Raw genomic sequence first — 144,179 nt, 5'->3', positions numbered from 1 at the left:
TCATCGACCCTTGATCGTATACCTATGGGAGTACTTGGTGGTACCATTTCTTGCACATTTGGTGCATGGACAGCTTGCTGTCTATCAACATATGCAGGTGGATTCACATCTTGGAAAGTGATTCACCTATTTTAACATCCCTCATGGGTGCCTTATGCATCTTCTTCTCATTGAAGACTACATCATGGTTGCGTATGATCTTCTTTGCTTCCGGATCCCAGAGATGATAGCCCATCTCTCCACTTTCACCATAATCCAGAAAGATGCATTTCCTAGACTTAGGATCTAGCTTCTTTCGAAGCTCTTTCGGCACATGTGCATATGCCTCACACCCAAATATACACAAATGAGAGTAAGAGGGCTTCTTGCCACTCCATGCCTCTTCAGGAATACCACCATCCAAACTCTTACTAGGTGATCTATTGATCACATGCACTACAGTCTTCATTGCCTCAGCCCAAAAGCCACCAGAAAGACTTGCATTGGAAAGCATGCATTACAATCTTTCTTGAATGGTACGGTTCATCTTTTCTGCAACTGGATTGGATTTTGCTCTGGAGTACGAGGGGATGTGAGCTTCCTCTTAATCCCACGTGTGTCACAAAAATGCTGAAAGTCATGAGAGAGATACTCTCCACCATTGTCAGTCCGTAGGCATTTAAGTGTTCTACCTGACTGATTCTCAACCAAGGCCAGCCATTTCTAAAATACCTGGAACACATCACTCTTCCGAGCTATAGCATAAGCCCACACTTTCCTAGTTGCATCATCAATGAATGTCACATAGTATTCAACCCCGCCTAATGACCGTGTGTAGGCATGGGACCACATACGTCTGAATGCACCAAATCAAGCTTCTTAAACTCTTTCTTTCCCCTTCTTTTATGGGCTGATTTAGTCTGCTTCCCATAGAGACATTGCTCACAAAATTCAAAATCAGAGAAACTCAAATGCAGTACATAACCCAAACGGCATAAGAGTTTCATTCCATTCTGGCTTATGTGCCCCAACCTGCAATGCCATAAAGAAGTGCTTGGCTGCTTGGTTATTGCAACAACATGGTCAAATACCCCTGATACATGTAAGGGATACAAAGTCCCACACTTGGCACCCCTGGCCAAAAGCATAGAGCCCTTTTGAATTTTCCAACTCTGAAAGCCAAAAGTGGTATGAAAACCACCATCATCTAGCTGACCCACTAAAATAAGACTCTTGGTCAACTTAGGCACATGTATCACATGTTTCAAAATAAATGCAAACCCATTTGCAAAAGAAAACTTTATGTCACCTACTCCCACTGTGTCACATGCATAGTCATTTCCAAGATGCACACAACTTGTCTTTCCACTGTCATAAGTGAAGAACCATTCTTTATGGGGAGTAACATGGAATGAAGCACTAGAATCCAAAATCCAACCCTGGGAATATGCATCATCTGAAGTGGTAAGCAACTTTGCAGATAAACTAGACATGAAGAGAACGTCATTGTCACTATCATGTGTGACTACATTGATCTCCGCGATCTTCACTTTTCCTTTTTCCTCCCTTGGACTCTCTTCCTTTTGATTTGCACCCCAATTTAGCTTGTAGCAATCCTTTTTCATATGGTCCTTCTTGCCATAGTGGTAACACTCAATGTTTCGTGCCCTGGATTTGCTATGAGACTTCCCTTTTTCTTGGAAATTCCCCCTGAACTGTGATCTGCCCCTTTGCACATTTAAGGCTGCATCCTACTTGTTGCCATCCATAGACTTTCGTCTAATCTCCTCAGCCAACAAGCTACCCACAACATCATCAAATTTCAGTACTCCACTAGGTGCAAAGTTACTGACAGCTGTACAGAAGGTATCCCATGAGGATGGCAATGAACATAAGAGAAATATTGCCTGTGTCTCCGCATTAAAATTCATCTTTTGAGCCTGAAGATGGCTGAAAATAATATTTAATTCATTCAAGTGAGAAGCAATGGAGACCCCTTCCTTCATCTACAGCTCAAACAACCTCTTCATGAGGTAAACTTTATTAGAGGCAATTTCCTTCTCATAAGTGGCACACAGTTTCTTCCACAAATCTTCCGTAGTCTGCTTATTTACTACTGTGAAATAAACTGACTCTGCAAGATGAAGTCTAATAGTAGACTTTGCTAATGCATCCAACTCATTCCAATCATCCTCAGACATATTTGCAAGCTTAGCTTCAATACCTACGAAGGGTTTAATCTGCTTCTTTTGAATAAGCACATCCCTTATTTGTTCTTTCCACAAAGAAAAGTTTGTCCCATAAAACTTTTTAATGTTGAAAACTCCTTTTCAGACATGGAAGAGGATGCCATGATGCAAATAAAGCAAAATCCCAAATGCTAGTGCCTGTAAGAGAGAATCCACCAAATACCAGGTGCACCCCAATGTGTATGCCACAATAGACTGAAATATCACCGAAACTCAAAGCTCAAAGCATCAAAAGATGCAGTTGATTCATGTGCATGTACTATGCATCCATATGAGCAAATCTGGCCCAAAAGAAAATGCCAACTACAATGGCAATCCAAAATGCCAATAAGTGCCAAATGGCTCAAGCATAAACATTGTCCATGGGGATATGCATCAATAATATCTCATCTAAGAGGGCATAACACTATCAGTGCATCAACTGCAATGTGTCAAAGCTGTCCTCAGCATAAAATAGCATCTATGTGCAAAGCGTCCATAAAAATAGCATCGCACAAGGCAATCTGGGCCTATCAGCACATCTAATAAGGATCGCAATGCATCCAAATGGCCTATAAATCATCCACTGCAACCCAATGCACACCACGAATGAGAGCACATGGCTCAAACTACAACCAGAGTGATCTGCATAAGGTATGCTCAAGAAGTCATGGTCCCACAAAAAAGATCGCTACTGAAAAGAGAACCTGAGATACCTCAAAACATGGGCGCCATTGCATAATCAGACTCAGCAAGAAAATCTGCAAATATCTCTCTTCTGTCGAAACTCCAAAATCCCAATCGATGAGTGAGAAATGGGAGTCAACACTTATCCACTGCCATGTGGCATAAATCTAAGGTTTCAAAACAATAGAATGAAAAATGCATAACAGAGAGACGAAATCGAATACACAGAGATCTATAACTCCGAAAATACTCCACCGAATCGCGCAAGAACTGACTTGTAGGGATTTTTGGGCGTCCGAAACGTAATGGGATAGACGGTTTTGGAAACCGTGGTCTCAATCACTAGGTCCAACACACGGACTAAAAAACGTTTTTGGAAACAGAGCTGTTTGTAAACTCCATCGGATTACGAATGATGAGCAACATAGAAGTTTTAGGACCTCCTGAGTCCACCGGAACTGATAGATCTGCAAATGGTTGCTCCAAACTTGAGTTCTAACACCCAGGCAGAGAAACGTAAGAACTGACACAATGAGTCAGAAATCTAATGAAATGATCCCAGATTCAAGAATGAAGGTATTTCCAAGCTTCTGAAGTGAAGTGGATACCAAAAGCAAGCAATAGTTGCCTCTACAAGTCAATACGAAGTCTCTGTCATCGAACGGAACAGGGAAAAGCTCAAAAAATGACTTAACAGGCTGTCAAAACCACTTTGCAAAGCCAAAGTGACTTTTCTAAAGGTTTCTCCAAGGTCTCTACATACTCGGATGCAAGTAAAGTCACCCACAAAGCTTCCGACAGAGCTTCTTCTTTCTCCCACAAAGCTGCTGAGCTTCCAAGCATTCATGCATGCTCAGCTAGATTACCCGGGCTCTAATACCAGTTGAGAGTGCTCTCAACAGAAGCAAGAATGGAAAGGGAGAGAGAGAAACAGAGAGCCACACAAGTTTTGGTGGGTGCAGAACACCCTAATCTTCTTTTTCATTCATTTATATATGTGTTTGAGTATTGTACATAACCGCGGTAAAGGCACAGTGACCTTTAACCCCCACAGCACTTCCTACATTTTGATGATATTTCTGATCCAAAAGTCAGCTGCAGACTCATCAAATGAGTCTGGGAGAGTTCCACAGCTCCTTCACTTTGTTTTGAATAGTTCCTAGCTAGAAGAGTGAGGGATCCGCCTTAAACCAGGCGGAGCCCTTTTTCCTGACCCAAAATCACACTGAAGGAGAAGTGGTTTGTGATCAGAAAATGCATAGGTGGAGAATACTGTGCATTTCAGATTAGAAGTGCCTTGGAGTAGCCCCTAGGAGAGAGAAACTTTGTCTAAGCGACCCTCTCTTCTTGAGTCCCCAATTTGATGGTTGGACCATGTGAATTCACCTGATCCACAATTGTCCACCAAGTGTAGAGAATCCTTGAGATCACTCCAAGAGCGCAGTTCAAATCCTCTTAAAGTGTTATCTTTCCCTAGCCATCTGTCATTGCTTGATTCAACCATATTAAAGTCTCCTAAGAGCATAACGTCCTCTCTATAGTTGGGAAGAGACTGCCAAGTGGTGCACCTCTCACGACAACTACTAGGAGCATAAACTAAAATTAACGAGAAGGAAATGCCCTTGAGTAGGCACGTTAGAAGAATCCATCAATTATCAGTGTCAATGATCACATCTAGAATACTTTGAGAGTAGTGCGACAAAATTCCAATTGCACACCCTCCTCTGCCATCCTCATGTGCTGTGTAAAGCCAAGTTCTCCTCTTGTCCACACTCTTGAGTCGAGCCTCAAGCGCTTGACCTGTGGTTTTAATTTCTTGTAGAGCCTGAAAAGTTGATGAGATAGAGTTATCTCTCAACCAAGTAGCCAGCATACCTGCCCTACTGGGGTCTGTGAGACCTCGAACATTCAATGTCAGAAAGGAAATGGGTTTACTTACCATTCTTCTTCTGCCCCTTTTTGGCCCTGGGGTTTGGGCTACTGGCATGAGCTGTAGGACCTTTAGCTGTAGACAATCTTCTCTTGCTATGAGCTGTAGCAATAGGTTTGCCCTTAACTACTATATCTTTATCTGGCTGAGGAGAAAGAGGGATATCTTCTTTAGAGTTATCTAAATCCTCTGTGAGCATATCATCACTCTTTATTACTTCATCTTTAAACTCCTTGTCTCAATCATCACCCTGTTCCATCTTAAGAATGAGGATTGGGTTCAAGCAACCAATGCTTCGAAAGCATTTTTCATTTGAATGTCAAGCACAGCACTGGCTTTAGGTACCAGAGAGATTGCCCATTTTGATTTAATCTGGCTGGCTGGGCGAGAAACAGTTTTCGCCTACTTGGGAATCTCAGTCTATTTGGGCATCCATTTTTCGTTTGGCCCTTTGAGCTGATCAGAGTCTTGCTTGGGCATGCTAATTTCTAACCATTGTGGGGACCTATTGAGGTCTCTCTCTTCCCTTCGATATAGAATCTCTCTCTCTTGTAAGAGTCTTTCTTGGGCTTGACTCATTTTAGCGGGTAGCTCTTTACTGTATGGTTTGATAGACCACACAGAAAAGACGAATTAGGGAGGTTTTCCATAGAGAGAGTCGACACTATTACTAATGCTAATTTCTAACCATTGTGGGGACCTATTGAGGTCTCTCTCTTCACTTGGATATAGAATCTCTCTCTCTTGTAATAGTGCCTATCAAGGTTTGCATGAAGTCATTTCTCTTATTGTGAGAGAGTTCACTTTGCATTTCCTTTTATGAGTCTTCATTTCATTTTCTTCTCCCTTGCTCCATTTACACTTGGATGCATATCAGTAGATTCACGTAATAAAGTTGTTTCCAAAGCCACTATGAAGTCTAATTCCTTCCTCCTAGGCATTCTTTGTGAGCTTTGGATCAGTAATGGAGATTGTGTTCTGAGGGAGCACCTCTCCTAAGCACAATCAAACTAGAAGAGCAACTTTTGGGGAGAATTTGAACCCCGGTAGTAAAGTGGCACTAGTTCATTTTCAAATGCATAACATTTTTCTCACTAGTCCATTTCTATGAAGTTTATATTACCACAAAGTTGTTTTTAGCACACATCCTTGGATGTCCTCAATTGCTAGCTTTAAGCTAAAAGCAAAAATTATGGGCCTCTATGTATGCTATGTTTGTAATAGTTTTGACCCCTATCAATAAAATACTTATATCCTAGTGGTCATTGCCCCATTTTCAATAAAAATTACATTGGTGTAAATGTTTAACAAATATCTACCTATGGTTTTGTATTGTTTATTTAATGTTTCTACAAGCCTCTATGTTTTGGTGGTAAAGCATTCAAGATAGTTTTGAGCCTCCTTATGAGAGACTGATAGAATAATAGTTAAAAAGTCCAAAATGTTTCCTTGAATTAGCTTACATAGCCAAATCATCCTCTCCAATCTTCTTAATATATCTATCTTAGTTTATGTCATCGTGAGCTTAAAGGTATCATGTCACCAACTCATTTTCCTTCAAGTATTGATAGGCTAAGTGATATTGTTGCCAACTCTAGTTCCTTGATTCTTCTCATATTGGATTATTATATGACTTCATATGTGAGTGAGAATATTTATCTTGGCCAATAAAAGGACATTTTCTGTTGTCCCTTTTGTGGCAAATTTGTTTTTTTTCACTCTTGTCATCAAGAGTCATGCATGAGAGGAGTCAAGATGCTAGTATATGGATGTGCAAGATGGATCCATGATTCTTCTACCTTGTCTATCAAGTTAAGGTCTCTGTGAGAGGGGTGTTGTGCCCTTGCAATGGGTCTTTAAGAAGGTGAGAAAATTTTGCATGTTGAGTGAAAAGGAGCAGAGAGATAAGAAGAGTGGGAAAAGTATTTTACCCCAACTTCTATCTGCACATCTTTTGGTGGAGATATCAAGTGTGTTTGGCCTTAGATTCCTCTCGTCTTACTAACAAACTTGAGTGTATTTGATTGCATGTGGTGTTGGAAATCCCTAAAGATTTTGCACTGTGAAGAATGATGCATAGAAGAAACTCCCTTGGAAGACATTTAACATCTCTTCAAGATTGAAAGAAGATAAAGGGGATACTCAAATAGTCCATATAGTGATGATGACTATATCCTTTATGTTTACATTATTGAATAAGATATCAGCCTAATCAATCATCAACTATCTTTAAATTCAGCATCCTTGAATAAAAGTCCAAATATAAGGCTCCAGGTCCTCTCCTTGGGTCCCTTGAAACATAGGGCTCTTCACCATTGACAAGGCAAACAACATAATATAAAAGCTCCAAAGGCTCTTACTACTTGATGTAGTGTCTTCATCATTTAAGACCAACTTAATGCATAGAATCTCATTTTCAAAGGCATAAGATGGTCTTCATCCAAGTCATTTAAGATGATTGATCAACTAGGAGAATGAATCCATTATGTGCGGCCACGTAGACCATTGGGCGATCTAGCCAGTAGTAAATCTATTCCACTTATTGCCACCAGCACCATCAGCAGGAGGATCTACAACAGGATCTATAGCTACACCAACAGTGTCCACACTAGTAGCAAATCCTGGCATTGCCCAAGCAGAGGTAGAATGAGACAAGAAAGACAAGTAGGCATATCATTTGATCAAGCAAAATGTGCAAGATGTCATGCCAGGTTAGCTCAACACAGTCAAGACATCAAAAGAAGCATGGGATAACCAGAGTTTCCACAAGAGCAGTGAAATCGATCATGCTTACATACTCAGAATTAAGGATTTCAACAATCATCTCGCAGCAGCAGGAGAGACCACAAATCCGGCAAAAATGGTTCAATTCATCTTGAATGGACTAGGAGAGGGATACAACAATCTAGTCTAGAGTATTGCCATTCAACGGCAAATTTTGACACTTGAAGAGCTCCAATTAGTTTTACTTTTGGTGAAGAACTCAAGATGCAAGCCATTCACCCACTCAAAGGTCATTTCAATGATCAAGCATTCACAGCTTCAAATAGAAGAAGAGGCAGAGGCAGAGACAGAGATAGAGGTAAATATTTTTAGCAAAGTAGTCATCATCAACAATAAAATCAACATCAAAGTTAAAATCAGCATCAGCATCATCCTTGGCAACATCAGCATCATCGACAAAGAGGAAATCATTCCAATTGAGAAAGATTCCAAGGATGAGGAAATGCATCTACCAACGTGTCAAACATTTAGTGCAACTACTGTCATATAAGTTTGGACACTATGAAAGAGGAAATCATTCCAATTGAGAAAGATTCCAAGGACGAGGAAATGCATCTACCAACGTGTCAAACATTTAGTGCAACTACTGTCATATAAGTTTGGACACTATGAAAGAGATTGCCATCGCAAAAAGCAGTAGGACCAAGGTAGTCAATCTAGCAGAAGCAATTGAGGGAATTTTTGCAGAAGAGAAAATCATCATGGTGGACATTCAAGTGACAGTCATTATGCAAATGAACTTGAGAATATGTTCCTTGTGCAAGCAAGGATATGTAGAATACTAAAACAATGTATCTTGACATTGATTGCAATTCAGAAGGGGAATGCAATTATCAAGTCAATCAACTAGATCAGGATCCTTGGTACATCAATAGTGGTGCACCATCTCATATGACAAAACATTAGGAATGGTTCACAGAGATGACACCATTAGAAGGATAGAAGAATGTCATCTACACGATAGATAATACATCGAATCCAATTCAAGGAAAAGGCATTGTCCCTATGAACAATTTCACTGGTATGAAAGGATTGGTGAAAGATGTACTCTATGTTTTGAAACTCAGCAAGAACCTCTTCTCAGTTGGTCAAATGACGGAATACAACTACCAAGTCATCTTTGGTGGAGATGAATGCACGATCAAAGACAAATCCAGAGAATATCAGCTAGTAGGAAAAGGAGTCCAAGAAGGATGCTTGTTCAAAATGTTAGCTTCGATACCAGATTTGCATGCCATGTCAGCTCAACCGCAATAGATGCCACTTTTCGCAAAATAGCACAAGAGATATAGACATGTCAATTTCAAATTAGAATATGGCAATTGGAATACCTAAGCTTCAGTTTCTTGGAAAAGTTTGCAAAGCATGCTGCTTCGGTAAACAAAAGTGAACCAATTTCGGTAGAAGCACCTCTCGAGCAAGGGGTATTCTTGATTTGATTCACATAGACATATGGGGTTATGCCCAGACCTGCAGTGTCAATGGTTCGCTTTAGTACTTGACTTTCATCAACAACTATAGCAGATATTATTAAGTCTACTTTCTGAAAGAGAAATCTAAATACTTTTACAAATTTTAAGAATTCAAGGCCATGGTAGAAAATTGGACAGGCAGAAAGATCAAAGTCATGAGATCAAATAGAGGAGGTGCATATATGTCTTTCGCATTCATGAACTTTTGTAGAAGTAATGGCATTCAAAGATAATTCACATGTGCAAATACTCCTCAGCAGAATGCAAGAGCTAAAAGGAAGAATGGTACTTTAGCAGACAGTACTAGAGCAATGCTTAGTGAGAAGCATCTTCTGAATCAGTATTAGGCAAAAGCAATAGCCATTGCAAACTACTTGTTTAATCGGCTTCCAACCAAACCAATTTCGGGTATGACAACTTATGATGCATTCACTAGCCACAATGCATTGGCCATCTCTGCATATTTGGTTGCATAGCATATGCCCACATACATGACAACCATCATAGAAAATTGGATGTGAAGTCACGTAAATGCATTATGATTGGCTACAGTGAAGAAAGCAAAGCATACAAGTTGTATGATCCCATCAATCGAAAGGTCATTATCTCCAGAGATGTAATCTATCAGAATGGAAAACATCAAATACAAAAGAGATAGACACACTGACAATTACACTGTCATCTACAGAAAAGGTTGATGAAGAAGAGCAAGAATTGCCAAAAGCACCCCAAGAAGAGCCACATCAACTCAAACGGTTTGTTAGGGAAAGCAGAGCTCCCGCTAGATTGACATATGCTCAAAAAGGCAAAGCAATTTAGGTTGAAACCACCAACTATGCTCTTATGACTACCATCATGGCTACAGAAGAGCCAGTGTACTTCAAAGATGCAGTTGACAAGCTAGAATGGCAAACTACTATGAATGAAGGAATGGAAGCTTTGTACAAGAATAATACTTGGGAATTATGTGACCTTCCATCAGGAAAGAAGGCCATAGCAAACAAATGGGTATACAAAGTGAAGTATAATCCAGATGGAAGCATTGAAAGATACAAAGCGAGACTCAGAGGAAGGACATTCCTATTAAAGGGGTGTGATAAAGGGGTGTGATGGAATGTAATGCTCAGTCCTTCTTTGATTCCCCAGAATCATCATCTTAAGGGAAGGCCTACTTCATAATGTTGATCTTGAGGGAAGGTGTTGAGAAACAATGCTCAACATCATGTGATCATATGTGCATAGCACTAACTTAATAGAGTGCTATAAAGGAAAGGGTTAGATGCTCTAACCCTAACCCTAAAAGGGTTTGTATATATTCTATAATTTCAACTTATTCTAGTGTACAGTTAGTCATTTGTGGTATTCTCTCTAGCTACACCCTCTCTCCTCATCTCCACTCTTCTCCTCTCCCCTCTTCATATTTTGTCACACTAATAACTAGACCATTATGCTTGACTTAGCCTAGTGCAACCATATAATTGTAAAAGTACTCAAAAATCTCTTCTATGTCTAAAATGATGAAAATTATAGGAAAGTTCATCCTTGCCACTTGAAAATTTTAAACGCAAACTTGCCTAATGAAATTGACTTACTATCAACTATTATCCATTTTGATAAGAAACAAGCTAGGTTGATATTTATATATTACTTCATTTTGGGTCACATCGAAGAGGTTATTGACTTTAGAACCTCCATTAAGGAGTATCAAATATATGTTATGGCACTAGGTCTAGATGGTAGATGCGAGAACTACCTCATCCCAATCTAGATTTGGTTGGACCTGATAAGCATGACTCCTTTCTAGCACTACCCAAAATTTGGTCAATCTAATTTGGGTAAATCAAATTCTTCCTATTCTTGCTCCACAAGGGATTGTGGCTTCTCCTTTTCCTCCTCTTATAGATGTCATTAACAAGTCCTCTTGGTAGCTAGATATAGCTTCTAATAGCCAACCTACAATCTTGTTTGTCTTCATGGATTTTATATATTTCGAAAAATCATATCAAGATCCAATGTTATACGTCAGATCCTTTAATGATGGAAATCCTTGGTGATCTTTTAATTTTGGAAGGAGACAATTAGGTGCTTCTTACACTAGATCAGATCATTTGCATTTCATCTTCTTGGGTGGGTGTTGAGGATTCATCTTAACATCATGTGTTATCATCTGTGCATAGCACTAACACAGAGAGTACCAAAATGCATAAGGGTTGGAAACCCTAGCCCTAACCCTAAAGTGGTTTGTATATATTCTTTATTTTCAACTAAATCTAGTGTATGGTTAGTCATTTTTTGTGTTCTCTCTAGTAATTCCCTCTCTTCTCATCTCTACTCTTGTCCTCTCCCCTCTTTATATTTGTTCATGGTATCATATCTCCCTTGCCTTCCATTGTCGCATTGAGATCCTTCAGAGTGTATGAGAGATTGAGAGATGGAGAGTTCTAGAGTGTTCTCTTGTGAGGTAATTTATGTCCATTGAGAGATTTTCCATCTATTTTTTTCATTATTCTCTTGAGAGTTGTGAGGGAAATTATCTTGAAAGATTGAGAGAAATTGTGTTCATTCCATTGTGAAAGAGAGATAGGTCTATTCCTTGGAAGATCTGAGAGATAGATATTTGTGAGATAGTTCATTGTATGTGTCATTCCATCTACTTTGTGAGATCTCTTTTATGAGAGAGAGAGAGAGAGAGAGAGAGAGAGATTAGAATCCTAGTTGCAAGCTTCCATATTCTAAGTTTGTAACAAGCTTCCACTATCTACCTTTGTAGAGGCTAAGTCAAGCACCTATAATGACCTCTACTTAGACACCCAACGACACCTATGCACATGCAATGGCTTACAATGATTCACAAGGCTGCAATGACCAAGAACAAATGCAACAATGCCTTTAACACCATAGCACTCACGCAACACAAAGGACTTGGCTGACTCACAAGCTATGCCCCTACAAGCAAACATGAACCAAAGCAATGAATATTCACATGCAAGGAAGCACTATGCCCTATGGACCTAGCATTCATGCACAACAGCACAATGACTAAGGCTCACGACCTATAACAAGTAAGCACCCCTCTACAATGTGTATCACCAAAACCCATCGATGAATGTGCAAAGCAAGAATCATCCTATCTACAATGAAACCCATCAACACTACGAGCTCCTACGCACCTAAGCAAGCTCAATCTTATAGCCAGCAGCACTCAGCAAGTCAATAGAGACTAGGTGGATTTGAAGGCTATGCAGTGCAAGGCAAGGTAAGGAAGCCTACACAAATAACGCTCACCTAGCAGCGCCTATGATCTCCTCCTATCCTTAGTGGCAGACAAAGATTCAACACAGGCTATAGAGACTCAAGTGGGTTCACCGATAGCCCAAGGCAACTACGCATGTCGATGATGGCTCTCTACTCAAGAGGATAGAATCTTACCGATTCTGTCACGATCTTTCCAATTTTGTCTATTTGGCTCGCCTGCTGACATATGGCACTTATCGTAAACCCTTGCCACATCACCTCACCTTATCCACCTTGGGGCTTGGTTAAGAAGTTGACACATGGTAGAATACCATTTCAGCTTATATGCCATGTCAGCATACCTAGCTACCCTCCCACATCATCTATTTTTCCACATCAACTTGCCAACTCATCAATTACCATGTCATCTATTGTCTACCATGTGGCATCTCTATCATGTCAGCACACACCACATTAGATACCACATCACTGTGACATGTCATCATGCTACATCAGCATGACATGTCATCACTAATATGTCACCCATATCATATCATCCCGCCATGCCATCCTACCACCTCAACACTACCACATGGCACACAGTTACTCCTTGTCAGGCACATTGTATGCACTACATGTGCACCCACTTGCGACCTCATTAGTGCTACGTAGGTACACCCCTTGCCGGGCATAGTTCCATATGAACATAGTTGCCACATCAAAGTGCCACATCATCACCGTGCATTTCACCCTTTTTTGCCCCTCCACCTAGATCAGTCGTATCTCTTGATCCTGGGATGCATGGGAAAAAACATGAAAATGTTCATTCTTGACCATGAAAATGGGATCCTATGGCCAAGGTATTTTGCACAAAACTCAATATAGTAGAGATTAAGTCCATTGCAAAGTATCATGGCCATCGGGTCCCATTTGCATGACTAGAAGACTATTGAGGAATTTTTTTGATACATGGTGAAAAAGTGATAGGGATCCTTATTTTCTTACACCAAATGCTATTTATATGGCCGAGCATTCAATTGGAGATATAAATCACGAAACAGATAAACTGAGATTTTGAAGCTCCTACTCGAGCATTTTTTAGTGTGTCATAAATGTTATGTCCAAGGACCCAAATGGTTTTCTACTTCTTTTGTGCAGAATTTGGTGGTTTTGGCATCACCATTGTGTCCTTGGAGGCAGGAGAAAACCCCCAAAATGACTGTTGAGTCACTAAATTTGGACTTTTGGAGGGGTCAGAATGACCAAAACAAGCGCTTGGTAGGAGTGTGCTTAAGAAAGCAATTTGGAAACTTGGCCTTAGGCCAAGTGCCCGAATCGCTTTCTTAACCACATTCTTGTCAAGCACCTATTTTGGTCATTTTGACCTCTCCGGGCAGACATTTATGACACTCAAAGACGCTCGAGAGAAAATGAGGGCGGAAGCTTTAAAATGTCAGTGTGTCGAGTGTCTCTAGAGAGATAAAGTCATTTTTAAAAAAAAAGAAAAGCATTTCCAATGCAACATTGTCCTCTCTCTGATTGGAGGATTTCTATTTTTTTTCTAACCTAAAATCCCCAAAATGAGCTCCATTTTTTCCTAATGAGAGTAAAAAAACACTTTTTCTCAACTCTAGTCCTAAGACTAAAAGAGAGAGTGTTTTGTAGCTGATTGTCTCAGATAGGGTTTTGCAAGCTAGATCTTGATGCCATCTTGCGTGTAACTACTACTAATTTTTATGCCTCCATACTTTCAGTAGATCTTGACATTGTGGTTAGAAATGATGCCAAATATGCTATATGGAAGTGTATTCCCATGTTGATGAAACCACATTTACAAGTCTTACTTGATGTGCCTTTCATTATACAAAATTCAGGACTGCACTTCTCGCCCTTCATAAGGGCAAATGCCCAGGTTCAAATGAGCTTACACCTTCCTCTTTTATTACTAACTTAGCCCTGTAGGGTATATGGAACTATAGAGTTATGCTTGATTCACATTTCTAGATTAGTCCGTAAGGGATGCCCTCTAGCCCCGTTTCTCTTTTTATTTGTGGCTGAGATATGAATATCTTTCTTAGATCTGAAGCTAATATATTGGGGCTGAGACTTCCATAGAGATAAGAGGAATACCTCTTAGATAGTGAGTTGGCAAATGTCATTGCAATTTTCTTGGATGCAACCCCTTCAAATTCTCACTTCTTTGAAGGCAACATTGGATTTGTTTTGTACTACACCAAATGAACACATTAATTGGAATAAATCAAATGGATTTTAGATCAGTGAGACAAGGTTGGGGAGTTGATATTGGTTTCAAAGGGGTGTCAATGTCAAATATTTGGGATGTCAATTAGTATGGGTATCCCTCCATTATAGCAGTTTGCTCCTATTTTGGAGAGTATCTCAAGCGAAAGCTCTGCTTTCAAAGTTAGCCAAACTTTGTATTGCTTCTAGGGTGATGGTTGTCAACTGGTTCTTCTAGCCACAAATGGTTTGTCTACTCTTATTGGTGCCACTCTAGGGAGCTCATCACTTAGCTTAAGAGCCCTATTAGGAATTTTCTATGGAGTGGAATAGATGGTACAACAGATTCCTTTCATCATTTTTAATGGGATTGCAGACAAGTGAGGATCATTTGGAAGGGGTTGCTAGAAATTTTAGTATTTTTGCTCCATTCCCTTTCTTTATGATCTGGGGCTGAATATCTTGGCTCTCTTTTGGGACCTCAAGTCTTTTATGAGAGGCATGAATCTTCTTGGGATCTCTTGATACGATGACATTTAGTTAAAACGTGCTCTCTGGATGATGTTCCCTTCTCACACGTAAGGCTCTAGCATGCATCCATGGATCTTCTTGGGAGATACTAGCAATGTATTTTAGCATGGCATATCTAGAGAGCTAGATGCATAGAAGCCCTGGATGGGATCCCAAGTCCACCCCTCACACACTTTGGCCATTATTTGGACATATTCTATTCATGCACTAATGGCCATTTGGATGAGCATGCAGGGGACCTCACGAGCGGCTTCTACCAGGAGGGCAACATTCCTTAGGTAATGGAGGGGCTTCCTATCTTTCTCAGAGTCCAATGCAGGGTTGAGATGACACTTTCACCCACAAGTTTGATTTATCTCTTGTTTTCTTGAGAAGCTTCTTATTGGTCCCTTCTAGGGTGTTCTCTTTCATGCTTGCATGATGTATTTCCATAGATTGAGCATGCTCTTGTGGGCTTTTTTTCATACTTGATAGGAGTCCTTTTCTTGAAAAAAAAATCAATTTGATAAATAATTGCTCTATATGTAATAGATGGCATCATACTAATGGAGTTTCATTGAACCCTTGACAAACCTCTTTAATACCTTAAAATAAGCACTGTATGCCACTCAAGCATTCACAACCACATATAGACAAAGAGCATGCAGTAGCAAGTGTCACTAATGCTACTCCCACTATAGATTTTAGAAATGATCATTAAAAAAGGATTCGTTGAAAGGTTTATTATGTTAGCATGTACTCACATTGCTCTTTTCAAACAAAACGGATAAATCAAAAGCTTTAGTCCATTAGCACATACTAACACTACTCTTCTCACAACAATCATACACACACACCATGTATTCAAATCCAAATGTTGCCACCAATACCAATGTATACATCACTTTAGAAATAGACAAACCGACCATGCAATTGGTGTGTAAGTAGGGCCATTAGTGATTGCATTCAATAACCTTGATTTTGAAAGAAAAGGGCCCTTTGTAGCATGGCTAGATTCCACATTTTCTATTGCAAGGAATAGGTATGAAGAAATGATCGCATGAAAGCTCTCAAAATGGGAGACATAGCATGAATAAACAAAGTTCATCTTGCAAAAGATACATAAATTTCCTCCCTTTGAGAGGCTTACTCTATAGACACATCATGCCTTGGTTCTTAGAAAACAATATAGTGTTATCTCCCCCATATTGGCACAATAAGCACAATACTCACAATGTATCATGGTACATACATGTTTCATGTGAAGTTGTACAAAAAAAATTGTGAAAAGGAGTTGTGGTCTCTTGAATAGTGTTGAGAGTTCACGCTCAACATCATGTGATCATGTGTGCATAGCACCATCACGTGATCATATGTGCATAGCACTAACCTTATAGAGTGCTATAAAGGAAAGGGCTAGATCCCCTAACCCTAACCCTAAAAGGGTTTGTATATATTCTATTTTTTCAACTAAATCTAGTGTACAGTTAGTCATTTGTGGTGTGCTCTCTAGCTGTGCCCTCTCTCCTCATCTCCACTCTTCTCCTCTCCCCTCTTCATATTTTGTCATGGTATCAGAGCATGGTTCTGCCTTCCACTGAGGCGCGATCCTTCTTGTGAGAGTGATTGAGAGATCGAGAGAGATTGAGTGTTCCATTCTCTTCCGTTGAGAGAAAATTTCTGTTCATTTTGAAAGAAATTCTGTCCACTTCCATTCATTGAGTGTCCATTCCTTTGAAAGATTTCAGTTCTAAGAGAGATCGAGAGTGTTTCTTCTTGAGAGAAAAATAGGGAGAGATTTCCATGGAACGGAGTTAGATACATGCTCCTTCTTGAGAGAAAAATAGGGATAATCCTAACTCTGCTCCAAAGGCTATCTACAGCTAGTACATCGATTCCCAACACGGGCTACTAGCCTCTCCAAAGCCGACCTTTCGAACCAGAACCTTAATCTGGCACCTTAGACCAACTCGGCCATCCTGACGTAAGCTCTAGACCCAAGCTCCAGACCCAAGCTCCAAACGTACAAAGCTCCAAGCAAAGACAGCCCGTAGACCTCCAGCGGCTCTTGACAGCCAATAGCATTAAGCTACTTTGCCTCCAACAGCGACCAAAACTACGGGCCTTACCTACAACTCCTACAAGACCAGCAGCATCGACTCGCTCATGGGCTACAGCCTCCGATGGTTCCAACGGCCTCTGATGGCCAGCACTCAAACAGACTGTGACCCTCCAGCAAATCCGACTGGCTCCATGACAGCCCACAGCAAGGCTTTGATCCGCAATGCCTATGGGCTAATAGCTCATGGGCACGATAGCTTACAGGGCTCACGGGACCCTACATTGACTAATTACAAGCCGCAGTCGCTCCAACGTTCAGCCATAGCTTCTTCAACTACGATAGCGCCAAGCATATGCTCCTCCAACGAGCTCAGTTCATGAAGGTGCTCACGGGCCTTCAACAGCAAGCGTCTCCTCACAGCCAGCCCACAAGCTCTACACAAACTTCCGAACGAGAGGTAGCTCCCTCATCTCATGCAACAACGTCCGATCACCAGCAAGCTCCACAGGCTGCGCCATCGACAAAGAGACACGTTACGGCAATGGAATCTACACAGATTTCGATGAATCTTCAAAAGATTTCGGCTGACCACGAAGCGACACATGGCAAGGTCTTATCCTCAAGGTCACCACACAGCAGGTTTGGTCATCAAGGTGCCACATCATCTTATCTGGTTAAGTTAACCCACATACCGTAACCCAGGTTACCAAGCAAATAGGGTTGGTCTGTGTCTTGACACGTGGCAGATAGGCCCTAACTCGGGTTAGGTCAATTGACCCTGGGTTTGTTCATTGGTTATATTTTTTTTACCACGTGGCAATCCTTATCTGCCATGGTGGCAACCACGTCATCACTGCCACATCACCCCTGCCAACTCAATTGCCACATCATCAATGCCACGTAGGTAGGCCATGTCACCACTACCACATCATCAGGCCACGTCATCTTACCACATCACCACTGCCACATCAGCAGTCCACATCACCTATGCCACGTCAATAATCCATGTCATCAGTGCCATGTCATCATCCATGTCACCTTGCTGATGTCATCATTTGTGCCACGTCAGTTGTCCAGTCAGCACTGACCTCTGCAGGCACACACAGTGCTTCACAGTCACTTCATGTGACCATTCCTACCACCTTAGCACAGAGCTTCACAGGCACACCTCTTGCTAGGCACAGTGCCACATCATCACTGCATGTGACTCACAGTGACACATCATCATTGAGCACCATTTGCACTCCTTTTACCCCTCCACCTAGATTAAGTCGTATCTCTTGATCCAAGAAGAATTTGAGGGCGCTCCATAAAGGAAAGTCGCTTGTTTTTTCATGCTCTACGTGCTCGTCACATCACACACAACATAAGTTACACTCACATTTGAGCCTCGCCGGCAAAACCACTTCCTTCACACACATTTGCCTCTACATCGACGCATCTGACCCAGCACTTAAAAAGAATAAAAGAAAAGGAATTATTTGCTATTCTTTCATCGATCGACAGTTGGTTTAGATCTAGATCAGAGTAGACTAGATCGCCATAGAGGGGATGCTTTGAATTTCCCCAAGTTGCCAATCTAACCATGCCCAAAATTCCCGACTAGTACCTACTCGGAGTCAATCCATATGCTCACATACGGTTTCACATCATTACATTACCTGAAACCTTACGTTCATCAGTTCAGTGACCAGACTTCAGAGTTTAGAGGCATTGCAAATTGATTCAGTGGGCAGATACATTTGATTTCACACACACATGCCACCATTGTTATGCCTATTCAGCTATCTCATGGCATCGTGCACATCATTTCAGCCTTGTAAAGCCTCTTGGCTATTCCCGGCATCATTGCCACAAGCCTTGTAATACAGATCAGATTTTATATACTGCAGTTCTATCTTCACCGACGGTTCAGAGATTTCACTTGGCATATTCAGTGTATTTGCAGTTGATTCATATAGAGATCTTCACAACACTTTTGCATTTCTTGCACCATGTCGACTAGCAACCTCAATCTGGAGGCATCTGCTAAGTTAGACAACTCCAATTACGGTACATGGAAATACCGAATGGAAACCATTCTTATACTTCAGGACATGGGGGTATGTCGATGGGTCTACACCTAGACCATTGGCCGATCCAGCTACCAGTAGCTCTACTCCATCTGTTGTCACAACACCAGCAACGGGATCTACATTGGGATCTACATCTACACAAACAGTTTCTACACGAGTAGTAGATCCTGCCATTGCCCGAGCTCAAGCAGAATGGGATAAGAAAGACAAGTATGCCTATCACCTGATCAAGCAGAATGTGCAAGTTCATGCTAGGACAACTCAGCACAGTTAAGACATCAAAAGAAGCATGGGATATGTTTGCAACTCTCTACGAGTCGAAGAACACATCCAGGATTCTCACCCTGAGAAACCAGATCAACCAGAGTTTCCGCAACAGCAGTGAAACCGGTCATGCTTATGTACTCCGCATACAAGACTACAACAATTAACTTGCAGCAGCAGGAGAGACTATGAACCCCGCAAAAATGGTTCAAGTCATTTTGAATGGACTAGGAGAGGGATACGAGAATCTAGTCCAGAGTATTGCCATCCAATGGCAAATTCTGACACTGGAAGAACTTCCGTCAGTCCTACTTGGTGAAGAACTCAGGACTCAGGCCATTCAAGCACATAAAGGTCATTCTAATAATCAGGCATTCACAGCTTCAGACAGAAGCAGAGGTAAAGGCAGAGGTAGATCATACCAGAAAAGTGGTCATCATCAACAAAATCAAAGTCAGAATCAGCATCATCCTCAGCAACATCAGAATCAGCAAAGAGGAAATCATTCCAACCGAGGAAGATTCCAAGGACGAGGGAATGCATCCACCAATGTGTCAAATAGTCAGTGCAACTACTGTCACAAGTTTGGACACTATGAAAGAGATTGCCGCAAGAAGCAGTACGACCAAGGCGGTCAATCTAGTAGCAATCGAGGGAATTCTCGAGGCAGAGGAAATCATCGTGGTGGACATTCGAGTCACAGTCATTTTGCAAATGAACATGGAAATATGTTTCTTACAAGCAAGAAATTGCATCAGACTGATACAGTGTACCTAGACACTGATTTCAATCCCAAAGAGGATTTCAGCTATCAAGTCGACCAAGTGGAATAGGATCCTTGGTACTTCGACAGCGGTGCATCATCTCATATGACAAATCATCAGGAATGGTTCACAGAAATGAAGCCATTAGAAGGACAAAAAAATGTCATCTACACAGTAGACAATACATCAAATCCAGTTCAAGGGACAGGTGTTATCCCTATTAACAATTTCACTGGTACAAAAGGATTAGTCAAAGATGTGCTCTATGTTCCGAAGCTCAGCAAGAACCTTTTGTCAGTACGTCAAATGACGAAACACAATTACAAAGTCATCTTCGATGGTGATGAATGCACTATCAGAGACCAATCCAAAAGATGTCAGCTAGTAGCAAAATGTGTCAAGGAAGGACGGTTATACAGAATGCTAGCTACAGTACCAGGTAAGCATGCCATGTCAGCTCAACTGCAACAGATGCCACTATCTGCAAAATGGCACAAGAGATATGGTCATGTCAACTTCAAGTACTTGTTAGATCTCAGGAATCAGAATATGGCAATTGGGATTCCGAAGCTACAGTTTCTTGGAAAGGTTTGTGAAGCATGCTGCTTCAGCAAACAAAAGCGAACCAACTTTGTCAAAAGTACCTCTCGTGCACGAGGTATTCTTGATTTGATACATACAGATGTATGGGGTTATGCCCAGACCCGCAGCATAAATGGTTCACTTTATTACTTGACCTTCATCGACGACTACGGCAGATGTTGTTGAGTCTACTTTCTGAAAGAGAAATCTGAAGTGTTTTCCAGATTTCAAGAATTCAAAGCCATGGTAGAAAACCAAACAGGCAAAAAGATCAAGGTCATGAGATCAGACAGAGGAGGTGAATACATGTCTTCAGCATTCATGAACTTTTGCAGAAATCACGGCATTCGAAGACAATTCACATGTGCAGATACTCCTCAGCAGAATGCAAGAGCTGAAAGGAAGAATGGGACTTTAGCAGACAGTGCTAGAGCAATGCTTAGTGAAAAGCATCTTTCGAATCAGTATTGGGCAGAAGCAATAGCCACTGCTAACTATTTGCTTAATCAACTTCCTACTGAATCGATACAAGGTATGACTCCTTATGAAGCATTCACTGGACACAAGCCATGCATTGGGCATCTCCGCATATTTGATTGCATAGCATATGCCCACATACATGATGATCATCGCAGGAAATTGGATCCGAAGTCACGCAAATGCATCATGGTTGGCTACAGTGAAGAAAGCAAAGCATACAAATTGTATGATCCCATCAACCGCAAAGTCATTATCTCCAGAGATGTAATCTTTGATGAGGAATCAGAATGGAAAACCTCACCTACACAGGAGATAGAAGCATCGACTTCACAGTCATCTACAGAACAGGTTGATGAAGAAGAGCAAGAATTGCCAACAACACCTCAAGCAGAGCCACAATAGCTCAGACGGTCTACTAGGGAAAGCAGACCTCCAACCAGATTGACATATGCTCAAAAAGGCAAAGCAATTCAGGTGGAAACCACCAACTATGCTCTTATGACTACCATCATGGCTACAGAAGAGCTAGTGTACTTCGAAGACGTAGTAGACAAGCTAGAATGGCAAACTGCTATGAATGAAGAAATGGATGCTTTGTATAAAAATAACACTTGGGAATTATGCGACCTTCCACCAGGAAAGAAGGCCATAGCAAACAAATGGGTATACAAAGTGAAGTACAATCCAGATGGCAGTATTCAGAGATATAAAGCCAGACTAGTTGTTGCGAAAGGATTTGCACAGCAATATGGTCAGGACTATAATGAGACTTATGCTCCAGTAGCAAAGATGGATTCCATACGGTTCTTGATATCACTAGCAACACTCAGCAAATGGAATGTGTATCAGCTCGATGTCAAGAATGCATTTCTCAATGGTTACCTAGACGAGGAAGTCTACATGCAACAACCAGCAGGTTATGTTGAGCCAGGAAAGGAGAATAAGGTTTGCCATCTCAAGAAAAGTCTCTACGGCTTAAAGCAAGCACCCAGAAGTTGGTAAAGCAGAATTGACAAGTATTTTGCTGATCTGGGATACATGAAGTCTAATGTAGATCATACTCTCTACTACAAAGTTCAAGGGGAAGACATTACTATTGCACTTTTGTACGTAGATGATCTGATTGTGATAGGAAGCAAGGATAGCTTCATCAAAAAACTAAAACAAGACTTATCTGCAGAGTTCGACATGAAAGATCTTGGACTTATGCACTATTGTCTTAGAATTGAGTTCTGGAGAGATTCAGATAGCACATTCATGAGTCAGCTCAAGTATGTTGACAGTCTCTTGAAGAAGTTTCATATGGCAGATTGCAAGGTTGCAGCCACTCCCATGGAACAAAGTTTGAAACTTACTAAAGATTCAGAAAAGCCTACAATCAATGACAGATACTACAGGCAGCTCATTGGATCTCTTATATATCTGACAATCACATGGCCAGATATTTGTTATGCAGTAAGCTCACTGGCACAGTTTATGGCAAATCCAAAACAGTCTCATTGGAATGCAGCCAAATGAGTCTTGAGATACATCAGAGGTACAAGACAGTTTGGGATATAATACAGAGGAAGACATCCACGGTTGCATGGATATTGTGACAGTGACTATGCCGGAGATCATGAGACCAGTAGATCGACACAGGGATATGCATTTTTCCTTGGTCAAGGTGCTATATCATGGTTGTTAAACAAACAACCAACTGTTTCTTTGTCTTCGACTGAAGCAGAATATAGAGTACTCACTACAGGTGCATGTGAGGCTATATGGCTCAGAAGACTATTGTCAGAAACAAATTACTTTGATGAGTCAAAGCTAACAACAGTATACTGTGATAATCAATCAGCTCAAGCATTGGCCAAAAATCCAGTATATCACTCCAGGACAAAGCACATTGATGTCAGAGAGCACTTCATCAGAGAAAGAGTGTTACTTGGTGACATCACACTACAGCATTGTGATAGCAAAGAAAATGTTGCAGACATCTTTACCAAACCACTCAGTAAAGAGCTATTTGAGAAACACCGACTAGCTCTTGGTTTGACGTAGAGGAAGGACATTCCCATTAAAGGGGTGTGATGGAATGTAATGCTCAGTCCTTCTTTGATTCCCCATAATCATCATCTTGAGGGAAGGCCTACTTCATGATGTTGATCTTGAGGGAAGGTGTTGAGAGTTCACGCTCAACATCATGTGATCATGTGTGCATAACACCATCACGTGATCATATGTGCATAGCACTAACCTTATAGAGTGCTATAAAGGAAAGGGTTAGATCCCCTAACCCTAACCCTAAAAGGGTTTGTATATATTCTATTTTTTCAACTAAATCTAGTGTACAGTTAGTCATTTGTGGTGTGCTCTCTAGCTGTGCCCTCTCTCCTCATCTCCACTCTTCTCCTCTCCCCTCTTCATATTTTGTCATATAGTTGTAAAGGACAAGGTGTTGTGATCCGTCCACTCTTCCAAGATGATATCAATTTGCTTTGATGATGATCCTATGACAATGACCACTCATTTGCAAAGAAGGTACATTCCAAACAACACAGTCAACAAAGTTAAAATGAAAGAATCATTACAAAATCTAATTCCATGTGTACAATATTTTAAGCATAAATTGCAAATGCATATTTAAAAGCTAAACCTACTGCTCATAACTTGGGCAATCATTTACATGTTTACACATTCACCCTATTCATAATCCAAATAAATCCATAGTTAAAAACATAAACATGGACAACTTTCATTAACAATGTAGTTATAATCATGTGCCCTATGCTACCTAGGAGAACCATATATATTTTTTGTGCTACACCCATAAAGACTACACACACTCAATAAAAAAGATTTTGGTGCCCCCCAAATTGGTACTCCATCTTAAATGAAAGTTAAAAGGACCTTATTTTATGTCCATTTGTTTTGTCATTTGTTTTGTGAATGTCTGGGAAAGGCCAACATTTTCATATTGCAAGGAATAGGTATGGAGAAATGATCGCATAAATCTCTCAAAATGGGAGACATAGCATGAATGTTTAAACAAAGTTCATCTTGCAACAGATAAATAATTTTCCTCCCTTTGCAAGGCTTACTCTATAAATACATCATACCTTGGTTCTTTTTATTAAAAGTTATCTTACTCACAATGTATCATAGTATATACATTTTTGGATGTAAAGTTGTACCAAAAATTTTGTGAAAAGGAGTTCTGGTCTCTTGAAATAATGTTATAAGCATAAATTGCAAATGTGTATTTAAAAGCAAAACATACTGGTCATAACTTGGCTCTCATTTACATTTAACATATTGATATGTTTACACATTCACCGTATTCATAACCCAAAGAAAATCCCTGGTTAAAAATATAAACATGGACACTTTTGCTCACAATGTAACTATAATCATATGCCCTATGCTGTCTAGGAGAACCATATACATTTTTTGTGCTACACCCACATAAAGACTCCATACACTCAGTAAAAAAGATTTTGGCGCCCCTAAAGTGGTACGCAATCTTAAATGAAAGTTAAAAGAACTTTAATTTATGTCCATTTGTTATTGTTTTGTGAATGTCTGGGAAAGGTCAACTATAAGTCCACCTTTTCACGTGAAGATTACACACATAGTAAATAATGCTTATGAAATAATGACACAATCAAACTTATTGTTTAGGCTCTTGAATGTGATGCAATGATCACTCATTTGCAAAGAAGGTATACATCCCAACAAAGTTAAAACAAAAGAATCATCACAAGTGAATGGAAGCAGTAACAAGGGATAGTTGACTACACTGCTCATTTCACAAAATCCAATTCCATGTGTATAATATTAAGTATAAATTGCAAATGTGTATTTAAAAGCAAAACCTATTGCTCATAACTTAGGCAATCATTTACATTTAACATATTGAAAATGTTAGTGCATCCACCCTATTCATAACCCCAAAAAAATCGCTAGTTAAAAACATAAAGATGGACAACTTTCATTAACAATGTAACTATAATCATGTTCCCTATGCTACCCTAGGAGAACCATATATAGTTTCTATGCTACACCCATAAAGACTCCATACACTAAATAAAAAAGATTTTGGTGCCCCCAAACTAGTACTCAATCTTAAATGAAAGTTAAAAGAGCCTTAGTTTATGTCCATTTGTTTTGTGAATGTCTGGGAAAGGTCAACTACAAGTCCACCTTTTCAAATGAAGATTACATACATAGTAAATAATGCTTATGACAAGAATGACACGATCAAACTTTTCGTTTAGACTCTTGAATGTGGCCGACACTCTTGAGCTCCTATCATTTCAACAGATGCTTAAGAATGAACATGATTGAAAACTTCTACATGACAATGCTTTTACACCATTGGGAATGTATAGAAAAAACTAGAAGCTTGGTATTTTCTATTACCATTTATGCATATGCTTACTCCTCTTGTGCTTTCCTTCCCCAAGCCTCTCTTTAACCTTTTCCAACTAGTGCCCTTTTTTTCCTTCTTGCTCCTTGCAACCCCCCCTTCCCCCTTTTCTCCTTTCCTCCTTTCCTTGGCTTCCTCACCTCCCCTATGTCATGTCATCCAACACCCATCCTCATTACCTTTGATCCTTCTCTAGTCCATCCTAGGATCCCTTGCATATGCACTCTAAGGTTTTCACAGGCAATCTTGGCAAGGCATTGGCCTTGAGAAAACTCTTGTGAGTAGTTGCTATTGTGCTTGCTTCCTTCAAGGTTTCCTTATTTTTGCCAAATTTATCAAGCAGAATAGCTAACATTGGATACCACATACAAATTCGATACATTTGATGTGATCTAAATTTGGCAAACCACATCTTGCAAATGCTCATGGATTACAAATTTCAATAGTTCACTTTGTATAGAAAAAAAAGTCCACAATTAAATATCACACAACACCAAGTTCATGATGACTAGTCTTCGCAAGACTAAAAGAATCCCATTTATTTGTAACATGAAACTTTACCATTAAAACTTGGCACACTTAAACTCCTTCCACTTCTTCACGCCTTTTAATGACTTTGTTTTTGAGTGAGATGTCGTAGTAATGTCTTGAGAGATCATTACTTTTTGGAGACATGCATTTTAATCATGTTTTTGGATAGCATACATGGATCCATCTTCTCATCTTATCCACACAAATTTTTACTCCCTTTCTCAAACGATAGCAAAAGGGTTTTTGTGAAGGTTGCTGTGAAAGCCAAACAATATTAAGGGTGAGAAAAACAGAAACCTGGGAATCTTTTCATAGAAGACCAAGAAGCTTTAATCTTCATAACCATCAGTTCCTATGGTCGGTAAGCCTAGATGCATCCATTGATAGAGACCATCTTTCAGATGATATATGTTCGTAAATCCAGCTTCTTGGAGCTCATATATTGCCTTCAAAGATCTACAAACATGATCAAGAAAGCATCACCACTACATTGTATATTTGCATTCATTTGTGAGTTCTTACATGAGAAACAGGTTTTTACTACAAATAAAATACACTCAGGAGAAAACAAGTGAACTCAAAGAGTTCCAAGATTTTAGAAACCACCAAATATTCAAGGAAGCGCAAACAATTCAACCACCATATTAAGCTTACAATCTAACGTGATATTGAAATTGAACTTTCAACCCAATATCGTCACACATTTTCAGCAACCCTTACAACTCCAAAGTTATTTGCGTCTTTCATATCAAAAAGGATAAATGACCCAATGTTGAGAGCTGAAATAGAAGCAATGGGATTGGTGCTGGAGAGTGTTGTCCTGACTCACCCTTTGCTCATGTTTTACAGGCAGACAAATTGCAGCACTTCATGCAAACAAAACCTTGTGCAGAACTGGTAGAGACAGAATATCATTCAGGATATGCAAAGAGAGCTATGTGAGAGGGATATGACGTGTCATAGAATAACCACTCTCTCCAATATATCCGCCCCCCCCACCCCCCCAAAAAAGAAAAGAAAAGAAAAGAGAGTGAACTTCTGTTAACTATGACCCAACTACATAATACCACAATAAACTCATGTGAAAACCTCATACAAAATCATGCAGAAAAGAATTGAGGCTGGTGTAACCAAGCCAGAAGTGGGAATGCCATGAAGGCCCTGTGGCAGTCCATTCGAATAATAAAATGGGTTCCCACTCTCTCATGAAAGCAGCTCTCCCCCGGCCACAGCAGCACATGAAGAGTGCTGAATCCTGTTCCAAGTGGCCATGAGGGTGTGAATAATGTCCTACTAGATAACATAACTTGTAACTCTCTCTGATATCACACCAAACAGGTACAAACTAAAATCTGCCCTAAAGTCTACAGGGAACTGCAGATAAGGGAACCACAATATATGTGCCCCCAAAGAAGACTGAAGATACAAGAAGCGTTTCAAAACCTCAGCCAAGGCTAGGCTGGAAATTGAACTGCCACTGCTGCTCACTCCTCTTCTTTGCACCTTGGATATCTTTGATGGAACATGGAGTGTTCCTCATAAGAGGATTGCGGAATTAAGCTGCATTCTTCATGTAGGTCATTCCTCCCTTCCATGTGGCCAAGAATTCCTAAGGGTGACCTGCAGTAAGGTTGGCGTGACTTGCTTAACTGTGCTCATTTTCATAGCCATTCAGACTACTGCAATTTCAACAACTACCTCTCTCCATTGCAATCTTTATTCCTCCTTAATAACAATGGACCAAAAATGTCCTATCCTATGACTTGACCTGTGCCATATTGCTACACCTATTCTAACACCCTCTTTCCTTGGCCTGATTATGGGCCCAATTGTATTTGCTCTTTGGAATAAGCTTTCATGAACATGTCAGAAATGTTCTTTGCAATAGTGTAGTTAGGCTAGCTCAACCTGTTTGTCCTGATTCGTCTCCTGGAAGCAATGGTACTGAAACTTGACCGAGCATCGATTGGTTGCATTTGAAAGAAAACTGAGATGGAGCCCTTGTAGTCTGAAGTGCCCTTTACACAAATACCAGTAGGATAGATGCACACACAAATGTGAACAACGGAAACTCCAACACTGGTTAGAATGAAAGCATACAAATGAATGTGAAGCAAGACATTGCAAACACACAATGAACCTCACATATAGAAAACCCTAGTTGAGGAGGTGAGGGGGGAGAAGCTTTAGGGTGGCTTCTCACAAAAGATAGGGCTTTATCCTCATCTTATGTGGCACACTTATACAATGTGCCCAACCAAAATGCACCAAAAACATATCATAGATGCAAGGCCTGCATTTGATTGGCTGCCCTAGAGTGAAAGACATGGTGAGTGCATGTCTGTTTGGCAAAGCCACATGAGATAGACCATTGGATAACTGCCATGTAGCACTCATCTCCTTCATATACGTAGGATCTTGCCACATCTTATGGCCCCTAAAAAATCTCTAATCTTTGTCCATGACGTAACATCATGGATGTGCTAAATTAGGACTTAACATTTTACCAAATGACCCCAAGACTCCTTAATTCAACACTTTTGCCAACACTCCCAATAATGGAGGATGAGGCTTCACAACCATGTCAAATTGGAAAACTTCTCTTGCTTAATCATGGCAAGAGGTTTGGTGTCACAATTTAGTACTTCTCTCAAGAAATAAAGTATAATCTTTATTAGAATTGACTTCCGTCAAAGAATGTTGACTTTGATTAACTAAGAATACTTTTGCTTTGCATTGGTAAAAGAGAATTGTGGGGACACCCACAAGGGACTAGGATTAGTCCAAGAACTAGGAATGCATGCATTTCGCTAACCTTTAATGAGTTTGTGTAGGCACCAAAAGCACCAGATTTAAAAAGAAAGCCTAAAAAGCTAGGCTTTTTTGTAAAAGTAGCTTTTAGAAAGTAGGCCCTACCTTTTTGCTAGGCCTAGTCTATAAAAGAAAGGCCCCAGGCCTCCTAGATTCATTCAAGAGTTGTACTCAGCTTCATGCTCTTTTCAGAGCCAGTTGTACAAAGTATTATTCTATTACAATAAACACCTTCGGGGGGGTCCAGCCCTTATTTCTCGGCCCTAGTGTTGTGCGTGCTGCATCTCCTTCTCTCCCTCTGTTCTATCACGAAGAATCTTTGAGATAAGTGCTGCAATTCTGATTTTCAGATTTCAGTTTGTGTTCTCCAGTTTCTATCGCGAAGTTCTTGTGAAATATTTTGCGTGGAAGTAGCAATCTTTGTTCTTTCTCTCCCTCTCTCAGTTCGTTTTGATTCCCAGAGGAAATTTGCTACTACTCATCGTCAGATGAAGCTATTAGATGCTGTTTTTCCCTATTATCTATGAAATTCGAGATCTAGTCTTGGCAACTATCTGCTGCCGCAAATCGAAGATCCAGGTGCGTTTCTACCAGCAGTGATTCGTTTTTGGGGTTTCAAAGCTGAATACAGTTCGTTTTAGGGTTTTGGGTCCAGTTTCAATGGTATCAGAGCATAGGATTTTCACTTTCCTTAATGGAAACGGTCCAAGGCTAGCACACAGCTGTGAATCAAGGTGATGCACACCTGTTTTTTAATCAATTCAAGTGCTGGAGAGTGAGGCGCACCAATTGTGACCTGATTCTTGCTCGAGAGGCGATCCTGTTTGTGAGCTAATACACATCCAGGAAGGTAGGGTACTCCTATTTGGAGGCTAGGAGCTGAGGCACATCTTTCAAGAGGCACAAATTCGTCTTGGCCAGAGACCTCTCTTCTCTCTCTATCGCCCTATCTCTTGGGCTGTTTTCTTCTCTATGTGATCTATCAAGTGGGAAAGGCCTTCATCCTGTCGTCATCTTTGGTGACGTGCTTATAATCGCTTGCTCAGAATTCTCCCAGCAAAAAAAAAGCACTTGCTTTTCACAAAAAGCATCTACTTCTCCAAAAAAGCACCCGCTTTTTGTGCACACGTGGCCTTCTTTTCTCCAAAGCGGCGTAAAAAAGAGAGCCGTAAAAGCAACAAAAAGCAACAGTTGCTATTTCATTTTTCTCATCATGGACGCGGCCACTCAGCCCTCACAAGTACAAGCACCTAAGAAAGATTGCAAGATGAAGGGGAGAAGATTCCAGGATGAGGATTCCTATCAATTGGCAAAAGCAAGAAAGAACCACTTCTTAGTGAAAGCTTTTCATTGGACAAAGAGCTTTCAGAGCTATTATGAGAAATCTAAAGCTAAGTATTTCTTTCACGATTATGAAGTTTGATTTATCTTTATTTAAAGACCTGACCCTTGTCTCTGTAGGCCATCTTCTCCCGATCGTATTGATGCCCTCTGGGCCCTGCTATGTGCCATGTAGCTTTAGTTAATGGCACTTAGGTCACCTAGTACTTTTAGTGTCTAATGACACCTAGTACTAGTGGTACCACTAGGACACTAGGTCCTAGGGTTCTCTTTTATAGTACTTTGTACTTTCATTTTCATTCTTCTAGTTGATGTGATAGCTTCCACTTCTTGCTCCACTCTTGTGCATCCTTTTGCTTCCGTGAGCCTACAATGGTATCAAAGCACTTCCTTCCCGAACCTACTCCCTACTCCTAGCTTCTTGCTTCCAGCTCCAGCTCCAGCTCCCACACTTCAGCTCCAACGTCAAGGTCAGCTACCAGACGTCTCACACAACTCCGGCGCGACCATAGGACTTGCTGTCTGTACGATACTGTACAGTCCCCATACAATCGTACAGATTTCCATACAGCGCATCAGCTGTTTTAAAAAAATGGATTTTGTCCGTACAGTTCCATACGACCGTCTGTACAGTCTGTACTTCTGCGTCAAATTTGACCGTACAGTTCCATCTGTACTGTTTTGTACTTGCAGGCTCAGCTATGCATTCAGCCATTGTTTGGCTTCGATTTTGGGAGCAGACATTGCAGTAAATCTGCAATTTTTGGTAACATTTGGGGCTTTTCATTCAGGCTACAATTTTGCAGGTAGATTGTAGATTTGTAGACAATTTGGGGCTTTCCTGAATTTGCCTCATTTTTGGCTCAGTTTTGCTCTACAAATTGGGGCTTTTGGGTCTAGTGCAGGCAGATTGCACAATACTTTCAGATTTGCAGTGAATTTGGCAAGAAATTGCAGGCCATTTGATCACATTTGCAAATTACAGCTTATTTTGGGGCTTTTCCAGATTTGGACAGCAAGTCCTATTTTTTGCAGTTGCAAGCCTTGAGGCTATCTTTTGGGTCACTTTGACAGTGCTTTTTGACTTGTGCCATTTGCAATGACTGGCAACAATCATGATTTATTTGGCATTCTTCATGAAGATGATAAGTTGGATGGCACCAACTATCCGATGTGGTCCTATCTCATGAAACATATTCTTGTTACAAGGCATTTTTGGAACATTGTTTCTAGGGTTGATCTAAGGCCAGCCAATGCTACAGTGGCTGCCCCTACTGCTGGTCCCTCTGCAGAGGGTACTCCTCCTGATGCTTTATCCTCTCGCACCCCCGTTGCTGCTCCTCCAACTCAGGAACAAACAAGATGGGATGCAAGAGATGCAAATGCACATTCCTATATTACTTTATCATGCAAGAGAAAAATTATTCCACACATCCGATCATGAAGGACAGCAAAGGATGCTTGGGACAAATTTGCTTCTCTTTATCAGATTCGCAATGAGGCACATGTTGCATATTTAAGAAGGCAATTGCAGGAAGTTAGCATGAATGAAGGTGACTCTATGGATGCATACTTGACAAAGGTCAAGGACCTCATGGAACAACTTGCCAATATTGATGAGGTGGTGCCAAATTCTCAACTTGTCAGTACCACATTGAATGGGCTGCTAGATACATATCAAGGGTTTGCTACAACCCTTCGACTAGTGGCCATGGGTAATCCAGACCACTACTCCTTTGGTCAGTTAGTCACTTTGCTTTTGCAAGAAGAGCAAAGTCGTTGTGCTAATAGGCAAGCTACTATTCATGGTCATGCATTTGCTTCATAACAGACATGAAAAGGCAAGGCTTCCAAGCCTATGGGCAAGCCTAAATATGCGCCTAACAGTGGCAATTCCTCCAATACATCTCAAAATACAGCAGATAAGTCAAAGAAGAAAAGATGCAACTATTGTCGCAAGCCAGAGCATGAAATTTCAGAATGCAGGAAGCGCATTGCTTCGGAGAAAAAGAAAGCAGGATTGACAATCAATGCCTCACATGCAACTGAAACCCATGAGCCAGCAGATGCCTCACATGCACATGCTCTCCAGGATAATTGGGCATGGGCTGTCCATTGCTCTTTTGATCCCTCCAAAGTTGATGCATTCTTTACTACTAATGATGCTTAGTCTTGGTATTTTGATAGTGGTGCTTCCAAGCACGTCACCTCTTGTAGACAGTTGTTTCATTCCTTAGCTAATACACCTCGAGGGGGGACTATCACATGTGCTAATAATGCTTCCTATGCTGTAAAAGGAATTGGAGATGTGCAGCTCACATCCATTTCAAGCCATCCTGTCACTTTGACAAATGTTCTTTTTGTGCCTAGAATTGAAGTCAACTTGATTTCAATTTCAGCAATTGCCACTTCAGGTTTTAGAGTGATATTTGATGGATACAGATGCTTAGTATATGATCTTCGTGATGACAATGCCATAGTTCTCACTGGCACTTTGAAAAAGGGGCTTTATCACCTTGATTATCACTCAGCTGCACTTTCTATTGAAGCATTTGCTATTTCAGATTCACAGCTTGCTGAAACTCATCTTTGGCATGAGAGAATGGGTCATCTCAATTATAGAGCTCTTGCCAAGTTACATTCACAGGGCATGGCAAATGATGTACCTCAAACTCACACAGTTTCCAAACATGTGTGTGAGGGTTGTCTTTTGGGTAAGATGCATCGGTTTCCTTTTCAAAAGAATTGTCCAAAATTCTCACAAAGGAAATTGCAGCTAGTGCACAGTGATGTCTGTGGCCCAATGAGGACATATGCCATCGGGGGGTACAAATATTTCATGACTCTAATTGATGACTTCACAAGATATTACTGGGTATATGCTTTAAAAGCCAATTTGAAGTGTTTTCATGCTTTCAGAGGTGGCTGAATACGGTTAAGAATGAATCAAGATGCAAGCTTGTCACCCTCAACACAAATAGGGGGGGAGAGTATATGTCAAAGAAGTTTGATGCATTTTTGGCTTCACGGGACATTGTTCACTCATGCACTACTCCTTACACTCCTTAGCATAATCCTGTTCCCAAAAGAAAGAACATGTCCGCTATGGAGATGGCCAGATGCATGCTTATGGCCAAGTCCTTGCCCAATAAATTTTGGCTTGATGCAATGATGTGTGCCAACTATGTGCTGATTTTATATGTGGATGACATGCTGATCACGAGCCCTGATACTCAGCATATTGCAGATTTCAAGGCTGATTTGCAGCAATCTTTTATAATGTCAGATATGGGACAGCTACACTATTATTTGGGCATTCAGTTTGCTCATGTTGAGGGGGGTATCATGATGTCACAGTCCAAGTATATTGGACAACTCCTTGATCATTTTCAGTTTGAGGATTGCAAGCCAATCTCTACTCCAGTGGACCCTGGCTTCAACTTTTCAGCTCATGATGGGAGCCCACCATGTGATATCACTCTTTACCAGCACGCTGTTGGATGTCTCATTTACTTATGCCACACCATACCTGACTTACAGTATGCAGTATCCCAGCTCAGAATGTTCATGCACATGCCCAGTTCAGAGCATTGGCAGGCAGTGAAGAGAGTCTTCAGATATCTCAGAGGCACTCAGGATTTAGTCCTCTTCTATGGTGATCAGGGTTCACTTACCATGCATGCTTACACGGATAGTGATTGGGCAGGTTGTTCCGACACCAGAGTGTCACATACCAGCAATTGTTTTTTGCTTGGCAGTTCATGTATCTCTTGGCTCAGAAGAAGCAACCAACAGTTGCCACATCCAGCTGTGAGACTGAGTACAGGGCAGACTTCACCGCTACAATAGAGTGTGTCTAGCTTCGATAGTTACTTACAGATCTTGGTATTCGCCAGACATCCTCCATTATGGTCTACACTGATAGCTAGAGTGCTTTGGCCATTGTGCGTAATCCAGTGTTTCATGCGCGTACCAAGCACATTGAAGTTCACTATCATTATGTTCGAGAGCGGTTGTCAGCAGGAGACATAGAGTTGTCCTACCTTCCCACAGAGTACAACATAGCAGATATGTTTACAAAGGCACTTCCTCGTCCCAAGTTCAAAGTCTTTCGACAGGCTTTACACTTGGTTCCCTTTGACGTTTCCAGAATACTTCAGCCCATACCATGGAGGGGGGTTTGTAGGCCATCTTCTCCCGGTCGTATTGATGCCCTCTGCGCCCTAGTATGTGCCATGTAGCTTTCGTTATTGGCACTTAGGTCACCAAGTACTTTTAGTGTCTTATGACACCTAGTCCTAGTGGTACCACTAGGACACTAGGTCCTAGGGTTCTCTTTTATAGTACTTTGTACTTTCATTTTCATTCTTCTAGTTGATGTGACGGCTTCCACTTCTTGCTCCACTCTTGTGCATCCTTTTGCTCCCGTGAGCCTACATTATCTTACAAGGAAAGAAGTGTGTTGTTTCCTTAATTGTTTCAAGAATCAAAAGCCAAACACACAAGATTGCTTATACATACATATGTGGTCCTAAAGTATTCCTTGATTGGACAAGCTAGTTATTCCGAGTTATATTTCAGTTTTAAAGGATTCCAAGTTATTGTACACGAGTGATATAGTCTCTATTATGGAACCAGTTTTTTGTGACCTATGTGGTCAAGGCTATGGACTATTTGTTTGGTCTACCAAGACAAAAGAATAAGTACTTCAAGTTTCAAGTTATATTATCTCAGTTCCAGAGCAGTTTTAGTATGATACTCAGTTTTGTTGTTTTCTTGTTATGGAATATCAGCCCTCAATATGGCAGCATTTTATGGTCATTATTGACCCACAGGATTCTATTATTCAATAGTTTCCAATGGGATTTGTTTTATACAAGAACTCTTATGGTTTCTCCTGGATTACTATGGCCAAAAGGACACTTCAGTTAAAAAGATTTGAGTGGATTCTCAAAGAAAGAGGATATGGAAAGATTTCAAGAAATAGTTTTATTAAGGCTATGTTGATAAAGTTTGCCTTACGAGGATCTAATCCTTGTATGGCAATACAAAGAGAAAAGTGGACTGTTTTCTTGAATTTTTTTGAGGAAGAAACCTCTCATGAATGAGAAGCCAAGATATGCCCAAATATTGGCCATGTGATTTATGGCTTCCTTTTTATTCGGATTTAAGATGGAGTTACAACCAAAGAAGCTAAGGGGAATACAGAGCCCTTGGAAGAAGCAATCATTTCAGAACTATCTCTAGTCTGGCTCATGAAAGTCGAAGAAGCAATCAACTCCAAGTGAAAGGGGCATGGATTTTCCAAGAAAGGACATATAAGTACTAGATGGGAAACTTTTCTGAGTGTATCTATAGACATGTTTCTTCTTAGAAATAGAGATGTCAAGAGCTTTGTCATTCCAAGGAATTCGGACCAAGAATATTGATATGATCGAGAATGGCACCACATCAAAAGGACTCAGGTGGGTTGATCATAGCAAAAGGATTATTGCATAGCAGTGGCATGGAAAATTCCTGGAAGGAATAATCCATCCCAGAATCAGAAAGAAGGGCCTATGGCTGCCAGTGCTCTTAAAGAGCAGGAAACACCAAGAAAAAGGAGGGCCTATGGCTGCCCAGTGCTTTTAAAGAGCAAGAAATGCCAAGAAAAAGAAGGGCCTATGGCTGCCCAATGCTCTTAAAGAGCAAGAAATGCCAAAGAAAAGTAAGAATCTCCGTGCAGAAAGCAAGTGTTTTAGATGCAAAAAGAGGGGCGTGTGGCTGCCTAGTACCCTCGAAAGCCCTCGGCCAAAAGGAGCAGAGAATGCCACAAGACTGATCCAAGTCAATGATCAAAAGTTACCAGATGCCAAGATCCACTTTAGGTGGAAGAGATGGAGGAGGCCCTCCAACAAGAACACACTGTGTACCACACAAAGAAGAAAAGCACCCAAAGGCAAGCTTATCTATGGGTATCTTGCCCAGTACTAGAACTATTAAGCAATTGATGCCAAGAGAGGAGGTATCCCCAAGTTGTATAGCTATATCAAGAAGCTTTTCAGTTGAGGAAAACTGATTAGAAGGCGAGGGGATGTCACCAATTGGTATCTCTCCCAAGAAATAAAGACGAATCTTTATCAGATTGATATGGTCAAAGAAAATTAACTTTGGTTCGCTAGAATATTTACTTTTTCTTTGCATGGTAAAAGAGAACTGCGGGGATGCCCACAAGGGACTAGGATTAGTCCAAGAACTAGGAATGCATGCATTTCGCTAGCTTCTAATGGGTTAAAGTGTTGGAACTTGTTTGTGCAATGTGTAGGACCTAAGAGACTACAAAAAGAACCCACGAGTGGGGAGAAATACACAAAAAGCACGTCCCACGAGGCCTAAAAGCATGGACAAGTGGGGCACCTCTTTAAAAGGAGGGCCCACGAGATAAAAAAGGCACCAAAATCACCAGATTTAAAAAGAACGCCTAAAAAGCTTGGGTTTTTTTTGTAAAAGTAGCTTTTAGAAAGTAGGCCCTAGCTTTTTTTTTCCCCCCCAAAAAAGAGACTTCTATTAAGTAAGAAAGAAATCCGCTAGAGCAAGCTCTGTGCGGAAATACACCATGCTAGGCATGTAATAAAAACACCTCAGAGAAATGAGGTAGAAAGAAACCAAAGCTGAGGCTGAAAATGCCATCTCAACCCTGTAGAAGTCTCAGCAAAGAAGGGAGAATCTCTCCAATCTCTGAGAAAAGTAACTCTCCTGGAGGAGGCTGCTCGAGATGATCCTTGCATGGTCGCCCAAATGGCCATCAGAGTATGTATCGTATATGTCCAAGTACTGGCCAAGATCTGAGAAGGGTAAACCTGAGAACCCTCCAAAGCCTCAGTGCATCTGGCTCTCCAAATGTGCCATGCTGCAATGCTAGCTAGGATCTCCCATGGAGAGTCGTGAGCAGCCCTGAAAAGAGTGGCCGGAACATCCTCTAGAGAGCACGACTCCACAAGGTGTCGTCGGATGTGAAGAGCACAAGAAGAGTCGAGTCTCTTAAAAAATACCTGGGGCCCTGAAAGTGTAAGCCAAGCCACTGATCCCTAGGTCATATAGAAAGGTAGGCGAACAAAAGTGCTGAAAAGTCTTGCAATCCCCTTCCATATGATTCTCACCTGTCTGCAATCCCATAGGCAGTGTTGTATTGTCTCCAAAGCAAAAAGGCAGCGAGGGCAAGAAGGGTCACAGCTCCAAACTTGGATCTCCAATGGTTCACTGCTATCCCACCATGAATAGAAAGCCAAAAGAAGAGAGTGATTTTTCTATTCCGGTGGGATTTCCAGAGCCTCTGCCCAAAAATTCTCTGCAAGTCAGCAGAAATCTGAAAGTTCTCCCAATGAGGAGCTCTGGTAGGCTTCCAACCCCTAGAGCTGAGCTGGAATTTCCTGGCATTACTGACCGTGTACAAAAGAAGGGGATGCCCTTCTCTCGATGCCCTTCATCTATCCATTCCCATTCCCCAGGGTCCCACTGCAAAAACTTAATTGGGACACCTCCATAGAGCCACAGCCTCCATGAGCCAAGGGCGAGGAGAAGCGGGGGTCAAGATCCAAGTACCACTGTGAAAGAGAGCCATGCTCCATGAAGCCCACTATCTTGACTGGCTGAAACGGTACCTCCAACAAGATATCGTCTGTGGATCTGGACAGCCTGCCCCCTGAAGAAACATCAAATGCTAAGGCATCCTCATGTGGGTCAAGAAAAGCAATCACTTGTAAAGGAACTCCCAATCTGGAAAATGCCCCCATCCAGGTGGAGCAAGTAATAGGCATGTCATCTGTGTCCACCCAATCCAAGGGCAAGGCTGCATCAATCTGTTGGACTCTCCCTCCACTCCCTATGAGGTTAAGAACCATATGGGCCCGTTGGTCTGCAAGAAGCTTCCTGACGGCTTTCCATGCTCCCACTATAGATGCAAGGCCCCTCTCCCATCTTGGCCACTGCATGTAAGGAGAAGCTCCAAAAGGTCTGCCAAGCTCATCCAAAATCCTATCATTCCACATGATAGGCTGCCTTTCAATCTCTTCACGGGTGGATGGGGGAATCCTGCGAAGAGTACTCCTGAAGCTGGCCCATGCTTTCAGGATAGCAACCATAAGAGGGGAAAAGGGAGACCTGAGGTGGGTTGTGGTGAAAACCCATCTAGTACTGTGTGTCCAATCCTCTCCTGAAGTGGGCGTGCGAGACTGTATGCATCTGATAAAAAAACCCTTCCAAGGCTCTTGTCCTGGCATAAGCCCTCTCACAACGAACTTGCAGAGTAAAGCTCTGCACTGTAGATCTGGGTCAATGATATTCAAACCCCCTTCTCTTGTAGGAAGAATCAAGGTCTCCCAAGCCACCCTGGCTGTAACATCAGTTGTGCCATCTAGACCACTCCATAAAAAGTTTTGTACAGGCCTCTTAAGCTGAGTGATACAATCCCTAGAGTGGCACCAACAAGAGCATACAAACCATGCTGTGGCTAGAAGAACCTGGTTAACCACCACCACCCTGGAGGCCAAGTCAAGTTTGGCTGAGCTCCAGAAAAGGAGCTTTCTTCTGATGCTTTCCAACACCGGAGCAAACTGTTGTGAGGGAGAGATGCCCACCCCAACCTGGCAGCCCAAATATCTGACGGAGAAGCCCCTCTGTACCCAAGTGAAGCCAATATCATTACCCCAATCCGGGGTGTCACCCTCGCAAATCCAAAAACCACTGGATTTATGCCAATTAATGTGTGCACCTATAGCCGTGCAAAACAAATCCAAGGCTGCTGTCCGGAAGGAAGTGAGTGTCCTGGGGGAGGCATCCAAAAAAACAGCCGTGTCATCTGCCAACTCACTATTCAGGAGCTCTTCTTCCCGGCAGATAGGAAGCCTCAGCCCATATATATCAGCTTGAGATCTAATGTAGATACTCATAGCTTCTGCCACAAACAGAAAAACAAACGGGGCAAGAGGACATCCCTGGCAACCTATAGACTCTAAGCTCCTGCGAGCCCCCCTCCCTCCCTCCCGCAGCCTCTACCTCCCTACCCTCCTTCGCCTCTCTCCCTCGCCCTCGCCCCCCTCGCTCTCACCTTACCCCCCTTGCCCTCGCCGCACACCCCCGCCTCAGCCTGCCTCCACGCCCTCACCCCCTCTCCCCTTCGCCCCTCGACCCTCGCCTCACCTCTCGCCTCGCCCCTCGCCTTTACCCCCCCGCCCCTCGCCTCGCCCCTCTGCCCGCCCCCTGCCTCGCCCCTCCACCTCACCTCGCCCCTCGCTACGCCCCCGCCCCTCGCCTCGCTCTCCGCCCGCCCGCTCGCCCCTCGCCCCTCCGCCCTTCCGCCCCGCCCCCTCGCCTTCACCCCCCCGCCCTCCGCCCTCGCCCTTCACCCCCCTCCGCCCCCCGACCTCCGCCCCTGCCCCTCGCCCTCGCCCCTCCCCCTCCGCCCCTCGCCCTCGCTTCCACCGCCGCCCCTCCCCCTCGCCTTCGACCTCTGCCTCCGCTCTCGCCTCCGCCTTCCGCCCTCCACCCCTTCCGCCTTTCGCCTCCGCCCTTGCCTTCGCCTCCACTTCCCCCACCCGCCTCGATTCGTCTCGCCTCACCCTTCTCCGTCACACCCAGGCTCCACCCCCTCGTCTATCTCCCCCCCTTTTTGGTGGCAGCCTCTTCTTCATCGGAGGTCTCGCAGTTTGTCTTGGCGGTATGGCGGCTCCCTGCCCGGAACCGGAGGCCCAGCCGGACCCTCCCTCTCCAGATGCCTACCGCGTTATCTTGACAGAGCAACAGTCGTCCCGGGTACAAGAGGTTGCCAATGACTTTGCCCTTACTTCCGTCTATGGCAGAGTCATTCGACACTCTCCCTCCAGATCAGCCATCAGGGACTGACTCTCATGCTAGAGAGGACAGCCACATCAAGGAGGTGGCCCTTATGGGAAGGGGCATCTTCTGGCTTAAACTCTCCACTGCGAAAGCTGCGAGCAACCTGATTGCTGGTTCCCCCACATCTGTGGATGGAAAGATCATCATGATAGTCCCTTGGTACCGTGGATTCAGCGCAGCGGATTTTGATGCTCATTTCCGCATACCTCGCCACCCAGTGACGCTAGTTTTTCTAGGCCTTGCGGCTGAGTTGCGGCCGATAGTCAGGGACCTGGGCTCCCACTTTGGCTGGGTAATGCATGACACTTTCGTCGACGCGGTTACTGCGGCAGGAGCCCCCCGAGTCCGTGTGGCTGTAGTAGACCCTGCGACTCTCCCTGCAGTGATTGAGATCGTGACAGATGAGCATTACTCAGAGCATGGTAGTCACAGGACAGCCAGGCCAGTGCCTGAGGTGTCACGGCTTTGGGCACCTGGCTACTATTTGTCCACGATTCTCCAGCTCCTCTCGGCCTCCCCTCCCCCGCCCCCCCCCCCTCTGCCCCCTCCCCCCCCCTCCGAGCAGCCACGTCAGGAGGAGCAGAGGCAGCCGAAGTCCGGTCCAGAGATGGCTGGCGGCTGGACCGAGGTCAGAAGGAAAAGAGGAAAGAATAAGAAGATTTCTGAAAAAGGCAAGGAGGCAGAGGTTACCCAACCTACAGCAGCGCCTCAGAGACCTGACAGGCAGCCGCCCCAGGGTCCTGGGAGAGCTTCTTCTTCGACTGTAGCCCACCCTCCGCAGCCTCAGGTCCCCCTCTCTTCCGCTCCCCAGCCCCCTTCCACTCAGCCCCAGCCCCTTCCCCAGTCGCACCCCCCTCTTCCCGACCCGCAGCACCAGCCCCCGCCTCTTCCTCTTCAGCCCCCTCCTCTTCCTCCTCAGCCCCAGTCCCAGTTTCAGCCCCACCCCCCCCCCCCCGCCCCTCTTAGCTCTCCTGCAGTGTCAGCTGCACCGACGGTTCCTCAGCCGCGGGCAGCCCCCACTCCCCCTCCTCCGCCCCCCCCGCTAGTCGCTTCCGTGGAGTCTGAGTTGCCTACCCCTCAGCCTCCTCCCCCTTCCCCACCCCAGGCAGGACACCCCGAGTCTACACCACCCCTAGAGCAGTCTTCCCTGTCTGCTAGCCCGACCCCCTCAGTTGCAGACTCTGGCGGGCCTCAGCTTCAGGAGAGAGAGCTTCCTCGCGACTTCTACAGATCTGGTCCCTGGGACTACTTGGATGTGGCTGACCTTGGGACCTTCCCTGCTTGTTTCGACATCAGTATCTTCCTGCTCCGTAAAGGGGCGGATGAGAAGATCGCAGCCTTGGCCCCGAGGGATGGCCCTAGCTTTGCTTTCACATTTCTCAGCGACGGCACCGAGACTTGGACAGACGACTCGGTCTGGGAGGCTCTCAGAGAGCAGACGCAGGCTCAGGTTTGCTCCTGGATAGGCCCATCGGCGGGTGGACAGCTTCTCGAGACTGAGTGGTCCAAGGGTGACGTGCGCCTGCGGTGGCGCTGCGCCGCCAAGCGCTTCAGATTGATTGTGATCCCTCAGGCCCCCTCTGTCGTGGCCCTTCCCCAGGATGTCAGAGCCTGGACTCCTCAGAAACTCCGAGCCTTCTACGGGATGACGACCTCAGAGATCTCGAGTTGGCTCGAGAAAGCGTTTGTCCATGGCACTAAAGGCCTCACGCCTTTGCTAAAAGTTTTGAAGAACGGGCAGGACGACCCCGCCTCCCCCTCCAAACCCTCTCAAAAGCGTCAGCGCCTCCATTCCAAAATGTCAGCTTCTTCATCGACATCAGCCGCGAGCATACAGTTGTTCGCAGCCTACCAGTCCTCATCATGAGCTTACACCTTGTCTCCTGGAACGTGAACGGGTTTCATTCTTCTGGCACCCGTGGTCCTAGGAAGCTCATCTTGAGACAGGAACTTCAGCCAGCAGTGATTGGTCGCTTGGATATACTTCTGCTCCAGGAGCATAAGCTTTCAGTGGCTCATTCCCGTAGCTACGGGAAGATCCTCCCTGGACGCTCTCACACTTATTGGGAGCCCTCGATTGGTGCACAGGGGAGGAGTGGCAGTGTCTGTACTTCCGTGTGTGAGTTGTTTGCCCAGGGAGTTTTTGGTCATGGTACGTTGATTCCAGGCCGTGCACTTTGGGTTGGCCTAGAGTTGGAGGGTTCCAAAATAGGAATCCTCAACATCTATGCTCCCATAGACCTCCAATGCAGAGCCACTTTCTGGAGGACACTCACAGGGATTCTCCCAGACATGGATTCCTGGATTGTTGGAGGTGACTTCAACAATCTGGAGACTTTGGAGGACCAGCAAGGCAGAGGACCAGAGTTTACAGGTATGGCACAGGCAGAGCAGTCCGCGTGGGACTCCTTTATCTTCGCGACAGGAGATAGGGATAGCTGGAGAGACCTGTCCTTCCGCCGTTGGCATGGGAGCTTGGACTTCTCGTGGGGCTTCCGCAGGGAAGGAGGCAGACTCCTAGAGAGACTGGATAGATTTTATGTCAGTGATTGGGCCATCAGCAGAGGTGGTGGACCTCCCAATGCCTATGGGATGTGAGAGCAATGGCGCATCGAATGAACGTGATGCATGAGGTGGGAGCGAATGTCATAGGCTGTCATTAGACAGCAAAAAACGAGTTCCAAGGTGGCTCTTGGATACTCTACGGGACAGCAAGCACGCTGAGCCCTTGGCTGCCCGCACCAGGGGCGGTAAAAAACAATTGAATGCCAATTTGCTTCATGTTGTTTTGATTGCTACAGCTTGCAATGAGGAACCCCCTTGTCATAAGGATGCATTTGATAGCAGAGAATAGATGGTTACCATGAAAGCTGAACATGATTCCATTCATTCAAATGGCACATGGGAGTTGTGTGACTTGCCAGCAGGCAAGCGTGCCATAGGCACTAAGTGGGTCTACAAATTGAAGCGGAAAGATGATGGCAGTGTTGACCGCTACAAAGCCCGCCTTGTTGTGAAAGGCTATACCCAGCAACATGGCATTGACTTGAGAAGCTTGTTCCTGTAACTGCCTGTTCAATAGCACAATCATGATGTGGCTGCAAATCAGGCTGAACATGGGCAACAGGAGGAGGCTGTGAGCTGCTAGAAGCATTTGGAGCCGGACCTTGTAAAGTACCATTTGAATCTGTGAAGGTTAGTATGGCATCAAATACATCAAAGGCTTCCATTGATGGCTGTTTTTTACAGTCCAGCCAAGATAAAGGGGCATGCTCAGCAAATACCACATCTCTACTGACAACTACCTTGCCTTTGCTAGGCTGAAACAACCTGTATCCTTTGCTCTGTGAGCTGTAACTACTGAAAATGCATTTGATGGCCTTATCATCAACCTTATGCCTTAGCTGCGAGGGTGGGCTGCGTCCGATTTGTGAACGCAGCCCCGTCAGCTGCAAAGCTGACCTCATGTATCTTGTTTTCGAAGTAATATAATCAGCACTGTTTTTTTGGCAAAGAGGACATCCCTGGCGGATGGATCTAGAAATCTGAAACCTGTCCCCTCTTACCCCCCCAATGAGCAACTGGCTATGGGCTGATCTGTAGAGAGAGGATACTCCTCTAATCCATGCATCTGAAAAACCAAAGCGAGATAGAGTACCCTCTAAAAAATCCCAGTCTACTCTATCGTAAGCTTTCTCAAAGTCCAAGAGTAGAATGGCCAATCTCTGGCGGCTCTGCATGGCCCATTCTGAGGCCTACCAAAATGAGAAAATATTATCAAAAATACTTCTGCCATGCACAAACCCTGTCTGCGTGTCATGAATCAAATCTGGAAGAAAAACATGTAGCCGTAGACTAATGGCTTTCGCCAGAATCTTGTAAAAAGTGCCCAGAAGAGTGATGGGTCTCCATTGAGACACAAGATTCCTATTACCCCCCTTTGGGATAAGATGAATGAGACCATCTGTAAGTGAGTCCGGCATCTCACCAGAGTCCCACACGCCCTGTAGGGCTGATGTGATGTGATCACCAATCTGCTCCCAAAAAGTAATAAAAAAGGAGGGGATAAGTCCATCTGAACCTGGGCACTTGCCCTTGTGAAGGGCAAGTAATGCAGTCTTGAATTCTGCATTGGTGAAAGGTGCATCCAGACAAACATACATCTCATCCTTCACCAATACAGGGATACACTGCCAAATAACCTCTCTGGCATCATCAATGGCCTGTGTGCCTGCATCTGCAGTAAGAAGGGATGCAAAAAAATCTGAAGCTACACGCATGACAGCATCAGGATCTGACTGTAACACCCCGTCTGAGTCAGCAAACTGCAAAACACTATCTCTACTATGTCTAGGCCCATGAGTAGAGAAAAAGTGTTTGTTGACCCTGCCACCCATCTGAATCCAAAAGGATTCCCGTGCATGAAAGGCATACTCTGCTCTCTGATCCAACAATGTCTGCAAATGAGCCCTTGCTGCAGCAAGGCGCTCCTGAATCCAAGCATCTGTGGGCCTCTTCTGCTCTTCCCTCTGAAGGGACGCTAACTGCTGGCGTATACCAATCTCACATCTGAGAATCTCACGTCTCCTAGAATCAACGACTGTATGATAATAGTCACTAATTCCGGATAAGGCTGCAGCTACCTGAGATGGAAGGATAGCTCCACCCTGTATGTGAGAAACCCAAATCTGTAAAATATCCTCCGTGAGGCTCTCCTCTGCATAAAAAGCATCCAGAATCCTGACACTGGCAGAGCATCCTCTCCGATGAGGCTCAAGAATCTGCAGCACCACTGGAAAATGATCTGAGGTGGAAACCCCAGTAGAAATGCATACATATCCTCCTCTGTCAAGTGCCCAATCGTCTACATAAAATCTGTCAATTCGTGTATGAATGGGCATGTGTATTCTCCTATTCGACCAAGAGTACAGGAGTGACTGTGGCATAATATGAAAGGCATCATCCAACCAAGTGTCTCTGCCACTGAACTGAAAGAGAGAGGCATCCCAGGCTGCCCTCTCCAAAGAATGAATTCCACCCTGTCTGCCTCCCTTTTTGTCTGAAGGCAACTCAACCATGTTGAAGTCGCCACCAATGATCCAAGAATCTGCAATGGGGGCCCAAGAGAGTAACTCCTTTCAAAAGGAGATCCGCTCCCCTCTATTGTTGGGAGCATAAAGATTGAGAAGACCAATCTTATGCCCTCCAATCAAAATAATGATCCATTGAGCTCTAGAAGGGGAGATAATACCAGGACCAGCAACCAAGGGGAGAATAGAAAGAGAGACCGAAATGCAAGTACCTCCCCTTGTGCCCATAGCAGGCGACCAGAAGGTATGTCCTGAAAGCAGTTTGCCAGCAGACTTAGAGCAATCATGGCATCCAGCTTGTGTTCCTGGATAAAAAAGATATCAATAGCACCTCCAGCGACGCCTGGATGAAGCTGGTTCCGGATCAGCTGCCTACGGCGACGGTGTGGAACTCCGCCTAGGCCCTATATGTTCCAGCTGACTATCCTCATCGACAAGAGGATGCTGGATGGAAAGGCTTACCCGACCTAGTAGAGGAGACCAGCTTCCCCTGGGCCGAAACACTCCTGCTGAGGGCAGGAAACTCAACAGGTGAAAGGATCCCCACACCTGCTGAAAGGGAGGCCCTGTTAGAAGGAATCCCAATGACCGGGACCCCTAAGGTGGAGGGCACAAACTCCTCATCATCCATGAAAGTCGCCGAATCTGCCAGTGCCGAAAAAGAATTCCTGATAAGCAAGTCTGGCCGAGGAGTGCCAAGAAGACCTGCACTCGTGGAAGATAGAGGAGAAGGACCTGCTAGGCCTCTATCAGCAGAACTGGAGCTGGGGGTTGAGGAGGCCTGTGGCTGGGGTGAAGAGGAATCAGGAGCCCTCATCTGCGCCTGCACTTTCTCAGTTGTCCTGACTGTGGTAGGAACAGTCTGCGGGGAAGAAGTACCTGTAGTCCCCTCATGGTCAGAAACCAAGGGGTCAGAGACTAAAGTGACTCGGGCTGGTGGATCTAAAGGCCCCTCCTGATGTGGAACTGTAGTGTCTGGGGCTGCAGCAACATCCACCTCTGGAGTCTGGAAGGCGTCTATCTGAATAAGATCAAAAGTCTCCTCCTGAGGTAAGGGAGCCGCTCTGATAGCTCTCCATCGTGGTACTGGGTGTGCTGTGGGCATTGGGCGCCCTGCTGCCCCTGGTGGTCCTGGGGTGCGTGAAGCAGGGCGCCCTGTTGCTCTTGGTGGTCCTGAAGTGCGTGGTACAGGGTGCTGGGGAGGTGCAATCGTGGTACTACGTGAAGGAGCCGCACCAGAAGACCTCTTGGGTCTTTTTCTCTTCCTTGGGCTGTCTCTAGCAAAGTGCCCAAGAATCCTGCAAATCCTACACTGGTCCTGTCTACGTAAAATCTAGACTCTCTGTCGAAAGAGAGAGCCGTCTAGACGCTGAAGCATAATGTGGTCATCTGAGATGTTAGGGTCAGAGACAATAACCCTAACACGAGGCACCCCGTCTGCATTGACTGCCTCTGCCGAGGAAGAAGGCATGCCAGGAAGGGAGGGGATCTCCGTGACCACTCCAAATGTGGCTCCGATAGTGGCAAGCAGTCGATAGTGCTAGGCCTAGTCTATAAAAGGAAGGCCCCAGGCCTCCTAGATTCATTCAAGAGTTGTACTCAAGCTTCATGCTCTTATCAGAGCCAGTTGTACAAAGTATTATTCTATTGCAATAAAGACCTTTGGGAGGGCCCATCTCTTATTTCTGGTCCCTAGTGTTGCGCGTGCTGCGTCTCCTTCTCTCCCTCTATTCTATCACGAAGAATCTTTGAGATAAGTGCTGCAATTCTGATTATTTCAGTTTGTGTTCTCTAGTTTCTATCGCGAAGTTCTTGTGAAATATTGTGTGTGGAAGTAGCAATCTCTATTCTTTCTCTCCCTCTCTCAGCTCGTTTTGATTCCCAGAAGAAATCTTCTACTGCTAATCGTTAGATGAAGCTATTAGTTGCTGTTTTTCCCTGTTATCTATGAAATTCGAAATCTAGTCTTGGCGATTATCTGCTATGAATTGAAGATGCGTTTCTACCAGCAATGATTCGTTTTTAGGATTTCAAAGCTGAATACAGATTTTTTTAAGGGTTTTTGGTCCGGTTTCAGTAGGACTTGCAAGAGTGCTAAAAGGCTCAAAAAGATGGAGCAAGTGGCAAAAAGCAGGTCCAACAAGGCAAAAAGCACCCAGGAGATGGTGTCATTACAGAAGGCTCCATGGGGTTCTAAAAAGGATGTAAAAGCTGGCCCCAAAGTGGGTAAAAGCAAGAAAGCTCAATTTAGCTTTAGAAAAGCAGGTCTAGCTTTTAGCTAGGCCAAGTCTATAAAAGAAGGGGCCTTAGAGCTCCTAGATTCATTCAAAGTTATACTTAGCTTCATGCTGCTCTCAGAGCCAGTTGTACAAAGCTATTTTCTATTGCAATAAAGAGCTTGTGGGGGGGGGGGGGGAAGGGCAGCCCTTATTTTTGGCCCCTAGTGTGGTGTATTGTCTTCATCTCTCCCTCCCAGCACTCTTATTTTGCAGCAAATTCCTCCTATTGCGCTTCCACGCCTTCCTAGATGATTGTACGGATGATTCCAATTTCATAATTTCCGTCTTTTCACACGTTCCCTCTCTCTTCTTGCTCAGTGATAGGATAGAACAATATATCCTATGGTGAAAGTATAAAAAGTTTCTTCTTCCTCAAATATTGCATCCTTGCTAGTGATGATGTTGTGTGCTTCTGGATACCAAATTCTTTAGGCCTAGTGATCATCATTGTAGCCAACAGATATACCTCTAATTGAGTTATTATCCAATTTTCGTCTATTCGCATTGGGAATATGAGCATAAGCCGTACAGTCAAAAATCCTTAGGCCATCTATTTTAACTTAACACATCTAATAGTCTCTTGAAGATTTTTGTTTAGCACGACTTACGTAGCACTCTAGTATAAGGTTCGGACCTGTATTTACTACATCGGTCCACAAGTAGTTTGGCATATTGCAGGCTTTCAGCATATTTGGGATACACGTAGTGGTCTAGATGGGACCAGCCTTGATAGTAGGCACCTGGAGAGTCTTCACAAAGCTTCCTTCACCAGAGTTGCATATCATCACGCACGATTGTAGATGTACTTTACATATTGACACAAGTATCCTTAGTTTGTTGCACGAGACCAATCGCACAGAGGGTAGATGGTTCACTGGTTGGGCGTATTCTGTGACACGGGTGTTCCTTTACTAGTTATTTGTATCGTTTGGAAGTGGAAAGGTGAGACAGTTATTTATGAAGTTGAGGGTTGAAGAATAGTTAATTGATAGCACAAGAGGCAATCAAGGATGTTATTCTGTCCATGATCAGAGTCATTGTCTTTATTGATGCGTGATAGTGCATAGATTCTCGCCCCTCTCTTGTCATGGATAATCCATGGGACCTTTGGATTTATGGTGGCTACACCTACCATGGGACCTAGGAGAGTGGTGATGGATTGATGCAGTGTCCCTCCACAATACTCTCTTCTTCTTCAACTACAGAGTCAAGAATAATAGATGAGAATAAATTCGGAGCTTGTAGTGGACACTTAGTGAGAGAGCGCATTAGGAGTGTTTTGGCTTTACACTCCCTATAGAAATGACTCTTGGGATTCTATTGGAAGAGACAAATTTCCATGTTCTTTTGGCTCTTTCAACATGGTGGACTCCTAGTCACCTCTTGGAGATAGAGCTTTGGTGAGGATCCCCATTCACAATATTGGAGTCCATTTAGTATTGCATTTGGCGCACCAATTTGATAGGATAAGGAGACATATCTACGACATCAATTGGGGTTGTCACATGCCTCATACAATGAAGACCTTAATTTGTTTTACATGGTAGCACGAGGGCTATTGTTTGGGGGGGGAGGGGTTCCTATCCTTCCGGAAGTGTTACCGGAGGCCAAAGGCCACTGGCGTGAGAAGCCATGAGTTTTGCAATGCTCTAATGCAATGGATCGTGCAGAGCGCACCGTGCAGTAGTGTGCGAGTGTCGTATGCTATACTGCAGTGGACAACGACGTCGTACGAGTGGACTATGCTAAATGACAATCACCGGTGAACTCCACAACATAAGCAAAATAAGAAAATCCTACACTGGTGAACAATCCCCATATTCGGAAGAGACAAGCGAGATGAGAAAGTGACCGAGTTGGCCAATGTACATATCACTGGACGTGTCCCCAGGTCACAAGTCGCAAGTCACAAGAATACACAAGTCGCAAATCAGCAGAATACACAGGTCTATCCCCATAGTAGACAAAAGGTGCACACAAGTCTCTCCACATTCTCTCCTTGGCGAGCTCGTAGCTCTAGCCTCTATCTCTCCTCACTCTCCTCCCTTTCGCTCCCCTCTCGAATGCCGAATGCTGAATGCCGCGCCTTTCTCTCTCCCTTCTCCTTCATCTTCATCCCCCGCCTTGGAGGGTCCCTTCTTCGCTGAGAATTCCCCCTCTTTCTCCCCATTGGTCATCCTCTTATCTCCTTAGCTGTTGAGGATAGCCGTTGCGCCGCTGGCTCTCTTGATGGCTTCAGCGACTTCCTGACTCCCTGACTTGCCAGCCTGATGGTATAAATTCTCCATGTGCAGGTGAGCTGGTTCACCGCACCTCTTGATGGCTTCGGCGACTTTCTGACTCCCTGACTCGCCAGCCCGATGGTGTAAATTCTCCATGTGCAGGTGAGTTGGTTCACCGCACCACTGCACCACTGTATCACTGAACCACTGTGTAATATAAATACTCCTGACTCCTGACTGCTCCATGTGCTAAGCTCACTCTCCGTGTGCGCAGCTCTTGCTGGAGAGCTTTTTGTTCTGTGCGAGGCAGTCCTGCAAGGGAATGGTGAAGATTTGAGTGAGATCCTCCTCTTCCCCACATACTGGTGAGCGTTTTTTGTGAAGGACAGATAGTAGTTGGCTGTAATCTTCATTCTGTTTTTCCACCAGGGAAATATTTGAAAGAGGTGGGCCCGATGAAGCAGCTATGTAAGCTGTGAACATATCATTCTCATGAAGGGGTGGGCAATCCACAGATTTGGGCAGAATCCCTCCCTCAAATACCTCCTCTGAGGCTGAAGTGGCCGATGGAGCATCTCCGCGAGAGGGGCTCCCACTCCCGTCTCCAGTCCTGTCTCTGCCTGGGGAGGCTGAAATGTGAAGTACACCCTGGGATGACATCTCCTGAGAAAGCCCATGGGAGTGGGAGTCGGGTCCCAGGCTAAGATTCAGGTCCAATACCTGGTCCAAAACATGGTCAGAGGTCGCCTGAACTGTGGGGATGACTGCATCGGTGAAAGTGGTAGGGGGTGAAGACGAAACAGCTGCAGTCCTACGTAACAATACACCTGTCGAGGAAGTCCCGGGTACAACAGTCGTCGTCACTGGCACAACAGGAGGTGTACCTGGTGCAATCCCTCCCATGGAAAGTCTGGAGATCGCTGGAGAAGCCTGGACAAGTGTGACTGATGGAGAGGCAAGTCTTGGCACGGGCACGACTGATGGAGATACAAGACATGTCACTGATGGTAACGCTGTGGCACCGGTAACAGAATATTCTGAAGAAGCTCCGGTGCAAACTTCATGAGGTGGCGCTCGCCGAGGTGTCCTCCTGAGCGAAAGAGGAGAAGAGGCAGTCCCGGGGGAAGGAACACTGGAAGTGATAGTGAACGATGTGGAAGAGGGGGTGACAGGAGGGGAGAGAGATGTGGAAGGGAGGCGACCTGTGACAATGGGCGGAGGGTTGGCCTTCCACTGATGAAGTAAGAAGGTGAGGTGGGGCCCACAAGTACAGGTATATGTGCCCCGACGCTTGCGAACTGTGTTACGAAAGGCAGAGTAGAAGAGTGAGGCGAAATCATAGGGAGTGACCGAGAGGATGGAGTCTAAGGCAGAATGGATCGCCTTGGTGATGAAGAAGTGGCCTGGGGCAGAGTAGAAGTGTGTGAACAGATACCTCGCTAGAAGCGCCTCTCGGCTGTTTCCCTCGAGAACTTTCTTGCACTCATGTCCTCTGCGATGAGTTTTACAGGTAGACAAGAAGGACAGGAATGTGGGTGAGCCAGTGTGAGGGGGCAAAAAGGGAAGTGTGGGAAGACGGAGATATGTGGATACGAGACTAGGAGTGAACATGTGACGGGAATTCAAGAATCCGAATGTGTCTGTTGCAAAGTCATAAGACTGAATGAACGCAGTACACATTTGGACGTCCACCTGGGGAAGTGTGACATCATCAAACTCCACGAGAGACATGCGGGCTATCTCATCAGGTGACAAGATGCTAGACAGCTTGAGTGTGGGATCGAGGAAAGGTTTGAAAACCACCCGAATGATCGAGGAGGATGAAGCTGGGGGTGGAAGATCACAAGCCGTACTTGGTGGGGCCAAATCACCGCCACCGTTACTGTGACCGCTGTGCCCACTGGATGCCTTGGATGGTGTTTTGATTGTACCTGTGGGGGGCAGATAGTCAGAGCCTCCATGATCTGAATCAGAGGAACTCGAAAAAGGGGATAGCTCCTCATCCGATATGATAGTGATCCTGTCGGAGGGAGGTGAATCTGCAACTGCTCGAGGTCGTTTCGAAGTGCTTTGTGGTGTAGACCCGGCACCCAGGTCATCAGTGGTACGTTTGCCAAGTGATGCCATGGAAGATGGTCCCGATCCTGTCGTGTGGCCTGATCGAGCCCGATGGAAGTCAACGAATAAAGTATCGCGGGGTAATCTGGGTTTGTACTTGTGACGAGAGGCACGGGTAGGCATGAACGATGGCGTCGTATGGAGAGGAAAAGAGTACGGAAGGGGTGTCGATGTCGAGGTCTGGAGAGGCAAGGAGGAAGGAGGAGGTGTTGATGTCGAGGTTAAGCCCGGAATCTGCTACGAGAGATTACTTGAGCAGATCCACCAGTGCAGGCCCATGCTTCGATGGAGAGGAAAAGAGTGAGGAAGGGGTGTCGGTGGAGAGGGAGTGTAAAAGGACAGATGTAGACTAGGGGGAGGAGGGGGGCTGGAGCTAGGAGGGGAGGTGATGCAAAGGGTGTAGGGGGGAGAAGGGGGGAGAGTTGCTCCTGGGACGTGGGCAGAGAGAGGGGGCTGCGCAGGAGAGAGGGGGAGGACAAGGGTGGTGGGTAAAGGGAGAGCGGGGAGGGGCTGATGCACAAGAGAGGGGGAGGGGACTGTTGCGCAGGAGAGGGGGAGGGGACTGTTGCGCAAGAGAGGGGGAGGAGGGGGCTGTAGCGCAAGAGAGGGGGGGGGGGGGGCTGTAGCGCAGGAGAGGGGGGAAAGGGACTGTAGCGCAGGAGAGGGGGGGGGGAACTGTAGCGCAGGAGAGGGGGGAAAGGGGGCTGTAGCGCAGGAGGGGGGGGGGGAACTGTAGCGCAGGAGAGGGGGGGAAAGGGGGCTGTAGCGCAGGAGGGGGGGGGGAAACTGTAGCGCAGGAGAGGGGGGGGGAAACTGTAGCGCAGGAGAGGGGGGGGGAAACTGTAGCGCAGGAGAGGGGGAGGAGGGGGCTGTAGCGCAGGAGGGGGGGGGGGAAACTGTAGCGCAGGAGGGGGGGGGGAAAACTGTAGCGCAGGAGAGGGGGGGGAGGGGGCTGTGGCGTAGAAGGGGAGAGGGGGGGGGCAGGTGGTGGGTAAAGGGGGAGAGGGGGGGGGTTTGTGGCGTAGGAGAGGGGAGAGGGGAAGGGAGGGGGGTAAAGGGGGAGAGGGGGCTGTGGCGTAGAAGGGGAGAGGGGGGGGGCAGGTGGTGGGTAAAGGGGGAGAGGGGGGGGTTTGTGGCGTAGGAGAGGGGAGAGGGGAAGGGAGGGGGGTAAAGGGGAAGAGGGGGCTGTGGCGTAGAAGGGGAGAGGGGAGGGCAGGTGGTGGGTAAAGGGGGAGGGGGGGGGGGGTTTGTGGCGTAGGAGAGGGGAGAGGGGAAGGGAGGGGGGTAAAGGGGGAGAGGGGGCTGTGGCATAGAAGGGGAGAGGGGGGGGGCAGGTGGTGGGTAAAGGGGGAGAGGGGGGGGGTTTGTGGCGTAGGAGAGGGGAGAGGGGAAGGGAGGGGGCTAAAGGGGGAGAGGGGGCTGTGGCGTAGAAGGGGAGAGGGGAGGGCAGGTGGTGGGTAAAGGGGGAGAGGGGGGGGGTTTGTGGCGTAGGAGAGGGGAGAGGGGAAGGGAGGGGGGTAAAGGGGGAGAGGGGGCTGTTGTGCAGGAGAGGAGGAGGGGGGGGGGGGAGAGTGGTGGGTAAAGGAGGAGAGGGGGGGGGAGCTGGTGTGCAGGAAAGGAGGAGGGGAGGAAGGATGGTGGTAAAGGGGGAAGAGGGGGGGGCTGTTGTGCAGGAGAGGAGGAGGGGAGGAAGGATGGTGGTAAAGGGGGAAGAGGGGGCTGTTGTGCAGGAGAGGAGGAGGGAGGGGCAGGGTGGTGGTAAAGGGAGAGCGGGGAGGGGCTGTTCAAAGGGTGGAAAGAGAAGGTTTCTGTAAGAGAGAGGTAGGAGTTGGACATACGGTGGAAAGAGAAGGTTTCTGTAAGAGAGAGGTAGGAGTTGGACACAGGGTGGACAGAGGGTGGAAAGAGAAGGGTTTTGTAAGAGAGAGGTAGGAGTTGGACAGAGGGTGGAAAGAGAAGGTTTTTGTAAGAGAGAGGTAGGAGTTGGACATGGGGTGGAAAGAGAAGGTTTTTGTAAGAGAGAGGTAGAAGTTGGACAGAGGGTGGAAAGAGAAGGGTTTTGTAAGAGAGAGGTAGGAGTTGGACATAGGGTGGAAAGAGAAGGTTTTTGTAAGAGAGAGGTAGAAGTTGGACAGAGGGTGGAAAGAGAAGGGTTTTGTAAGAGAGAGGTAGGAGTTGGACATGGGGTGGAAAGAGAAGGTTTTTGTAAGAGAGAGGTAGAAGTTGGACAGAGGGTGGAAAGAGAAGGGTTTTGTAAGAGAGAGGTAGAAGTTGGACAGAGAGTGGAAAGAGAAGGGTTTTGTAAGAGAGAGGTAGGAGTTGGAGAGAAGGTAGAAGGAGAAGGAGTTTGTGAAACAGGATGAAAAGGGGAGGCCGTAGTTAGAGAGAGAAAGTAACACAGAGTGAAAAAAGGGAGGCCACATTTTAAGGGTGGTCATTTAGAGAGAGATAGTGGTACGGGATGAAAAAAGGTGGTCACACTTAGAGAGAGAAAGTGACTCGGGGTGAAAAATGGAGGGCTCACTTAGAGAGAGAAAGTGGCTCGGGGTAAAAAATGGAGGGCTCACTTAGAGAGAGAAAGTGACTCGGGGTGAAAAATGGAGGGCTCACTTAGAGAGAGAAAGTGACTCGGGGTGAAAAATGGAGGGCTCACTTAGAGAGAGAAAGTGGCTCGGGGTGAAAAATGGAGGGCTCACTTAGAGAGAGAAAGTGGCTCGGGGTGAAAAATGGAGCGCTCACTTAGAGAGAGAAAGTGGCTCGGGGTAAAGAATGGAGGGCTCACTTAGAGAGAGAAAGTGACTCGGGGTGAAAAATGGAGGGCTCACTTAGAGAGAGAAAGTGACACTCGGGTGGAAAGAGAAGGACCCATTTAGAGAGAAAAATTTGGCGCCAAGGGGAGAGAGGAGGAGCCATGTAGAGAGAGAAAGTGACACTAGGGGCAGAGAGGAGGACCCTTGTAGAAAGAGAAAGTGGCCCTCACTCAGAGGGAGAAGATGTCACCAGGAAGGAGAAGGACTAGGAGGGTGTTTTCTCATTGATCATGGTACCTCTTGATGCGTGACCCATTCACCGGTGCAGGTAGGAGTCTGCCTTCCAAAGTGGCCAAGTAGACTCCACCACTTGGGATAAGCTTGGCAATGAAAAATGGACCTGTCCAACCACTCACAAACTTAGGTTTGTGTTTGAGAAACTTACTGGAATACAAGAGTACTAAATCTCCGACTTTGAAATTTCTTTTTCTGAGGTTCCGGTCATGCCAAGCTTTTTGTCGCTTCTGCCAGACTTCTTGAGCGAAAACTGCTTCACGTCGATGCTCTGCCAGTGCTTCCAAATCCCACAAGCGTTCCATTGTGCAGGCCTCAAAGTTGTCATTTTTGGCTGGAAGAATCCTGTGAGTGTCAAGATGAAACTCATAAGGCATAACGGCCTCCAGTCCATAGACCAGCTCGAAGGGTGAATACCCAGTACTCGCCTTGTAAGCCGTTCGATAGGCGAATAAAGCAGCTGGAAGTACGTCGTCCCAATCGGCTAGAGAGTTTAGGCAAAGTCGATGCACGATCCCGCACATCGTGCGATTTGAGCTCTCAGCTAGACCATTGGCACGTGGGTAATAAGGAGATGAAAATTTGTGAACTATTTGAAGCAGGTGAACTAGTGCAGCAATGGTGTCATTTAGGAAGTGAGACCCTCTATCACTTATCAACTCAACAGGACAACCAAACCGAGAGATGATCTGGTCATATAGAAATGTGGCTACTACCTGGGCTGTACAGTTCTTGACTCGACCCATTTGGTTCCATAGTCGGTGGCAAGCGGAGCATACCCTGTTTCCTCGGCGTGTGGCAGGAGAGATGGGTCCAATGAAATCCAATCCCCAGCGATAGAAGGGAGGCACCGGAGTGAATGGTTTGAGAGGGAGGTACTCACGCCTCGTAGGCTTGGGGCCCGCTCGTTGACATGAATCACATCTGGTCACATGAACATGGCAGTCGCGGAAGAGCTTCGGCCACCAGAACCCTGCTCGCATGATCTTACGAGCAGTAGCATCTGAGGCCATATGCCCTCCACCTATGCCAGCATGTGCCTCTTTAAGAATGGATTGTGTCTCGTGTGGAAGCACACACCGTCTCAAGATCTGATCCTTCCCAAGCTTGTACAATTGACCTGCAATCAACTTGAAAGGAGCAGCTTGAAGGATCCGTTTGCGTTTCTCTGTTGGAGTTAATCCTGGAGGAAAGCCACCTGTAGACAAGAGGTGTACTATGTTGGCATACCATGGTGGGAAGCAGTCCAGCGCAAATAGGCATTCATCAGGTAGTGCTGTTATCCCGAACAAGCCTGCATCGGGTAAGTCATCGGTGATACCACTGGCTGGTTCCCCGGAATGTAACCTGGACAAGTGGTCTGCAGGTTGATGCAATCTCCCAGCCCTCACCACAATGTCGAATTCAAATTCTTGAAAGAGAAGAATCCATCTGCTTATCCGGCCACCAAGAGTAGGCTTATTCAATAAATACTTAAGAGCTTGATGATCAGTGATGATCACAAACTTGTTGCCCAAGAGGTAGTGACGATACTTGGTCATGGCATAAACCATGCCGAGGCCCTCCCTTTCTGTGGTACTGTAATTGCGTTCTGCTCCATTGAGTTGTCGACTCGCGAAGTAGATGGGCAAATCAATCTTAGTATCCTGGTTAGGTTGAGCCAGTATAGCACCTACTGCCCACCCACTAGCATCCACATGGACATGAAAAATTACGTCCCAATCGGGCTGCCGGAGGATGGGGGCCTTCACGAGGCGATGCTTGAGATCATCAAAGGCTAGTTGTTGTGGGGTGGCCCAGACAAACGATCGGTCTTGATGTAGGAGTTCTGTCAGTGCAATAGCAATGTCGGCATAGAAACGTATGAACCTTCGGTAATATCCTACATGCCCTAAGAAGGACTTCACCTCTTTGGGTGTACGAGGGATGGGCAATGAGATGATCACCTCTACCTTTGCGGGATCCGTGGTCATGCCCTCAGCAGAAACAATATGACCAAGGAGAACACCTCGGAGTGCGAGAAAGAAACATTTGTCAGGGTTCAAACACAGGCGCACTTCCCTGCACTTATCAAAGACCCATCTCAACTTATGTAGATGATCATTTTGTATGGCCGGATCAAGATGGGAGGCCGATTTACCATTAAAAACAGAGAAGTCATCTAGAAATACCTCAAGAAACTTGCCGATATTCTCTTGAAAGAGTTTGGTTACAAGTCGTTGAAAGGTTGCCGGGGCATTACATAATCCAAAGGGCATCATTCGGTAGGCGTATGTTCCCCATTGAGTGACAAAGGTAGTCTTGGGCTGATCCTGTTCTTTCACTCGAACTTGGTTGTACCCGCTATATCCATCCATGAATGAGTATAAAGCATGTCCTGCCACTGTCTCCAACACTCTATCTGTGAAGGGAAGGGGGAACCTATCACGTCGTGTTGCAGCATTCAAACTCCGATAGTCAACACATATTCTAAGTTTGCCGGTCTCTCTTTTGGGTACAATGACAATTCCACTGACCCAATCGGAGTAATCCCACTGGGTAGATTAATCCTGCTTGCTCCATTTTCTGTATATCTGTTTGGACTGCCTTGCCGTAGTTGGGATTCATGCGGTATGGACCTTTAATCACAGGGTCTGCATCGGGATATAAGTCGATGCTATGCTCCATGAAATCAGCGAGCACCCCCTTCAGATCCTTGTAGGACCAAGCAAAGACATCCACAAATTCTTTAAAAAGGTCGGTGACTACAGCTAGAAGATAGTCATGTTCCCAGACCCAAGTGGCTAACTTCAAATGCCTGGGTTGGTCCTCACTTCCAATGTTGAGATACCGCCAGTTCCGTGCCTCATCAACAGGGGCAATGCATTGGGATGTTGAGGTACTTGGTTCACCCATTCCTAGTCCTGTATGTGCTGGAGTATCTTCAAGGGGAAAGTCCCCCTCCACTTCTCTCAACCAAGATGAGGGGTAAGTAACTGGGGAGTTCTCAGGCATTGACTGAGATGTAGAATCAGTAGATGTTGCAGATGTTGTGTGCCTTCGATGCCTCGGTGACTATTTCAGCATGCCCCGGTAAGGTAAGCCTTCCACCTCATAAGTGGTTTCCGGAAGGTCTTGAATTGAGGGGTGGTCGGCTTTTGATAAGAAAAGGTCAAGCAAAGTGAGATCGACCATGTCCTCATCTCTGTATCCGGTATGCACCCTGGGTCCGCCCAAGACCTCAAGCTGTTGGTGGTGATTCTCCTCAAGTTCAGCAATGTCTATGTCACTTTCTTCTAAATCACTATCATCATCAGTCTCGTCTTCATTAGTGTTCCTGTTTTCTCTATCACCATCATTGCACTTAGCAGTACCATGGTTGTACACCGTAGTACCATGGTTGTGCACCGTAATACCATGATTGTACTCTGAAGTACCATTGGTGGGTTGTGCCCTACTAGCCTCGTCCCTAGTAGATCCTTCATTGGATCCTATAGTATTGTCAGCATCATTTTGACCAATGTCCTCCATGTCGGCCACTGGACGATCCTCAATGTTTACTGCAGTACCATCATTGTCCTCAGTACGATCTGTGGTGTCCACTGTAGTACCCCTAGTGACCATTCTCTTATACATGTGTGGACTATTGCAAAGTCCAAAGGGCATCCTTTCGTAAACTAGTTCAGCCAGACCCTGTCGTTCTGGGTGGATTTCTGACACTGCAAGTAGGTGTTCTTCTTGATCTTCTTGTTGGCATAGTTCCACCATGTTGACCGCTAATGAGCCCAGGGCTCCCATCCAATCCAAAATGACAGCCTCCTCGTCTTCTTGATCAGCCCGATCCAACAAGTAGGTCAAACTTTCAAATCCTTCTAGGGTTGTCTCCTCATTGATACCTTGGTCACCACCCGTGGGCCAGTCCCCACAGGCCCAATGCTCCTCTTCGACTCCGGCTTGTTCTTCAAAATCCTCCTCTCCTAGTTCTATTGGTATGTGCCTTGCCTGCCCTGTGACCATATCTATTTCGAGGGATGTCGATCCCAGGGGCAATCGAACTTCATCAGTTGACCAATCCTGAATGGCTTTTGAAGACCGCAACCATGGCCGACCAAGAAGTAGAGGGTAAGTTTGTTCATTTTCGGTCATATCAAGGACAACAAAATTGGAGAGAAAAGTTACTCCGCCAATCTTCATGTGAACACCTTTGACTGCACCCATTGGTTTTACTCTGCGTTGATCAGCCATGCGTACCTGAAAGTGAACATCACTTGTCAACTTCAACCCTAGTTTTTGGAGTGTACCTTTTGGCATAATGTTCACAGCCGCCCCACCATCGAGGAAGACGTCCTTCAGCTCCACGCCATGGATCTCCACGGTGAGCTTGGGACTTTGTTCACAAGTGAGGGCAGCGTAGGCAGAGAAGTGGTCCGGTGTAGACCCATGCTGAGCCGGTAATGTCTCTGGTGGTGGCCCACTCGGAGTAGATCCCTTGTGTCGACCTCCTGGGAGGCGATTCAGAAACGTAATAGTCTTATGCTTGATTTGGGGGGACAATAGGCAAAGTTGTCGTAGAGTGAGGTTGGGTTTGAAACTCATAAGATCTTCAAACAAGGAGTAGTGGTGGACACTAGCATTAGCCTTTTGCAACTTCATCCTCCTAGCCTCTGGCCGAGGGTCGAAGCTTACACGAGGATGTGGATGTAGGTCTGAACTGTGAGTCATTGTCTCCAGTGGTTTCTCTTCCATTACTCCTTTCCCTTTTTCCTGGGCAGAACTAGATCTTGTCCCCATAGCCTCTTCTCTGTTGAGTGCTGTTGAGGACAAAGTGGGAGGACCTACTCGTGCCTCCTTATCCCGGTACTGTCCGAGGGTTGTCACTTCTGTTGCAAACCTCACAGTTCTGGACTTGCGGGATGGAAGCTGACGTGTGCTACCTTCATCTTCAGAACTTGTTTGAAGATCTCTCGTGACACCCTTTACTACCTCCTGATACCTCAAAGGCATAGAGTGATCCCCCGAGGATGAGGCACTCCCAGAGTTAGTGGTTGACCTTAATGGTTGTGGGCCCTTCGAGTTTGTTTCTGAATCACTATCAGAAGCCAGCATGGGTGGTCTATTCCTGGGCGTACTGTGTACCTTGGAGGAGGAGAATGACCTCGGTGGGGGAACACTTGTCGAACTCATTGGTGCTGAGGTCTCCGGTGCTGACTCTGAGTCACCCTTACATTTGTCACCTTTTGTATGTGACCGTGTCACAGCGCCCAACACTGCGCCAATCAAATGGGGATTGTTGCCCTCCCCCGCCACTACTACATCAACCATATTCACTTGGGATGCGGGTTCCACTCTTCTATTGGGACAATCTCTGGTATAGTGGTCATTTGTGTTGCACTGTGTACAAGAGGGTCCCCCGAACGGCTGTGTACAATCATCTTGGTAGTGGCCGTACTCGCCACATCTGTAACACATGATGGGTCTTCTAAAGTTTGTACCCCTGCCTGCACCTCCGCGTCCACCTCTGAAACCACCCCTTCGACCGCGTTGATAAGAGGGTCCATAGCCACCTCCTGACATAGGTGGTTGGTACGGGGCATAGTATGGTTGAGGATAGAAATAAGGGGAACCAATTGAATTGGGGGCAGGAGCTTGGAGCAAAGGGGGAGTCGGAAGCAATGGAGGTGGCATGACAGGAGGAGGAGGTGGCTCAGATGCTCGTGCAAGAGGGGGAGCAGGAGATACTTCTGCTGGTCCAAAAGTTATGGGTACCGTTCTGTTGACTGCAGCAATCAGAGGTTCCCCTGAGGTATACTCTGGAAGAAGCTTCCTTAATCCTTTAAGGTACCTACACTCAGAGGCATCATGTCCATGGATCTCACAAAATGTACAAAATGAGGTAGAAGTAGGTACCTTTCGCTTGGAGGGGCACTCCCAGTAACCATGGTTAGAACCCTTGCATTCGGTGCACCAAAGGCCACTTCAAATTTGGGCCTCAAAGGACGATTGGCCATCCACCTTTATTCTATCTTTCGGGCCTTCTTTGATTTCTTCTAACTCCTTCTTGAGTTGCTGCCATGCGGATGATCCCTCCTCTCTTGGGAGTTGGGTGGTCGTATTCGTTGATGAGGCAAAGCTTAACTGTGACCGTTCCATCTTGACAGCTTCTTTTAGGAAGTCTTGAAGTGAGGCATGTTCAGGGAGTTTATCCACCAACCTTATAGCAATGGAAGGGGGTAATGCTTTCAAAAACCATCCCTTCATAACAGCATCATTAGGTGGCACAGACATCTTTGCCGCCAAGACCCTCATCCTTGTGTACATCTCAGAGATGCTTTCTCCAGGCTTCATGGTGTCAGTGGACAACTCTTGGACAATCATGTGTTCGAATTTTTCCAACTTGAAAGTGCGTAAGAATTCCTCCCTTAGGTCTGTCCACGTCTGGAAGTGGTCCGGAGGAAACTGACTGTACCATACATCCGCTGCATCCTCCAATGACGAAGGAAAGATGTGAAGGAACGCATGCTCATTCTCCACACCTTTAGCTTTACATGCTGTGAGGAACTTCCTCACATGAGCTTCCGCATCCTCATGGAGGTGGCCTTTGAACTTTTGAGTCTTCACGTGGACCTTGTTGAGTAGCTCAAGAAGTCTAGCTCTGTCTGGGGGACTGAGAACGGCCATCCCCACCCGAGAGGTTGGAGAAGATGCAAGAGTTGGAGGGAGTCCTGATGGGGCTGTAATGAGTGTTGGTGTTCCCAAGGAGGAGACCACCCCGACAACTCCTCCTGTGGAGGACCACAATGGGGAAGTCACTACTGATGTAGTCATAGAGGGAGTGTACCCAGATGGTAGCGCGTAAGTGGGGGGTCTCGGTGTTGCAGAGGGAAAGGGTGAGAACATGGAAGATGTGGGGGTGAAAGAGGATGGGGGAGCATTTGGGAAAGAAAGGGACGGAGCTGAAGTCATGGATGAGTAGGCAGAAGGGAAGGAAGGAGGTGGTGGAAAAGGCAACACCGGTGTGGATGGAAAGGGAGGTAAAGGCATGGCCGGAGCAAAAGTACCCCCCAATGGAATAGATGTAGAAGAAGGATTAGCTAGGAGCCCGGAGCTATGCATAACAGATGAGGTCGCAGCTTGTCCACAAGAGGTTGAGGCAGGAGCAGATGGAGTCACCACTCCGGTAGAAGAGGTGGTTGATGAAGACATCGTTGCAGGAAGAGAAGAGGGGCTTCCTTGACCTTGATGAGTCCCTGAGGAGCCCTCGTCCTTAGTACCCTCTTCTTTTCCGCTTTGCACTTCTTCTTCTCCGGAGTCCGGATCTGACCACCAGGGTCCCTGTTGGTCCAAGTCAATGAGAGTGTCGATGAAGTTACTTGCTCTGGCTACTGCTCCAGTGGGCTCACTTTGTGCTCGAGTTGAGGGCTTCGCAAACTTACGTCGCACATAATGCTTCTTGTACCTAGTTTGGTCTGCCGGAAGTCTTTTCTCCACTCTCCTCAAGTACCTCCTAGTTCTCTCACTAGCTCCTTCAAAGGTTTCAGAACTACTCGGCATAAGACCTCTCTCTAGGACCCTAGATCACGACTTCTCTCGTGCTACTCAATACCAGCAGTGTCCCACCGTGATCGCCATAAACTGTTTGGGGGGGGAGGGGTTCCTATCCTTCCGGAAGTGTTACCGGAGGCCAAAGGCCACTAGCGTGAGAAGCATGAGTTTTGCAATGCTCTAATGCAATGGATCGTGCAGAGCGCACCGTGCAGTAGTGTGCGAGTGTCGTATGCTATACTGCAGTGGACAACGACGTACGAGTGGACTATGCTAAATGACAATCACCGGTGAACTCCACAACATAAGCAAAATAAGAAAATCCTACACTGGTGAACAATCCCCATATCCGGAAGAGACAAGCGAGATGAGAAAGTGACCGAGTTGGCCAATGTACATATCACTGGACGTGTCCCCAGGTCACAAGTCGCAAGTCACAAGAATACACAAGTCGCAAATCAGCAGAATACACAGGTCTATCCCCATAGTAGACAAAAGGTGCACACAAGTCTCTCCACATTCTCTCCTTGGCGAGCTCGTAGCTCTAGCCTCTATCTCTCCTCACTCTCCTCCCTTTCGCTCCCCTCTCGAATGCCGAATGCTGAATGCCGCGCCTTTCTCTCTCCCTTCTCCTTCATCTTCATCCCCCGCCTTGGAGGGTCCCTTCTTCGCTGAGAATTCCCCCTCTTTCTCCCCATTGGTCATCCTCTTATCTCCTTAGCTGTTGAGGATAGCCGTTGCGCCGCTGGCTCTCTTGATGGCTTCAGCGACTTCCTGACTCCCTGACTTGCCAGCCTGATGGTATAAATTCTCCATGTGCAGGTGAGCTGGTTCACCGCACCTCTTGATGGCTTCGGCGACTTTCTGACTCCCTGACTCGCCAGCCCGATGGTGTAAATTCTCCATGTGCAGGTGAGTTGGTTCACCGCACCACTGCACCACTGTATCACTGAACCACTGTGTAATATAAATACTCCTGACTCCTGACTGCTCCATGTGCTAAGCTCACTCTCCGTGTGCGCAGCTCTTGATGACCTGTGGTTGACATGTGTCGACCTGTGGTTGACCTGTGTCGACCTGTGGTTAACATGTGTCGACCTGTGGTTGACAGCCTCGGACAGTACTCCTGGATGAACCCATGTGATCGCGTGGCTAACTTGTGTTGACACATGGTCAACATGTGGTCAACAGATGTCGTCATGTGGTCAACGCTTGTCGACAGGTGGTCGTGTGATAAGGTAACAGCTATCTTGATCCACAGGAGTCCCTCAGCTAGATGCAGCACCAATCTCTATAACTAGGCCTCATTCTTCATTTGTAGATCCAACATGGGAAGTTATTGCCACTCACATTGCATGGTAGATATGGTGATCCAAATGCACAAAGGCTGTAGATGGGACTCGTACTTTTGCCTCTCAGTAACTATTTAATACCCGGTAGAAAATTATTCACACCTTCATGGCCACTAGGGAGTAGGATGCGTGAGCTCCTTAGGCATTGTTATGGCTAGGAGATCTTCTTTCATGAGAGAGTGGAACCATAGCTTATTTTTCACATGTATTGCCACAAGGCCTTCATGGCATTTGGTTATGACAACCTCATTTCATTTCTGCATGATTTTGCATGAGGTTTTTCACTATTTCTTTTCATAGATTTATGTATTTTGGTCATACTTAATAGAAGTTCATGTTTTTGCACAAAAAGAAGAAGAAAATCAACATTCCAATCCACAATCACTTTCATAACTAAGCATCGTGTCTTGTATGGATGTGTTTAAACATAAATTGTCATGTGAGCATAAAAGCATTAAGGTTTTGTACGTTTCTAAGATGCACACTCTTTTGTAAGTTTTTAGGATGTGCACTCTTTTGGGCCTTATTTAAATCACTTTTTGTCGAGGGCTGATTCCCTCATTGTTTAAATAAGGCAGTCTTAGCATACAATTTAAGAGCAAAAATATGATGGCATATAAGTGTCAATGGTCAATATCAAAACCTTACTGGGATCAATAAAAAGTGAATATATGCTTAGTAGTGAAAAAGGATCAAAGAGTGACACAAATTTACCGGGATTGCCGCCCAAACATCCTTTCTGGGTCAGCATATCTTTTTGCTTTCAATCCTTTTCTTTCAACATAAGTTAGCAATGTGCCTCCAATATTACACATGACCACCAATTTTTTGTTTTTGTCACCTCCTACAGCCTGTAATGCCTGATGAATGAAATCTGGATTGCGCTCTGTACAAGTTGCAAGATTTTTAAAGATTAGCAAAATGCAAAACCCAAACAATATTGGAGGCAGAGAAGATAAACTCTTTGTGCTCTTGGTGGCTAACCCATCAAGCGATGAAATTATTTTAAGTCAAAAGCGCCCCGTAATGAATGAATAGTATTTTTTGCCGACCTCTACAAAGATGCAATGTCAAATCAAAGTTTCATGGTTGATGGTAGATGCCCCAGGTGCAAATGCATACATGTCATAAAATTTACACAAATAGACGTACTGAAGGTCATGTCCTTACTATTAACCTCCCCTAGCGAGCAAAAGCAAATAAACATGGATTATGAAAACCTATCAGTACTATGCAGCAATTGTAACTGCTTGCCATGTATGAATCACTATCTGCTCTAAGGATTGGGATAACCTTCCCATAACAATATGCTGGCCGAAGTAAATCCTAGAAGAAGTGGTAGAAAATATTGAAGAATTGTAATGCTGCAAACACTTACAAACAAGAAGAGAAAAGATCAGAACAGCTACTTGCATTGACAAAGAGTTTCCTATCTTGCACCTGTTGCTCCAAATAGGGCACCAGCCTTCCTCACCTGTGTCTCCATGTCTCTAAGTCTCTCTTTCTCTTACTGGTACTTTCACATGGTATCAGAGCTAGGAAACTAGTTTGTACTACTGTCTACGTCGAGCTGCATCTTCTCCTCTGTGGACAGCTCTAAAATCGTCATTTCTGATGGAAATTCTCTCCACTTGTCATGAGTTTCCAGCATATTGTGTGCAGGCTAGTGCTGCCTTGAAATCTTGCTACTACTGGTGGTCATTTCTCAGAATAAGTTGCCGATTCTCTCTACAACATCTTGTCAGTTCAGCCCACCATGCTGATGCCGCTGTCGCCTGACAAAATCGCCGTCAGCATTTCTTGATCATTCTGAGCTAAATGTGCTACCTCTAATGTGAGCAATGGTCAGAAATGCCCTCATCCTACAGCCACCTGCACACGATTCTGAATGCCATGAAGTCTTGCTGCTGTCGGCCTATGCCAGATCTCGTTTTTCTTTTGGTTGTTGCTACATGTGGAGGAGCTACCCAAGTGCTGCCCGTATTTCTTCCTGCTCTGCCCTGCCATTCTTAACTGTTGGTCGACAGTCCTACGCAACATATCTACAAAAAAGTTGCTGCCTGAAGACAGTCTGCTGGAAGCTGCCAGACACCTCTATTTCAAGACTACCGGCATTTCAAGTTACGCACTATCTGTCCTGCTGGTTATAGCAGTCTTTCTTCTTTTGTTCCCACCATTTTTGGAGGAAATCTGTCTGACTTTAGATATGATGCATGTGCTCTTGGGGGATCAAAACAGCAGCAGTTCTGCTGCTATTTTCAGTGGCTATATCAGGCTGTTACCATCTTTGGTAGGGATTGCTTTGCATCAATGCTCCTGCTATCTTGGGATAACATATCTAAGTCGTCATTTTCCAGCATGTTGCTTTCCACAATGAAGCTGCCATCCCGATAATACTCTTTTATTCTGCCCCATCACAATCTTTGGAGCCATCTGATTGGTTCTAGAGCATTTTCTTAGGATTGACATACTCTAATCATTCGGAGAAGTATTTTTCTCAAGATGGCTCTATCTGCATCCTTTCTTTCCATGAATGATGTGGAGAAATTCTATGGTAGTGGATTGCCCCACATGGCAGCCAAAAATACAACCTATCCTGATGCGACAAGGCCTAAAGGAGTTGTTACTGGGGATGAGGAGACTCCTTCTTCATATTCAGCAGCATCAATGCAATAAGAAGGTGATTGATATTATTAGCCTCAGGCTGGTTCATTCCCCTATCACGTCGATTTCTTTTTTTTCAAGAAAAGTACTTCGTTAAGTATGAATAAAAACCGCAAAGCAAGCTCAAGTGCGGGAGTACATCATGTCAAGCATGAGAAAAAACAGCTCAGAATGAGCAAACAAAAATCCTAGGTGGCGGCTGAAAATGCCACCTCATCCCTGAAGGAGAGTCAGAGAAGAAAGGAGAACCCTTCCAGACTCTGAGAAAAGCAACTCTCCTAGCAGTAGCAGTCCTGGAGGTTCCCTGTATGTTCGCCCAAATGGCCATCAAAGTGTGTATAGTATCTGCCGAGATACTGGCCATAGTCTGAGAAGGGTGAACCTGGGTGTCCTCCAAAGCCTCTGTACATCTGGCTCTCCAAATATGCCATGCTGTAATACTCGCCAGAATCTCCCAAGATGTGTCTACAGAAGCGAGGGGAGCCCTGAATGGAGTAAACAGAACATCCCGGAGGGAGCATGACTCCACAAGGTGTCGTTGAACAAAGAAAGCTATGTCTGTGTCATGTCCCTCAAGTCTGTGGACCAGTGAGTGACAACCAAGCAAATGATCCCCAGGTCAGGAAGAAGGGTGCTCTATGAAAGATGCAAAGTATCCTAGCAACACCCTTCCAAATCGTCCTCGCCTGAGTGCCCTCCCAAAGGCAATGCTGCAATGACTCAACCGCTGAGTGGCATCGCGGACATGTAGGGTCAGCCCCGAACCTAGATCTCCACAAGTTCACTGCAATCCCTCCATGAATAGTAAGACAGATGAATAACGTGATTTTCCTATTCCTGAGGGATTTCCAAAGTCTCCTCCAAAAGTTTTTCTGCATCTGTGCAGAAATCTGAAAAGCATCCCAATGAGGAGCTCTAGAGAGCCTCCAATCTCTACAACTGAGCTGGAATCTCCTAGAATTTCTGACCGTGTAACAAAAGAAGGGGATGCTCTTCTCTCAGTGCCTTTCATCTATCCACTCCCATTCCCCTAGATCCCACTGCAAGGATCTAATAGGGGAACCTCCATACAACCAAAGCCTCCAAGATCCAAGAGCCAGGAGAACGAGGTCTGGATCAAGATACCACTGTGAGTCTCTACCCATCTCCATGCATCCTGCAATCCTGACAGGCTGAAAAGGAGCCTCCAACAGAATGTCCTTTGAAGATCTGTGGAGTCTGCCTCTTGCATGAACCTGAAAGACAAGGGTATCCTCATGTGCATCCTGCAAGGCTATAACCTGCAGAGGGATACCTATCCTTGTAAAAGCCCCCAACTAGGTGGACTCCGAGATAGGCAAATGGTCTGTATCCATCCACTCCACTCGTATGGCTGCATCTATTTGTTGCATCCTGGCTGCACTTCCTCTGAGGTGACTAACTGAATGAACTTTCTAATCCTCTGAAAGCATCCTGAAAGCTTTCCAAGCACCCACCGTGGATGCAGGGCCCAACTCCCATCTAGACCACTGCACGTAGTGTGACATGCCCAGTGATATGCCATGCTCATCTAGTATGCAATCATTCCACATGACAGGCTGCCTGTCAATATCTTCACGAGAGGAGGGTGGAGCTCTCCAAAGAGTACTTCTAAAGCTGTCCCAAGCTTTCAGAATGGCAGCCATGAGAGGGGAGGTACGAGATTTGAGATGGGCTGACGTAAAGATCCATCTAGGCCTATCCATCCAATGTCCTCCCTGAGAAGGTGTGCATGTCTGTATACTGCATAAGAAAAAATCCTTCCAAGGCTCTTGACCAAGCATCAAACCTTTGACCACCATCTTGCAGAGCAAGGCTCTACACTGCATCAATAATATTGAGACCCCCTTTCTCAGTGGGTAGAAAAAGAGTCTCCCAAGCCACCCTGGCTATCACATCTAAAGTGCTGTCTAATCCACTCCACAAAAAATTCATGATAGGTCTCTTGAGCTGAGTGATACTGCTTGTAGATTGGCACCAACAAGAGCAAACAAACCAGGCTATAGCCAACAGTACCTGGTTTACAACCACCACTCTGGATGCAAGATCAAGTCTGGCCGAACTCCAAAATAGGATTTTCCTCCTGATGCTCTCCAACACGGGAGCGAACTGCTGTGCTGGAGAAATGCCCACCCCAACCTAGCATCCAAGATACCTGACAATGACACCCCTCTGAATCCAAGTAAAGCCAATATCAGCACCCCAATCTGGAGTGTCCTCATCACTAATCCAGAAACCATTGGATTTGTTCTACTTAATGTGAGCCCTTGCTGCAATGCAAAACAAATCCAAGGCTGTCCGGAAAGAGGTGATTGTCTGTGGAGTGGCATCCAAAAAAATAGCCGCGTCATCTGCCAACTCACTGTCCATCAACTCCTCTTCCTGTCTCAACGGAAGTCTCAGCCCAAAAATATCATCTTGAGCTCTAATATAGAGGCTCACAGCTTCAGCCACAAATAAGAATAGAAAGGGGGCTAGAGGGATCCTTGGCAGACTGATCTAGAAATCTGAAACCTGTCTCCCCTGACTCCACCAATGAGTACCTGCCTATGGGCTGACCTGTAAAGAGCAGAAACCCCTCTAATCCACAAATCTAAAAATCCAAAGCAAAGAAGGGTTCCCTCTAGAAAACCCCAGTCTATCCCGTCGATTTCAAATCGACAACACACAAGATCTGGAGGAACTAGATCACTTGGCTATGATAGTGAGCCAAAAGATGCAAACAAAATGGTTGTCCTCTCTTCAAACTAGAGGGGTGGAAAGAAGATGCAGTGCCGCTATTGAAAGCAGTTTGGGCACAAGGAAGCCTTCTATTTCAAAAACAAGGAAAAGGAGCAACAAGAGCACCATGCCAACCATGTTGCCGAAACTCAATTGTAAGTGGATCCTGTCACCAATTGGTGCTTCTCCAAAGACATAATTAGGAATCTTTATTAGATTGACTTCGGTCAAAGAAAGTTGACTCTGGTTAACTAGAACAAGTTTAGTTACTTTGCTTTGCATTGGGAAAAAGGAACTGTGGGTACACTGACAAAATATGAAGAGGGGAGAGGAGAAGAGTGGAGATGAGGAGAGAGGGCACAGCTAGAGAGCACACCACAAATGACTAACTGTACACTAGAATTAGTTGAAAAAATAGAATATATACAAACCCTTTTAGGGTTAGGGTTAGGGGATCTAACCCTTTCCTTTATAGCACTCTATAAGGTTAGTGCTATGCACATATGATCACGTGATGGTGCTATGCACACATGATCACATGATGTTGAGCGTGAACTCTCAACACCTTCCCTCAAGATCAACATCATGAAGTAGGCCTTCCCTCAAGATGATGATTCAGGGGAATCGAAGAAGGACTGAGCATTACATTCCATCACACCCCTTTAATGGGAATGTCCTTCCTCTGCATCAAACCAAGAGCTAGTCGGTGTTTCTCGAATAGCTCTTTACCGAGTGGTTTGGTAAAGATGTCTGCAACATTTTCTTTGCTATCACAATGCTGCAGTGTGATGTCACCAAGTAACACTCTTTCTCTGATGAAGTGCTCTCTGACATCAATGTGCTTTGTTCTGGAGTGATATACTGGATTTTTGGCCAATGCTTGAGCCGATTGATTATCACAGTATATTGTTGTTGGCTTTGACTCATCAAAGTAATCTGTTTCTGACAATAGTCTTCTGAGCCATATAGCCTCACATGCACCTGTAGTGAGTGCTCTATATTCTGCTTCAGTCGAAGACAAAGAAACAGTTGGCTGTTTGTTTGACAACCATGATATAGCACCTTGACCAAGGAAAAATGCATATCCCTGTGTCGATCTCCTGGTCTCATGATCTCCAGCATAGTCACTGTCACAGTATCCATGCAACCGTGGATGACTTCCTCTGTATTCTATCCCAAACTGTCTTGTACCTCTGATGTATCTCAAGACTCTTTTGGCTGCATTCCAGTGAGACTGTTTTGGATTTGCCATAAACTGTGCTAGTGAGCTTACTGCATAACAAATATCTGGCTGTGTGATTGTCAGATATATAAGAGATCCAATGAGTTGCCTGTAGTATCTGTCATTGACTGTAGGCTTTTCTGAATCTTTAGTAAGTTTCAAACTCTGTTCCATGGGAGTGGCTGCAATCTTGCAATCTGCCATATGAAACTTCTTCAGGAGACTGTCAACATACTTGAGCTGACTCATGAATGTGCTATCTGAATCTCTCCAGAACTCAATTCCAAGACAATAGTGCATAAGTCCAAGATCTTTCATGTCGAACTCTGCAGATAAGTCTTGTTTTAGTTTTCTGATGAAGCTATCCTTGCTTCCTGTCACAATCAGATCATCTACGTACAAAAGTGCAATAGTGATGTCGTCCCCTTGAACTTTGTAGTAGAGAGTATGATCTGCATTGGACTTCATGTATCCCAGATCAGCAAAATACTTATCAATTCTGCTGTACCAACTTCTGGGTGCGTGCTTTAAGCCATAGAGACTTTTCTTGAGATGGCAAACCTTGTTCTCCTTTCCTGGTTCAACATAACCGGCTGGTTGTTGCATGTAGACTTCCTCGTCTAGATAACCATTGAGAAATGCATTCTTGACATCAAGCTGATAAACATTCCATTTACTGAGTGTCGCTAGTGATATCAAGAACCGTATGGAATCCATCTTTGCTACTAGAGCATAAGTCTCATCATAATCTTGGCCATATTGTTGTGCAAATCCTTTTGAAACTAATCTGGCTTTGTATCTCTGAATACTGCCATCTGGATTGTACTTCACTTTGTATACCCATTTGTTGGCTATGGCCTTCTTTCCTGGTGGAAGGTCGCATAATTCCCAAGTGTTATTTTTATACAAAGCATCCATTTCTTCATTCATAGCAGTTTGCCATTCTGGCTTATCTACTGCGTCTTCGAAGTACACTGGCTCTTCTGTAGCCATGATGGTAGTCATAAGAACATAGTTGGTGGTTTCCACCTGAATTGCTTTGCCTTTCTGAGCATATGTCAATTTGGCTGGTGGTCTGCTTTCCCTAGTAGACCGTCTGAGCTGCTGTGGCGCTGCTTGGGGTGTTGCTGGCAATTCTTGCTCTTCTTCATCAACCTGTTCTGTAGATGACTGTGAAGTCGATGCTTCTATCTCCTGTGTAGGTGAGGTTTTCCATTCTGATTCCTCATCGAAGATTACATCTCTGGAGATAATGACTTTGCGGTTGATGGGATCATACAATTTGTATGCTTTGCTTTCTTCACTGTAGCCAACCATGATGCATTTGCGTGACTTCGCATCCAATTTCCTGCGATGATCATCATGTATGTGGGCATATGCTATGCAACCAAATATGTGGAGATGCCCAATGCGTGGCTTGTGTCCAGTGAATGCTTCATAAGGAGTCATACCTTGTATCGGTTCAGTAGGAAGCCGATTAAGCAAATAGTTAGCTGTAGCTATTGCTTCTGCCCAATACTGATTCGGAAGATGCTTTTCACTAAGCATTACTCTAGCACTGTCTGCTAAAGTCCCATTCTTCCTTTCAGCTCTTGCATTTTGCTGAGGAGTATCTGCACATGTGAATTATCTTCGAATGCCGTGATTTTTGCAAAAGTTCATGAATGCTGAAGACATGTATTCACCTCCTCTGTCTGATCTCATGACCTTGATCTTTCTGCCTGTCTGGTTTTCTACCATGGCTTTGAATTCTTGAAATCTGGCAAACACTTCAGATTTCTCTTTCAGAAAGTAGACCCAACAATATCAGCTGTAGTCGTCGATGAAGGTCAAGTAATAAAGTGAACCATTGATGCTGCGGGTCTGGACATAACCCCATACATCTGTATGAATCAAATCAAGAATACCTCGTGCACGAGAGGTACTTCTGACAAAGTTGGTTCGCTTTTGTTTGCCGAAGCAGCATGCTTCACAAACTTTTCCAAGAAACTGTAGCTTCGGAATCCCAATTGCCATATTTTGATTCCGGAGATCTAACAAGTACTTGAAGTTGACATGACCATATCTCTTGTGCCATTTTGCAGATAGTGGCATCTGTTGCATTTGAGCTGACATGGCATGCTTATCTGGTACTGTAGCTAGCATCCTGTATAAGCGTCCTTCCTTGACACCTTTTGCTACTAGCTGACCTCTTTTGGATTTGTCTCTGATAGTGCATTCATCACCGTTGAAGATGACTTTGTAGTTGTGTTCCGTCATTTGACCTACTGACAAAAGGTTCTTGCTGAGCTTCGGAACATAAAGCACATCTTTGACTAATCCTTTTGTACCAGTGAAATTGTTCATAGGGATAACACCTGTCCCTTGAACCAGATTCGGTGTATTGTCTGCTGTGTAGATGACATTCTTTTGTCCTTCTAATGGCTTCATTTCTGTGAACCATTCCTCATGATTTGTCATATGAGATGATGCACCGCTGTCGATGTACCAAGGATCCTGTTCCACTTGGTCGACTTGATAGCTGAAATCCTCTTTGGGATTGAAATCAGTGTCTAGGTGCATTGTATAAGTCTGATGCAATTCCTCACTTGCAAGAAACATATTTCCATGTTCATTTGCAAAATGACTGTGACTAGAATGTCCACCACGATGATTTTCTCTTCCTCGGGAATTCCCTCGATTACTGCTGGATTGACCGCCTTGGTCGTACTGCTTCTTGCGGCAATCTCTTTCATAGTGTCTAAACTTGTGACAGTAGTTGCATTGAATGTTTGACACATTGGTGGATGCATTCCCTCGTCCTTGGAATCTTCCTCGGTTGGAATGATTTCCTCTTTGCTGATTCTGATGTTGCTGAGGATGATGCTGATGCTGATGCTGATTTTGACTTTGTTGATGATGACCACTTTTCTGATATGATCTACCTCTGTTTCTGCCTTCGCCTCTGCTTCTGTCTGAAGCTGTGAATGCATGATCATTAGAATGACCTTTACGTGCTTGAATGGCCTGAGTCCTGAGTTCTTCACCAAGTAGAACTGACTGAAGTTCTTCCAGTGTTGGAATTTGCCGTTGGATGGCAATACTCTGGACTAGATTCTCATATCCTTCTCCTAGTCCATTCAGGATTACTTGAACCATTTCTGCGGGATTCATAGTCTCTCCTGCTGCTGCAAGTTGATTGTTGTAGTCTTTGATGCGGAGTACATAAGCATGACCGGTTTCATTGCTATTGCGGAAACTCTGGTTGATCTGGTTTCTCAGGGTGAGAATCCTGGATGTGTTCTTGGACTCGTAGAGAGCTGCGAACATATCCCATGCTTCTTTTGATGTCTTGACTGTGTTGAGCTGTCCTAGCATGACATCTTGCACATTCTGCTTGATCAGGTGATAGGCATACTTGTCTTTCTTATCCCATTTTGCTTGAGCTCGGGCAATGGCAGGATCTGCTACTGGTGCGGAAACTGTTTGTGTAGATGTAGATCCCGATGTAGATTCCGTTGCTGGTACTGTGACAACAGATGCAGTAGAGCTACTGGTGGCTGGATCGGCCAATGGTCTAGGTATAGATCCATCGACATACTCCCATTTGTCATGAAGCACAAGAATGGTCTCCATTCGGTATTTCCATGTACCGTAATTGGAGTTGTCTAACTTAGCAGATGCCTCCAGATTGAGGTTGCTAGTCGACATGGTGCAAACAATGTACTCAAAAGTGTCCTGAAAAACTCTGTATGAATCAACTGCAAATACACTGAAGATGCCAAGTGAAATCTCTGTACCGTCGGTGAAGATAGAACTGCAGTATATAAGATCTGATCTGTGTTACAAGGCTTGTGGCAATGATGCCGGGAATAGCCAAGAGGCTTTACAAGGCTAAAAATGATGTGCACGATGCCGTGAGATAGCCGAATAGGCTTTACAATGGTGGCATGTGTGTGTGAAATCAAATGATATCTGCCCACTGAACCAATCTGCAATGCCTCTGTACTCTGAAGTCTGCTCACTGAACTGATGAACGTAAGGTTTCAGGTAATGTAATGATGTGAAATCGGATGTGAGCGTATGGAATGACTCCGAGTAGGTACTAGTCGGGAATTTCGGGCATGGCTTAGATTGGCAACTTGGGGAATTCAAAGCGTCCCCTCTATGGCAATCTAGTCTACTCTGATCTAGATCTAAACCAACCGTCGATCGATGAAAGAGCAGCAAATAATTCCTTTTTTTTTGTTCTTTTTAAGTGCTGGGTCAGATGCGTCGATGTAGAGGCAAATGTGCGTGAAGGAAGTGGTTTTGTCAGCGAGGCACAAATGTGAGTGTAACTTGCGCCGAAATGTGCGCGTGATGTAACGAGCGCGTAGAGCACGAAAAAACGAGCGACTTTCCTTTTTGGAGCACCCTCAAATTCTTCCTGGATCAAGAGATACGACTTGATCTAGGTGGAGGGGCAAAAGGAGTGCAAATGGTGCTCAATGATGATGTGTCACTGTGAGTCACATGCAGTGATGATGTGGCACTGTGCTTAGCAAGAGGTGTGCCAGTGAAGCTCTGTGCTGAGGTGGCAGGAGTGTGCACATGCAGTGTGTGCACAGTGTGCCTGGCAAGGGACTGTGCCTGCAGAGGGTCAGTGCTGTGACTCGACTGCTGAGGTGGCAGTGCTGAGGTGGCAGTGCTGAGGTGGCTTGATGACGTGGCCTGGTGACGTGGCACTGATGACGTGGCAGTCGATTGCCACGTGTCAGCTGGATGACGTGGCAGACAGAATAAGATGATGACGTGGCAATTGGAGGTAAGGTTGCCACGTGGCAAAACTCTATCTGCCACGTGTCGAAACGCGAGGCATCGGAATCTATCCAAGATTCTGATGGAATCTTGGAGATTCCGTCGTCTTCTCCGTCAATGGAGTTCGTTGGAGAGCGCGGCTCGTCGTAGGTGTTGATGCAGACTTTACTGAGTCGTTTGGAGAGGCGGCTCGTTTTAGTAGAAGAGCGGCTGGTGGAGGAAGCCTTTGCATGAAGCTTCTTGCGATCGCGCCTGCGTTGGAAGGTAGGCTTGCTGTTTGGAGGAGACCCGTCGATCGGAGATGGCGCTCGATGCTGGGCTTTGGAGCTTCGATCATTCGGAAGTCATGCTATGAGCCCGCAATGCAAGACAGGCTTGGACGCTCTTTTGCAATGGAAGCGTTGCCGTTTGGGTCGCTCTGCAGCTGGTTATGGAGCTGGATCGACTGTCGTTGGTGCGAGGAGCTGTCTCGTTGTCTCTCAGGTTATGAATCCCTTTCCCAGAAGACAAGATTTCCACCTCCTTGGTGGAACGTAGCAGGAAGGAGGAGGGGACTAGGTGATGGAAGAACTCTTCTTGAAGAGGTTAGGATGGCCAAATGGCAACCTCCACGAGAAACTCGTGTGCGGTATTTGGGCAGTCGAACACTGGATCGGCGAGCTTCTGCATAGACAAAAAAAAACAAGTCTCCTTCTCCTGCTGCAGTGGAGGCGGACAAGTATTCGGTATGCAGTACCGATGGATTTGAACCCTACGAAAAAACCGGGCAAGAAACCACGACGGATGTAGAGGAAAGCTTCAAATTGGCTAGGGTCGAAATAGGCCCAAAGAAGCTTTCGATACGTCTACCTGCAACATCATCTGATGAGGCACAGGAGCTAGAGCCGTCGTTGGTCGTCGTAGGTAGGAGCTTCTACTTGGCCTTTGTGAGGTGCTGTAGGTCGTTGTAGACTGGTGCGTCAATGGGCACTGCAGAGAAGCCTTTGTGGCTCGTTGGAGACTGTTACAGGGCTTGCTGAGAAACCGCCTTGTGAGCTAAGGCTATGTTGAAGGAGTATGGGTAGATAGAATGCCATACAAAGCTTCCAAAGTTATGTTTTCCACTATTGAATCCGAGCTCCTCAATGTGGTTGCTCCGACAGTGAACGAAAACAGGAAAGTGAAGACTGTCACGGAGAATTCCTATAACATGAGCAAGGTCGCTTGCCTCTCAACGGAAATATTTGAAGCATGAAATCTCTCAAGGAACTCTTAACGGAAATCCTCTCTCACTCCGAAAGAAGAGATTTCTCTCTCTCACAATAAGAATGTCTCAAGAAACAATGAATCGAATGAAAGGAGATTAACGGAAATCTCTCAATCTCTCATGGACGGAAATTTCTCTCAAATGGACGGAAATTCTCTCAACGGAAGTGAAGGGAAAAAATCTCACAATCACTCAAGAGAACTCTCAATCTCACAATCTCTCTCACACTCTCAAGGATCACAATGTCTCAGCGGAAGACAAGGAAGCTCTGATACCATGACAAAATATGAAGAGGGGAGAGGAGAAGAGTGGAGATGAGGAGAGAGGGCACAGCTAGAGAGCACACCACAAATGACTAACTGTACACTAGAATTAGTTGAAAAAATAGAATATATACAAACCCTTTTAGGGTTAGGGTTAGGGGATCTAACCCTTTCCTTTATAGCACTCTATAAGGTTAGTGCTATGCACATATGATCACGTGATGGTGCTATGCACACATGATCACATGATGTTGAGCGTGAACTCTCAACACCTTCCCTCAAGATCAACATCATGAAGTAGGCCTTCCCTCAAGATGATGATTCAGGGGAATCGAAGAAGGACTGAGCATTACATTCCATCATACACCCACAAGGGACTAGGATTAGTCCTGCATTCGGCTAACCTTTAATGCGTTAAAGTGTTAAATATTGTTTGTGCAAGGGGCAAGACTTTGGACAGTGCTTAATTCCCCCCTTTTTAGAAGGAAAAAGCACAAGACAATTGGTGCCTCAAGGAATGAAGGGCCCACTTGAGTTGAAAGAAGTAAACATTGTCTCCCCTTATGAAGAAAGCACTTGCTCTAGAGAAAGCCTAGCTTTCTAGAGAAAATCGTTATTCTAGGAAAGAAAAGTAGGCCCAGCCTTTGGAAAGCACAATCTTTCTAGTTGGCTGGCCTAGTCTATAAACTAAGGGCCTCTAGGCTTGCAATTGTATGGAGGATTGTACCTAGACTCTGCTCCCTTGTCACAGCCACATTGGACAAAGAGATTTCTATTGCAATAAAGACCTTTGGGGGAGGCCAGCCCTTATTTCTGGCCCTTGGTGCTGGATTTTTATTCTCTCTCTCCCTCTACTTCACTCTCTCTCTATTCGATTTCATCCCATACCTCTTCTGAAAGTTTCCCAAGCTCTCTCGCAGCCCTCCAGCCCCTACACGAAGTGGTTTTCAACGGGCAAATTGTTCTTCGGTGCTGTGAATTGGTTTCTATTGCTGCAATTTGGATTCAAGCCACCTATGGGCACGTTTTCTGAAGTGCGATTTAGCAAAGAAGGTTGCAATTTGATAGTTGAATCTGAGATTAAGATGTGGTTAAGGTTTCAGCATTATTAGAGCATAGTCTCGCCACTTTCCTTGGTGGCAGCGATCCAAAGAATTGTCAGATTGAACAAGGATATCAATGATTTGGGAGAGTCAGCGAATCTTCAGCCCCAAAGAGAGTTTCAAGGCCCAGATATGCTTCGGCTCAAGGGTTTGGAGCTGCCATCTCTTAAATTTATCAGTTTTGCACCCGATTCCCGTTAAATCATACAACCAGAAGCCACTCCTACCCTTACTTCACCGTGCATCGAGCCGGATCCTGTCTTGACCCACCAAGCGATTACCTTCTTGAGAGGAGTGGGGACTTTGCAGTGCTTTGAATCAGTTCAGGTTTGACTTTTCATGTCGCACATCATGGTTTCGAAACATGGCAGTTCAGCCACTAGATGGCCCTCTTAGAAGCGTCCCACTGGGCCCGACGACAATCTAGATGAAGAACTTGTTAAGGCAAGAATCCAAGAGTACCAGTCATTGAAGCAAATACCTCAATTTCGGCACTTATTTGAGGAGATTATGTCCAAGCAAAGAGGTAATAGAAGGCGTTCTCCTCCTCCCCTTACCTCAAAAGAATCCCAAAGACAACGTCATTCTTTAAGAAGGCGTCCATGAAGTCCTTAACCATCCCGAAGGTACTATGCTTCAAGAGAAAGAAGAAGGAACCCATAGCCTCATAGAGACGGTGTAAAAAGCATGGGCAAAAATCCCCAAATTCCAGCCTGCCCTTGTCCAGGAGTTCTTCTTCTTCTTTTTCTTCTTCTTCTTCTTCTCCTCTTCCTTTTCCACATTCAGATAGTGTTCTCCTCAAGGACAAAAAAGGAGGAGATCTAGATCCAAGAGCTTAAAAGAATGGTAAGTCCACCAAGTTCACCACTTTTGATGGAAAGTATGGAGCAAGTGAAAAAGCTTTGCAATTCATCTACCAGTTCAATATTGCTGTCAAAATAGGATATTATCGAGAGAAGTTTACATCTTACAAACAGCGCATGGTGGGGATCTCTTTTAGTTGCAGATAATGTGCCAAAGAAGTGGAAAGATTTCAAGAAACAGTTCTTCGAATCTCGCAACAAGCAATGCACGTTTTGATCTCGAATAAGGAATACACAAGTTGCAAAGCTGTGTGGTTTCTATAAAAGTAATGTATGTCATAAGCAACTACTGCACATTTTAGTTTTGGAAAGGGAAGACCACGAATTGTAAAGCTGTTTAGTTTCAATGACTCATTCGCCAAGCGATATAGGCAAAGACAGGAAAATATGTTGACCTGCAATACAAATTTGTCATAGAGAGAATGCAGATTAAGGATCCAAATGATTGGTTGTCCTTATGCATGTATTGCAGAAATAAGAGGCAGGCATATCAGAACACCGAAGTGTACTAACCCCAACAAGTTATATACTTTATTAACCCATTCAGGTCCATTCACTTTCACAAATTATCGCAAGTTTCCATGATTTATACGTCAGTAGATTCCTGCGATTTCTGCTTTTAATGGATATTTGTCCTCCTCTCTTGATCTCAAAGGCTCTTTGAGTTTTACAAAACTTTCTTTGCTGAGTCCTTTGGTGAAGATAACTACCTTGGTTCCAATTTCAGATTAAATAAGTGCATTTATCCTACAAATTGCTTCCCACTCAATCACTAGCTACTACAAATTGCTTCCCACTCAATCACTAGCTAGATAATTTGCTTGTTATCTTGGCATAAATAAATGACCCTCCTGATTCTTTGTTTCTTTATAATCATAATTTTCCCAGCTACAACTGTAAGTTGTCTTACAATTTGTCAACATGGGCACTTTCTGCCCCCACTTTTGAACTAAACAAGAAGATTTCTCCATTTAAAAATATCCAAAGGAAAAGATCTCCATGATCAAGGCAACCATTGTCTTTGTGGAGAAAATGTTTGAGACAACAAGATGAAACTGCGAGCCTCTCACAAATCGTCTCTATAATGCATACTCCTTTATTAAACTGAATCAAAAAATGCTTACAATAGGTCTTATAAGGTAAAAGATATGGCCTTACCTGTGCCTGAAAAGTTGGTAAGTAACGCAAAACCAAGCCTCCTGAGTCCAAGAGCAAGTAAAAGGCATGAACATTCAAAAAGAAAGTCATATTTCAATTATTGTACAATTCGATGTTTATTGCTAAAAAATTAAACTAGAAAAGAGTTATGCATTTCTTTGTACAAGTTTCTTCATCCAAATGTAACAATTATAAAGCATGACATTACACAAAAATTCTTGAACATGAATAATGCATATCAATGGAATAGAACCTTTCATATTGATATTGAAGTTCTCTAATGCACTCAATTCAAAAGTCTACTATACCTGTAGGGATACAGGTTACCCAAGTTTTCTAGCCTGGAGAGGGTCTAAACTCTTTTGGAGAGAGATTGCCTAGCATCGCATGCAAGATCAATTGGCACAAGTCAATTCATTTTTTTGTCGATACTAAGTGCTCTCTCTCGTGGGAGAGGCCCTCGTTTTTAGGTGGTTCCATTATCAGATACCTAGAATGTCAAGAAGGAACCCACTTATCGGCACAACAAGAGGTGGACCAAGCATCTGTTCAAGCTTTTGTATTGAGGCTGCACTAAGCTCTCACACGTAGGGAGATATTTGGTTAAGTATTAGGCTTTGTTAGCCATGGTTTGATACACAGCCTTTATTGTTCTTCTCATTGGAAATGCATGGGACAGCTTCAACATTTGTCCACCATCTCTTCAAGCAGGATCAAACGGCACCTACAAGTTGTCCCATGTCAATCAATGATCCCCTCACATAGAGAGGGGACTAGTCATCACACATCATATGAATCAAAGTCTAGCAAGGATTTAAAAGCACCTTTGAGTATGCAAGGGTAAGCCAAAGTGGTAGCAGCTTTTCTGCACTAGAGGTTTGTGATTCAAAGGGGGAGATGATATGGGCATGCGAGCACATTGGTGGGCTTAGTGCTACAATGGCCTAGCCAGATGAAGTATTGGAGCAAGATCGCATAGCTTGCTTCAAACGAGCATCTTTGCAACTACAAGCTAGTCCATGGATAGTGAGCTCGATGCAGTTGACGAGGCCCCACCAAGGACAACCCCCTCACATGATCGCAAGGACAATTTTCATGGACAAGGGTCCTTTGAGGGATGTGAGAGGCAACCATGGCAATCCCCTTGTTTATGTGTTATTCAGTCAAATGCAAATGTCAAAAATAAACCCATGGAGGAGATTTATCCTTGGAGCAGATTCCTTCTAAAAAGGTAAGGTTGTTTGTTAGCAAGGAATGGGTTATTGACCTAGGCCAAGCTAGTCTATAGCATTAGTACATGGATACTATAGTTACAAGAAGGTTTCCCACTCCAAGAGACTGTAAGGGCATAAAACTTGTGATGGAGCATTGGCACCGGGTCGGTATGCATGGTCCGTTGTGGTCACCTAGGTACAGGCCTGCATCGAATAAATGCCATTGTCACCCCATCAGCCCTATCTCCAGTTTGCTGAACATGCAGGGAAGGTCACCAAGCCTCATATGTGCATCAACCCGCTAGCAAGAGTGTCATGACTCTCGCTTTGGACCTTAGCTATATCGTCTCCCGTAGCCCTACTAGTCCGTATTGTCTAACTGGAAAAACTTAGTGATCTTGCTCTGGGTGGAGTCTGTCTGTAACCCCTGATCTCACATATGTATCCTGAGCAGATGCTTTCAGTGTCGAACGGCCTGATAATGAAAGACGCCAAGCATCTCTAATCAGGGTAAGACAAGAAGTTGTAGAGGAGAGACAATGGTAGCAAACTCAGGCCTCATAGTACACAGAAATCGAAATGCTACTCTGATACAATCTCCTGCCAACCACATAGAGTGCAAATGCGACCCTCTCTAGGCATGCCCTTAGTCCATCCACTCTCAATTCATAGGCGGTACGATGAAACATGAGATGATATCCTTGAGGCATGGGGGAGGTGGAACCGTGTGTATCTTGATGGGTCAATGAAACCATCCTCTAAATCCTCAAGCAATGGTCCTTGTAGAAGCGAAGCTTCATAAGAAGCTCGCGGGGGTGCAAACTAGGCCCTCAATATGTGTAGCTATAAGCGATCTTCTCAGATAATTTGGTTGATCTCATGATATGTGAGCGGGGCCGAGGGGGCCTTAGGGGGGTAATGTGCCATGTGGAGCCCCAAACTCTCAAACCATCTACATGTTCAACATTTGTGATCACCCTCAGCTGCCAAAGCCATGGCTGAATATGGGGCTAGCCATGGTGACCTACGTCAACCTACTATACAAGAGCCATAATCCTGGACCTTGTAAAGATACTTGATAACCTAGAATGCTATGTTAAGTTGTATTGGGTATGCTTTGAACTCAGCTAGGACTATCCAATGTCAGACTAACGGCTTACTACAGATAATCCAAGGAATGCAAGAGAACTTGAAGCCACGCCGCTCAAGCGCAATCTGTCTCTGATACATTGAGCTCCTAGCAAGGGCTGCCATACATACCTATTGGGCGAACTAGGAAGCCAAAGAGGAGACTAGGTCCGGTGATCCTGAAATGTGAGTAAAAGCAATGCTACTCAAGTCTAGCAAGCGTGGTGTACCCCCTGCTCAGTTGGGTCTATATTGCTAGTCACATCGTGAAAATCCAGCTAGAGAAAAGAACCCCCAAGTATGTATAGGATGCAACAACATCCCACCCATAATCCATCCAGCGTGAAATAATCTCTTTTCATGGTTGCTCGAGATGTGTTGAAGATCTTGATGTTAGTTTTACCAAGGTTGACCTTCAAGTCATGCGTCTCATAGAAGGCATGAAGTGCATCCAAGTGTCATTAAAGGACCTTTGCTCAGGATGAGAGTAAGACCACAACTTCTACGTATAAGAGAATTTGTTTAAGCTCGTTGTCCGTTCGGTGGTTTGCCCTGTTCTGCTCGTCATCCGTCTACACCCGTTGTCGTTTGCTCACCATCGTCGTCACCAAGTCGAGGCTTCCATCGTTGTTCCTCCTCACCACTCGTCGTTTGCTCGCACTAGGAGCTGCACCTATGTCATGACCTATGCCTAGACATCGAGGCCCCCATGAGCTAAACAGGTCGCCAAAAGGGCCCCCCCTATGGGCTATTACCTCAGCCCGGACATAGCGTGGCAGCCCTCCAGGCCCCCCATCTCCTTGCACCTGTCAGGGGCTGTTCCCAACCCTCACACTACCCTCCTTGACGAGCCTGTGTGACCCCCACCAACAGGTAGACGAAGGGCCCGCCTAGCCTCCGCCTATCCTGTCACACAAAATAGGCAGATGACGGGCCTGTATGGGAAGCCTTTGGGTGCTGCGACCTACCTTGCCACACACAGGGGGTGCCCTACTTGTGGCGCATGCACCTCGGACCTGGAAACAACCTCAGGGGCTTGTAGGAAGGTCTACAAGACACCCACATTGCTCACGTGGCCTGCAAGAGGCCTTGGTACCATCACGATCTGCCTCTTCCTGTTGGAGGTCCAAGAAGCCACTGCTCCAACCCCAAGAAGTACCTACAAGACTCAAATTGCACCCCGACTTGCATTGTACTACAACCGGGCCTGTTGGACCTGCAAAAAGAAAATATAAATCAGCTTCTACACAATGGATAGCTCACCAGACCAAAACAAGAGAAGACAAGGAAAGAAAATACAATGTCATTTGGACTAAAGGACAGAAGGTGGAGGACACAAATGCCAAAGTATGAATCTCAACAATTAACGAGGTATGCAAAATGCGAGATGCTGAGATTGAATGCCTATAGAAGAAGCTAGAAGAAACTAGGAAAGATGAGCTCTCAAATCTACGTGCCCAAATGCAAGATGATATGAAGAAATGGCAAGGGGAGATGAAAAAGAAGAAGACAAATCAACTATGCAAAATGCAGATTGATATAACCAGTCTTTTTACCTCCCAGATTGATACATTGGGAGCCCAAGTTGCGAACCTCAAAGAGGATAATGAGAAGCTGAGGACAAATGCACATGGAGAGGATGGGGAGATTCTGCCACCCCAAAATGAGGAGCTGAACCTCATTAAAGAGAAAATAAAACAGCTCAAGGATGCAAAGGGGACTCCAGAAGAGGGATGCAAGACCATAGATGAGTTGAAATTTGAGAATGAGGCACTCAGAAAAGAGATGACAAATTTACAGGCCACCATGCAAGGTAAACATGCTGAATTCATGCAGCAAATCAATATGGAGAAGGCTGAAATGCTAGAATGGAAGGATTTCGTAAGAGGTCACAACAGTCCCTAAGAAGGAGTTCCTCTCTGATGCCTTAGAAGAAGACAAGGGAAGAGATGGGGTAGCAAGGCCCTGAATGTTCTAGTTAGAGGGCTAGCAGTAGGAGACACTCTTATGGCAGATGCTGCAGCACTATTCTCTAATAAGGGGGTTATTTTGACGTGTGAGACAGCTTGGAGGGTGGGCAAGGACGATGAACCAACCAGGCCATTGATTGTGAGGCTCCGAACAGCAGCAAATAGGTCCACCCTCATGAGCGTGAGGACGACATTGAAGGGCACCTGAACTTTCTTGGATGATGATCTAATGCTCTTGCAACAAGAGAACCGACGAGAGGGGATGGTCTATGTAATGGCAGCAAGACAAGAAGGGAAATGGGCTGTGTAGCGAAATGACAAAGTGATCATTCTAGAGAGAGAAGAAATGACAAACGGGGGAATGGATAGCACACGACATTGTCTCCACCCGGGGACACGGGCTAAGAATAACCTGAAAATGGCAGTTTGGAATTGCAATAGCACCATCTTGTTTGACCCGGGTGGTTTCTCATAAACATACATTGAGACACATGAGAGCCCGGAAAGAGGACTGCCCACAGTGACAGGATATGCTTGGGAGTCAGCCCATAGGAAGGAGATGAGGAGAGACAGTGGGGTACACGGGTCTGGAGGGGTGGCTGTCCTTTTCAGATCACACATGAGATCACTCATATCTGTGGTACGAGGAGAGGAGCATGCTTGACACATGTGGATACGAATCCAGATACCACACACACGTCCTATTTTCATCGCATTGTGCTACTTCCCTCTCGATACGTCATCATACGCACATGAGGTCACTCCAAAGGGACACAGCCCATGTGAGACGATACATGATGACATCATGGAGTTCTCCAGGCAGGGTGATAACCTTCTTCTAGGTGACTTCAATGCACGTACAGGAGACAGACATGTAGACTTGCTGGATTTTGCATCTGATTCTCTCATAGTGCCGAAGCTGGATGCAACAGAGCTTGGGATAGTGAGACACTCATCAGACACAGCACGCCTGACAGGATATGGGCGACACCTATTTGAGTTGGGGGCTCTGATCATATACAATGTCTCACAGGTGGCCATCATCTGGCTGGCTGACTTGCTTTCCACATGGGACGAGCACAATGGACTACCTAGTAGATCCCTTAGCCTTGGCCTCACGAATACATGACTTTATTGTGCCTCCCCCCCCAATCCGTGCTGACCACTCATACTGATCCTTTCGTTTATCTGCTACTATGCGAGTTTTACAGGGAGGTCCCATCCCACATCCACTCGGATGCAGGTCCACTTTGATCGTGCCCTTGACCCCCGTCTATGTGAGCCACTATCTTCTGGCATCACTACTTAGAGATGATGGAGATCTCACCCATGCCTCAGACATCCTTGCCTCAGTAGTACAGGACACTGCCATCATGCCCTTCCCCTTGACTCGATCTGCACACGTCCCAGCTGGAAAGATGCCCCAAAACCCTTGGTATGATGACGAATGCAGAAAGAAAGAAAGTTTATTAAAGTCTTCGGGAGACCGTGAAGGTCTATGAGACTAAAGATAACTGATACAATGACCATAACGGTGGCGGTCTCAAAACGGGCCAGCCAACCGTTTCTACAAAAAAGAGGTTATGAAGGACGGTGTGTCTAGTCCTAATACAAAAAATATGTGTCTACCTCCAGATGATACAAAAAAGAAGGGGGGGGCACCAAAAATGGGGCGGAGGGGGGAGATACAGTACATATGTGCAGGTGGTGATCGTCAGAGACCAATCATAGAGATGAGAGATTACCTCAAACATGAGCGACCCCTAGGCCATCTAGCATCACCTGAGGCACAGGGATCTCTCAACAATTGACACCTCGTAAAAGACAGCCTTTCCTAATGCATAGGATGGAGGAGGTGATCAAATCATTCCGAGGGGGAGACCCTACCATTGGGATGGGGGATTCTATCGGAGGGGAAGTCGCCTATTCCCATCACAGATCCAAGGGTTTGGCACACATATGCATGCTCTCTCTATGACATCCCGATGCACACACCACAGGACATGTCCTCTATACCCAGGCCCAATATTTGCCATTTGTTCACTACACAAAATGTATAGGCTGCACTTCGTCGGCTTCATAACCGGAGAGCACAAGACCATGAAGGGCTAAGGACAGCATCTTGCACATGGACAGAAGGTATTGACTCTGCTCCTAGCATAGATGTTCAGCCATATGGTAAACCATGGCTTCCCACCTGCTTGGAGCACTACAACCATTGTATCGATACACAAAGCAGGTCATCCCATGGACACTGTGGGAACTATCGTACCCTCATGATTGGCCACACCTTGACCAAGATTTATGGTTCAGTTCTAAAGAGAGATCAATGGCCACACAGAGGCCCATGGACAGAGGGCTCTAGGTTAAGCACATTTTTGGAGACAGCACTCCACCCTAGACCACATCTTCACTCTGAGGGCTATCATTGAGGAGGTGATATCGAGATGTCAGAAAGTCTACGCTTTTGCTTCATAGACTTTCGAAAGGCCTTCGACACTATCCCATGATCCCGCATGGCTACAGGAGATGTAGATTCGAGAGATCTTGATTTGGGGGGTGATGAGCCGTACGAGTCCATCAGAGGGAGCATTCGTGCCCCACGAGGCCTATCAGATTGGGTTGAGAGCACGATCGGCGTGAAGCAGGGATGTCCCCTTTCGTCGACTCTTTTCGGACTCTACATTGATAAGATCGCATCGTTCATAGACCGCATAGGTGGCGAGGGATCAATACTTACTGATTTGATGATAACAGATACTACTATATGCGGATGGCATAGTCCTCATATCATCTTCAGCAGAGGGACTACAGAGACATTTAGAGGCCCTGGAGGTGTTTTGCAGAGAGAGAGACTTGACAGCTAACCTTAGGAAGACCAAAGTTACGATCTTCAACATCTCAGCAGTACTTCATCGACAGAGCTTCACTTACCAAGGGGAGCCAATGGAGATAGTGCAGTCCTACACATACTTGGGGGCAGTTTTCATAGGACCAATCTTCACGATGACCCACGCAGCCAAAGCACGACTCACACAAGGGCGGGGTGCTCTAGCCCGACGAGAGAGAAAATGCTTTCAAGCTCACTTTTAGGATCCATCAACAAAGGGCTGGCTTATTGACACCTTAGTGAGGCTGGTTGCTATGTATGCAGCACCTTTCTGGGCGTGTGATCTCTTGGCGACACAGTGGAAGAAATTTGAGAGGCTACAGGTGACCATGGGATCTAGGATGATTTGGAGTAAGCCCTCAGTCCCACATCAAATAGCTACCCAGTTGGAGATTGCCGAGGCTATCATCCAAACGATTAGCAAAGTGCAGAGGCAGCACATCATGGTATGCACTCGTATCCACATGGTTTGCCAGACATGGTATTCAAATGGACCGGCTCCCCCCATTTCAGTATAACATGGATGCACCACCAGAGTCGATCCCACGAGATGAGACTAACCGTATCATACAGTTAGACCTCCTCCAGCTCTATACGTCTCGAACTTGGGGGGGGGGACCACAAGTTTCCCACCAAGATCCAGTTCTACCACGACCATTTCCTGAGAGTGTCGGAGGATGGACTCATCATCAAGCCCCAGTACCTTGAGGACACATGCACTGAGGATTGCTATTGGATAGATGTGAGTCTCATCACATCAATTGACAATTGAGGCAGGGAGAGTTGTAGGCATACCCAGAGAGTAGCGGACTTGCAAATTGTGTACGATGGGGGAGGTCAAGACAAAGGAGCACTTTCTATGCGCCTGCTCCACCTATTATGAGATGCGAGGACGATACCACTACCTCTTCCAGAAGGGACATGACTCCGGTCCACTCATGTGACTGATCCGATGCGACGACACAGAGACATCCTACTGCAACAGATCAAAGAGCAGCAAGAGATGACCATGCCACAGGATACTGAGGCAGACCAAGCAGGGAGGCAGGTCACAGACTTCTATGCATTTGAGTCAGTTCCAAAGCATAGTGGAGTGGAGGATGAGGAGATAGCTGATATGAGGACAGTATCGATTAGGGGAGAGAGTAGACATGCACCATTGAGCGAGGAACACCTAGACCAACATGGAGGGGGACCAGAGCACGCACGATTGTGGTCCAACCTATCTCAGCTTTCCTCAGAGGAGATCGCCAGAGACGAGGCATCACCCTTGACATATCACATCGGATCCAGCGATCGAGGAGACCACATCCTCCACAATGCGAGACAACTCGATAGATGCAGATCCGGAATATCTTTACAGCACATCGAAGAGCTACCACGGTGCTGGGTTTCAGCTTCTGAGTCTCACACCTCTGCTCACATTTGAGCTTATATTTGAGTTATTTTGTTTGAGCTTTTGAGCTCCGTACTTTAGCATAGCACTCAGAAAAAGGGCCTTAGCATACCCTTTTCTTTTGCTTCAAAACCATGAGGCTTGTATGAGCTATCTTTTTTCTGGTGTACCTTGTCCCATAGGCCCGTGAGGTCTTCCGAGGACGTTAATATTTCTCTCTCTCTAGGTCAATCAGGATTTGCTCTTGGCCTCCTGCTGCTCAGCTCTCCCTCCTCCTCTGCATACTCTCTCAGCCCAACCTCCCACTCAGCCTCTCCTCCCTCCGCTCCTCTCAGCCTACCCTCCCTTTGCTCAGCCTCTCCCCCCGCTCAGCCTAGCCCCCCGCTCAGCCTCTCCCTCCGCTCAGCCTACCCCCAGCCTCTCCTCTCCCTCCGCTCCACTCAACCTACCCTCCCTCCACTCAGCCTACCCCTCAGCCTCTCCTCCCTCCTCATCTCTGCGAACAGGCTGATCGACGCACCTAATACAACTGCATAGATCTTGGACATCACATGTCCCGCCTCCTTGTTTAGAGTTGGAGCCTGACCGACAGGGTCACAGTAGCCTTGGTTAGATGCAGAGCTGAGACGTGCCAGGACTGCAACTTTGAGTCGCCGACAACGATGATGCTGAGATTGATATATAGTCGACCATCAACATGACTATGTTGTACTTAGGACTTAGTACTGCCATTCTGCATTTTTTGCATTTTGCATTGGTATGGATGCTCGTTTAGTAGCTCCACTACCACAGCTCGTTGTATCAGGATTTTCACAGTCTCATAGACTTCCGAAGACTTTAATAAACTCTCTCTCTCTCTCTCTCTCTCTCTCTCTCTCACCCGCTCAGCTCCCTCTCTCCCCGCTCAGTCCCCTCTCCCCCTCTCTCCCCGCTCAGTCCCCCCTCCCTCCCTCCCTCACCCGCTCAGCCTCAGCCTCAGCCCGCCCCTCCCCTCCCTCACCCGCTCAGCCCCTCCCCCTCCCTCAGCCTCTCTCGCCTCACCCGCTCAGCCCCTCCCCTCCGCCAGTCTCTCAGCCCCGCCTCCCTGCGCAAGCCAAGAGCCCCTCCCCCTCCGCCAGTCTCTCAGCCCCGCCTCCCTGCGCAAGCCAAGAGCTCCCTGCAAGCCTCAGCCCCGTAAGCCAGCAGCTCCCTCGCAAGCCAACAGCTCCCCTCCCTGCTGCGCAAGCCTCTGTTGGGAGGGAAAGGGGGTTTAAGGAAAGTCTTAAACTTCTCTCCCCCCCCGTGTGAATAGACTTACAGCAAGTGTCCTTAAAGTGCAGGAAAACAGTTTTGAGGGCAAAAAGAGGCAGTTTTGACAGTTTTGAAGAGCAGAGAATTCAGCAGCTCCACCATGGCCCTTAGAGGCAGTTTTGAGCAGAGAATTCAGCACTTCCAGGAGTAAGGAGATGCCAAAAACAAGGAGCTCCACCATGGCCCTCCAAGGAGCAAAAGTAGAGAAAGATAAAAGCATAGGCAGCAGTACAAGAGCCGAAGAGGCAAGTTCTTCTTTACCCTTAACATCTCCTTCCCCGCCACCTCCAACGACCTCCCTTGCCTCCACCCCAACCCTTTTCTACCCATCTACTTTACTCAATCCTCCTGTGGCTCCGACCCCATCTCCTTTACTTCCATCTCCCCCATCACTTCCGGTTACCTCCCTTGCCTCAATCCCAACCCTTTCCTACCCACCTCCTCTACTCAATCCTCCTCCTCTCCCTCCTTCAGTCTCACCTCCTCCTCTTGCTCCCGTTCATTCCTCCCTAGCCCTTTCCCTTGCTTATTCCTCCCCTCTCCTAGTCCCTACCCATCCTCTTCCTTCCTCTTCCTCCCCTCCCCTAGTCCCTACCCATCCTCTTCCTTCCTCTTCCTCCCCTTCCCTATTCCCTACCCAGCCTCCTCCCTCCTCTTCTTCCCCTCCCCTAGTCCCTACCCAGCTTCTTCCCACCTCTCCCCACCGACCCTCCCTTTCAGCCCCTTCCTCCCCTAGTGTAGGCTCTTCTTCGGTCCCTGACTCCCTACTTCCTTCTACCGGATCTCTCTCTTCAGGACCTCCATTTTCTGCACCCCTCCTTTACTCACCTTCTTACCCTCTTACCCCCTCATCCTTGTACCCCCTCTCCCCTTCACCCTCCACAGCGGAAGCAGTCCTGGCAGTTAATCTGCGATTGAGAGATTTAGTTATGCAGTGCATGGAGACTTGCAGACTTCAGGGCGCTGCGATTCAGTCTCTCACAGCACAGATACACACACTGACTGATCAGCTATCGACAGTTGAGAGTCATAGATCTGATCAGGACTCCCATATTCGCCAGCTTCATACCAGAGATATTGATCGGGATATCCAGTTACGGACACATGCTGAGCGCATAGTGCAGCTGGAGACACGCATTCAGGAGCATGTTGTGGCATGCGATGATCGCCTCCAGCAGCTGCATGTAGCTCCTCCAGCTAGTGCAGCAGTTGAGGAGAGGTTGGCCACACTGCAGACAGAGGTACAGAAGACCTCAGAGTGGGTGGACGTTGTGCGTAGAGCCCCACAGGCCCAGCAGACCACAGTCTCTGAGACTATTGCCGAGAGTCAGCGGCGAGCTCAGAAGGCCCTCAACATCCGCATCCGCGGAGTTGAGCGATCAGATACGAGATCAACCATGGATCAGGCGACAGATTTCATATCTGGGACACTCGGAGTTCAGGATCATGGCATAGTAGCTGCATATCCAGTGGGCCGGGATCCAGCACGGCACCAGCCACTTATCATCAGATTCAGAGATGCTGAGGCCCGTCTCGCAGTATTACGAAGGAGATCCAGATTGAGGGACCATCCACAGATTCACATGGATGAGGACCTTACAGCTCTTCAGTGGGAGGAGCATAGACGTCTCATTGCACAGAGGGATGTTGCCCGTCGTGAGGGCAAGTGGGCCGTGATCAGAGAGGGCAGACTTTTGATAGGAGCTATGCGATCTAGACCGGCTGGAGCCCACAGTTGACGACACGAGGCCTATGGGACACGTAGTCTGCCAGATAGCTTGAGTTTCGCAGTTTGGAACTGTAATGGTTCCCTCACAGCTCAGCCTGGCAACTTACGAGAGGCCTTTTTTGATCAGGACATCGTCTTCTTTACAGAGACCCATGAGAGCCCAGAGAGAGGCTTGCCGCAGGTGACAGGGTATGCCTGGGAGTCTGTCTTTCGATAGCAGACTAGACGATCAGGAGGAGTCAGAGGATCTAGCGGTGTGGCAGTTCTTTATACAGAGCATCTTAGATCGATACTCACAGTCATGAGCAGAGACCATCGGGCCAGATATCTTTGGGTACGGATCAGGAGACCCCCCCTGAGAGACTTGTTTATTGCAGTATGCTACTTTCCCCCGAGACAGTCTCGTTATGCCTCAGATGGACCAGGACAGTCACCTTTTGAGGATTTGTCAGCCGATGTATTGGAGTACTCACGCCGCGGAGAGGTCATCCTTTTAGGAGACTTCAACGCGAGGACATCAGACAGACAGGCAGAGATTTTGGACTTTGCTGAGGATCCAGTCTTAGTTCCAACTGCCCCAGATGAGAGTTTTCCACGCTTATCTTCAGATAGAGGGGTAGAGGTGACAGATCAGGGACATCGCCTATTGGAGCTTCTCTCATCGCACGGCATGCTCATTTATAATGGACTTCGACAGTGGCCGCATTCATCCACAGCCACATGTTTTCCCTTCGCGGGTGGTGGTACGAGCGTCATTGATTACGTCTTGGGTCCCCCGACTTTAATCCCTTTTGTACATAACCTCACAGTCGACCCTTTTATGCCTTCAGACGATCATGCACGTCTGCACTTTATTCTTACCCAGATTCCTCATGCCCCCCCTTCTAGACATCATGAGCGTCAGCCATACTATGAGGTTCATTTTGACCACCAGTTTGATGATATTTATAGCCAGCACCTGAGTGGTCTTCTCCGTCCGCACCTTCTCGATGCCCTACCCTCCACACAGGATCGGTGGGACCTTGTACATACCTCCATCATCTCAGCAGCCCACAAGTCCTTCCCCGTCACTTGCCACACATCCAGTCCTCCACCAGTCGGTCTTGTGCCTTGTAATGGATGGTATGATGAGGAGTGTAAAGAACTCCGCAGGAAGCTTCGCCTTGAGACACAGGAGAAGTCTCCCCTCCTCATTGAGACCAAGAAGAGTTACAAGCGTTTGGTGCGACGCAAAAAGTGCCAATTTCTAGCCCGGAATGAGGAGGAGCTGAGAAGTTTACTTTTCAGCTGTGATTCCAAGGAATTCTGGAAGAAATTCCTTCGCTTGAAATCTCAAACTCCTCTTACAGACCCGCAGGTTTGGCTTGCCTATACTTCCACTTTATATGATATTCCAGACCAGCCACAGATCGACTTATCCCATGTGCCTAGACCCACCTCCTCTGCCTTATTCTCATCCAATAGTGTCCGAGCAGCAGCTCATCGTTTGAAGACTGGGAGAGCTAAGGACCATGATGGATTGCAAGCGGAGTATGTAATCCATGGGATTGATGCCTTAGCTACAGTCCTCTCCCGTCTTTTTAACGAGTCCAATTGTACAGGTCTTCCACCTAGTTGGCTAGAAAATACCATAGTACCCATACACAAGTCGAGGGATCCTTTGGAGGCGTCGAACTACAGGACCATTATGATTGGCCATGTCATGGCCAAGATTTATGCGACCATTCTAGAAGGACATATAAATGACCATGCCGAGGCGACAGGCATGAGAGCTAGAGGGCAGGCAGGATTTCGTGCAGAGCACTCGACTCTAGATCATATCTTCACACTCAGGGCTTTGATTGAGGAGGCGAAGTCACGTAAGCAACGGCTCTATTGTTGCTTCGTGGACTTCAGAAAGGCATTTGACACTGTGCCGCGTTTCAAACTCTTCCAGCGACTTCGTGACTTGGGATTCAATGCGGAGATTCAATGGGCGATCATGGCCTTGTATGAGAGAGTCACAGGTAGAGTCAGGACACGGGCGGGGCTGTCGGCGGAAGTACGCAGTACGATAGGGGTGAAGCAGGGGTGTCCTTTGTCTCCGACACTCTTTGGTCTCTATATCGATGAGTTAGAGATGTACATACAGACGATGGGTGGTACAGGTTCTTTACTGGCAGGATCCACGATACCGATTCTCCTCTATGCAGATGACGTGGTTCATATTTCTTCCTCCCAGCAGGGTTTACAGGCACATCTCCATGCACTCCACAGCTTTTGTTAGGACAGAGGGTTGTCTGTAAACCTTGGGAAGACCAAAGTCATGGTCTTCAACACGTCATACCAGGTTTATAGGAGAGGCGAGTTCTCTTTCACATTTGATGGGCAGGAGGTGGAGCTAGTTAGGGAGTATACATATTTGGGTGCCACATTTAGAGGTCCAGTCTTCACCATGACGCATGCAGCACGAGATAGGATCAGTAGAGGGTATGCCGCCTTGGCTCTTCTCGAGAGGCAGTGTGCACAGTCACATTTTCAGCATCCCGACACGAAGTCCTTACTTTTCGATATGCTGGTGAGACCTGCAGTCATGTATGCTAGCCCCTTTTGGGCAGGAGATCTTAGGGTTGCAGATTGGAGACGAGTAGAGAGGTTACAGATCATCATGTTCTCCAGATTGATCAGAGCGAAGCCCACGGTACCGCATCAGATTACGTTCGCAGAGTTCGGAGCTACACCCCTAGCGCTAGATGCAGCATTTCAGTCAGTTACGTACTTGCATAGGATCAGGGCGCTCGGAGACTCGCAGCAGGCAGAGCACGATTACCGTGGCTAGCACTGACATCCTCGCAGATGTTAGCGGAGAGGTCATACTTTTTGTTGGTACCACACACTCTCCACATGGCTCACCTCGCTGGGCTTGGATATGGATAGGCTGCCACCATTTCGATACAGCATAGATGCCCCTCGCCTCCCTCTCACTCGACATGAGCTCAGCCAGGTTATCAGGGCAGATTTGTTGCAGCTACACACGTTTCGCACTTGGGTTCATCCCACGGAGCTTCCTACGAAGATGGCCACATATCGTGACCATTTTCTCAGGATTTCAGAGGATGGCTTCATCATATCCCCAGGATATATCGGCGTTCATATGTCGCACTCACTCAGGATTGCCTTGGGCCAGCTCAGGGTATCTTCCCACAGATTAGACGTTGAGGCCGGCAGGATGCGTCGTACAGCTACCGGACATAGACCCAGGCGAGAGACTAGGATATGCCCTTGTTGCACTATGGGGGAGGTGGAGACTGAGGAGCACTTTGTTTGCAGATGCCCTTTATATTATGAGATCCGTGGCAGATTTCACTGTTTATTTGGGCACGGATTTGGACCTCTCTCTCGGATTATGGAGTATGAGGATCAGTATTGCTTAGCGTTGTTCATCAGGGAGATCACCAGATACAGAGAGAGATTCCTCAGAGAGCACCGTCGCATCCCTGCCAGAGACCTGGTTATTCATGAGGAGCAGGATGAGGCGCAGGACCATGAGCACAGAGATAGCCCATCTTGCTAGAAAGCACCGATGGTTCCACCCCGAGGATGTACATATGACATGATCCGGCAGCACCGCAGGATGATCTTACACAGAGGCCGTACCCGTCGCTTTATTTCTAGACGACGGAGGATGATGGCAGATTTTCGGAGGAGATTGCTCCATGGAGACTTGGCACCGCCAGCAGCCCATTTGACACTTGCCCAGATCTTCACACTCATGGCAGGAGGCATGGTCGATGGCCATGACTTCCATCATTTCTTTGGATCACAGACCCCTTAGGGAAGACGATGTTCCTCATATTTCATATTTTACATTTTGTATCTAGGCAATTTTGGTACTCTATTTCATTTCATTTTGTATCTAGGATTTTTGTAGCCATTTTTGGCATCTTAGCGGTATTACGATGAGGCCACCTAGTTGGCGCATCGTTGATGATGTATTTTCCTTTCGGATGATTTTGTGTCCCATAGGCCATGTATGGCCTTCCGTGGACCTTTAATAAAATTTCTTTCTTTCTTTCTTTCTCTCTCTCTTCTATTCTATTCTACCCCTGTTCATCCCCTTCTAATTTAATCCTTTTCTACACCTACTATGTAAATTGAGTAAAAACTGCACAGACTTGAGAAACATAACCACCAAGTATGCAAGAGTGTAAAGAACGAGGATCTGATCATGAGAGTTGAAACAATACAATCTTTGATAAAGCAGACATGAGTAATCAAGCTTAACACCAAACTATAGAAGGCTAAATTAACACTTGAACTCGCTGCTAAAAGTGTGCAGACAACAAACACAAGGAAGCCTTTTTGTCCAAGCATATAAGAAGTGCATGATTAAAAACTATATCTAAGGGCTCACGCATCCACAAAACAGGAAAGACATGCTTTGGGTGGTGAAGAAGTTATTAAGGGCTTTTCGTCTACCTCATGTTCGCTTTTAAATCATTCCCTTGTATCAACCGAAAAAGTGGAGCACCAAATGATTTTTCTGCATGACCCTGCAGAGAACATTAAAAAAGGCTTGGATTGAATAACTACAACTTTCAAAACATTTTTGTAGAACTCACTCATGTGCTTGATCTCAACAGATTGCATGGAGAACAAAATTTGATATTAAGGAAATCAGGAGATGTAATTAACAAAGCATGAACAAAAGAGACAGCCAACAAGAAAGGCATAAACAATAATATACAGTTAAATCACAGTGACATAGGTTTAAAACATTGCCCTTCTGCTAGCTGAAATAGGCTCTTGGAGAAAACACAAACACATTCCTTTCCAACTCCCAACTCCTAGCTCCCTCCTCCCTCCCCTACAAAGCCCACCCCCCCTTCCCGAAACACACACACCCCCTCCTGCTTCCCCTACTGTCCCCTTCACGATCTCGACCTGGCCTCCTCTGTGTCCACCTTGTGCAGAGTAATCTTCCCTCTTCTCCTTCCTGACCCCCTCTTTGTAGGCTTCTGGGCCATTCTTCACCCCTTCCTTCCCCATTGGTCCTTTTTCCAGCCTTAGGCTTCTGGTTCTGTTTCCCTCTCTTGAGCTAGCTCCAACCCGTCCATCTCATCCTCCTGTCCTCCTATGGATAGTGCTCTCACCTCCCCCATCTCTACTCTCCTCACCCCCCAAGTAGCTGCCCATACCCTCTTGGTCTGTTTCTATCCCCTTCCTCTCCTAGCCCTAGACAGGCTGTCATCCTCATCTGCTTGCTTCCTGCCTCTACCCATGCCCCCGAGTCCCTCACCCTCTCCCTCCGGCCATTCATTGCTTCTACAGTCACTATCTTCTCTCATTCACCCCCTAGGAATCTTGGGCATATGGAATGTCACATATAGGGACCTGTGGTTTAGCCAAAAGGGCTCACATGGCTGCTCCCTTGACATATAGTGCTATCAAGGCTTTCCTTATTCCACGTCACCAACTCTTTGTACTTCCATGGTCCCACAAAATCACAATTGAGTGCACTCAGTATGGGGTACTAAAGGTGAAAGTGAAGCAAACAACGATGCCCTTCCTACAGAGCTCATCTTGGAAACTCAATAGAGCAACATTATTTTTTTTTGCCGAAAAAACAGTGCTAATTATATTACTTCGAGAACAAAATACAAGAGGTCAGCTTATAGCTGACGGCCGCGTTCACAAACCGGACGCAGCCCTAAAAGGTAGCATAATAAATCCTACTCTCACGGAGGGATATGCTGAGTGTGAATGAACAGCCATCGGGGTGGTGAGTAGTGCCACCGAAGGCCCTGCGTAGTCTGCTCGAAGAAGAGGCTCTGTGTGTCCCAAGCCTGGAGGAAGCGTCTCCGCTTCTCCTGACCAGCCCGGGAGTCTCCCTGAATCTGGTCCCACTGGCCTCTGAGGGTATGAATAATCTCACTCCAAATCTCCGCCATGATCTGGGCAGTCGATAAGGAGGTGCCACCGAGGATCTGCGCGCAGCGCGAGGTCCAGATGTGCCATCCTGTAATGCTGCTGATAATCTCCCAGACTGGCTGCCTCTCCCGAACTCCTGTATCAGCCTCTGCTAGGTGCTGTGGGATACCCTCGAGCGGCCCCCACGTCCCCTGTGTGATAAGGAAGGTGGGGTCCTGCTGGCATGCCTCGAACAAGTGATGAAGACCAGGTGCGGTGCTGCACCAACAGAACGCGCCCCAAGTGATCACTCCTACCTCTGGTGCTGCGCGAGTAAGAAGCCCGAAGGTCCACCTCCACACTTCCTGGGCGCGCGTGCAGCTCCACAAGCAGTGTTTTGGTGACTCCTCATCCGCATGGCAAATCTGACAGCAACCGTCCTGGCCTATCTGCCTCAACCAGCTCCCCACTGGAAGACCTTTGTGGGCAAGAAGCCACAGGAAGTATGAGATCTTCCACGGCCGCCAGCTCTCCCACAAGGCCTTCCAGAATGCCTGCAAAAAGAACCTGGAAATACCCTGTGCATACCAGCTAGGTCGCTGCGTGGGGGGGCGGCTCTGCATCCTCCCAAGAACTCGCCTGCCCAGAGTCGTGCTGTAAGCGAAGAAGGAAGTCGGCCCCTGTCCTGTCACAATCTCTGGCCACCACCACTCTCCTGGGTCCCACTCAAGCTCTGACAAGGCCCGCCCCTCCCAGAGCCAAAGACGCCAAAGCTGTAACTGGTCCTGCTCGATACTAGGGTCGGTACGCCAGACCTTCCCCAGAAGGCCTACGACCCTAACCCTCTGCCACGGGAGTAGGGGGTCGATGAGCGCATCCTCTCTCCTGAGTCGTCCATCCCCTGAAACCGCGAAGAAGGCGATAGAGGAGTCATCCAAACGTCCTGCGACCACCAGTGGGATGCCACGGGGGGTGAACTGTCCCAGCCAGCGGGTGTCTCCAGGCATGAGGACCTGAGGCTCAGGTGGAGCCAACCAAGCGGCTGGGATCGCTCCGTCGATCTCCGTGCGTCTCGCCTGGACTCCGCGTGCACCTCCAGCTGCGTCTGCAAGATCAGTCATCTCCAGATGTCTGTACGTATCCCTCCAAACTCGAAGGGACCGGGCTGGCCCCCTCATCCAGCCGTCCCACCTGATATGTGATCTCTCCCCCAACTGAAGGCCCTCGGCGTCTCTGACCTGCCCATTCCAGACGAGCGACTGGCGATCGATCTCCTCCTGACAGCTGGGCTGGGACTGAATGAGACTGAGACGGAGCCGCCTCCAAACCATGAGGAGGCTACGAACGAGTGGGGAACGGGGCTGAGTGAGCGGGGCAAAAGTGAAGATCCACCTGAGGGACGGTAGCCACTCTCCACCTCGGCGCGGGACACAAGAGCCTACTCCCTGCTGAAGTAACATCTTCCACGTCTGCCCCCCCGGGGTCAAACCGCGGATGACAAGCTTGCCTAACAAGGCCTGACTCTGAAGCTCTGGATCGATAACCCCCAGGCCACCCTCAGCCTGCGGAAGAATGACTGTCTGCCAAGCAACCCTGGCTCTGGTATCTCTAAGACCATCCTCCCCAGACCAAAGGAAGTTCCGAACCAACCTCTTGAGCTGTGCCACGCTGGATCTCGAGAAGCACCGGCAGGAAGCCACATACCAAGCCGTGGCTAGGAGGACCTGGTTAACTACCAGGCACGACCTGCAAGAGACAGCTTAGCAGTGCTCCAGAAAGCCAGCTTCCGTCGGATGGAGTCTAGCACCGGGAGAAACTGCTGAGCTGGCGTGATGTCTAGGCCAACCTGGAAGCCAAGGTATCTAGCTGTCTGTCCCCGTGGAATCCATCTGAAACCCAGAAATCGCCCCCACTGAGAACACGCCCCAGGGTCTGTGAGAAAACCAACTGACTTGTTCCAGTTGATTTTCGCACCAGCGGCCGAGCAGAAGACCTCCAGGGCCATCCGCACCCTCTCTAGCATCCTCTCATCGTCCTGGACATAAAGGGCTGTATCATCTGCGTACTCCGAGTCCAGAAGCTCCGTGTCCTCCCGAAGTGGAAGGCGAACCCCCCGGATCCCGGTAGACCTCGCCCGAAGGTAGTAAGTCATGGCCTCGGCGAAGAAAAGAAACAGGTAAGGAGCAAGGGGGCAACCCTGACGCACTGATCTCTCCAAGCTAAAGCGCTCACCCATCCTGCCTCCAATGATGACCCTGCTAGACGCTGTCCTGTACAAAGCTGAGATACCCTAAATCCAACCTGCCGGGAAACCTAGCCGCTCCAGAGTCCCCTCCAAAAAGGACCAGTCCACGCGATCGTAGGCCTTCTCAAAGTCGAGAAGTAGAATGGCAAGGTGTGATCCACTGTGCTGAGCCCACTCCGCCGCCTCTGAAAAGGTGAAGACATTATCCAGGATACTGCGATCCTGGACAAAGCCTGTCTGAGTGTCATGAATGAGGTCTGGGAGTAGAGGCCGAACTCTGGCACTGATCATCTTGGCGAGGATTTTGTAGGCGGTAGTAAGGAGAGTGATCGGACGCCACTGGCGGATCTCCTGTCTATCTCCTCCCTTCGGGATGAGGCAAATCAGTCCCGAAGAGAGGCTCTCTGGCATCAAACCGCTGCTGAAAATCCCCTGCAGAGCTGCAAGGAGGGGCTGATGGATCTGGTCCCAGAAGGAGGTGAAGAATGCTCGGGGAAGCCCATCCTCTCCTGGGCATTTCTGTCCGTCGATAGCCATCAAGGCCTCCAGCATCTCATCCGAGGTAAACGGCGCCAACAACATCGCCTGCATGCTAGGCTGGACCAGGGATGGAATGTGCCTCCACACCTCCTCACGGGCACGACTAGCACGAGGGGCAAGCGGCTCCTGCTGGAAGAGGGTCCTGTAGAAGTCAGTGGCCAACCCCAGGACCTCCCCCGGATCCGTAACGATGTGACCATCCGCTGTCCTGAGACTCCGAAGCTGATCACCTGCAGCTCTCTGGCCATGCGTCCTGAAGAACTCCCTGCACATCCGGTCACCCTTCCGGGCCCAGAAGGAGAGAGAGGCGTGATAGGAAAACTCTGAGCGGCGCTGGAGTGTCTCCTCCAAGAGGGCTCTGGCTCGAAGGGCCTGGATCCGAAGCTCCTCCGAGCCCGGGGAAGCCTGCTGGAGTCGCTGAATGGAGGCGAGGTCCCTCCGAAGAGCTCTCTCTCTACTCCACCAATCCTGTCAAACCTGTAGGGCTGCTAGCTGGCAGGTCTGGCTGGACTCCTGCAGAGCCTGCGCAACTGAGTCCACCAAATCCGTGCACTCCCCCCAATCTCTGTCCCAAAGACTGCAAATACTGCTACGCACGTCCTCCCTCAAGAAAATGGAATCGGGAATCCTGCATGACCGGGGGGGAAGGGTCTGGGCTGCCGAATCTAGTGAGAGGAGTACCGGCGCATGGTCGGAAAGTGTCGTCCCTGGAACTATACCCGCCTGACCGCCTCTACTGATGGCCCAATCACTGACATAGAATCTATCAAGCCTCTCCAGGAGTCTGCCTCCTTCCCTGCGGAAGCCCCAAGAGAAGTCCAGGCTCCCGTGCCAACGCCGGAAGGACGGGTCTCTCCAACTGTCCCTACCTCCTGTCGCGAAGATGAAGGAGTCCCACGCTGACTGCTCTGCCTGAGCCATACCTGTGAACTCCGGACCTCTGCCCTGCTAGTCCTCCAATGTCTCCAGATTGTTGAAGTCACCTCCAACAATCCAGGAATCCATGTCTGGAAGAATCCCTGTAAGTGTCCTCCAGAAAGTGGCTCTGCATCGGAGGTCTGTAGGAGCGTAAATGTTGAGTATTCCAATTTTGGATCCCTCCAAATCCAGGCCTACCCAAAGGGCTCGGCCTGGGATCAACGTGCCATGACCGAAAACTCCCTGGGCTAACTGCTCGCACACGGAGGTACAGACACCCCCACTCCTCCCCAGTGCGCCGATCGAGGGCTCCCAGTAAGTGTAGGAACGTCCAGGGAGAACCTTCCCGCAGCTACGGGAATGAGCCGCAGAGAGCTTGTGCTCCTGGAGCAGAAGTACATCCAAACGACCAATCACTGCAGGCTGAAGTTCCTGTCGCAAAATGAGCTTCCTGGGACCACGGGTGCCAGAAGAGTGAAACCCGTTCACATTCAAGGATACGAGGTGTAGGCTCATGGAGAGGGATGGGGAGCTGCGAACAACTGTCTGCTCGCGGTCGAAGTCGATGAAGAATCAGACATGTCGGAATGGAGGCGCTGCCGCTTATGAGAAGGTTTGGAGGGGGAGACGGGATCGTCCTGCCCGTCCTTCAACACCTTCAACAAAGGCGAGAGGCCTTTGGTGCCATGAACAAATGCTTTCTCGAGCCAGCTCGAGATCTCTGAAGTGGTCATCCCATAGAAGGTTTGGAGTTTCTGATGGGACCAAGCTCTGACATCCTGGGGGAGAGGCCATGACAGGGTAGGTCTGAGGATCACAATCAGTCGGAAGCGTTTGGCGGCGCAACGCCACCGCAGGCGCACATCGCCCTCAGACCACTGAGTCTCGAGAAGCTGCCCACCGGACGGGCCAGACCTGGGCGTGTGTCTGCTCTCTGAGCGCCTCCCAAACCGAGTCGTCTGTCCAGGTCTCGGTGCCATCGCTGAGGAACGTGAAGGCGAAGCTAGGGCCATCCCTAGGGGCCAAGGCGACAATCTTCCCATCCGCCCCTTTGCGGAGCAGGAAGATGCTGATGTCGAGATAAGCCGGGAAGGTCCCAAGGTCGGCCACGTCCAAGTAGTCCCAGGGGCCAGATCTGTAAAAGTCTCGAGGAAGCGCTCTCTCCTGAAGCTGAGACCCATCAGAGTCTGCCACTGAGGGGCTAGCGGCCATGGAAGCCTGCTCCAGTGGTGGTGTAGACTCCGGGTGTCCTGCCAGCGGGGGGGGAGGGAGAGGAGGCTGAGGGGTAGGCGACTCGAGCTCCACGGAGGCGACTGGCGGAGCAAGTGGAGGAGGCGGAGCGGGGGCTGCCCTCGGCTGGGAAGCCGAAGGTGCAGCTAACACTATAGAGGAGTCGAGGGGAGCGGAGGGAGGGGGGGGATGGGGACGCCTCTGGAGCTGGGGCTGAGAGGGAGGAGGAGGAGACTGAGGAGGAAGAGACGGGGGCTGAGGCTGCGGGTCGGGCGAAGGGAGGGGAAACTGGGGAAGGGACTGGGACTGACTGGAAAGGGGCGGGGGAGCGGGAGAGAGGGGGATCTGAGGCTGTGAAGGGCGGGCTGCCGTCGACGAAGAAGCTCTCCCAGGTCCCTGGGGCGGCTGCCTGTCAGGTCTCTGGGGTGCTGCTGCCGGAAGGGTAACCTCTGCCTCCTTGCCTTTATCCGAGATCTTCTTGTTCTCTCCTCTTTTCCTTCTAACCTCGGTCCAACCACCCACTAACTCTGGACCGGGCTCCGCCTGCCTCGGCTCCTCCTGACGTGACTGTCCGGGGGGGGGGGGCGGGGACGGAGGAGGCGAGGGCGGGGGGGGTCGAGATGAGCTGGCGAAGCGTGGACACGCAGCCGCCAAGTGCCCAAAGCCGTGGCACCTCAGGCACTGACCTGGCTGTCCGGTGACTATCATGCTCTGGGTGATGCTGCCGGCATCTGTCACAATCTCGATCACTGCAGGGAGGGTCGCAGGGTCTGCCACAGCCACTCGGACTCGGGGGGCTCCTGCCGTGGTCACCGCATCGGCGAAAGTGTCGTGCATAACCCATCCAAAATGGGAGCCCAAGTCCCTGACAATCGGCCGCAGCTCAGCAGCAAGCCCTGGAAAAACTAGTGTCACTGGGTGGTGAGGTATACGGAAACGAACATCAAAATCTGCTGCGCTGAATCCACGGTACCACGGGACTATCATGATAATCTTTCCATCCACCGATGTGGGGGAACCGGCAATCAGGTTGCTCGCAGCTTTCTCATTGGAGAGTTTGAGCCAGAAGATGCCCCTTCCCATAAGGGCCACCTCCTCAATATGGCCATCCTCTAGCAGGAGAGTGGACTGGAGCCAGTCCCTGATGGCTGCTCTGGAGGGAGAGTGTCCAATGACTCTACCGTAAACAGAGGTACGGGCAAAGTCAGTGGCAACCTCCTGCACACGAGATGATTGTTGCTCTGTCAGGATAACGCGGTAGGCATCTGGATAGGGAGGGTCCGACTGGGCCTCCGGATCCGGGCAAGGGGCTGCCATACCGCCAAGACTAACTGCAAGCTTCCGATGAAGAACAGGCTGCCACCCCAAAAGGGGAGACGAAGCGGGAGGGTGGCGCCTGGGTGTGGAAGGGATGGTGGCAGAGGCGGAGGGTGGAGGCGGGGTGGAGAAGTGAAGCAGAAGGGCGGGCGAAGCGAAGTGAGTGAGCGGGGGGGGGTCGGGGCGAGGCGGGGTGAAGGGTACGGGGCAGGCGGGTGGCGCGGGAGGGCGGGGGGGGCGGGGTTGGTGTGGCGGGGGCGGAGGGGTGAAACGGAGGGCGGGGGAGCGGAGTGGAGGCGGGGGGGGGGGGGCGGAATGGGCGAGTGGAGTGGAAAGGAAGCGGGGGGGAGCGGAATGGAGGCGAGGGGGGGCGGAATGGCGGAATGGGCGGAGTGGCGGGTGAAGGCACGGGGGACGGGGGGAGCGGGATGGAAGGCGGGAGAGCGAGGGGGTCGGGTGGGGTGAGCGAGGCGGGTGAGCGAGGGGGCGGGTCGGGTGAGCGAGGGGGGCGGGTGAGCGAGGGCGGGCGGGGGGCGAGGCGGAGAGGCAGGGGGCGGGGGATGGGAGGCGGGCGAGCGAGGCGGGGGGATGGGAGGCGGGTGAGCGAGGCGGCGGGTGAGGGGGATAGCGAGCGGGAGGCGAGGGCGGAGAGACAGGGGGCGGGGGTGGTCGCGGCGGGGGGGGGGGGGGCTAGGGAGTGGAGGTAGCGATAGCGATGGGGGGGGAGGGAAGCTCGCAGGAGCAGCAGTAGAAAAAAAAATCAATAGAGCAACATTACACCAAAGGGTAGACATGGCCAGACTGCCAAGTCAATACCTTAAATGCAAAAAGTCTACACATTATGAAGTAGTGCTCTTTTTGAATTAAGGGGATAGTAGAGGCATGAGCAGATCAGTTTGGCTCTCATCACTAGCCCTGTGAACGACGACTTTGTGGAAAGTTCATTAGTTGATAGATGGATGTGGGTGAAAATAAAACAGAATGAGAAACACATGAAAAAGAATGCTCGATGCAAGGAGAGGAGGCAACAAGAGAGAACAATAGGAGATAAAAGGCCACAAGAGGCCTCCTTGGCTCCACTTAGATTGTGCCTTTAAATTAAGCCCCCCCCCCCCCAACACACACACACACACACACTTTTTCTTTCTGATACTTTGAAGCCTCCGCCCCCCACCAGATCTCCTCCCTCCATCCCCCCTTCCCAACCAGCTCCCCACTGGAAGACCTTTGTGGCCTATCTGCCTCAACCAGCTCCCCACTGGAAGACCTTTGTGGGCAAGAAGCCACAGGAAGTATGAGATCTTCCGCGGCCGCCAGCTCTCCCACAAGGCCTTCCAGAATGCCTGCAAAAAGAACCTGGAAATACCCTGTGCGTACCAGCTGGGTCGCTGGGTGGGGGGGCGGCTCTGCATCCTCCCAAGAACTCGCTTGCCCAGAGTCGTGCTGTAGGCGAAGAAGGAAGTCGGCCCCTGTCCTGTCACAATCTCTGGCCACCACCACTCTCTTGGGTCCCAATCAAGCTCTGACAAGGCCCGCCCCTCCCAGAGCCAAAGGCGCCAAAGCTGCATCTGGTCTTGCTCGATGCTAGGGTCGGTACGCCAGACCTTCCCCAAAAGGCCTACGACCCGAACCCTCTGCCATGGGAGTAGGGGGTCGATGAGCGCATCCTCTCTCCTGAGTCGTCCATCCCCAGAAACCGCGAAGAAGGAGATAGAGGAGTCATCCATACGTCCTGCGATCACCAGTGGGATGCCACGGGGGGTGAACTGTCCCAGCCAGCGGGTGTCACCAGGCATGAGGACCTGAGGCTCAGGTGGAGCCAACCAAACAACTGGGATCGCACCGTCGATCTCCGTGCGTCTCGCCTGGGCTCCACGTGCACCTCCAGCTGCGTCTGCAAGATCAGCCATCTCCAAATGTCTGTACGTATCCCTCCAAACTCGAAGGGACCGGGCTGGCCCCCTCATCCAGCCGTCCCACCTGATATGTGATCTCTTCCCTAACTGAATGCCCTCGGCATCTCTGACCTGACCGTTCCAGATAAGCGGCTGGCGATCGATCTCCTCCTGACAGCTGGGAGGGGACTGAATGAGACTGAGGCGGAGCCGCCTCCAAACCATGAGGAGGCTACGAACGAGTGGGGAACGGGGCTGAGTGAGCGGGGCGGAAGTGAAGATCCACCTGAGGGACGGTAGCCACTCTCCACCTCGGCACGGGACACAAGAACCGACTCCCTGCTGAAGTAACATCTTCCACGTCTGCCCCCCCGGGGTCAAACCGCGGATGACAAGCTTGCCTAACAAGGCCTGACTCTGAAGCTCTGGATCGATGACCCCCAGGCCACCCTCAGCCTGCGGAAGAATGACTGTCTGCCAAGCAACCCTGGCTCTGGTATCTCTAAGACCATCCTCCCTGGACCAAAGGAAGTTCCGAACCAACCTCCTGAGCTGTGCCACGCTGGATCTCGAGAAGCACCAGCAGGAAGCCACATACCAAGCCGTGGCTAGGAGGACCTGGTTAACTACCAGGGCACGACCTGCAAGAGAGAGCTTAGCAGTGCTCCAGAAAGCCAGCTTCCGTCGGATGGAGTCTAGCACCGGGAGAAACTGCTGAGCTGGCGTGATGTCTAGGCCAACCTGAAAGCCAAGGTATCTAGTTGTCTGTCCCCGTGGAATCCATCTGAAACCCAGAAATCGCCCCCACTGAGAACACGCCCCAGGGTCTGTTAGAAAACCAACTGATTTGTTCCAGTTGATTTTCGCACCAGCGGCCGAGCAGAAGACCTCCAGGGCCATCCGCACCCTCTCTAGCATCCTCTCGTCATCCTGGACATAAAGGGCTGTATCATCTGCGTACTCCAAGTCCAAAAGCTCCGTGTCCTCCTGGAGTGGAAGGCGAACACCCCTGATCCCTGTGGACCTCGCCCGCCGAAGGTAGTAAGTCATGGCCTCGACGAAGAAGAGAAACGGGTAAGGAGCAAGGGGGCAGCCCTGACGCACTGATCTCTCCAAGCTAAAGCGCTCACCCATCCTGCCTCCAATGATGACCCTGCTAGACGCTGTCCAGTACAAAGCTAAGATACCCTGAATCCAACCTGCCGGGAAACCTAGCCGCTCCAGAGTCCCCTCCAAAAAGGACCAGTCCACGCGATCGTAGGCCTTCTCGAAGTCGAGAAGTAGAATGGCAAGGTGTGATCCGCTGTGCTGAGCCCACTCCGCCGCCTCTGAAAAGGTGAAGACATTATCCAGGATACTGCGATCCTGGACAAAGCCTGTCTGAGTGTCATGGATGAGGTCTGGGAGTAGAGGCCGAACTCTGGCACTGATCTTGGTGAGGATTTTGTAGGCAGTGGTAAGGAGAGTGATCGGACGCCACTGGCGGATCTCCTGTCTATCTCCTCCCTTCGGGATGAGGCAAATCAGTCCCGAGGAAAGGCTCTCTGGCATCTGACCACTGCTGAAAATCCCCTGCAGAGCTGCAAGGAGGGGCTGATGGATGTGGTCCCAGAAGGAGGTGAAGAATGCCCGGGATAGCCCATCCTCACCTAGGCATTTCTGTCCGTCGATGGCCATCAAGGCCTCCAACATCTCATCCATGGTGAACGGTGCTAACAACGTCGCCTGCATGCTAGGCTGGACCAGGGATGGAATGTGCCTCCACACCTCCTCACGGGCACGACTAGCACGAGGGGCAAGCGGCTCCTGCTGGAAGAGGGTCCTGTAGAAGTCAGTGGCCAACCCCAGGACCTCCCCTGGATCCGTAACGATGTGACCATCCGCTGTCCTGAGACTCCGAAGCTGATCACCTGCAGCTCTCTGGCCATGCGTCCTGAAGAACTCCCTGCACATCCGGTCACCCTTCCGGGCCCAGAAGGAGAGAGAGGCGTGATAGGAAAACTCTGAGCGACGCTGGAGTGTCTCCTCCAGAAGGGCTCTGGCTCGAAGGGCCTGGATCCGAAGCTCCTCCGAGCCTGGGGAAGCCTGCTGGAGTCGCTGAATGGAGGCGAGGTCCCTCCGAAGAGCTCTCTCTCTGCCCCACCAATCCTGTCGAACCTGTAGGGCTGCGAGCTGGCAGATCTGGCTGGACTCCTGCAAAGCCTGTGCAACCGAGTCAACCAGATCCACGCACTCGCCCCAGTCTCTGTCCCAAAGACTGCAAATACTGCTGCGCACGTCCTCCCTCGAGAAAATGGAGTCGGGAATCCTGCATGACCGGGGGGGAAGGGTCTGGGCTGCCGAATCTAATGATAGGAGCACAGGCGCATGGTCGGAAAGTGTCATCCCTGGAACTATACCCGCCTGACCGCCTCTGCTGATGGCCCAATCACTGACATAAAATCTGTCAAGCCTCTCCAGGAGTCTGCCTCCTTCCCTGCGGAAGCCCCATGAGAAGTCCAAGCTCCCGTGCCAACGCCGGAAGGACGGGTCTCTCCAACTGTCCCTCCCTCCTGTCGCGAAGATGAAAGAGTCCCAAGCTGACTGCTCTGCCTGAGCCATACCTGTGAACTCCGGACCTCTGCCCTGCTGGTCCTCCAAGGTCTCCAGATTGTTGAAGTCACCTCCAACAATCCAGGAATCCATGTCTGGAAGAATCCCTGTAAGTGTCCTCCAGAAAGTGGCTCTGCATCGGAGGTCTGTGGGAGCATAAATGTTGAGGATTCCTATTTTGGATCCCTCCAAATCCAGGCCTACCCAAAGGGCCCGGCCTGGGATCAACATGCCATGACCGAAAACTCCTTGGGCTAACTGCTCGCACACGGAGGTACAGACACCCCCACTCCTCCCCTGTGCGCCGATCGAGGGCTCCCAATAAGTGTAGGAACGTCCAGGGAGAACCTTCCCGCAGCTACGCGAATGAGCCGCAGAAAGCTTGTGCTCTTGGAGCAGAAGTACATCCAAACGACCAATCACTGCAGGCTGAAGTTCCTGTCGCAAAATGAGCTTCCTGGGACCACGGGTGCCAGAGGAGTGAAACCCGTTCACATTCCAGGATACGAGGTGTAGGCTCATGGAGAGGGATGGGAGGCTGCGAACAACTGTCTGCTCGTGGTCGAAGTCGATGAAGAAGCAAACATATCGGAATGGAGGCGCTGCCGCTTATGAGAAGGTTTGGAGGGGGAGACAGGGTCGTCCTGCCCGTTCTTCAACACCTTCAGCAAAGGCGAGAGGCCTTTGGTGCCATGAGCAAATGCTTTCTCGAGCCAGCTCGAGATCTCTGATGTGGTCATCCCATAGAAGGTTCGGAGTTTCTAATGGGACCAAGCTCTGACATCCTGGGGGAGGGGCCATGACAGGGGAGGTCTGAGGATCACAATCAGTCGGAAGCGTTTGGCGACGCAACGCCACCGCAGGCGCACATCGCCCTCGGACCACTGAGTCTCGAGAAGCTGCCCACCGGACGGGCCTATCCAGGAGCAAACCTGAGCGTGTGTCTGCTCTCTGAGAGCCTCCCAAACCGAGTCGTCTGTCCAGGTCTCGGTGCCATCGCTGAGGAACGTGAAAGCGAAGCTAGGGCCATCCCTAGGGGCCAAGGCGACAATCTTCCCATCCGCCCCTTTGCGGAGCAGGAAGATACTGATGTCGAGACAAGCCGGGAAGGTCCCAAGGTCGGCCACATCCAAGTAGTCCCATGGGGCCAGATCTGTAAAAGTCTCGAGGAAGCTCTCTCTCCTGAAGCTGAGACCCATCAGAGTCTGCCACTCAGGGGCTAGCGGCCATGGAAGCCTGCTCCAGTCGTGGTGTAGACTCCAGGTGTCCTGCCAGCGGGGGGGGAGGGGGAGGAGGCTGAGGGGTAGGCGACTCGGACTCCACGGAGGCGACTAGCAGAGGAGGTGGAGGAGGAGGAGCGGGGGCTGCCCTCGGCTGGGAAGCCGACGGTGCAGCTAACTCTGAGGGAGAGTCGAGGGGGACGGGGGGGGGGGGGGATGGGGATGCATCTGGAACTGGGGCTGAGAGGGAGGAGGAGGAGACTGAGTAAGAAGAGGCGGGGGCTGAAGCTGCGGGTCGGGCGAAGGGGGGGGAAACTGGGGAAGGGGCTGGGACTGAGTGGAAAGGGGCAGGGGAGCGGGAGAGAGGGGGATCTGAGGCTGTGAAGGGCGGGCTGCCGTCGAAGAAGAAGCTCTCCCAGGTCCCTGGGGCGGCTGCCTGTCAGGTCTCTGGGGTGCTGCTGCAGGAAGGGTAACCTCTGCCTCCTTGTTGCCTTTATCCGAAATCTTCTTGTTCTTTCCTCTTTTCCTTCTAACCTCGGTCCAACCGCCCACCACTAACTCTGGACCGGACTCCAGCTGCCTCGGCTCCTCCTGACGTGGCTGTCCGGGGGGGGGGCGGGGGCGGAGGGGGCGGGGGCGGGGGGGTCGAGACGAGCTGGCGAAACGTGGACAAGCAGCCGCCAAGTGCCCAAAGCCGTGGCACCTCAGGCACTGACCTGGCTATCCGGTGACTATCATGCTCTGGGTGATGCTGCCGGCATCTGTCACGATCTCGATCACTGCAGGGAGAGTCGCAGGATCTGCCACAGCCACACGAACTCGGGGGGCTCCTGCCATAGTCACCGTGTCGGCGAAAGTGTCGTGCATAACCCAGCCAAAGTGGGAGCCCAAGTCCCTGACAATCGGCCGCAGCTCAGCAGCAAGACCTGGAAAAACTAGTGTCACTGGGTGGCGAGGTATACGGAACCGAACATCAAAATCCGCTGCGCTGAATCCACGGTACCACGGGACTATCATGATAATCTTTCCATCCACCGATGTGGGGGAACCGGCAATCAGGTTGCTCGCAGCTTTCTCATTGGAGAGTTTGAGCCAGAAGATGCCCCTTCCCATAAGGGCCACCTCCTCAATATGGCCATCCTCTAGCACGAGAGTGGACTGGAGCCAGTCCCTGATGGCTGATCTGGAGGGAGAGTGTCCAATGACTCTACCGTAAACAGAGGTACGGGCAAAGTCAATGGCAACCTCCTGAACACGAGATGATTGTTGCTCTGTCAGGATAACGCGGTAGGCATCTGGAGAGGGAGGGTCCGACTGGGCCTCCGGATCCGGGCAGGGAGCCGCCATACCGCCAAGACTAACTGCAAGCTTCCGATGAGGAAAAGGCTGCCACCCAAAAAGGGGGGTCGAAGCGGGAGGGTGGAGCCTGGGTGTGGAGAGGAACGGAAGGCTGGGAGGCGGGGGTGACGCGAGGGGAGTGGGGGCGGAGAGTTGGTGAAGTGAAGAGGCGGCGGGAGCAGGGTGAGGCGGGGCGGGGCGGAAGGGAGGGGGTGGCGGGGTGGAGGAGTGGAGCGGAAGGGCGGGCGAGGTGGAGTGAGGGGGCGGGGGGTTCGGGGGCGGGGGGCGGGGTGAAGGGTGCGGGGTGCGGGGAAGACGGGGGGCGCGGAAGGGCGGAGGGGGCGGGGTTGGAGTGGCGAGGGGCGGAGAGGTGAAGCGGGGGGCTGGGAGAGCGGAATGGAGGCGGGGGGGGCGGGTGAAGCGAGGGGGGTCGGGCGGGTGGGGCTGAGCGGCGAGAGGGGGGGTGAGGTGAAGCGAGGGGGGGGTTGAGTGAGTCGAGGTGAGGCGGAAGGGGGCGGGATGGAAGGGAGCGGAGAGGCGAGGGGCGGCTGAGACGAGGGAGGGGGGGGAGAGTGGAGGCGAGGGGCGGCGATGGAGAGGCGAGGTGGAGGGGAGCGGTCATATCAGAAGTTGGACATAGTGAGTTGAGACATGCATTGATTCCAAGACTGAACCATGTAGCCATAAAAGTTGATTCTTTGCCAAGAGGACTTTGACATGTAAAGTGGTTGATATCTTGATTATGAAGCACACTTCTTTATGAGGCTAAGACATAGGTAGCCTCCTTCCAAGGGGGCCTCCACTTAATCTCTAATAGTTGACAACAATGGAGGATGTGTATATCCGTAGGGCCGACCTTAGCCCCTAGATATGAAGAACATCACACACCCAAATGGGTGTGTCTCTTGATCTCAATGAGGATTGATCTACAATATGTGTATCCATCTAGTTGAAGCTACCTATTATTCATTCTGCATGTCAACGTATTGATACAAACTACTCTTCCTAAAAGCCTCCCTCAATTCGGTAGGGGCAGCGATTTTGTAGGCCTTGAGTTCCTTATGGGCCCAATTTACTTCTCCACACCTTGCATCATGAGTTAGACTCTACATAAATTCCATGACCAAGCCACATAGCCATAGAGGTCGATTCTCTACCAAGAGCGTGAGAGGGATTCGATAGGCAAAGCAATTGATATCTTAATGATTCTGGAGCACATACCTTACAAGGCTGAGACATGGAGAAGAGGTAGGCTGTAGCCTCCTTCCAAGGGTAAGGAGGCCTCCATTTGATTTCCAATACCTGACCATAATACCTGACCATAATGGAGGCTATGTATAAAGGTGGAACTGACCCATATTTTTTATTAGGGAGAGCTGACTCTAAGCAGAGCAAACTAGGTTGGACCCAATCGGGCCCCCCAGCAAGAAAATGACCCAATTAATTAATTTGTGAGTGGGGGCGGTGCTTGATTAGGGCAATTAACCTAAGGTTTAGGGTCGATTAACGTTTGCAGAAGGTTGGAAGGTTCTAGAGTCCAAAGTGGAGAACGGGTAGCTTCTTGGAGAAGCTTCTGCTCTCCAGAAGGTTCTGTTGGCTGCTATAAAGAGTGGCCAGGCTGAAGGGAGAAGGGTAGAGGAAGAAGGGGGCTCTCAAAGCCTCCCAACCACTGCAATGAGAAGTAGGGAAGGAGGAACAGGAGGGGAGGGCTGAGTGGAGGCCATGGAGGGAGAGGGTGAAGAGAGAGGGAGAGGGGAATGTGGAGAGGAAGAAGGAGAGGCAGGACATGAAGCTAAGGGAGGAGGGAGAGGAGGCGAAGGTATGAGAAGAAGGACGACAGGAGAGGGTATGGCAGAAGGAGGAGAGGGAGCGGACGCAGTAACAGAAGAAGGCGGAGGGAGCGGGAGAAGAAGAAGGAGCAGCCGATTAGGGAGATTAAAGCATAGGTTAATTGCGGAGAAGGAGCAGCTGATTAAGGGGATTAAAGCTTAGGTTAATTGCGCAAAGCGGGAGCTGGGTTAATTAATTAATACAATAGGTTGGACCCAAAGGTGCAAGATCTTAGTATTGGCGTTCTAAAAACATATATGCACGGAGAGGTCCTTTCTAGAGGAAGTTGATGAGTCTACTACTGGATGCTGACCCATGGATTGTTGGAGGAAACTTCAAAGGTGTCATCCTTCCATACCCCACAATCAAAGCAAGGCAACACAAAGTAGTTCCTTTTGTCCACGAAACGCCATAGATATGGCACTAAGTGCCTCAAAGTCGTTCATTTCCGTTTGGTCTTTGCTAGAATGATGGACTTTGGAAGAGGCTAGACCCCTTACAAGCGAACTCAACAATGCAGGAAGAAGCATTGATGCACCCAAGCAAGCAACACTGCATCGAACCACAATCAAATGGTACTCATGGATACTTGCACTGGGAAGTGGACGTTGAGCTCCCTATCTCCTACCACTCCCTTACAACTCTCCTACCCACCTACTCTCCCTCCCTTCTCACCCTACTCTTCCACTTCCCACCCTACCCACCCCTTGCACCTTACTCTCACTTGCTCCCAACACCCTCTTACTTCAAGCAGATCCGCCTACACCACCCCATGATCTGCTGGCACAAAGGTCTGCGCAACGATCTGCCCAAGACCCAATTTATTCTCAATGAAACTAGGTGGGTTCTGCTTCAGCAAACCATGCGCAATAATATAGTCTGCCTGTGCAAACTGGTTTCCAGCCAGTTGCTCAGCAGCCTAAGGCGATTCGAAGTTCAGGATTCAGGGCTCAATCACTCCCTAGGGTGACTCGCAACCAGCCTGGTGCAATCCCTCTACAGATTTGTCACCCCTTTGGGGTTCACACCTACAGTCATCTCAAATTTCCGATAACTACAACCTACTCCATGAATCAAACCAAACTTTTCCTCAACACCTGAGAGAAACTCGCAAAAGCACCTTCAATATACGAAACGAATGCACTTGCATACCTTGCAAAATGATTCTCCGTGTATCAGGGTGGCTCTAATGCCATCAGTAGAGTTCCCTAATCCTAAACACAGATCAAACCAGCAATCAGCAAAACAATAAGATAATCAGCAAGCGACCCACCTCCCAGCCACCCACGGAGGTCACGCCCACAAGCCCATGCATATAGCTTTGGCATCCCATAGCATGAGAACCCGTTCACAAGGAACCTTCGGCACAGCATCTTGTGATCCGCCATGTAGATGGCAGAAATCTAGGCTCTCATTTAGACCAGACCATCCAATGGTGTGTGCTTACTAAATGAATCCACAATAGCCTTGGCCACTCTTATGTAGAAGTGCATCCCGCTTTATTAAGCATCCCCGGCTAAAGATAGCTAACTGGCCCTTTGCTATTGCCCATGTCCTCTGCTTCCCTTAATCCCAAGGCCCCCTAATCCTGCTGGATGAAGTCGACTATTAGCATCCAAATACATAACTCAGCAGGCCCTCTCATCATAGCTTTTCCCTCTCTGGTCCAGTTTCTGCCTCTCTCCTCAATTTACATCAGGTGAGGCCTTGCTTTTTGCACCCAAAGTGTGATCACTTCCCGTACCAGGTTGAGTAGACTTTCCATTGATCCCTCCCACTTCAATGAAGGTTGTGAGTTGGGAACATCCAAGGATTGGGCAGGAAGCAGGTCATCAAGAACCAACTTCAGGTCATCAAGGACAAATCGTCTTTCTCTTTCTCCAAGAGCACAAGCTGATCGGGACAGTATGCTAGCTCCAAGAGCACGAGCCGATCGACAGAGACAGTGTGCTAGGCACAGGCAACTACTACCACCACGGCATACCTTTCTGTCTGATGCTCTTGGATCATGAGGCGGGGTCTGCATTTCGGTTTTGGCCTCCTTGCTTCCCATTATTACTCCACACGGTATTTTGGCCAGTCAGGGTGGACTCTCGAATTGGAGTGGTCAACCTCTATATGCCCAGTTTGAGAAGGATCGAATTCCCTTTTGGAGAGAGTTCTCTTCACGACGGCCACAAAGCCGATGTATAGAGGGCTTCCAACATGGTAGAGCAGCCTATCGATAAGGGGGCGGGGAAAAAGGCGGTGTCCTCAAAGATGGGATAGATTTCAGATCTGAAAATCCATTCGATGGGCCCACTTGCGGCCTTCCTTTCTCTCTTCATGCTGAGGCGATGAGTCACTTTCTCCATTTGTAAACACAGATTAACAGTCTTTTTCTTACTATCTGGAATGAAGAACTCCTTCAAAGCGAGCTTGCAGATGCCACAATTGTATTCTTTCAAGAACTTCTGTCGCTTCAAAGCCACCTGGGATGAATTTTGTAGTAGGAGCATTTATCGCACGACAGGAGGACCAGAGTGGCCTAGAGCACTCTTACATGAGGGTGGCCTTAATATCATCGTTCCTGACATCCAGCACAGAGCCTTTTTTGTTAAGAGGACTCCTTCCCAACAATGAGCCTTGGAAGGATTCTTCAGGCAACAGATTCACTGTGCACTCCCTATAGAGGTGGTGATTGAAGCCGAGCATCAGATGGATTTTTACAGATGCACACATCAGAAGATAATCTCCTAACAGCAGTTATCAGAGCCTAGGGTCACATCAGAGCAGCCCCAACACCCATTCCTCCTAAGACTCCGGTGAGAGAAAGAGAGACAAACTATCATGTGGAGCGAGCTTGACGCTGATAACATAGGACATCCACTGGGCTACTCAGAATATATATATTGGGCCACATGGGAGAGAGGGCCTGCCTCCACTATGGGCACCTGACTATGGGCCCCTGGAGAGTCTTCAAGGAGCTACCCTCGCTAAAGCGTCACACTACCACTTGGAATTTGAGCTGTGCTCATAGACGGACCCTGCAGATTGACACAGCCATACCCCTGGCCTGGCTTCAGGAAGCAAATCATGAAGAGGGTCATCAGATCCACTGGCTTGTCGAGTTCTCATGCATAGGTGTTCCCTTACAGGTTATCTGCATCCTTTGGGGCCAGGGAGGAGAGGGTCTTGTATCAGGTTGCAGAGGGTTGGACGCTAGTCAGATTATCAGAGCAGGTGCTGATTGAGGATCGTATACTTCATACCAGTGGAGTCGTCAGGTTCAGTGATGGTCAATGGTGAAAGCAGCATCTTTAAAATTTCTGTAGAGCTTGCCCACAAGCATTTTTACATTCTTATGGGTCCAGGCATCCAATGACTGCATGATCCTCTAGGCTCCTCGTGACTGCTTCAACGTTGTCATGGGATATGAGCTGGAATCTTGTGAAGCAGCTGGAATCTTGGAACCAAAGCAAGTTGTTTTTCAAGCTTACCAGGAAAGTGGCAATGTGATTTTCTTTTCCAAAAAAAGGACCTTTTTACAAATATGGTCTTGATATCTAACCTTTTGAAAGTCTTCATGCTCTCGTACATCCAGTAGAACAACTTCATTGGAACAGACGAGGTCGTATGCTGCCTTACATTCAATGCTTTCTAGGTTCCTCTCTGTCAATATTCTGTGAACCTCTGCAAGAGAATAAAACACACTCATAATATATTGTCACTGACTCTTTTCACAGCCTTGGGTTTAAATATTATCAACCCAGAATGTCAAGCATGCTCATAAGTCCTAGTTATATCAATGGATTAAGTTACTGCTGATAGATTATCAAAAGTACTATTCTAGGATGGGATCACGACAAGTAGACTTGATGCTTAAGTCATTCTCATGGACTACTCTACTAAACAAGGAACTCCAAAATTTAAAAAACCCTCCTGCACAAGGTCAAAAAACCAGTTTGGTGAACATAACCGCACCATATATTTAGGAAAAGGTAAATCTCATATTACATTTGAAAAAACAGCAGCAAGGTCATTCGAGCTCATTCTCTCTCCTCACAGAGACTTGTGCTTAGATTGGCTACATAGTGTTGATGGTGCAACTAGGTGAAGTTTTGGAGATGCTGGTTGGGCATTGACAAACTCTGTAGAAATTAAATCCTGAAAGACTCCCTTGAACTTCACGAAGTAGCACTGAGCATCATTAATCATAAGGATCTGAGTTTACAGGCGACCTCTTTTCAGGATTTGGAGCTAAACACTCTGCCATTCTGTTCAGAATTGAGATGAAGCAACCGCAGTCTGCCATGGGATGCTCTATAATCTAGAATGCTGAGTTGGGTTGTTCATGTTCTTTATGAGTAGTCCTGTTGTCATTTTTTAAAGTGATACGTACTCATTAATGTCGCAAACTTTTGATGTTCCCGCTTCTGTAATGTTGCAATGTGAAATCTCCCCATTTCTTTATTTGGGTAGTGACAAGATTTAGGCTGCAGAATAGCTCCATAATTAGGGGATTGCCCCGTCCTGCTGATCGTAGCTTGAGTTTTAAAAAGCTGTTAATCTTAAGGACCTTGGTAGTATTATTAAGGACCTCACGCATTTTCGATCACTGACGAGGCAAGTTTCATCTTCATTAGTTTTCTGTCTGCATGGGGACATAATTATTATGCATCTTCGCGCTTATCATATGCTCTCTTGTTGATCAATGCTCATGCAGAGCGAGATTCATGATGGTAGCTATTGGCGCAGAGTTCTACCAACAGCAAAGCGACGTATAGAATTGTTGCAATCAATGCTTCAAAGAGGCAGGAGAGAGACGTCTGAACCCACCAACCCATGCAGTATATTTGAAGGAATCCTCGAACCAAGATCCAACGTAGCCGTTGCGGGCAGCAACGTCTGCTTTGAGCTTCTTTAATTTGGCTTCCATTGTGTTCTCTTTGACAAATCTGTCATAGAACCATCCTCGTCGAGCTGAAGTACTGCCTTCATCTCGTTGCGCGCAAGTCACAAATGGCGTGTAGTAGGGTGGAATCGATGGGGAGGTGGTGCTGCTTCTCACCCTACCGAAAGAGAGCGACTCGAATGCTCGATTCAGGACGACCATTTTGGTGAAACTGTGTCCGAACGAAGATTGAACTGATGTCGGCCGAGCACTGGGCTAGATCACTCGCGAGGCGACGATTGTTTGGATGGATTGGAGTGGGAAAAAAGCATCAACGACTCGCGATCGGAGGCGATTGGACAGGAAAACTTGAGCCACACATTGGCTTTCATCATCTTGTCGTTCACTCCCCGCCACCCGTTCCCTCCCTTACTTATTATCTTCGACGACTATGGTCGATCCTCTACAGACTGCCACTCGCCAATCTTCGCGCTTCTTGTCTTCCCAAGCCTTGGCAACGGGCCTGGTGGATTTTCATCCTGCAATAGCATATTCTCCGTGCCTGATGGTTTTCATCCGGCAATTTAGCATGGATTTGCCTGGTGGAATATATGACGATCCGTGCAGCAGCTTGTATTTCATCCGGCCATCGCCTGCATGGATTGCATCCGGCAATAGCATCTCCGTTTTCACTTCTTTGTTTTCCGTCCGCTAATTCCAGCAGATTCACTTTTGCTAGTTCCTGACCAATGTTTGATCTTTGACACGATTCTTCTCCAAGTGGACAACCAACAGACTTCAGCTCCCAATTTTTTCTGCCTCTAGCCGAGCCCTCGTCCACCAGTCCATCGGCCGGCCAAAAACGGAGCCCTTCCATCTCGTTCACATGCCCTGTTTGAACTTCTCAAGCTTCACTGGGAATCCTGGGTCAGAATTCGTTGCCTGTTTCCTCGTTGTAGGATGCGTCGTCAGGACTCATCAGCAGCAAGTGTTTGCGAAGCCTCTGTTCGATCCATTATCGAGTGAACTTGATTCCCAGTAGATCCATTAATAGGAGCATTTTTGAGTTGGGAGCCGCGCAGACTCCCGCTAGTGCTCGGCAATGCATGCCAAGCCGAGTCACCACCTGCATCCAAGACAGCAAACAACGACGGATTGTCACGCTCATGATCGCCTGGTGCCACATTCCTGCTCCCAATCCAAGCCATCATCCCTTAATGCCTATGATTTCCTTAGGCACGAACGGATTGTCATCCACGTTGAGAAACACACAGGCTCACAGCCACAGCCATTCAAGTTCGAAAACAAAACAAAAACATCGCCAAAGTCCAAGATTACAGTCCAGAAATTTAGCAAATTCCAGAGTCCCGCGACTAGTCTACTCGCAGGCCTCGATCCGCCACAGCACAGTGCATCCAATCCCAGCCTTGTGCACGCAAATTAGATCACTGGTACATTCCTCCCACGGTCCCATGATTCAAACATTCTTCCTGCACACTGGCATTTGACGGAAATCTCTTCATTCCCCGAACCTCCACGACTGATGCAACTGATAGGAAAGCTATGCAGTGAGATTCACTGTTGGTCCCTCTTGCACAGTCTCCCTCTCCTCAAAGTCGAAGGGCCCCGGCCCCTCGTGCACTCGACCGCCCCTTCCAAGCCCTACGTACCCCAGATGGCATTGCTGCTCTCTTCAGCAGTACAGAAGGTGTCCAAAAACACCACAAGCGTAGTGCCCCCAATTACTGCTTGGTACCCCGTTGCACTGCTCTCTCAATCCAATTGCAGACTTTCCATCCACTACCAAGATGCGCACATGAAGCAAATTCCCTGCATGCATCCTGATCCAGGCAGCAGCGGAGGCTGTGAGGAAGAGAGCATCACCTGAAATCGAGCTCTCTCACTAGAACTATATAAAAGCTATGTATACAAACCTACGTCAACAACTCGAGAGCGTTCACTTGAAAATTGGCTCGCAAACCAGAACGAATCGACGGACTTCCTGTTGGCAACAGATTAATCAACGGAACCAACGTTGAAGAAAAGATTCTGTCGAAGTGCTTGTTGGTTTCAAATCCTCTGAAATCGAGGCTGCTACCATTGTGCTGCCCTCTAGTCCCACTATCGAATTAGATGTATACAAATCTACGTAATTAACAACTTTACAGCGTTCAATTGAAATAGCGAGAGAGCGAGGGAACGGTTCATTGCATCACCCGCCATCTTGTTTTGCGATTGAGACGCTACTGTCAGACAAATGTTTTGGTGGAAAAAACCTCGACGATTCATGATTTTCGCTGCAAGACGAAATCATCAGGCGGCCTTTCCACAACTCACAACAAATCTTTGTTTCCACCAACCATTCAACTTCCATTTCTCATGAAAGTTGAATGAGAAAATGAAAGCGTCAACTTACTATTTCTCATTCAACTGTGGAATCAGATCAGACATCTTCACCGTAAGATTCCTAGAATAGAAAGCTCTAGCGATAATCCTTCTACGTACCTCCGACCCCAGGCTCTGTTGATTACCTCGCCAAGCATACTATTAGTAGTCCACGCCACCGGAATACTGAGCAATACCTCGTTCAATCTGTTAGCTTCCCTGTCTCACAACCGATATGCCCCGGATTTTTCCCGAGAACCGATTCCCTACTCCTTCATAGAGGCTTGCATCCCCTATGCCGCCCTTCCATCTCATCAGCAAGCTACACGTCTTCCATGCATCCACACTACCCTGCCACTAAATTCGTACCGGTATGATAAGCTCTGCTCAAGGTTCCATCACTACTCCATATCTTTCCAATAGCCCACGCCCCTTCCTTTCCCTCTCACAATAAACCACTTGCAACTCTGAACCCATGGGGCTTTACAATCAAACATCCTTGGAAGCCACTTCTGCATCAGAGCAACATTCCTCAAGTCTACATTCGGGACTCCCAACCCACCAGCACCCTTTGGAACTTTCATGTGGGAACTTTCATGTCTTCCCAAGAGACATAATGTCATTTTCTCCTTCCCCTTTCTTCAGCCCATATTAAGGCTCTCAATAGTCTTTCTATCTCTTGCCAATGAATTTTTTTGAATCTCCACAAACTAGCCAAGTACGTGCTTGATGAGAGTGTTCTCAACGGAAGCGGAACAAAAGAGGATCAGAGAGAGGGAGAGCCAGAAGAAAGCCACACAAGTTTTGGTGGGTGCGGAACACTATAATCTTCTATCATCCATATATATTGTGTGTTTGAGTATTGGACGTAACCGGGGTTAAGGCACACTAGCCTTTAATCCCCACAACCTCCCACTTAAAGGCCAATGTGTCTTTAAGGGAGAACAGCCAATCAGTATACTATCCAATGCCCATCAATACACGACAATACTTAAACCCTGACTAGATAAACTCTTCGTTAGCATATCTGCAGGGTTATCATCTGTGTGAATCTTGACAAGCTCTATGCGCTTGTCCTATGCGCTTGTCCTCGAGTACCTCCCTGATGAAATGGTTCCTGACCTCAATGTGTTTGGTCTTTGCATGTAAGACCGGATTCCATGCTAGCTCAATAGCACTCATGGAATCACTATGCAATGCCGGTATACCTGTATGAATCCCTAAATCTCATCAAGCCACATAGCCTCCTTGCAACCCTTTGTGGGTGCAACATACTTGGCCTCTGTGGTAGACAAAGCAATGCACTTCTGTGCGCAAGACATCCACAACACTGCACCACCTGCAAAGGTGAACATATAACCAGAAGTGGACCTCTTGCTATCCACCTCCTATCCACATGCCCTGCATAGTCTGAATCTGTGTACCCAAGTACACCCATCTCTCCTCTGCCACAGCAGATACACATCTCCTTGGTACCCTTCATGTACCTCATGATGCACTTATCTACCTCCCAATGCCTCTTCCCGGATTAGCCATATACTGGCTAACAACTCCCACTACAAATGCAATGTTTGGTCTAGTAGCTATCATAGCATACATAAGACTCCCAACCATTGATGCATAAAGAACCTTGGCCATCATGGCCCTTTCATCTGATTTGGGACTATCTACTTGACGCTGTTTCACATATGGAGGTAATGGAGTACTTACTGCCTTCCCCCTCTCCATATTTATAAATTTCCTCATGCAGATCCCCATGCAAGAAAGTTGTCTTGACATCCATTTGCATAAGCTCCATATCCTCCACCAAGTACACATAACTAGAATGAAGATCTCATCAAAGTCCACTCCCTTCTCTTGCTTGAACCCTTTAGCAACCAAACGGGCCTTATACTTAGGCACATCATCACCTGTGTCCATCTTGTAGACCCATTTACATGGCAATGCTTTCTTTCCATGTGGCAAAGAAACCAAGTCCCAAGTCTTATTTTTCATGAGGATTCCATAGCATACTCCCACTTGCACTGATCCTCACGCATCATAGCCTCCCTGTAGCAAGAAGGCTCCCCGCAATCAGTAAGCATCACTCATTTGGCTCATTATTTCCACCAATAGTTTATCCATCATCTGCCCTTGATTGTGTACCTGTAGGAGTATCTGGTGGCACCATTTCTTGCACATTCGGTGCATGGATAGCTTGCTGTCTATCAACATATGCAAGTGGATTCACATCTTGGAAAGTGATTCTTCTCATTTCCACATCCCTCATGGGTGTCTTATGCATCTTCTTCTCATTGAATACCACGTCGTGGCTTCATATGATCTTCTTTGCTTCTGGATCCCAGAGATGATAGCCCATGTCTCCACTTTCACCATAATCCAGAATGATGCATTTCCTAGACTTAGGATCTAGCTTCTTCCGAAGCTCTTTTGGCACATGAGCATATGCGTCACACCCAAATATATGCAAATGAGAGTAAGAGGGCTTTTTGCCACTCCATGCCTCTTCAAGAATTCCACCATCCAAACTCTTACTATGGGTGATCTATTGATCACATGCACTGCAGTCTTTATTGCCTCGGCCCAAAAACCACCAAAAGACTTCATTGGAAAGCATACACTGTAACCTTTATTGAATGGTGCAGTTCATCTTTTTTGCAATTGGATTTTGCTATGGAGTACAAGGGGATGTGAGCTCCCTCTTGATCCCAACAATGTATCACAGAAATGCTGAAAGTCATGAGAGAGATACTCTCTACCATTGTCAGTCCATAGGCATTTAAGCGTTTTACCTGATTGATTTTCAACCAAAGCCAGCCATTTTCAAAATACCTAGAACACATCGCTCTTCTGAGCCACCACATTTCCTAGTTACATCATCAATGAATGTCACATAGTATTCAGCCCCACCTAATGATCGTGTAGGCATGGGACCGCATACGTGTGAATGCACCAAATCAAGCTTTTCAATCTCTTTCTGTCCCCTTCTTTTATGGGCTAATTTATTCTAGTTCCCCATAAAGACAATGCTCACAAAATTCAAAGTAAAAAAAACTCAAATACGGTACATAACCCAAATGGCATATGAGTTTCATTCCCTTCTGGCTCATGTGTCCTAACCGCCAATGCCACAAAGAAGTAGTTGGCTACTCTGTTGTAGCAACAACATGATCAGACACCCCTGATACATGTAAGGGATACAATGTCCCACACTTGGCACCACTTGCCAAAACCATAGAGCCCTTCTACAACTCTGAAAGCCAAAGGTGGTCTGAAAATCGGCATCATCTAGCTGACCCGCTGAAATGAAACTCTTGGTCGCTTAGGCACATGTCTCACCCATTTGCAAAAGAAAACTTTATGTCACATGCATAGTTATTTCCAAGATGCACACAACCTGTCTTTCCACTATCATAAGTCGAGAACCATTCCCTATGGGGAGTAATGGGAATATGCATCATTTGAAGTGGTAAGAAACTCTACAGGTAGACTAGACATGAAGAGAATATCATTGTCACTATTATCATCGACTGCATTGATCTCCTCGACCTTCACTTTTCCTTTGTCCTCCCTTGGACCTTGGACTCTCTTCCTTCTTATTTGCACCTGAATTTGCATTCTTTTTCTTATCCTTTTGCTCTCTTTTCAACTTGTAGCAATCCTTTTTTATGTGGCCCTTCTTGCCACAATGGTAACACTCAATGTTCTGTGCCCTGGATTTGCTATGAGACTTCCCTCTCTCTTAGTACTTCCCCCTGAACTGTGTCAAAGAATGTAAGATCACGCTAAACCTAGTGCAACTAGATAAGCATAGGAACTATGGTTTCCTTTGTCCTCCCTTGGACCTTGGACTCTCTTCCTTCTTATTTGTACCCCAATTTGCATTATTTTGCTTATCCTTTTGCTCTCTTTTCAACTTGTAGCAATCCTTTTTCATCTGGCCCTTCTTGCCACAATGATAACACTCAATGTTTTGTGCCTTGGATTTACTATGATACTTCCCTCTCTCTTGGGACTTCCCCCTGAACTGTGTCAAAGAATGTAAGATCATGCTAAATCTAGTGCAACAAGATGAGTATAAGAACTATGGAGGAGAAACTCCATGAAAGAGAGGATGAGCAACTATGAATCAATCTATTTCAAATCTATGTAGACCATACAATGAGAGGCTTCTTTTATAGAGAGAGCCTTTAGAATAGTCAACACTTGTGGGATCCTCTGATCCTTATCCTTCTGGTGGATATTCTTGCTCCACATCTTCTCATCATGTAGTCCACATTCTAGGGTGACTACTTTAATACATTCCTATACCATGCCTTTGTCTCTAATTATGTGCTCATGGCACCATATTCCTCAACACCTCCCTTTGGTGCCATGATCCATTGGCTACCGCAAGGTGGTCAGATGTGAGTTACAAATCCATCACATCCCTTTAGTACATACCTTGCTACTTAAGGTGGCCAAGTGTGGTTTTTACACGTCAATACCTCGCCTGAGTGCTTGCATGGCTACTTGCAGGTGGTCAGGTTTGATTACAAGAACATAGGCTAAAGGTGGAAAGGCTTTTGCTTCTCAATACATGTTGTCGATGGCATTCTCTTCATTGCTTGATGTAGCTTGATGCATGATGCTTTGTTCTTTCTGCTCCTTTAATGCTTTATGTTTGGATGCCATACTTTGTGCTATGGTCATCTCATGCACTTGTGCTTTTGGCATGCTTTTTGCATTCATGCGGTTCTTTACCATTTATTGCAAAGGTCTTATCATGAGCTTTGTTTTGCTTCAATGGCAGTGTCTAATTTCTAACAATGATTTTGACTTAACAGGTGCGTAGAGTTCAAAAAGGCAATCACTTTTCCTTTTTGGAGCACATGCAAATTCTTCTTGGATTACAAGTTATGGCTTGTTGAAGTTTAATGAAGAAGAGGGAAAATTGATGATGTGGCACATGGATTCACATGCATCATTCCAAACTATGCTTAGTAAGGGCTTCTATGCTTATGTGGCACTATAGTGATGTGGTATTTAACTAACCCTAACCCTAACCATGGTTATTGTGGGTCACTTGACCATTGACCAAGGTAAGGTTGAGCTAACCTTAGTGTGACCACATACTTAACCAGGGGTAATTCTAACTAACCCTAGTTAGTTATATTATCTGCAATGTGTCAGACAATGGAAAGCTTTCAAAAAAAGAATTTTGAAGCAACGAATGGAGATCTAGTCTACACAAACGCATGAAGAGCCACGGATCTCTGTCTTCCTATTCGTAAATGAAGGTTTCCTTCTGAGTCGTGGTCGTCTGTCGTCCGTTTGCTGGAGTAGGGATGCTAGCCAAAGATCACATGTGGTTTTTGCTCACCTCTACGTTGCCCACAAGGATTGCTAGGTCAAGCAGATCGAGCTCCTCGATGGGTGTGTCGAGAATTGGTCCAAGGTCGATGAGCGCTCGCTGTGAGCATTTTTGGAGCTATGGGACTTAGGGAGCACCATTTGTTAGAGCACTAGGTAAACGCTATTTTGCTACTACTCGAGGTGTCAAAACCAAGAGCTTATCGTTGGCGATCCGGAAGTCGGTGGCAGTCCTGCAGCTCACATTGCTTGCATCGTTGCTACTTACGCGTTGCCATTGATGGAGTTGCTTCTTGCTGCTGTAGCTCCCGTGGAACCTTATCGCATGAGGAGCTACTATTTGGCGTTGCTTCTATTGTACTCTAATATTGTGTATTGGCATTGCTTTGCTTGTTTGCTGACTTGCCTAAGTTCGGCAATAATGGTCTGCTTGCTTGCATTACCCTAGTCATCAGCAAGTTGCAGGCTCTTGAATCGAATTCTCATAGACCTAAATGCATCAGTACTGAATATCCAAACCACCTTTAATCCAAGTAGAGAATAATGAGTACACATCTCTCAAATTAAAAAATATTCGAGGCTTAGTTCAACCTAAGCTCTGATACCATGTCAAAGAATGTAAGATCGTGCTAAACCTAGTGCAACTAGATGAGCATAAGAACTACGGAGGCTCAAAGCATAGAAGAAACTCCATGAAAGAGATGATGAGCAACTATGAATCAATCTATTTCAAATCTATGTAGATCATGCAATGAAAGGCTTCTTTTATAGAGAGAGCCTTTAGAATAGTCAACACTTGTGGGATCCTTTGATCCACATCGCTTCTAGTGGATGTCTTTGCTCCACATCTTCTCATCATGTAGTCCACATCCTAGGGTGGCTACTTTAATACATTCCTATACCATACCTTTGCCTCTAATTATGTGCTCATGGCACCATATTCCTCAACAACTACTCCTTTGCACATTTAAGGTTGCATCCTGCTTGTTGCCTTCCATAGACTTTCTTCTAATCTCCTTGGCCAACAAGCTACCCACAACATCATCAAACTTCAGTACTCCACCAGGTGCAGAGTTATTGACAACTGTACAAAAGGTATCCCATGAGATGGCAATGAACACAAGAAGAATATTTCTTGGATTTGCTACGAGACTTCCCTCTCTCTTGGGACTTCCCCCTTGAACTGTGATCTATGCCTTTGCACATTTAAGGCTGCATCCTGCTTGTTGCCTTACATAGACTTCTGTTTAATCTCCTCTACCAACAAGCTACCCACCACATCATCAGTACTCTACCAGGTGCAGAATTACTGATAGTTGTACAGAAGGTATCCCATGAGATGGCAATGAACACGAGGAATATTGCCTTAGTCTTCGCATCAAAATTTAGCTTCTGAGCCTGAAGCTGGCTGAAATAATACTGAATTCATTCAAGTTAGAAGCAATGGAGACCCCTTCCTTCATCTGCAGCTCTAGCAACCTCTTCATGAGTAGAGGCACATTCTTTCTCATACGTGGCACATAATTTCTTCCACAAATATTCCATAATCTAATCATTTACTACTGTGAAATAAATAAACTCTGCAAGATGAAGTCTAACAGTAGACTTTGCTAATGCATCCAACTCATTCCAATCATCCTCTGACATAGCTGTGATCCCTTCCAAGGGTTTAATCTACTTATTTTGAATAAGTGCATCCCTTATCTGTTCTTTTCACAGAGAAACTTTTATCCCACCAAACTTTTAAATGCTGAAAAACTTCTTTTCAAACATGGAAGAGGATGCCATGATGCAAACAAAGCAAAATCCCAAATGCTAGTGCCTGCAAGAGGAATCACACCAAATACCAGGTGCACCCAAAAATGAATGCCACAATGGAAGGTAGTATCACCAAACCTCAAAGGCTCAAAGCACCAAAAAATGCAACTGACTCATGTGCATATACTATGCATCCATATGAGCAAACTTGGCCTAAAAGAAAATATCAACCTACAATGGCAAAACAATGGCAAAGCCCATGCCAATAAGAGCGAAATGCCTCAAGCATAAACACCATCCATGGGCATAAGCATCAATAATGTCTCATGCAAGAGAGTATAGCACTATCAATGCATCAACTGCAATGTGTCAAAGCTATCCCTCAGCATAAAATAGCATCTATGTGCTAAACATCCATCAATAAAGCATCCCACAAGGCAATCTGGGACTATCAGTGCATCCAACAAGGATCGCAATGCATCCAAATGGCCTGTAAAGCATCCACTGCAACCCTTTGCACACCATGAATGAGTGGACATGGCTCAAACTACAACCAGAGTGATCTGCATAAGGTATGCTCAAAATCACGACCCCAAGGCAACAATCACTACTGAAAGTAAAACCTGAGATCCACTGCAATCTTTGCATACACGGCATCAATGACATGACCTGTGCTTTTCGCAGCTCAAAGAAAATCACTCTAGATGTGAAGTAAACCCAACTCAAAGCTCGCAATTGACCTATAAATTAAACCTTAGTAGCCTAAGGTTCAACAAAGAAATGCCATGTGTAAAAAAATCAAAGGTTTGAAACTTTGAATGGATTTTTGACAGAGAAATAGACGATTCAACATCTCAGAGAGAGAAAACTTCTCCAAATCTCCATAGAATCATGCAAGAGTTGACAGATAGGGGTTTTCAGGCTCTAGAATGCAATGGAATAGACGGTTTTGAAAACCATGGTCCCAATCACTAGATCCAACACACAAAAAAACGTTTTGACAAACTTATCTATTTGTAAACACTACCCGAAGTGCAAATGATGAGCAACACATAAGTTTTAGAACCTTTTGAGTCCACTGGAACTGGCAGATTTGCGAATGGTTGCTTCAAACTTGAGTTCCAATACACTGAAACTTACAGATTTGCAAATGGTTGCTTCAAACTTGAGTTCCAATACACTAGTAGAAAAAAATGGAAACAGAGATAGTGAGCTAGAAATCCAATAAAATAATCCCAAATTCAAGAATGAAGGGGTTTTTGAACTCCCAAAGTGCAATGGACACCAAAATCAGGCAAGAATTGCCTCTGCAAGTCATTTCGAACTCTCGATCTCATCAAAAGAAACAAGGGAATCATTAAAAAATGTCTATTTGCTCCAAAACCACTGCAAGCTTGCAAAAAACCACTCAAAAAAACAAAACAACTTTTCTAAAGGTTCCTTCTAGGTCTCTGCACACCAAGATGCAAGTAAAGTCACCCATAGAGATTCTCCTTCCTCCCACAAAGTTGTAGCAATAGACTCCAGACTCCAAACATGCACACAAGCTCAGCTAGACCACCTAGAGGCATGAGATAGGCCACCTGGGATCTGATACCAATTGAGATTGCTCTTAAAGAAAGCGGAACAGAAGAGGGTGACAGTGAGGAGAGAGCCAAAAGAAAGCCACACAAGCTTTGGTGGGTTCAGACACCCTAATCTTCTATGTCATCCATATATATATGTGCTTGAGTATTGTACATATCCAGAGCTAAGGCACAATGGTTTCTAACCCCCATAGTGGATGGCACCAACACACGTTTGGCAATCAACGTCCTTGCATCCCAATACAATCCCATGCCATGCTTGAATTTTAGATTTAATCTTGTCTTGAACTAATCAAAACTCTGCCTTAAGGTTACACCCATGCCAAAAGGAGCACCCAAATATTTCACCACCACCCCTTTGTGAATATAGTTAATCGGCCAAGCATTCACCCAGTTAGGTCTAGTTTCCTAAGTCCCAAACATTTTTGGCCAACTGCATACTGATCCAGAAGCCTTACACAACACACTTGCAATATGGCGCACAATTTTTTAATGCTCCTTTGATCCTCCTCTGTTATAGACATCATATCATCTGCAAATAGCTGAGTGCAAAACTTCTCCCCAAAGGGCAAAGCCACACCCCTAATCAACCCCTCCATCACAATCTTTTTAATTGTATTGATTAGGGGTATTGTGCATATAGTAAATAACAGAGTTACTAATGGGCACCCTTGTCTCATGGCTTACAGAGCTAGAACAACCCCACCATTCACACAGAGGACAATCAAAGCATCGGTAAAACGCATATCCACCATCCTATAGAATCCTTTTCCAAATCTCAATTTGTCCAAAACAACGAACATGAAGTCCCATCTCACTCTATCATAAGCTTGGTCAAAGTCAACACTAAGCATTACACATTTAAACCCAACCATTGAGGCATAATCAAGCATAGACGAGACATTCAGTATCTTTTAATATATGTCCCTTGCTTTAATAAAACCATTGTGCTCATTGTCTACTACCTTTGTGCATATATTCCTAATTCTACATGCCATAACCTTGGCAATCAACTTATAAGCCATATTAAATTCCGTTGTAGACCATCAAGACTTTTCCTTGGTCAAGGTGCTATATCATGGTTGTCGAATATGCAGCCAACTGTTTCTTTGTCTTCAATAGAAGCATTATATAGAGCACTCACAACATGTGCTTGTGAGGCTATATAGCTCAAAGACTTATCAGAAACATATTACTTTGATGAGTCAAAGCCAACAACAATATATTGTGACAATCAATTGGGTCAAAAATTAGCCAATAATCTAATATATCACTCCAAGAAAAAGCATATTGATGTCAAAGAGCATTTATTACAAAAAGAGTGTTACTTGGTGACATTACATTGCAACATTGTGATAGCAAAGAGAATGTTGCAAACATCCTTAACAAACCACTTGGGAAAGAGATTTTTGGGGCACACTGATATGTTCTTGCTTTGACTCAGAGGAAGGACATTCCCATTAAAGGGGTGTTATGGAATGTAATTATCAATCCTTCTTTGATTCCCCTTAATCATCATCATATCCTTGTGTGGATATCCTGGTCTCATGCTCTCTTGCATTGTTACTATCACAGTATCCATGCAACCTTGGACAACTTCCTCTGTATTCTATTCCAAACTATCTTGTATCTCTAATGTATCTCAAGACTCTTTTGGCTACATTCTAGTGAGGCCATCACTATAGCCAACTATGATGCCTTTACATGACTTAACATCCCACTTTCTACGATGATTATCATGTATATGGGCATATTCTATTCAACCAAATATGCAAAGATGCCCAATGAGTGGCTTATATCTAGTGAATGCCTCATAAGCTATCATACCCTTCATCAGTTTGGTCGACAGTTGATTAACCAGGTAGTTTGCAGTGGCAATTCCTTTTGCCCAATACTGATTTGGAAGATGCTTCCCACTGAGCATTGCTCTAGCACTATCTACTAAATTCCCATTCTTCCTTTCAACTATTGCATTTTTGGAGGAGTATCTGCACATGTGAATTGTCTTTGAATGCCTTTACTTTTGCAAAAATTTATGAATGCTAAAGACATGTATGCACCTCCTCTATCTAATCTCATGTCTTTGATCATTTTTCCTATTTGGTTCTATATCATGTCTTTGAATTCTTGAAATTTGAAAAAAAAACTTCAAATTTCTCTTTCTAAAAGTAGATCCAATAATATTTATTGTAGTCATTGATGAAATTCAGATAGTACAATGAACCATTGATGCTGGGGTCTGTTCATAACCCCATCAAGTATGCTTTTATCAAAGCTATTCCTATATATTAATATAAAATCTTGACGAAAGTTTATCGAGCTAGTTTTTTTAGTTTCACAATATTTGTTAAACATATTACAATTTTATGTATTTTCTTTTGAATTTTAAAGAGAAGTTGTAAATCTAGCCGAAACTTTAAAATTTTTCTCATAAAAGTTTCAAATCTTGGCAAATTTTTTAAACCTTTATTTTTATTAGGGCATACAAACTTTTGACCCTAATATAAAATTTTGCTTCTTAACCATCAATGTCATTGTACATTATTTCAATCTTCTACAAATCCTTACTTGCAAGACTCATTGGCATAATAACTATGACTTGAATGTCCACCACAACGATTTCCTCTTCCATGGAAATTTCCTCTTTTTCTTCTAAATTGACCTCCTTGGTCATACTATTTCTTGCAGCAATCTTTAACATAGTGTCCAAACTTATAACAACAGTTGTACTAAATGTTCAACATATCATTGAATGCCATTCTCTCTTCCTTGTGAAATCTCTCTTGATTGGAATGATTTCCTCTTAGATGTTGATGCTAATGCTGATGCTCATGACCACTTCTATGAGATGCTCTACCTACCTCTGCCTCTGTCTAAGGCTGTGAATGATTGATCATTAGAATGACCTTTGCCTGATTGAATGGCCTAAGTTCTGAGTTGTTCACAAAGTAAAACTGACTATATCTCTTAAAACTAACTATATCTCTTCTAGTGTTGGAATTTTCCTTTGAATGGCAATACTCTGGACTAGATTCTTCTATCCCTCTCCTAGTCCATTCAAGATGACTTAAAACATTTTTGCACGATTCATATTCTCTCTTGTCATTGCAAGTTGATTATTGTGATCCTTTATCATGAGTACATAAGCATGATCAATTTCATTAATCTTGCAAAAACTCTGGTTGATCTGGTTTCTTAGTGTGAGAATCCCGGATGTGTTCTTAGACTCATAAAGAGCTACAAACATATCCCATGCTTCTTTTAGATGTCTTCACTGTGTTGAGCCATCCAAGCATGATATCTTGTACATTTTATTAGGCATAGACCCTTTTGCTTATACTATGGCAATGGTGAGAGTTGTTGCTAATACACTAGATGGTCTAGGTATAGACTCATCTACATACTCCCATTTTTCTTGAAGTATAAGAATCATCTCCATTTAGTATTTCCATGTGCCATAATAGGAGTTATCTAACTTTGTACATGCCTCCAAATTGAGTTTGCTAGTGGTAGACAAGATGCACTTGGGGGCTTCACCTAACATATATGTAACTTACCATGTGCATTCAAATCAAGGTGTTTTTCAAACTTTTTGGGTAAAATTACAAAAATACATTTACAAAAGGGGATTTTGAAATCAATTTAAAGAAAGCCATAAGTTCATAAAGAAAAGGGGTCATTTAATTCATGAAAATATTTTAGGAAAGGGATTTTTTTATATACCCTTTGAATGCATGTTATACATAGGGTTCCTTAGTAGGTGCACCCATTGAGATTTCCTCTGTCACATAAATTCCCTTAATTACTGTAGGATTGACCGCCTTGGTCGTACTACTTCTTGCAGCAATATCTTTCATAGTGTCCAAACTTATGACAGTAGTTGCACTGGATGTTTGACACATTGGTGGATGCATTCCCTCGTCCTTGGAATCTTCCTCGGTTGGAATGATTTCCTCTTTGCTGATTCTGATGTTGTTGAGGATGATGCTGATGCTTATTCTGACTTTGCTGATGATGACCACTTCTCTGGAATGATCTACCTCTACCTCTGGCCTCTGCCTCAGTTTGAAGTTGTGAATGCCTGATCATTAGAATGACCTTTTCGAGCATGAATGGCCTGTGTCTTGAGTTCTTCACCAAGTAGGACTGACTGAAGTTCTTCCAGTGTCGAAATTTGCCGTTGGATGGCAATACTTTGAACTAGATTCTCATATCCCTCTCCTAGTCCATTCAGGATGACTTGAACAATTTTTGTTAGATTCATGGTCTCTTCTGCTACTGTGAGTTGATTGTTGTAGTCTTTTATCTTGAGTACATAAGCATGACCGGTTTCGCCTGCTGTTGCAGAAAATTTGGTTGATTTGGTTTCTCAGTGTGAGAATCCTGGAAGTGTTCTTTAACTCGTAGAGAGCTGCAAACATATCCCATGCTTCTTTTGATGTCTTGACTATGTTGAGCTATCCTAGCATGACATCTTGCACATTTTGCTTGATCAAATGATATGTGTACTTGTCTTTCTTATCCCATTCTACTTGAGCTCAAGCAATGGCAAGATCTACTACAAGTGTGAAAACTATTTGTGTAGCTATAGATCCGGCTATAGATCCCGCTGTTGGTGTTGTGACAACAGGTGGAGTAAAGCTACTGCTGGCTGGATCATCCAATGGTCTAGGTGTAGATCTATCGACATACTCTCCATTCGGTATTTCCATGTGCCATAATTAGAGTTGTCTAGCTTATAAATGCCTCCAGATTGAGGTTGCTAGTTGTAGACATGGTGCAAGAAATGTACTCAAAATACTGTGATAATCACTGTTTGAATCAACTACAAAAACACTGACTAATGTAAGTGAAATCTGAATTGTCGGTGAAGGTAGAACTGCAATATTTAAAATGTGATCTGAATTACAAGGCTTGTGGCAAATGATGCCCAAAATAGCCAAGAGGCTTTACAAGGCTGAAATGATGTGCATAATGTTGTGAAATAGCCAAATTCACTGACTAATGCAAGTGAAATCTGAACTGTCGGTGAAGGTAGAACTGTAATATTTAAAATGCGATCTGAATTACAAGGCTTGTGACAAATGATGCCCAGAATAGCCAAGAGGCTTTACAAGGCTGAAATGATGTGAATAATGTTGTGAAATAGCCAAATAGGCTTTACAATGATGGCATGTGTGTGTGAAATCAAATCATTTGCCCACTGAACAATCGGCAATTCCTTTGAACACTCTAAAGTTTGCTCACTGAACTGATGAACGTCAGGTTTCAGGTAATGTGATGATGTGAAACTGTATGTGAGCATATGGATTGACTCCGAGTAGGTGCTAGTCGAGAATTTCAGGCATGGCTTAGATTGGCAACTTCCGGAGATTCAAAGCATCCCCTCTATGGCAATCTAGTCTACTCTGATCTAGATCTATACCAACCGTCGATCGATGAAAGAACAACAAATAATTTCTTTTCTTTTGTTCTTTTTAAGTGCTGGGTTAGATGCATCGATGTAGAGGCTGATGTGCATGTAGGAAGTGGATTTTGTCAACCAGGCTAAAAAATGAGTGTAACTTGTGCATCGAAATGTATGCGTGATGTGACAAGTGCGTAGAGCACAAAAAATCGATCGTTTTTCCTTTTGGAGCACCCTCAAATTCTTCCTAGATCAAGAGAGACAACTTGATCTAGGTGGAGGGGAAAAAGAAGTGCAAATGTGCTCAATGATGATGTGGCACTGTGCCTAGCAAGAGGTGTGCCTATGGAGCAGTGTGCTGTGGTGGCAACTGTGTGCACATGCAAGGTGCACAATGTGCTTGCAAAGTGATAACTGTGCCCGCAGAGGGTCAGAGTGCCACGTGGTAATGATGATGTGGTAGCTAATTGGGATGCTGATGTGGCAGCCTGGTTGAGTCGAGGTAACTTGACCATGGTTGACTGACCCGTGGTAAACTTGACAACCTTTCAACCCAGGGTCTCCTCCACCGTGGTAGATAAGCTAATGACATGGCAGCACCGGTGTGGCTTGTGATGATGTGGCTTTACACGTTGTGGCCTGATGAGACCAAACCCACATAAGGTTTTGGATAAACCTTTGTTGGGCTAGAAGTTTGCCACATGTACTGATGGAATCTATAAATTCCGTTAGCTGGAGGATGACGCTCTTAACTCAAAGTAGCCTGCAAGCTTGTTGAAGTCTCTATAGATAAGGACGTTGAAGAAGGGCATCGATGCAGTTGGCTTAGGAGATTCGGGTTGTGCTAGTGTCACCTGACAGGGCTCTCATGCTATGAGCAAGTCACAGGCATTGATGGAGGCCCGTTTGGAGAAGGCATCATTGGAGACTTGGAGATCCCATTGTGGAAGAGTTGTCCAGTGCTGTGTGGAGGCCGCAAGCCTTTAAACACTGATGTTTTGTGTCCTCGACAAAGCCATAATGCAAGGAGGTCTGGTGTTCTTACCTAGTTGGCTTGCTAGAGTCTATAGAGCCTGTGGAGGAGAGGCTGGGCCGCTGTGGCACTGGTGCTACATGGCAAAGGCCATCGTTTTGCAAGGCAACGTGTAGGTCATTGCTATGTGTAAGGCAGATCCATGGAGAGTTGGAGTTGTTGGCCTTAGTGAGGCATTGGATGGCACATACGCTACCATTTGAATTGTCTTGCGTTTGGAGCACTGAACGCTGAGTGCTAGAGCAGTGGAAGAGGTCGCCCATCCATTGTAGGTAGTGTAGAAGGAGCTAGGATTTAGGAGGCACTTGCAGATCTATGGAGCATCGCTTAGAGAGGTCCCCTTAGGTGGAGATGTTAAAGATGGCCACCATTTTGTAGAAGGTCCTCACTATAAGAGGTGGTAATGGAGAAGAAGGCTGAGTTTCACATATGGAGCTACCAAGTATTGAGCACTGTGTGCCATTGAAGGTTGAGGCTGGTTGATAGTTTGGATGGTAGCTGTAGTCAACATAGGAGGTCACTGGCTGGAAGCTCTTAGCAATTTGGAAGGTGACACATCGCTTGTAGTTCTACTCTAGACCTTCGAGATGGAAGGTGCTCTTGAGGAAACTGAGGGCAAAGACGAGGAAGATGAACTGCTACTAGTTGGCTGAGTATGTCACTAGCTCACCAGAATTGATCTCTCTCTCTCTCTCTCTCAATGGAGAAGAACCTCTCTCACCATAGATCTCTCAATGAAATGAATAAGAAATGCTCTCAAAGACTCTCACAAAATGAATGGACAGAATTCTCTCACCAATGGATGGAATTGTATGACAGAAATCTTCTTTCATCAATGGAATGAAAGGACGGAGACACTCGATCGCTCAATCTCTCACACTCTGAAGGATAGCAATGCCTTAGCGGAAGGCAGAACCATGCTCTGATACCATGACAAAATATGAAGAGGGGAGAGGAGAAGAGTGGAGATGAGGAGAGAGGGCACATCTAGAGAGCACACCACAAATGACTAATTGTACACTAGATTTAGTTGAAAATGTACAATATATACAAATCCATTTAGGGTTAGGGGATCTAACCCTTTCCTTTATAGCACTCTATTGGGTGAGTGCTATTCACATATGATTACGGTGCTATGCACACATGATCACATGATGTTGAGCGTGAACTCTCAACAGAGTGTCCATGTGATGTTGATCGAGGGGCAAAGCATTCACACAAATCCCCTCCTCCCCCCCCCTTCTCTCTCTCTCTCTCTCTCTCTCTCTCTCTCTCTTCCCTTAATTGTCTCCCTCATGCACATGTGCACACACATGCACTAAAACGTGTGTGTGTGTGTGTGTGTGTGTGTGTGTGTGGACATGATGGTTTTTGACGAGGAGGCAAGAGAGGATTTGAGAGAAGAGAGAGGAGGCAATAACGAAGTGAAGGAGGGAGGATCGACTTCCTACCAAGAGATTGCTCTAAACAAGAATTTTGAAACTCGAAGCATGGGCGGCAAGGAATCATGTTGAAAGGTTGAGTGTTGAAAGGCTTCCTTGGCATGGCAGTGTTGGGGGAGGGAGAAGGCACTTTATGGAACATCTCCCAACTCCCCCTCCACTCTAGCTCCTCTTACCACATGACACAACCTGTCATTACAAAATAGAATAGAAATAGATATATAGTAGATTTAAATTTAGATAGATTTAAAAGTAAATATATAAGCCTCCGAAGGCATTACCATCATCTAGGATGTGAAACTCAGGGGGGGGTCCTGGGTCACTATGTATAAACCCTATATATCATGTGTGTTCAAGGCCTATTTGTAAAACCCCTTATCTACTATAAATTTATCATGAATAAAAGATACCCTTTTTCTATTTGGTCTATGAAAAATGTGTAAAAAGGGAATTTAAAAAACTCCAAAAAACTCCCCCTGCTGAACCCACGTTTTGTGCTTGCATATTTATAAGTGACCCCCCCGAGAGTTGAAATCAACAGTGAAGCAACTAATTGTGCAGATTCCAATGGTCTGACTCAATGAAAAGCTCAAGAGGAGGGTTTTATATGGATCATTACTCAAGACCAAAGTCTGAACCACCCAAAGCAATGAAGCATTGCTTCATTGTCATGTTCAATTAGATTGGGTCTTTTCATTACAAATCCTTGGCATACATGGACACAACTATCGGAAGCAATGCATTGTGAATTTTGTAGTAGTGGCACTCATGCCTTCCCAAGGACTACCAATAGCATGCAGGTTGATAAATACTGAAACATAAACTTGTCAATATGTATAGTGAAACATACAGCCTTTAAATGATTGTTTGAGAAACAACGGCTAAAGGGACTACTCTATTGCTGTTCTTTTGGAGGATTAGAGTAGAGGTGCCATTTTCCATGAGAAAAGGTAATGGCAAGCATGCAACGGTGCTATTTTGGACCCATCAACATCATCTAGTCATGTGCCATATATATGCAATCCACCTCTTGTAAGCACGGGGTGTAACCCTCATGACATTCTAGCAATGTTGATGTGGATCATGGTTGGCAACCCAAATGTGACCATGTAAGCCAACAACGTTGTAGGCAAGTCGCTTGCTTCCTCTGTTGCCTTCCTACCACTGCTTTCTATAGGCTTTTTCTTCGAGGGGCCTTTCTGAGTGTGGTCTAAGATAGGTGATGCACAACAATTTGGCTTGTTGTCGAGTCACCATTGTCTAGTGGCTATCAGCAGGGCAACTTGTGAGGGTGCTCGTTAAGTGCTTGGAGAACCTAGATAAGAGACTGAAGTTGGGCATAGCTTTCCAACTTCCCTTGTAGCCAATCATTCTTCTCCCTTAGATCCTCAGTGTTTGCCATTACCTGGTGGAGCCTGGTGGTTCTTACTTGTAGCATGTCTACTTGTTCCTGGGCCACCTAGAGTTTTGGATTGGACTTATCTTTTGCGTTTTCTCTAATGTGTCCTAGAACTTAGGTTGGTTGCCATGAGATTCATCAACTCATCCTTAGACTTGGCATTAACCACTTGCAATATGTCCACCTCACACTCAAGGTTGCAAGAGGGTTGCTATATCTGTTTACAACTCGGTGTGACTTTGACTTAGTAGGGAGTAGCTTTTGACTAGATCGTCGTAGACCTTCTTCTTGCTATATGTTGTTCTTACAGACTTTTGCACTTGGCTTTGAGATCTGCTTGTGCCTACCTTAACCCCATTGTTTGCTCCTCAAAAAACCAAGCTCACTACTTGTACCATGCTTGAAGGAAGAAGTTATGGTCCAAAACTTGGGGAGGAAACCAATGGTTGGCCAAGTAATGGACTAGAGCTTGGGCTGCATGGACCATGTTTACCCTTAAGATTTGCCACTATGACTCAGTGGCATTTTGATCCTAGTGATCATCTTGTGTCAACATGGGGTTGAGGGAGAATGGCTCGAGAGGGGGCAAGCCTTGCAAAGTGGTGGGAGGCATAGGTAGAACAATGTCATTGATTAGAGCATCCGCTATTACTCTGCCAGTTTTCTACTTGAGTTGTCATCACTATTGCTGTTGCTCGACTTGTGTCTCCTATGGCTCCTCCGTGTCAACCTTATCTTTCTTCTTAGTAGAATCTCATGTTGCCAATTTTTCCCAGGAGGTACCCTCACCACTCTTCCCCTCTGAAGTCTTTTGACCACTTCCCTCTCGGCCGCTAGTCACCCTACTCCTCAAAGCCCTACTTATCTGAGTGCTACTTCTAGCCTTGGCTCCCATGATGAGCCAACTCCACTAGATGTGGGGGTTGTATTTGACCATTGTACATGGCCAGATGTAAGCTAGTGGTAGAGCAAATAGAGGTGAGGGCCGAGCTTATAGTGGGTTCACCCTTTGCTTATGGCCTTTAATTGACATGCCTTAAATGCCTTCTCAAAATGAGAGAACCAGTCCATTGCAATGTTGTCCTCTAGAGCTGCCATCAACCGACAGCCACATATCATCGTGGCACATAACCCACACTTTTCTTCAAGCCAATGAGTTTTGATAAGAATTTTCATACTTCCCAAAGTCCCTCATTAAAAGCCTTACTGATTAAATAGCTTTGTGAGCTTGAATAGCTATCTTAATCAAAGTACACATCACAACGTTGAGTAGAGGTTAACTGTCCCAGGTTTGCTAGTGCCTTCATCCAAAAACATTCCTCTAGGAATGTTGTGCTTAGACAAACATGGACATCTTCAATAATGACATTGTGTTCCTCAGCATCATAGGAGTCCAGTATCTCCTTTGCAAATGCCTCATCCCAAACCTGCTTCCATGGAAAACATGTAAACTTTAGGATCTTATTGCTCCTCACAATTCCCTTGACAATATAATTGTCAAAATCCTCAATGGGATGTGGTGGTGACACACAATAAGGTGTGGCCTTGCTCCTTTTTTGGCAATCTGTGTTTATTATGTGCTCCTCCATAACGATGTACAATGTGGAGATGGTGACGGAAGGTGAGGATGGTAGAAAGTACATGAAAATAGTCAAGGATGAAGAAAGAAAGAGAGTTGCCAGAGATGATGGAGGCAAGAAAGCTATAAGAGAGTGCAATAGCAAATGACAAAGATGATGGAAATCCCAAGCTAAGTGTAAATGACCATGAGCTAAAATTGGATGTCTCGTCACTTGAATGACCGCATCATTAAGTGGTATACCCCCTTCTTGGATATGATCATCCTAAATTAATGCCCCCATAAAGTTCATATTGCCACATGTCTACATGTCGTGTTTCCCTTCCACTATCACTAGCATTTGTGTTGGCACATAATTCACCAAGGCATTATCAATCGAGTGACCTATATTTGAGTGACCTGCATGTGACTTCTTCATGATCGAGGAACCTACTGCTTGGTAGGGCTCACCATGCTCCCATTATACAACTCCGAGAATACATTCCCTTACAAATCCTCAAGTTGTACCATCCCATTAGGAAAGACTTCAGCCGATAGGACCCATTTCATCTGCATTTGAAACTTGTTTTAAGGGATCCCAGCTTGGCATTATACAATCATACAAGCATACCCTTTTCAAGTACTTAGGCATAATATGCCTATCATGTCGCCATGCCTTTCTCCTATGTGTATCACCTGCTATGACCGAGCTGCTTGAAGGCATAATTCATCTAGGTGGCTTAGCTTATGGAATCCCCCTTGATTGCCTCTGATTTATCTAGCTGATGCTCACGATCACAACACCAATACTAGGAACAATAAATTCTAAGGGAATGACCACCTCTAATACACAAGGGAATTAAATTTGTAGTAACTTTGTAAGCAATTCGGTAAGCCCAAAGTGCTGCATGGAGTTTAGTATCCCAATCACTCTTATATGATTACACTATTTAGTGAGAATCATCTTGAGTGTCTTATTAGGTGATTTAACTTCACCATTTCCATGGGTATAGTAAGTGGTTGAAACTGTATGCATAATCTTGAAATTATTCAAAAGGGGGGTTATGTGTCACATTTCTTTGAAGTGAGTAGTCCAAAGTTAAGGACTATTTCCATGTGAGCACAAATAGCAATTTAACGTAATTTATATATGTAGATTTATGAAGGGATGCCACAATTTTAAGATTGAAAATGTAAAGACATACATGGGTTTACCCAATTATATGAGAAAATAAAGAAAATCAAGAATAGGATAATTTTTAGCACATGCTTGCTTGTAGATGCTTTATGGGTTTATGAAGATTGACCCCTCGAGCACAATTAAAAGCTAGAGGATATTATATCTTGGTTTTTTTTTTGTGACCAAAATAAACAATGTCTATTTTGACAATGCCTTCTTGCTCCCTATTATGGGAAACTGTGGGGGTTAAAGGTCACTGTGCCTTGACCCCGGTTATGTACAATACTCAAACACATATATAAATGAATGAAAAAGAAGATTAGGGTGGTTCTACACCTACCAAACTTGTGTGGCTCTCTGTCTCTCTCTCTCCTTCTTCCGTTCTTGCTTCCGTTGAGAGCACTCTCAACTGGTATCAGAGCCCGGGTGATCTAGCTGAGCGTGCGTGAATGCTTGGAAGCTCAGCAGCTCTGTGGGAGGAAGGAGAAGCTCTGTGGGAAGCTTTGTGGGTGACTTTACTTGCATCCGAGTGTGCAGAGACCTTGGAGGAACCTTTGGAAAAGTCACTTTGGCTTTACGAAGTGGTTTTGAGAGCCTGTTAAGAGCTTTCAAAGAAAAAGTCGTTTTTTGAGCTTTTCCCTGTTCCGTTCGATGACAGAGACTCCGTATTGACTTGTAGAGGCAACTATTGCTTGCTTTTGGTGTCCACATTACTTCAGGAGCTTGGAAACACCTTCATTCTTGAATCTAGGATCATTTCATTGGATTTCTGACTCACTGTGTCAGTTCCTGCGTTTTTTGCCCGGGTGTTGGAACTCAAGTTTGGAGCAACCATTTGCAGATCTGTCAGTTCCGGTGGACTCAGGAGGTCCTAAAACTTCTATGTTGCTCATCATTCGCACTCCGGTGGAGTTTACAAATAGCTCTGTTTCCAAAAACGTTTTTCAGTCCGTGTGTTGGACCCAGTGATTGAGACCACGGTTTCCAAAACCGTCTGTCCCATTGCGTTCCGAACGCCCAAAAACCCCTACCTATCAGTTCTTGCGCGATTCGGTGAAGGATTTTCAGAGTTATAAATCTCTGTGTATTCGATTTCATCTCTCATTTTTTCATACTAAGGTTTTGAAACCTTAGATTTATGCCACATGGCAGTGGATAAGTGTTGACTCCCATTTCTCACTCATCGGTTGGGATTTTGGAGTTCTGGCAGAAGAGAGATATTTGCAGATTTTCTTGCTGATTCCGATTATGCAATGGCGCCCATGTTTTGAAGCATCTCAGGTTCTATTTTCAGTAGCGCTCATTACCGTGGGACTATGATTTCTTGAGCATACCTTATGCAGATCACTCTGGTTGCAGTTTGAGCCGTGTACGCTCATTCGTGGTATGCATTGGGTTGCAATGGATGATTTATAGACCATTTGGATGCATTGCGGTCCTTGTTGGATGCGCTGATAGGCCCAAATTGCCTTGTGGGATGCTATTTTTTATGGACGCTTTGCACATGGATGCTATTTTATGCTGAGGGACAGCTTTGACACATTGTTGGTGATGCGCTGATAGTGCTATGCTCTCTTGGATGAGACATTATTGATGCATATGCTAGTGGATAGTGTTTATGCTTGAGTCATTTGGCACTTATTGGCATTTTCTTTTGGGCCAGATTTGCTCATATGGATGCATAGTATATGCACATGAGTCAGATGCATCTTTTGATGCTTTGAGCTTTGAGCTTTGGTGATATTTCAGTCTATTGTGGCATACACATTTGGTGCACCTAGTATTTGGTGTGATTCTCTCTTGTAGGTACTAGCATTTGGGATTTTTCTTTATTTGCATCATGGCATCCTCTTCCACATCTGAAAAGGAGTTTTTCAGCATTAGAAAGTTTGATGGGACAAATTTTTCTTTGTGGAAAGAACAAATAAGGGATGTGCTTATTCAAAAGAAGCAGATTAAACCCTTGGCAGGGATTGAAGCTAAGCCTGCAAATATGTCTGAGGATGATTGGAATGAGTTGGATGCATTAGCAAAGTCTACTATTAGACTTCATCTTGCAGAGTCAGTTTATTTCACAGTAGTAAATGAGGAGGTAGTCGATAGAGCGAGCGAGGAAAAGCGAGCGGGCCCAAAAAAGCGAGCGAGCTTTTCCACAATTTCCTTATCGAGGTATTCAACATAGCTTTGTGGAAACCACTATTTGGGAAAATTGTCGAAAATAAAACTTATGTTACTATGTGTAACTATACCAATATTGCGAATTATAGTCTACCTTAACTTCCAATTGGAGCCATACTCACATTATGCAACAATAGTATGTGGTTTGAAAGAAACCGAATTTCCACTCCAAAGCGGATTCCATTACTGATACAACAATTCTTTTGCATTTGAAATGGGTCTTATTATCAAACTCCTTCAATAATCAAAACAAATGCGTTGCTTGATATGTTGAACTTAGTAACATAAACATCACTTCACCCATATGTGGGGAAAAAAAACTTTCTGTAGACTTCATAGCATGGGATTGCATCAACACTTATGACATTCAAAATGTTTCTTCTTATTAAAAGTGTTATCAACCATGAAAGAAAATGTTTAAAAATAGTTCACCCATATGTTGAAAAACCCAAGTGTCATTTATGACATTCAAAATTGTTCTTGCAACCATCCTGTAGTTCCTAAAGATTTTGCCCATACTTCCAACCCCTTCCCTTCTCAACCACTAAGAGGTATCTAGTAGTTTTATAGAACACTTGAGATATCATCACCTCCTAATACAAAACCATTATTACTATTTGTAGAACACTTGAGATATCATCACCTCTTAATACAAGACCATTCTTACTATTTGTAGAACACTTGAGATATCATCACTCCTTCCCTTCAGCCACTAAGAGGTACCTAATACTTTTGTAGAACACTTGAACCATTCTTACTATTTGTAGAACACTTGAGATATCATCACCTTTTAATACAAAACCATTCTTACGGTTTGTATAACACTTGAGATATCATCACCTCTTAATATAAGACCATTCTTAGTATTTGTATATCACTTTAGATATCATCGTCTCTTAATACAAGACCATTCTTACTATTTGAGAGATTAATGGATTAAAGGTTTGAAGCTCATAGGAGACGAAGGAAGAGAAAGTCAGTTTCGACATGAGGACAATAAAACTAATTGGAATATTTTGACTTATGTATTATACCTTTTTGAAGACTATGAATTTAAGTCAGTTTCAACATTAGGATGATAAAACTAATTAGAATATTTTGACTTATGTATTATATATTTTTGAAGACTATGAATTTTAATGAGGAGAGGCATGCACACTACTTAGTAAATACACTAGTACTACTACTAGCCTACGACTATTAAGCCTAGTAGCACCAGTGTGATTTTGAGCCTTGTATCAGCCTTTTGATAATTTTCTTTCATCTTTAGTGCAATAGAAATTATTCCTTCTATCAGAAGAATCTTGCCAAATTTATTCAAAGTGATGATTTTGTAGTCTACAGCCACTATCCTCTGACTCTCAAAAATATATTAAATGTGAGCACCCATTTATCTTGTTTGATCAACCCTAACTATGCTGCGATAGGACATTACTAGAACAAAAAAAAAAAGAATTGATATGCGATGTTCG

The 144,179-nt window shown here is 46.3% G+C and overlaps 1 protein-coding gene across 1 annotated transcript; it reads right to left on the bottom strand.

The window, feature by feature from the left end:
• Positions 1-26,290: 26,290 nt before the first annotated feature.
• Positions 26,291-117,773, bottom strand: LOC147892738 (rhodanese-like domain-containing protein 14, chloroplastic). The gene is made up of 6 exons (XM_087387687.1): positions 117,375-117,773; positions 116,107-116,228; positions 96,001-96,074; positions 79,926-79,966; positions 64,603-64,774; positions 26,291-26,693 (listed from the first exon to the last, which is right to left on the bottom strand). The coding sequence occupies exons 1-6, from the start codon at positions 117,649-117,651 to the stop codon at positions 26,567-26,569; spliced, it is 813 nt and encodes a 270-aa protein (XP_087243813.1). The 5' UTR covers positions 117,652-117,773; the 3' UTR covers positions 26,291-26,566.
• Positions 117,774-144,179: the final 26,406 nt, after the last annotated feature.

This window comes from Dipteris shenzhenensis, chromosome 16 (genome assembly GCF_047967505.1).
Source record: "Dipteris shenzhenensis isolate YYH24624 ecotype China chromosome 16, Dip_SZ_1.0, whole genome shotgun sequence".
Lineage (NCBI taxonomy): Eukaryota > Viridiplantae > Streptophyta > Polypodiopsida > Gleicheniales > Dipteridaceae > Dipteris > Dipteris shenzhenensis.
The sequence above is the reverse complement of the archived record's forward strand: the minus strand, read 5'-3'. Positions and strand labels throughout refer to the sequence as shown.

Excerpts from the sequence above, each read along its gene's own strand:
- LOC147892738 (XM_087387687.1), bottom strand. The coding sequence starts at position 117,651 with ATGGTCGTCCTGAATCGAGCATTCGAGTCGCTCTCTTTCGGTAGGGTG. Across the intron at positions 96,075-116,106 it reads AGCATGAAGACTTTCAAAAG|GGTCATGCAGAAAAATCATT; the intron begins GTTAGATATCAA and ends TGTTCTCTGCAG. Across the intron at positions 79,967-96,000 it reads GATTTAAAAGCGAACATGAG|GAGGCTTGGTTTTGCGTTAC; the intron begins GTAGACGAAAAG and ends TCTTGGACTCAG.